Genomic DNA, 130,796 nt, shown 5'->3' on the forward strand with positions numbered 1-130,796 from the left:
AACAAACTAAACAAACTAGTTCTTGACATAGTATGCAGTTAAGCTGTGGGGCTCCTTCCCATAGCATGCTACAAATTTACATCAATTCAAAAACTACCCACACAAATTCATGGAAGACATTTGATAAACACTGAATAGAAAGATTCCACCTCTGAGAGCTGTGAGCTGAAAATTCTTGGAGACTGTGAAAGTAATCTGAGGCATGACCTGCACATTCTTACTCTATAAACTTGCATTTTTCCCAGGTCATTTGCTTCTGCCCACTGTTGAAGATGGAATTTTTGTATAAATGGCCTTTAGTTTACTGAATACGACTATTTGCTCTGAGTTGTTCTCTATATTTTTCTATCAGATGAGGATTCACTACTTTTCATGAAGAACAGTCAAAGAGAATTCAGCTCTAGTTGAGTAGCTGGGAACTGAACTGACCAAGGCACTTTAGTTTTTAATATTCAGTGATGCCCATTGCGTATTTTTCTCAGGCTGCTGAAGCTAGACCCTCAGTTTTGTCTCTTATTGGAATAGTGCTGTTATCCTCATCAGTTGTTACAGCTCACAGTGTCTCTGTTTTTCAGTGCTACTAGCAATACTGTACTAATGTACTAAATTATGTATTATTTTCTGAAATTAAGCCTTCTAGGCCAGTTAACAATGTCTGCTTCCAGGATGTGGAGGAACATTATACGGCACCACTGGCTCATTTGCCAGTCCCAGCTACCCAGCAACTTACCCCAACAACACTGACTGTGAGTGGGCCCTTGCTGTGCCCCAGGGACGAATTGTCACAGTGAACTTTGATTTCATCAGCATCGATGACCCAGGGGATTGCAGCAGCAACTACCTGATCCTCTACAACGGGCCGGATGCCAGCTACCCCCCTGCCGGGCCATACTGTGGGATGGTATGTATTGCCTTCTGTCTGTGACCCTGTAAGGGGTTAAAATGATTATTTACTGTTCGATATACAAGACTGTTTCCCTAATTCTGGCATGAATTCCACATGAGTGGAAGTGAAGGCGCAAAGCATGTGAAGCACCTTAGAAGCCTTCCAATTCAGACCGTGCAGTGACATCTAGTGGGAGACATCAAGCTAGTTTGCTCCATATTTAGTTGTATTTGTGATTTAAATCGTTGCAATACCCCGAGGGAGAAATGCAGCAGCAGTATCTACCACAGACCTGAGGCCTCTTTCAATCTATGATCCAATATGTGCCTCAGTTTTAACACTCTCAGTGGCTCTTCCAAACGATCTTCACTTTCTCTAATGCTTTTCATTTTTCTCATCTTGAATTTTAGGACACAAACATCGCTCCATTTACTGCTACATCTCATCAAGTCTATATAAAATTTCATGCTGAATATGTGACTTTACCATCAGGATTCCAGTTAAGCTGGACAAGCTAGAACACTGTTTATGAGAAATATATTAACATTCCTTGCTATACTGAAGAGACTTTAGATTATAAAGGAGGTTTGAAATCCAGTGATGACAACTGCAGCTGAAGTAAGGCCTTTTAAAAGTTACTGTAAGTGTTACTGTTATGAATTTAGGATTCTGTCAAAAAAAAAAGAAAAAAGTGATCTCCTGTTGTACTGACAATAAACTATTATCTACCCAGTTGAGAAAAGGAGTTTTGGCAATATATTTTTTATATTCTTCTACATAATTTCAAAGTTTTACAATTAATGCTATAAAAAGTGAATTAGCTGGGATAAAACTTTAACATGAAATTCATAAGAGGACCAAAGATATGAAGTTGCCTTTATGTTGCTCTGAAGTTATGTGGTTTTGTTCCAAGCGCCCCTGAAAATGTCAGCTCAAGTTTTATTCAAATTGGATAAGATGAGAAATTGCAAAAAATGCCCCTGTCCTACAGTCTCTTACACAGATAATTGTGCTGAGGAACTTTCAGTAATATGTGCATTGGATATAAGAACCCGGCTGAATCAGTACTTGAGCATTTACTGAAGTTTAACACAGCAAGGATGTGATGTGGTTCTGAATCTTAACCACATGAAGAAGTAATGTCAGGATCAGAGCCCTATGTTCAATATATACAAATGTCTGTAATTATACTTATTGAGTTATATTTTCAGGCTTCTAAATCTATTTTACAACTGAACATGAAAAACTTCTGAGTCTTTACCAACTATGTCACCTTTTTAGTCAACTTTTAGGCAACTTCCTAGACATTTATGAAACAGATAAAACTTCAAAATAGGGCAGACATAGAAATATCAATTAATCTTTGACTACAATTAAATTTTCTGTTCCCTGGGCTAACACACACCAAACATAGAAGACGTTGTTGACAGGGCATACAGGGTATACTGTTTCCCACCATGAAACATTTTTTGTCTCAACCCAGAACGAATGACCAATTCATTTCCTGAATGTCAACTGTGATGGACAGGCAAGAGAAAGTTGCACCACAGCAAAGGAACATGGGCCTTATCAGAACTCTCACTTCACAACTATTACAAAGAGTCATTCACAGTGAAAGCAATTCCTTAATGTGACTATAGCAAAAATTAATTATGAAATGACAATAAAGTATAAATGGCAGTTTTAACAAAAGCTAGGAACTCTTTGAAGATTTCACAGTGAAGGCCAAAAAGCCACCATTCCACAAACACATAAAACTTTATAGCAGCTGAGCAGCCATTCTGGTTAAAATAAAATGTAGAAAAAACAAAGCAGGCAAAAAGGACAAGATACAAAATACAACTCAAAATCCTCTGATGATAAGTTAGAAAGAGAGAAACCTGTTAACTCCCACTGGCCAACAGAATGAGATGTAAGCCAGCATTTTAAAACTGTACAAGGACTAAGAAAAACTGAGCCTGTGTCCAATTGATACTCCTGCTAACATGCCTAAATATAAAATGGAAAAAGGAGAAATACCTGGTGTGGGATCAAACTGGGAGACATCTGTCCTGCTGAGCTGCTAGCAAAACAGAAAATTCCTCTAATAAGGGAAGACATAAAAGACCCTAATGTCAAATAAAACATTTTCAGTTTAGTAGTCCAGAAAACTTTTGCTCTGAGTCCACTTCCAAACATTAAACCTTGGCCTTGTCAGGAGTGTGACAGAGCATAAACTGACAAACAGAAACCTGTACATGGTTTTAATGAATGAAGTTCATTAGTGGATTTTTGAGACTGGTATCAGTCACTTGTGATACAGTTTAAAGACAAAGTTTCCCAAGGACACCCCAGTCCCTGTGCTTGCTGCACTGGGGCTGGCCTCCTGCTGGCTTAGGGACTGGTATGCAGACATGATCTGGTGGCCTGTGATGTGCATGAGGCCATTCTGGTAACACAACCTTTGGCCTTAAGCTCTAGAGGGGAACTCTAGCTAAACTGGTGACTTTGCTGAAATCTGTACTTCAAAAAGGCTGATCTCGCTAAGAAAAAAAAAGGTTTCACTTCAAAGCAGATTAAATGCTATTGGACATCTTTGGATATGATAAATACTTGCTCTTGGCAAGAACTTTGGTCACAATATCAAATTTTATAGAATCATTGAACTTCTGCAGAAGAAAAGACTGAAGAGCACTAGTAATGGGAGGAAGAGAAATTTTTAAGTTTTTTTTTAGTCTAACAATAAGTAATGATTGGTGCATCTTTAAATGTTAGAAATATTCAATACTCATGCATAATTTTATTTACAAATTAGTAAAATGCATGAGGTTATTTAGAGGGAAAAAAAAAAAAAAGAAAGTCCAGCAGGGAATTTGTGCTCATGAAGACTGTTGAATGAAGCTCCTGGTACAAGGTTCAATTGATCTAGCCCAACTGATTCTCGCCAAAAATAGTCAAAGTCTAAAATTAGAGTAAATTATCAAACCCATTCTTTTAAAAAAAACAGGAACAAAGTAACCCACTGCTGTCCTCTAACATTTTATATGAGGAACCACAAGAGAAGTACCAACTGCAGAAGTATTAAAGTGGAGGTCCTTAGAGGAGAGAGCTAGTGCTAAGCCATGTTTCTATCTTGGAAGGTAAGGAGTAATTTAAAACGCTTTAAAATGAATGCACAGAAAATGCAAACAGGAAGAACTAAGCAGATAATCTAAAAAGAATTATTCCATGAAACTCCTATGTGCTTTTTGCAGTGTACAATTCAAAAGACAAAATCTGTGTTTAATAAGATTTATAGCTTCATCTCACAATGCTGCCATGAATATCTTTGCTTTTAAGTCTGTGCACATTGCTATTTTATAGAAAATGTCATTGTTGTGAATGCCGCATGTCCATACTGTAATAGCTGCACAAATACAACCTCTCCCTGTCAATGACAAAGCACAGATAATGAAGTGCATATTTTCACTTCCTAGAGCCTGCGTGTTTTCATTTTACACATAAATCATCTTCTGCATGTTAGTATAGATATTTATTCTTATATAAAGGTAATGTTATGAGGCAGTTACATATGAACGGTAAGCCCTCTGAAGACCAAGATTTGAAGAATAAGAACTAAAAGGTCCATAGCAGTGTTTTTAATTGCTCTTCTCATGTGACAGGATTAGTCTTTATAAACAATAAATAACAAATAATACCACAATGAGATATTGTTAGGACTATAGTTACTTGAAATAAAGGACACAGAAGATATTCAGCTAAAATGCTAGAAATCATGGTGCTGGTCAATTTAAAACATTAGCTAATTTTAGTTAAATTTTCAAAGCAATTTTGACTGAAAAACAGTTTTCAATTGGTTCATAAAGCAAAGGAGGAGGTGTCTAAGTTTCCCATAACAACTCAGGATAAGTGTCCTAGGCATCAGAATTAACATATTTAGCATAATTATTTTTTGTCAACTGCTGAACTAAAACTACAGAATTATTCTGCAATCCTAATTTAAATGAAATGCAACAAAAATTCATAGGATTGACTACTGTTCATAATACAGAACCACTGCAACAATACAGGGTTACTAACAAGTAAATGTTTAAAATGTTTATTAAATGATAATTAAAATAGAGGCCAAATTTTGCTTTTATAAGAAAAAGATCAGCAAAATAAATATTGCATGCCACTTATCACACTTAGTGTAATGGTGATGAATACATTTGTAGTAGCAGTGCCCAAATGTACACAAGTGGTTTTGCAGGGCCATGTTGCTGTTGTATCGCTTTGAGCACATGCTAACCCTGCATTTAATGTTGTCCATTATCATAGCTTTTCTTGGAGGGGAAAAAAGATAAAAATAGAATAATAATGCAAAACCTCGATTCCTTGGTTGGAAGAACCTAGGACAGCGAGAGCAAGGGCAGGGGCAGAGCCACTGATCCCCTTGCTGCTTCCCAGCACAGTGAGAGGAAGCAGTGGGAGGCACATCCAGCACTCGCTGCCTGATCAGAGCAGGCTGGGAGCACTGTTGCAGGGGCAACTTTTCCCTCCTCTGACCACTACAGGCCAGCTGCAGCTCTGTCATACAGTCCTGGCCGTATATCTACCTCATAGTCACCTACTTTAGCCTGCTGTCCTAAGGACAGAAGGCATATACCAGCCTCTGCAAAGAATCTAGGCATCTGCTCATCTCACATTTAAGCCAAGTGACAGATTTAGAACAAATCTGACAGATATCAAAGATATTTTGTAGTTGTTTCATAAGCAAAAAATCAGTAGCTTGATGGCCTAAATTGGAAAAGCCTGTACTGTGAGCTCAAGCACTGTACATGTGGGGAGGGCTCCACTGGCTGGTCCCCAGGCACAGGCTGACCAGCCTCTAGCAGGGCGTATACAGCAGGAGCTAAGGATATTTGGGGCAAAAGGGGTTACAGAAGAACTTGATGGACTGGGAAGAGGTGGTGGGGGATAAGAGAGGGGCCACTGGGTTACTGCAGTGGCATAGGCCCCCTGCAGGAAATGACTCTTCACGAGTTTGACTGCTGAAGGGAAAATGTGCATAATTTTTCACGGCCAAGAAATGACCTCACCCTTGGACAGTGTGGCTTGTGTACCTTCTTTCCCACTCCTTCTCAGACAACTGGTATCTAGTGCTCCACGAGATGCTGAGAAACTTTAAAAGCAAAGCTCGACAGCAACTCCTCTGCCAAATCCAGCACGGACCTGACTGGGGTATGGATTTGTGCACTTAGACAAAAGGTTTGCTCAAGCAGGAACCAAAGGAGGTTGCATAGAAGGTATGAGTGATAGATGAACTTGTTACATAACAACAGGATAATGAAATTAGGTGGATGGTTAAAAAACCCCACAATCCTGACAAAAGGGAGTACTGAAAATATGTTTATTAAGTGAGGAGTAATTAAATACTTCTATGGTAGGGGATGAATGTGGATATCTAGGCAATGTACAATGTTCTGATCACTGCATAAATGGGGCAGAGAGAAGCCAGGTGAGCTTTGCATTAGCCACAAAGACACTGTTTTGCGAGTATCTTGTTACAGTCACATGTGCAGTTTGTTGGAATAAGGAAGTTAGGACCATATTTATAGACAATAAATCTGCCTGAGCCTTTGCTACTAAATGAAGCCTGCAATCATTCTCCCTGAAATAAGAACTGCAGACGTGTTAGCACCTACATCTTTGGGACAACTGACTAGTGACAATCAGGGCATTTTCTAGATAGAAAAGGGATCCAGATTCATGTTCCTGTAGACAAAAAAGAGCTGTATATCGTCTTGTGCATGTGAGTGACAGTGTGTTCTGTGCTGAGAAATCCAGATAAAAGGAAGGTCTTCCACTTGTATCTTGTAAAAAAGACCTGAAAGCAGCCTGTAACTTCAGGAAAGGCTCAAGGTAGTAAACACCATCTGGGGATAAACATGCTACAGTTCTGCAGCCCATAACTAAATCCTTACATTCCTAAAAAAGGTAAAGTTGAAGTTGTGCCTCCAGAAAGTTTGTTATTTGCTGGCTTAGGCGCATTTCTGCTCATCATCTTTCAGCTAGCTTATTTTAGGCTAACACTATGGAGCATATATGCAAAATTCAAAGCTTTGGTTCTCAACAGGTAGCCTAGCCTTAGGTAATTTTACAGATTTTGCCATTAATCGCTCGGAGCTTCCATGTTTGTGGAACAACAGGAAGTAGGAGCTTCTTAACTCCTATCAAAGATGTTAGAGCATAAATACATTCTGGGCAGTAAGGCTGTGACTCCAACATCATGGTGTGACAAGATCAACTAAAAGTGCACAGAACCTCGGTCCAGCCTTGTCACTAGCTTTGCACTGAGTAGACAATCCACGAAGGCACCTTAAGAAATGGAAACCGGTGATTCAATGTTCCCTTTGGTTTGTCTGTTTGGGGTTTTTTATAATGTCTTTTCCCTCAGAAAGCCTTTGCCAACCTCACCGGGCTCTAAATTCCCCTTGTCCCGACCGCTCCCTCAGGGCCGGGGCGCGCCCCCGCTTTCCGGGCCGGGAGCTGCGCTGCGCCTGCGCGCGCGGGCGGAGCGGGAGGCGGCGGGCGGGGCCCGGCGGGGCGGGGCGGGCGCGTGCAGACCAGGGATCCGCCGGGATCCGCCCGCCGTTCCCCCTGCGATCCCGCTGTGTCCTGCCTGGTGTCCCGCCGTATCCCCTCGCGTCCCGCCGCACCACCGCAGTGAGTCCCCTCGGGGGAAGTGGCGGGCCTGTCCCTCCGCGCGGGGGTGGGAGGGCGGCCGGCATCCCGGTCAGTGCTCCGCTGGGCTGGGCTGGGCTGGCCCGCGGGGCGGGCGCGGCGGGACAGGACAGGACAGGACAGGACAGGACGGGACGGGGCCCGCCGGCGGCGCGGGACGGGCGGGCTCGCTGCCCTCGGACCCCTCGGGGCCAGGGCCGTCCCGGCGCTGTCCCGGTGGGAGCCCCGGCCGGCTCACGGCTCACGGTGTCCGTTTCTGCCCCTCCCAGACCATGTCCAAGTCGCTGAAGAAGATCGTGGAGGAGAGCAGGGAGAAGAACCAGCCCGAGGTGGACATGTGCGACCGGGGCATCTCCAGCATGCTGGACGTGCCCGGCCTCTGTAGGTACCGGCGGGCGGGCACAGCGCGGAAACTTCCTTATTTGTCCCGGGCGAGCCGGGGCCGCCGCCCGGGGCCGGGGCCGGGGGGAGACCGGGCCGCCCCGCCCCGCTCCGGCCGCTGCCCCGGCCCCGCTGCCCCGGCGGGGTTGCCCGAGCCTCCTCCGTGCAGGGGTGACCTGACGCTTTGGGCACCGGGGGCTTGGGGAGAGATCCATGGGCAGGGGGACACGCCCCGCTTTAGGCTCCCGTCAGCCCCGCGGGGAGCCGTGTGTGTCCAGGGGAGCCCTGCACCGGAGGGACCGGCGTGGGGAGCCGGGGCTCCCTCCCGGGACCTGCAGCGCTCAGCGTTCCCTGTCGCACTGCTGGCATTCTGGCACTTGAGTGATGGGAAGACTTTGCCTCCTCTCTGCCTTGCTACCGAAACAAAAACACCAGCCAAGGAGCATCTCCACAGTTTTTAGGAAGGGATAGGGTGAAATCACCCTGGGACTACGCATGGCTGGTCTCTGAAGGAGAGGACAGTAGCACCGTATTACAAATACAGCAGCATGATACTTCAGATATTAAATGATTGCACATGCTTCCTGAACCGTGACAGGATGTTGCTGCTGGTATGTTGCATTTGCTGTGGTTAATTTACATCAAATGGAAGATACCAATAACAGCATGCTGTCACAGTTCTGGAGAACACATGAATGAAGAGTCAGGTGCCTTTCCCTTGCTTTTGCTTTTTCTAAAAATGCACATGATGTTATGGCACAGCCAGTATGCAGGGAGGTAAAGTCGTGAGTGGTTGTAGTGTGCCACAGTCTGAAATTTTCCTGAATGCATGAAGTTGTGAGACAAAAAAGCAAAATCTCAACCAACCCAGGAACTTAAAATTGTAACTGTATCCTGGTTTACCTCTTTAACAAGTTGATAGCAGCCAGGAGCAAATGTACATAACTCTTCTTATAAGATGGACATGAGTATAGCTCGCTTATGCCATTACCTGCAGGGTCAGGAGCACACCAAGGTACCTGCAGTCACATCAGTAAAGGATGAAGTCTTAAGTCGAATTTAACAGAACTAGGTTCTGTACTGAAGTCTTCATCTGGTACTAATTCTTTTCCTGCGTCTGGGTTGTGTGTGGGATTTTGGGAAGATGATGATGTAAAGACTGTACATGTGAACTCACATTAAATAGAAAGCTTCACTGTATTTCTATTGGACGGGCAGTTATTTGAGGCAAAGTAGTGTTTAGCTCACATTAACTACAGATCAGTTTTCAGAACTATATTTATACCTGTCAGGTAGCGATAGACATTGAGTGTGTGAGGCAGCAACAGAGTACTTGTAACAGTTGGTTTTGTTAAATAGGCTTGGTGCCTGTTATTAACACTAAACACATAATTAATTAACCAGCTTTGATCTTTAGGTGGGGAAAAAAGATAATGTTGAAGCATGTTGGTAACGCTAAGAAGAAAAAAAGTTTTTCTTGTGCAAAGACTGTTTTGGGTTTGTTTTTCAGGCAGAACCAGGGACCACAAGGTGGGACACTGTGGTCCACAGATGGTCCCTGATACCAGGCTGCTAATTAAGCATCTGAGGTGTCTTTGACAGGGAGCTCCCTTCATGAAGTGTAGACTTGTGGTACCCTGGTTAGGCTGCACTGCATCAGAGAAGTCTGTGGGCAGATACTCCTGGTGTGCACTGAGTGACTTGATCTAGCATGGGAATTTGGGGCCTTCTCCAATTTGAGATGAAAGTTAGGAAAGGAGGAAATGATGACTGATTTCTATTAAGTTAATTTATTATTCAGTTACTTTACTCCCTGACAGAGAAAGCATAAGTTGAGGGGTTTGTTTTGGTTTGTTTTTTTAGTGTTTGTGGTTTGGTTTTGGTTTTTTGTTTGTTTTTTTATTGTCAAGATATTTGCTTTCTGGATGAGGAATACCTTCTGCCAGATATGCCTTTAAAAAAGTAATGAATAGGTATTACCTCTGAATTTTTGGTAATGGTTTGAGAAAATGTTAAATGTGTTGTTTTCAAACTCTGTCATCTGACTCTGAATGGGTGGTCTTTTCTAGTATAGATTGGGTATTTTGGTTGTCTCTGGCTCTCGGAAGTGGCAGGGAAGCTAAATGAGTCTGACCTGGTACCTTCCTTTCTTGTGTGTTGGGTATCTTTCCAGGGCAGTGTTAAAGCTTGCCTTTTCAGCAACATTTTTAATTTTTTTTTTCACAAAATAAAGATCTCTGTTAAAAGCAACCATCACTATTCATGCCCAGCAACTGTTCTTTCACAGCATTTTGTCTTTTAGAAGGGCCACTAGTAGATGTTCAGAGGTAAGCGTAAGTTTAGACTATGATTGGAGGGAACATTTTTAGCTATTTGAGGTTTAAAGACTTGGTAGCTTGGAGGATATGCCTAAGTTACTGTGTTCAGTAACTCCTGATGAAGATTTTGTCTCATGTAATTATTTAGTGGTGGTAAATGCCCCTACCACAGGGGCCAGTAACTCTTAAAGGTAAGCTGCTCACTATAGTCCTTACTCTTCAAGGAAAGGAACAAGCCTTGCCCCACTGCATGTTTGAGTACTTGCTGCAGAGTGACTAGTGAACTTGTATTTAAGCTTTCTTAACTTAATTCACTTAGAGTAACTTAGAGTTACTGCAAGCACAAGGATTTGGAAGCAGTGTACCATGCAACATCTGTTCAGTGTGCCAGTCCTTCTCCTTAGGTGTAGACCTATTCTTGTCATGTGTGTTTAAAAAAAAACAAAACCCAACAAAATGTGACATAGAAAACTGTGTTATATGGGGGCAGAGAGGAGCAAAGGGGAATATATGCTCTGGCTTGGATACAATTCTCTTCTGGTTTCTCTTTTCAGTCTAATGAATTACTTGCTACAGTACAAGGCAGTCACCACTTGTATTTTCTTTTGCCTTGACTTCCACCCTCTGTAGCAGCTGTGGGAGATACAAAACAGACAACATTTGCCTCTGTCAAATACCAATGTCTCTTTCCAAATCAAGATGCAATACTTCTATCTGAAAAGAGATTGACACTTGATATCTGAAGCTGTCTGAAGCTAGCTTAGACCTTTACATCTTGGCAACCTTTACATCTCTTCCCACTTTTGTTTTTAGCAAGAGTGGAGTTACCAGCTTATTTATAATGTGGCATTCAGAGTACCAAAGAAAAGTTCAGTAGTTCCTTAACCACTCCTTGCTCAGGAGTTTATTAATGTCATTAGAAATGGAGTTCTATTTTTGGAATGTCCCTCAAATCCAGGTACTTCCATGTTGCCTTCTAATGACTTAAAGTACAAACTAGAATTGTGTTACAGGCTTTTAGAGCACCTAAATTTTTGATGCTTTCAGAATTTTAATACAAGAAAGCTCTTTTCAGAGAAGTTCTGTAGGAAGGAGATTTCATTTGAGACGGAAAATATCCCTTGATCTGAATGTTCTGTGCTTAACTTGTCATATTAATTCAAAGACCACGTGAAACAGTTTCGAGCATTAAAGACTATTCTTATTATTCCAGCATATAATAAAAGAAATGTTATACCATTTGTGAGCACATATATGCACTATAGTTGTGCATCCTCCATACACAAATCGTATTAAAAAATATCTTGCCCTGTGGAAGTGTTCTATGGTGTTGGTTTGGTTTTTTTCTTTCATATTATGACATAAATAGATGACCTTTGTTATAAAGCACCCACTATGGATGGGTAACGGTAGAGAGCGTCAATAGACACCCTGTAGGGTGAACAAGCAGGTTCAGCACGTAGGGAAGGATGTGCCCTTCCCCTGGCCTAGCAGTGGTTAGAGCACTTACTGGTAGAACTTTGAACAGCCATCAACAACTATGGAATTGTTCGTGGGAGTATGGACCAGTCTAATGTAAGTGTCTTTCAAGAGGCTGATATGAAGAAGCTACGAATTAAAGAATTATTTTGCCTAAATAACTTGAGGCATCTGCTCTGTTGTCAGGGAGATTTACTCTGTAAGTGTTAATTTGCTCTCGTTATCATTCCATCTGTAAGCTATTCATATTTTGCACAAAGTACATGCTTGTGTGGTAGGAATTAACATGCCTAGAATTATTTATCAGAAAGTTAGTGTTGATGTAATTGTTCATTCCTAAAATAACCAAAGCACAGAAGATGAAAAGGCAAACTACTGTAACAATACTGAAATGCTCATCCTGTATTAACCTCCTCCAGTGGGACAGACAATGTCTTATCTTGGCTCAGCAAGACTGCTGGGGTCTTCCTGTTTTGTGGGTGTTTTTGGTTTTTTTTTGTAATTTATTTTACCCTGGGTTTAGTTGGGTTTTTGTTGATTTTTTTTTTTTGGCAAGGGGCTGGAGGTTTTTTGTTTGTTTATTCTTTCCTTTTATTAAAAAAATAGGTTGAGTAGTGTCATCCAGATATTTTATGTAAAGGTAGCTTGCAGTGCATGGCAGCCTTATATAAAAAGGCTTGATGCTAGGGCCAAAAGGGAAGAGCCTAAATGTTCTTCCTTTGTTTTGTTCTGTTTTGAAGCAATAGTGGGACTGGGACCATAATGAGAATTTGTAATTACTGTGCAAGTAAATTGGCAGTAGGTATTATCCTGACCCTCAAACTTCTGTGTGAATATCTGGTGCATTCTTGAAATCACAATAACTTATTGTCTGTGTTCTAATGACTGTAGTGTTATCAAGGCAGTGTCCAGGAGCTCCTCCAGTGGCATCATAGAGAGGCTATAGCAATTCCCTGTGGGAATCTCTGTGCCCTTCCATTCTCAGGAGACTGGTACTCAGGCTGAATTGTCTGACCTGTTGAGTGATCTCAGCATGTCCTGCTAGTTAGGCTTACCTGGGCTGTGTGCATCCAAACCAAAATGGCCCCACCAGACCCCCTTCAGCATTCTAGATGTTACTCGGGGATGTTAACTAGTTTCTTAAGATACATGTCTTCATTATCAGAGTTTGTAGTTTAGTTGTCCTGCAGAATTGACTTTGTGTACAGAATAAGGAAAACCACAGTCAACTGTTCCCACACCATGGTCCTTTTCACAGGAGTAGGTGTGTGGCAGAGTATGGAAAACCACATTATTTCCAGGGACTGGTTGTTTCACATAGGAGAGTTTAATGTAAGTGAGCAAATTTCCCTTCATGTGAGGAGTGACCAAGTGCCACTCTCTGTCTAGGCTCCCTTTCTTAAAATGCTTGTAAATCCATCTCCGAACTGGTAGTAGCTTTGGATCTTTCAAGATTGAAGAATCTTTCTGTCTGGATATGTCTAAATTGCTGCTGGAAGTAGTCCAGAGCACAGAGACCTAAACCTTTGCTCTTTTTCAAATAGTATTAGAATGTAGCCCTTTTGGTTCCTTTGGGGGATGTCGACCTGTTGTTGCTGGTCAAAGATGCAATGGGATTCTTTGTCCATCAGGATGGACTGAGATAGTGGAGTTTCAGACAAGATGTCTGGGCTTCAGTCGAATTTAGACAATCAAGTCCAGACTGAAATGTCTAGAGATTTTGGCCTTGAAATTTTTGACATGGACTTTGTTCTGTTTTGTATAGGTATGTGAGAAGAAGCCTTTCTGAAAATAGTCTCAGTTGAAGAATAAGTGATGTGACAGAAAAGGAGAGGGAGTAGTGAGAATAATGCTTGTAAGCCTGTGGTGTTAAAGGCCAGCAGTGCACATGGCTTGATGGTGTAGTCAGCAGGCTTACCTTTTAAAACTAAATAGTCACCGAACTTATTATGGTATTTAAATTCATCAGGAGTTCTATGTTCAGAGACCAAGATCTGCATCCCCAAAGCTTTATTGCCCTTGAATAGGCATCCACACTTCCTATGCATAGACATGATGAAATCGTGGCAGGACAGGTTCACTGTGGACATGTGGATTAATCAGGGTCAATCTCTGTTTTCTAGTAGTAAATACTTAATTTTCTTTGTTCAGTTTGTAGGTGATCCAGAGCAGGTATTTGCATATGTGCTGCTGTCTAGCATTTGGGGCAGTTCGGTGACTTTATACTTCTGTGGTGCAAATAAGTTGCATGCGAGTGATGTCTCCTTATAAGCTCGCTTCTTGTATGAGTTAAATATTATTTGGCATGCTTTTCTTTTAAATATTGAATTACATCTTGAGCACAGAAACAGCAAATCCTCAGCACTTTTTTTAGTCCATGTGAGTTGTCATTCTGATTTGTATGCTTATAATGGGTGTTTCACTTAGTAGAGCGTGGGGAGGGGAAGACCTTACCATTTCCTGTCACTACCTTGAAGAGTTTGTTTTATTTTGATACCTTGGACATGTCTAGCCTTAGCGTTAACAAATAATCGTTCATAGAAGTCATATCCTCATGGAAGAGGTAGTTCATGAGCAGAAAAGAGTTAAGAAAGTCCTGTCATATTGGTGGTTATATGAACAAAATTTGAGCTTTCCTCATGTAGTTTCTCAAACTGCTTATTAAAAGGCACTTGGTGGGGATCAATGGTCTTAATGTAATGAAGTTCATTATGGACTCTGACAAAGTAAAGAAAAGATTGTCTGAATTTTGGATTCTTCTGTGAAGCTGTCAGAGCTCTGCAAAACTGGAATGAACTAGTCTAGGCCACAGAAGTGTGGTGACACCTTCGGTCCTTGTTCTGCTCTAATAAACCATAGGAACCATCAACTTCAAAGGGAAAAGAGAAATAGTGCAGAACTTCTTTTAGAATCCACTCTGTGGCTGACTGCCCAATTTGACATCCCAGTCCCTGTACCCACAGTTCAGCGTGGGTGTTGGGGGACCTTTGGGCAGCAGTGATGCAGGGTCCCACCTGCTCAGAGCCCGGTTATCATAGTGCTTGTGGCAAGATACTGACTCTTTTAGTATGGAGGTGAGGTGGTGTTGGTCTTTTTTTGCCCTTTAGTGCTGGCTTTCCTACAATATTCTTACAGACTTTCTATAGGCTTCTTTCCCTGTCCTCCTGTTCTGTATTGTGAGGTGGTGCAGGCAGTACTTAAAGTGCTCATATTTTTGTAGAAATTTAGGATGGGTACAATGTTTCTTCCTTTCTCCTCCCTACCTTTCCTTCCTCCACAAGCTGCAATTGCATAGGGAACTGTGGTGATGCTTTCTTTTTTTGCACTGAACTTTCTGATCTGATGGTGCCTGTGAGTGACAGCTTTCATTCTGCTAACAGGTTATAATTGCCTGTGTTATGTCATGAGCTTTTTCAAGGGTTAGCTGAAAGGGGCTGCTGTATCAGTGAGTAGAAGCTCCCCAAGTTGTGTTTGATGCAGTAACAGAAATGGGGACAGAGGAGTAGCTGGATGTGTCCTTTAGTCTTGAGCTTGTCTTGTTTGTTGTGACAGTGCACATGAATCTGAAGTTACTGGAGTGGAGAGAATAACTTTCGAATTTTATTTTCAGCTGGAATAGATGCAAGCTCTCAGTTGCCACGTTCATAAACTAATTTCTTTCTCTCTTTATTTGCAGTTACGCTGTCTCATATCACACAGCTAGTTCTGAGTCACAACAAGCTTACATGTAAGTATATTCCTGTATTTAGACTTCATTACAGGCAGTTGAGTTGAAAAGGTGACACTGTTAGTTTGATATTTTTTTGTAATAGAGCACAATGTCACTGTTAAGAGTACTTCTTGGTTTAGCACTTCATTAAAAATAAAGAGGTTGAGGATGTGACTTAGCAACCATGTTCAACATGCCTTTTCATCTTCAGTACAGATCTGCAGTGTACTGGAAGATATGGAATTCTCAGTCTTGTTACCAGTTCAGCCAGAAATCCATTTCCTACCATGACTGCAAAGTCCTTATGTTTAGATGAGGACTTCTGAAATTTTTAACTGTACCAGAAATTATAGGGTTTACATTTTAGTGATAATTAATTTGACTGAAGCAAAACAGATTACAGCTCCACTGCATTATGTCTATAACCAAACATATGTGAGCAAAGCCAACTGAAAGTAAGCATCAGGCATGGGAGTCAAGCAGCATACTTCTGTCAAAAAAAAAATAAATCTTTTGAGTGTAAGTTTTCTCTTGCTTGTACTGCACACACTACCTTCAGTTATTACCTTGTGAATCCTGCTTCCCACAGTGAAGAAGCCTTTAAGTGAGGTGTTGGTAAATAGCATGTAATGAGAGCAATGTAAACATGAAATGTAACTTGGTGGAGGCAGATATCAGGCTGACTTTTGCAAGGCAGAAGTGTTTGTGGGTTTTGGGGAGTTTTTTTGTTTGTTTTTTTGGGGGGTTGTGGTTTTTTTTGTGTTTTGTTTTGTTTTGTGGGTTTTTTTGGTTTTTTGTGGGTTTTTTGGGGGGGGATTGTTTTCTTTTGTTTTGGGTTTTTTTGGTAGTAGAATGCTTCAGGTTTATCCATCAGTGTCTTGTTGAAACATTCCTGCTTATTGATTGCTGAAATTCAAGCAGTGAATTTGTCTCATATTGTTGCTGTGCATCTTCTAAAGAGAAGTGTTGGTTTTGTTGATGTTCTTGTCATTGTCTGCTCTCTGCACATGCCAGTGGATTTCTCTCTCAACCAGTCCTTCCCTTTTTGGAACTAAATTGAGGAGTGTATGAAATGGGGAGGGGAATGGAACCACCAAAATGGGTTTGTGTTGATGAGAGGACTGGTTAGGTGCTTTAGCATGTACTCAAGGAAATCCTTACAAATTGAGATAGATTTAAAAAAAAACACAAACAACCCCCCCCAAAAAACAATCCATTAAAACCCAACCTATTGAACTCTTGCACTACTTGCTGCATGAGCTGTAAGGTAGTATGTTATTTAAAACATATGAATTAATGCAAAAATTTCACTAAAGGCTCTGAGCATTTGCAGAGGATTAAGCATGAGGAAAAATGTAAATATTCTTAGGTTCTAGTACTTAAACACTTATCTGGATGCAGTTTATTGGGTACTAATGTGTATCTTAAAGGGTTTCTAGTAGTAAATAGATGAAACTATGGGGACTATGTGAATGGCTGTGAGAAGTATGAATTAGTTATTCTGGGCCTTGCTTCTGATTGTGTAGTGTCCTCTCGACTGGCATATTGCTATTTGGTTTTGTCCCTATTGTAGTTTTCAAAGAATCTCAACTTAATTATAAATGTGACCAACAGTTTCCTGCCATCTATCAGGTAAATGATGACTGATGGGTAAATTGATGGGCAAATTGAGGCAAGAAAAATCCTAATCATCACTATTAAACATGCAGCTCTATCCCTGGTTTAGAAGATCATGAAGTTACAAATAGCTGGAAGCTGGGAGAATGTTTTGGGAAAGATTGTGGTAAATTTTCTTTGAGCATTTTGCCGTCTGGCATCTGTTATAAGCCACTGATGGAGTTGGGCTGTGGGGCCACCCAGCTGGTGGCTTCTGTGTTCTCTCAGGTACTGTAAGGAGATGCCTGTCTTAACTTGAGTTGCTTGAAAGCCAGGCAGTTAATTTGATCCAGCCACTTCAGCTTTCTTTACAGACTTGGGAGGGTTGTGGGCACCTTGAGATAACAGTTCATTCTGCACACCTCTATCTAATGCTTGTGGTCAGACAGCTCACCCACAGTTGGGTACCTGGTGCTGCCAGGCAGAACTTCTCTCTGATGCTCTGGTATCTCTGCCTGAGTAGCTGCTTATCTGGCACAAGGATGAAATGAGTTGTAAGTGTTACTGTTTGTAATCTTGGCTGTTCTTTCTCTGGGATTGTAAAATTCCTGCAACTGTTGACATCTAACAAACTGAATCATCTCTTCCACATGACACCTTACAAATCTTAAATGTAGCTAAAGGATAATTTCAGCTGAACACACAGCTGGCTGGGCAGGTAGTAGGTATCTGCCTTGCTCTGAGGAAGAGGAGACAGGCTGAAACTCCTGCACAGAGACTCGAATCATGGCAAACTTGGCTTGGTCAGATCTGAGCTTGGGGAGGGGTTACATTCTTCAGCATGAGCACCAGAATGAAAAGCTAAGTAACTAACCTATGTCCCAGCTATGAGTCTTAGCTGTAGACCTGACTTGGAAAGATATGGTAATAAGGAGTGTCCAAGAAGGATGTGTTTAGGTTTATTTTAACTATTCAAGAAAAATCCAGAGTATACTCTTTCTTTAAAGTAGTTTAAGTTTTCAAAATACCAGTTTAAGGACTGCCACTGTTATAAATTTGTGTTATATTAAATCTCAGCCTTTAGTTACTGCTTTCTTCTAAAGTAGCCATTAGATCAGCAGGCTGCAAATATATGGGTTCTCTCAGCCAAGGAATTCTGTCAGCCTTTCTAATTGCTGTGTTTGGGTTTCTTTTATGGGAAGGTAAGACCACTGCTTCTCCTGAGAAGTAACTCATTGAGTCTGAAACTTACTATTCTTTCACAAATGAATGTTGACACTTAAATAGACAGCACACATTTTTAAAAGGCTAAATTTCAAGTTCATATTCTCATATTTGACACTGTTGACCTAATCTTTTAAGCTATGTAATTAATTGTCTTAGCAGATTGTTCTTAAAATGACTAGGAAGCTGATGGCAGTGACACTTGACATGCTACACTAAGGTCATATTAGCATCTTCTACTAGTTTTCTGCCATTTAAATGAGTGTTCTGCTTGCCTTTTTTTTTTTTTCTGTTTAGAGTAAATATGTCTATCTGGAAGAATAGATACAGGTAAAAGCTGGATATGCATATTTCTATGTAAACATACTTCATATTTTTGCCAGTTAAGTTTCATTAGCAGGTATGAGGAGTTTGCACTTTAAATCCATCATACTGCTCAGAATACTTTTGTGGTATGGATTTTGTTAATATTTCTAGTGTGGCCTTCTTACTGCACATATGTGTCTAAATCATTCACTATCAGATGTACTCAAGTGCACATTGATTTTTTTCTGGAGCATATTAGGCTGAATTTTTTTTCAGCTATCTGGTGCTGTGCTAATGGAGGAGTCTTGAATTGGCTTTTTCTCTTGGTGCCTTCTGAAACAATTGAGTCTGTCCTTTCCTGCTTGGTGAGAACTTTTTCAAGTTCTTCAAAATCAGAAGCAAAACTCTGGGGAAAGAAAAATAACTGCAATTCTGCAGTCTTTTTGAACCAGTTGCTGCATAAGTGACAAACCTGTAATGATTCTGCTGTGGAGTCTCTGTGAAAGTCCAGTTGAAAGCGGAGGGAGAAAGTGAATATTTATGCTTTTTTTAACATAATGTAGGACTTATGGGCCAGTGTCTCTGTATGTTGTACTGGGATTTAAAGCCTTCTATCCAGTATACAGCTGAGAAGCAAAATTCAAGACACTCTTAGCCTGCATAGGTTGTCTGATCCTGACCCAGGGGTCTGTTTACCCATTAGCTATCATCAAAATAAATGAAATAAAAGTCCGGACAAATGTTCCTCAGATTGGTGGAAATGAGCAGCTGAATGATAGATATATGCCCTTCAGTGTGGTGGATTACTTTGGGTAGATGTGACCAAGTTGTCTTTGTTCCATGTCATTTGATGCTAGCTGAGGGACATACAGGTGACCTTCACCTCCTGCTCAGTGGGATCATTATTATGACGTGCATAGTGGTAGCGAGTTAGGGTAGCTGTACTGGAGGGGCATGAAAGGAGTTGCAGCCACAGGACATACTTTTGTAGAAAACACACTTGATCAGTTTGGTCAGTCACAAATATTGTTTCTGAATTGTATGTGCAACGGTAGTAACTTCTTTGGGTATCCACTCTCCTGTTTTGTGCATTTCTGCTTAGGACTGCTTCACTCAAGTTCAAGTGGAATGTAGCTGGAAGTCCGCAGCAATCTTGGCCACTTGCTCTTTCTGACACCTCTGTGTGGGGTGCAAGTGAACTTCAGGTGTTGTTACAGATCTGCATGTTCTGCAGAGCCAGGTGGCATGATTCTTCTCATGTTGATGCTCCATGGAGTGGCTGTGCCAGTCATGTGTCAAGGAATTTGTCACAGAAGTTCTTGAAATCAAACTTGGTCCTACTTTGTTCAGACCCCTTCAGCTAGAAGGGGTCTGTGTGGTTTCGTAATGGTGCTGGGGAACAGGTTGGGAATTGCAGAATGCTGATGTTCTGGGAAGGCCAGATCAGGGAGAGGAAGGGATATCACCAGGTTTGTCTGTCTGTTCTACTCTGAGTTTTGCCCCCATATCATTTCAAGCAGTGTATCACATTGTCTTGAGGGCTGAGGGTTTGTGGTTTTTTCCTTTATAAATTGGTTGTGCTAGAGCAACAACCTTTGACTGGAAAAAAGTACCTTTGGAGGCTGAAGTCAGCAGGGTAGATTAGGTTTCAGCTTTGGGTCCCCTTGTTGCCACTAGATTTGTAAGTGAGCAATAATTGGAGTAGAATTAGCAACAGAGAAACTTCCATTTATAAAGGGAACTGTTAGAGCATAAAAAATGTGGCTTATGCCTTGCCTCATGGTTTTTTTCCTAGCAGACTAGCTTTTGTGTCCTATTTTGCCATTAAGTGTGAAGTGGTACTGAACGTTGTAGACTTTAGAGAGCTAGGCTAGCTCAACGTTAGTCTCCAGCTGCTGAAAGCATATACAAAATTTCACACTCTAATATAGGATGTGGAATCCTTACTTGGTGTGGTGATAAAGTTTTGACAATTAAAATCCCTGTACTACATCATGAATAGGAAGTGTGCTTGAAGAGCTTTTAGAAGCTCAGGTTAACCAGTCCCCCCCAGGAGGGCACAGAGGGGAAGATGTGACTGGAAAGCAAGCTGGGATGTTAAAGGTTACTTTCAGCATTGATGGCAGGTAGTGCTGGTCATCATCCATATGACTGCCAGCTTGTCGTGTTTTATTTCCACTTATTTCAGGATGTGCTGTAAGTTTCTGATGAATTGTAACTACGCTAACAATTATTTGCCTTACCTACCAGCAGTGATTAATTGACCTTGTAATCACTTGGAGAAATCTATTCGGAGATTCTAGCTTTTGTGTCATTATCTGCTTGCACCTGGAGTGGTCCTGCTGCCAGGGAAGTACCAGTACTGTATGGTTTGTCCATTAGAGGTCACTGTTTGAATACTTTTAGCGGTTTGTTTCCTGGGAAGAAGCTCATGCTCCTGGTAGCTCTTCATCCTGTCTGGTAGGTGGTGGTGGATATAACTTAGTTTTTGCTATTCTGCTCAGTCTTCTTAACCTCAGGTGATCTGTGCTGACTGGTTTCACCATATTCTTGTGCTGCCTTTAAATTTTCTCAGTAGTTTCTTGCTATTCAGAGGTCATGCCTGACAACTTTTCTATCCTTTGGCTCTCGTGCTCTGATTCCTTACCCACTATTATCAAATGTCTAAATGATGAGAGATCTGGAACAACTATTTTTTCATCAGACCTCTTCTATGTTACCTAATGTCGTGTTCTCTGTCCTCTTTTTTTTTTTCCTGAGCTGATGTCTTGTGCTGTTCTGTGCATTTTCTATTGCTTTTCACGTGATTCTAATGTAATCCTTTATTCATCTTTAGTCCTTTTCTTTTTGTGAGGTGACTCAATAGGTTTTTGTTGCTGGTTCCCATTTCTACTCCTGAATTTTGTTAGAGTTCACTTTCTGATCCTGTCAGAATACCTGTGTCTCATTGATCATGTTTCTTTGACAGCCGTGTAGTCACCCTTTATCATCCTTTTGCATTTTGTCTTCTTCCAGTAGAGCAGTTCAAAACTTTTTTTTTTTCTGCTCAACGACTTACTGCTTCTTTGCTCTGCCATCTTCTAAATTGTTTTGTGCTCTGTATGTAACCAGTACAGAAGCTTGTCAGTTTGTTGCTGTTAACCCTCTTGACTGTGTCCTGGGTCTTATTTAACATGCTGCTAAAATCTCTTGGTTTCATTTTTATATTAGGACGTCTCCTTTCTGAGTCACCTTTCTGGCTGTAGTGGATACCTGGGTGTATGGGAGGTATTCCAGAGACAGAAAGCAGCACTGCATCTGTCTGTCCTGAATTCCTTCCCAGTCTAGCTGCTCTGTCTTCTCCAGTCTGCTGAAATGTGTTAGGGTGTTTCCCACTGGTATTGTCTGACACTTTGCATCTTGCCTGGTATCAGGTTATTTATATAGCAAACTTGCTGACCTCTGGAAGAAACTAGATGACTGTATATTCTTTACTCTTTGTTGCTTCTTGTAGTCTCCTCTACTTTGCTTCTGCCTCTGCTTCCTTCTGATAAGTCATTCCATGCTGTTGTACTGGCATGATACGCCCCAAAAGGGTGCAAGTAAGCTGTCTGTGTAGTGAGACTAGAGTTGAGTCCAAAGCACAGGAACTTGTGCCTGACAGTGGCCTATCAGCGGTGCATGGGAGTGATGCTTTAAATTGACAGTAAGCCTTTTATTTTTTTATATATTTTGATTTGGTTTTACTTTATATTTCTGATGCAGGGACCTCTAAAAGGAAATATCTTTAGGAATGAAGTGCAAAGGGGGACATGAGAAGGAGGGAAAAGGAGATTCCTCTACATATACCTCACTAAATTTGTGATATCTGAGTTCTGCAAAAATGTTTAGATTAAATACTTGTTAGCTTTTTTCCTTCCTGAAAAAAAACCCAAACCTTTGGTTCTGAGAACGTACAGATGGTAGAGCGTTTTATCTTTAAATAATATAAATTTTGGTTTTAGGAAGCTTTGGGAGAATGAAACAGAATATGAAAGAGTTTTGTGCTGTAATGGTATAAGGGTGCATGCTAAAACTACCCAATTTATGCATAAATTAAATTGTTAAGTTTGTGCTGTATGGCAACAGAGTCAGTTTTGCATTGTAAGTAAAGCATCAATACTAAAAATGTAGACACAAATCACTTGCCTTTAACAGAGTGCTTCAGAAGCTGTTGTTCTCTTATTAAAAGACACCTGCAAACATATTAACTCCTTTTTTTTGGTCTTGATGTTTTATGACGTGTTAGTACAAATTTCTTGTGTCTTCACTTATTTCCCAGTGGCTTAAATTAACTGTAATTTTTTTGTCCCATATAAATTCTCCATGTGTACATACAGATTGTAATGGAAAATGATTTGAAATCCTCTTGCCCAGATCCAGACTATTTTAAAGTTGGCATTTTCAAAGCTAGTGAATGGTGCAAAAGGGAACTCACTTTGTTAAAGAGCTTAATTTTGTATTACAGAATTTACTGTTTAACAAGCCAAGTGGAATTTTTTTCATACTAATATGGAAGGACAGAGACAAGAAGGTAGATTTGGTCTAGATTGAGAGGAAACTGGATTTAGTTTGGTATACTTGGTTTTGTACTTTATTTTCTGTGTATTCTTTTTGTTCTTTTAGTAGTCAGGTGTGTTGAAGCGGATAATGACACAGCTTTTCCCTTCAGACCACTCACCATCTGGCCTCTTACTTTTTCCATTGATGTCTTGTGACATAACCCTTGGGGTGAAATAATTTCCTGATCTTTATGTGATGATGGGCAATGTGGTAACTGTTGCTCTTGACTCAATATCTCCCATAGCTGGAAATGAAATGTATAGTCAGCTGAAGCCTGGGGGAAGGTATCACAGAGGCACAGGGAGGACTGTACTGTACAGACTGAAAGATGTGGCTTTAAGTACTGGGTATAGGGAGCCCAAACTAGGAGGGAGCTTAATTCATTTCCAGTTCTGAGGACTGGAACAAGGAACACATGTGCTGACTTTGCTTTTGATAAGTGAGCTCTTTTACTGCAGCCTCTTCTGTGCGTGTGTTTAGAGGACAGGCTGGTGTCCCTGCTAAGCAATGTCAGCACAGCAGTTGGCAATGCTGAACTGGGGGAAGAATCAGTTGATCCAAGTAGCAGTGAAAAATAGTCCTATGTGAGTTCTTAAAAACATTTCAATGGTATAGAAAGTGTAAGCTGCTAATACTGTCCAAGTAACGCAAACTGAAATTTTGAACCATTCTTTAGATATGCTGAAAGCAGAATTCTGTTACTAAGCACTGCTAAGCACCCAACTACATGGGTATTTCTGAGTAAGAGAAGGTGACCTTCACCTTTGAGGTTAACCTATGGTGTTGGTTCAAGGCCTGGTGTTCAGGACATCTGTAAACTGCAGACAAGATGTTTAATAGACTGAAGTGAAGAGAATATTGAGGAAGGGAAAGGTGAACATGCTGGATGAACTTCAGACAGTTTGATTTATGTAAAGCTGGCAACTGTGCAGTAGTGTAAAACTCTGAAAAGATCATGACTAAACATCTGAAGGAGGCTCACTGAGATTTAGTGAGAGAGACTGTTTTCATTTGATGGACGCCTAATAATTCTAAATTTAATGCTATCAACTCAAGTTCTTTAGTCCTGCAGAAGTTATTTATCTTAACCATTTCCTGTTGTTGAAAGATCAAAATATACAGATAATCTGACCTGTAACAAGGTTGCATAGCCTGTGTACTTCCAACTTTTTCCATAGTATACTGCGTGAATTTTTTTTTCCTTCTGACTTAAAAATAAGACAGCAAAGCATCTTGGCTGAACTGTGCACTCCTCACAAAATGATTATTGAAGCTAAAGATGCTGTGGTCCACTACAGTATTTTCATGTCACATTAATTCAAAAAGCTTGGCTAATACTCTGTTTTCTTCAAAATTATTTGTAGAAATGAAGAGGTATGTTTATATCCACATACTTATACCCATCCTTATTTGCGCTGTTCCTTACTGCTGTAAAAAAGCTAATAAACATCAGATTTTTGTGAGTTATTTTGATGTGCTTTCAGTTCTTTGCTGTTAGGTGATTTATTTTCAACCTAGTAACACCTTCCTAACCTCAGCCCCTGGTTTCTAGTATTGCTCTTCAAACTCTGAAGTTCATCTTAAGCTCTTTTCTCAGAGAAGAACAGATTTGTCCTTTGTCTTCGCTAGATGTCACTTGATTCCCAGTGTCCTCTCAGCCTTTCTTGAGCTCACTGCACTTCTCCTTAGACTCTGGCTTCTAAATTAGAACTGTTTATTGATAAATTGCTTTGTTAGCACAGTAGCACATTAGTGAGCTATAGTATAATTTAAACATATTCATAAAAACAGTTTCATAACTGAGGTACTTCTGTGGATAATTGCAATTAAAAAAACCCTGCTGGTTTCTGGAAGGAGTTGAAGATTAGGGAGACAAGTTTGTTTTTAATGTTTTCAGAGTGAGGAAGATTAATATCCATCTTTGGAAGAGTGGAGGGAGGGCAAAAGGGGAAACTTGAACTACATAGTGTGTAAATTAAGTACTGTATGCTTCAGTTGGGATCAGGATTCTCTCCAGTTAACTGCCAAGTATGATATCAGCATGCCTATGAATATTTAAAATGAAAACTGTTGTGTTCTCCCTCAGCTAATTCCTCTTTCATTTTGGTGAAGCTGATTGCTTCTCTCTCAGTATAACAGAACCCTTGTCAAATTAATCTAAACATGACTCTAACTCTATGAGTACAGTTATATTGGATGCACAGAATGCATTATATATTTAGTATTCTAAATTCTTCCTCCCCCATGAAATGTGAGTAACATTTCATGCCTTTATGACCTTTACACTAAGGGATCCTTACTCATGAAAAGTTCCTGCTGACGCTAACTGGATTAGCAAGTCTGTGGAACTGGGTTTATTGTATTGTACAGCCCACAGGTTTTACTTTAGGCTTAAAAAGTGGGTTTTTGCTCTTGGCAAGAAAACCTTACCTGAGATCCACAGTGGACTGGTAGGACTCTCAAAGGTCTGTATTGAGTTCTCTTTACTCTGTATGACTCTTGACCAGCTTTTAAGTGGAACAGTTTAATGAGAAACTGGCATAGTCTTATAAATCTCTTCTCTGTCAAGTAGTGCTATTTAAATAGCTCTTCTGGATAAATATTCCCTTAGAACCTGTAAAGGTTTGGAGTACTACTGAACATCATGTTCCTAGGTACTGCAAAATTACTTCATTAAGTAGAAGAAACATTCTGAAAAAAACAGGGTTTGTGCAGCCTAAAGGTTTTAAAAATGTGAATGTCAAAGGAACTAATCTTATTTTTAAAAATTAAAATTCTTATTTCACTTGATGTCTGTTTCAAAAAACATTGAATTCAATTGGAGGTTTTCTATAGCCTTTGGATCATAGTTATTAAGGAGATTGCAACCTTACTCATGCACATTTTTATGCATGATAAGGTATTACAGATGCCATTTTCCAACCAGCAGTGGGACAGTGTTTATTTTTAACATTGAGCGTTAAGGTTAAGTTAAATGGTTAAAGAAGTTTACATACCATGTGTTCATCTCATGGAGACTAACATTTTTACTCGATCATTTCACTTATCCAATTGGGTAGTTTATTGATTCTTGTCACTTTTTTCATCTGAGCTTCCTTATCTAAAAGGTTTTATATTTTATTTTTAAATTGTAAAGGAAGTTTTGATATAGATCTCTTTTACCAAGAGTGTCTTCAGAAATGTTTAATGTTGGTCCTTACTAAATGCAAAAAACCACCAGACTAGGTTTCATCTTTCAAGTGAAAGGAAATGGAGACTTAATTTTGCAAACAGCCAAGTATGTTTACTTTTAAAGTAGCAAGGATCCTTGTTGTTTTCCAGGTCTTCACAGATGCTTTAAGAGAAATAATCTTGGAGATTATTTTAAGAAATAAAGACTTTCTGAAGCCTGTGCATTTTCAGCTGCACAAAGACCTAACCGAATGACAAAGGAGTGGCAGAGTGGAACTGGAGGGAAAATAATAAATCTCCTTATCTTCCATTTTCTGTGTTCTTCCTCCTTTGTCAAAGATTGGGTATACAAAAGGAACTGGATTTGGATGTCAATTCTAGGTAGTGGCATGAGAACCTTTTGACTTTCTGCTTTATGAGAAAGAGTTACATCTGAGACACTTAATTCCAAGCTGTTGTCACTGATTTGAATGTTCTTAGTATGTTGCTCTGCAGGGTAGTTGTCTTGGATGAAAGGTCCTTCTAGCCCAGTATCTGTTCTCCAACAGAGGGCAACATCAGACCTCTAGTAAAGATCATGTCTGGTTCTCAGTGTGGGAAGAGAACTAAGGCCTAGATCCAGGATACTCTAGATGCAGATTATATAGGCATTAAATAGTAGCATTTAGTCCTCCTTATCTATGTTTTGGAAATAATTTCGTAACTTTTGAACACCTGCTGGTTATGTAGGAATAAAAGGTAATAATTCACCTTGAATGAAAGGTTGCTCTGATGAGAACATGTTTTAGTGTCTAAAGAATTGCCTCTAACTTCAGGGCAAAAAAGACTATAAATGCTTTGAAGATAACAAGTTGCCAGTTCTAATTCCCAGAAATATGAACAAAGTCCTCATATTCCTTGTAAGCAGCCTGTAGACCCTGTCTTTCACTGTCAGCCAACCTCTTGAAATCAAGGTGAAGTCTACAGCTGTCACAGTGAATCACCGTATGCAACTTCCAGTATTGAACAAGGGGATGGAAGCTGCTCCTGGTCTTGTGAAGTGCGACTTAATATGAATGGGGCTGCATGATGTGACTGAAGCTTCACAGGAGAACGCAAAGGCATGGGGCTGCCAAATTTTACTAGCATTTGCTGAGGGGGAGTTGTTAATGACACTGGGCAGCAGATGGTCTTAGAAGAGTTGTTAAGACACTGTGGATCGTACTGTAAATATGTGGGTGAATGGAACCAGGATGCTGACAGTTCACTCTCACAGCTCATCATGAGAAGGTGACTCGAGTGGAATTCAGTATTGCCAGAACATGAATGTCTGGGGATTTGGCAGTCTGCTATATATCTGGGAAGAATTTTGCAACATAACAGTGGGAAGGTAGTTGGGTTGTGTAAAGTTCAGAACAGAGAACATGATATGACTAGTCAGCCTTGCTTGACCACTACTGATCTTTGGACCTGAAGGTACTGAACCTGTGCAGTTTAGCTACAAGACCAGTACAGGAGTTTTCAGTCTTCTCATTTTCATTGAATACAAGAGAGCATTCGTTCATATTACAAACGAATCTGAATTGTTGAACCACAAAATAAACTGTTACAGAAAAAGTGTCCTGGCTCTTCCCTACCAAAAGCCTGGTCTTGATCTACTTTTCTGTTTTTCCTTCTCACGAAATAGCTCCATGCCCTCCATCCAAACCAAAAAGTACAATTGTGGATTAGGGCTTTTCATTTTAATTTAACAGAGTGAGACACAAAGTATTTCATTCAAATCCTTTGCTGAATAGCTTACCTATGCAGCTTTTAGTATATCTTGGAGAAAATAATGATATAAAGTATCCTAAGTGTGATTCACAACATAAAATACAGTATTGGGGGAATTATACAGATACATCAGAAGCTGTGCAAGGGCACAGCTCCTGTTGTTCCCTAGGGACACTTACTCATACCTGTCCCCTGACGAAAGAAAACCAAATTGAAAACCTCTAATAAACTAGCCAGTGGTAGCTGAGTTTTGCCCCATATTTGCAAGTGGGATGATCAGGTAGAATTTCAGATTCTTCAGCTGTGTTGTAACTCATTGAAACTAGAGTTCTCTTTGATGGTGGGATCTTCAGTGCAAATGTAATCTTCATGAACAAATCTCTGGAAGCTGTTTTCTTCCTGTCTCTTTGATGTCTGCATGTCATCTTTTTCTGTGTAGTTTCATGGGTTTTTTTGGATTGTTTTGTGGGGTTTGTTTTTGTTGTGGGATTTTTTTTTGTTTGTTTTTTTTTAAATGAGTGTTCACCTTCTTCCTCGAAATGATTCTTTATCTCTCCACAGTCCCCTAGTTTAAGGCAGAAGAGAGAGATAAACTTAAGAATTAATTTATTCTAGAGTGGGGAAACAAGCTGGTTTGGGCAGGTATTTGAAAGAACATATCCACTAAATCTGTTGCTAGTTCAAGGTAGCTCAGTACCTGGGTCACAGAATCACAGAATAGTTCAAATTGGATGACCACAGTGGGTCATCTTGTGATGCCAATTTGTAGGGTTTTTTAGAGCAGTGTAACCTCTTACACTGTCAAAAAGCCAAAACCTTCATAACAAAATTTTTATTAATTACCTCAGTTGTATAACTTCAGGCAAATTGTGTTTGGTCTCTATATTGTTTAGGCTTAAACCTAGTATTTGCTAGTAGTTCTGATTCCTAGTCTTCATGAACATAGTATCTGAGAAGAGCAGAAACATGGTTTGCCTGTCCATGGCATATCATCAAAGTCAAATTATAAAGTCTAATTTCTGAAATGAAAACATTTTAATATTGGTAATTACTGTTCTGGTGAAATATTGAGACTGGAAACAGCTGAATTATGTCAATTAAAATCCTCAGTTAACTTCTGTTAGGGATAATTTAAAACAGCAGTAGTAGTACATTACTCTACTTTCTGAAGGCACATAATTCTCACTATCGTGAAATGACAGATAGGCATGGACTAGTTGGAAAATACTGCAAAGGGAGGTCTTTTACATGTTCAGATTTACCTAATGACTTTATAAAAAAGTCTGCTAAAAGCCTCCTGCAATGAATATGACCCTCAACAGTAATATTTATGTAGTGTAATTAGAGTCTTCGTTAGGGATCCCATTATTGTTTACAATGTAATCAGACTTACAATCTAGTAAATGTGACATACTGTAATGTTCTGCTTTGTAAACATTATTGACTCCATTTTAAGACTGAGATTGCCTCATACCAACAAATAAAAGAAAATCATGGCCTCATAAAACCTTCTAATTATTTAGATGTGCACTCTGCAGGTTCCTAATGCAGTCAAAGTTGAGACTGAACCAAGGTGAATACTGAACACAGGTGCAGGCTTCAGTGGAGGTGACTTGCCAACCTCCTTTACACCTCAGCTGGCTGCTTTAAGCTCACTAAGTTTACAGGGGAAAAGATGCAAATCTGAATAGGTTTTTAAGCTCATTAGCACAGACATATTCATACTGTACTTCTGCCTTATATTTCATGTTTCTAGATAATAACAACCATTATTGATCTGTTGGTAATCCACTGTAGCCATGTGTGTGTATTGATCAGTCTGTCACTCAAGGGAGGTAACTGAAAATAGGCTTGGCTAAACAGTTCTTCTTTCAGGGCTGAACTTAATTTTTTATAAATTTTGTTGTATCTTAAATGACCAAGAACTTGGATACTAGATTATTTAAGCAGTAAGCAGAATGGGCCATTGCTAAAAATGAGGTTTTGTTTTTCTTGTTGCTTAAGACCTTTAGTACAACTACTGTCTTGGTATAACTACTTGTATCATTCATTTTTTTTCCACTTAAATCATGAAATGATTCGAGTCTCTTAAGCTCTGCTCTTTTGAGACCTGTGTGTGCTACATGAACTGAGAGGACAGCCTGTGCCTGTTTGTTAGTCTATAAGAGCATTTGTTGTCCTTGTCTCTCTCTCTGCAGTGGTGTTTGTTAGTCAAAATATCTTACAATTCTGATAGTAATTTTTGAAGTTTTGAATTCCAGACAGGAGGCTTTTTGAACATAAATTTTGCTTTTATTGCAGTAACAATGAGATGCTCCTTGTACTGCAGTGACTGCAAACACCAGGTGCTAGCAGAGCATCTCTAGTCTAGGTAGCTTGCTCTAATTGCAGTCTCTCACTGTGAAAACTTTCCCACAGCTGTGCCAGCAAACATCGCAGACCTGAGAAATATAGAAGTGCTCAACTTTTTCAACAACCAGATTGAGGAGCTGCCTACACAGATTAGCAGCCTTCAGAAGCTCAAACACCTGAACCTTGGGTGCGTATCTTAATGCAAAAATTTGCTGTAATAGAGGTGCAATTAAAAGTCATTGCAACTGAACCTGGAAGTTCTTATTTTTTGCTGCTGAAGTTTCTTTTTGCTATTGAAGTTTCTTATTGCAAGTGTTTGTGAGGATAACTCGGCAATTACGACTTCAGAGTGTTCAGCTAATGTCCTGAATAAGCAGATACTTAGAAGTGATCAAGCACTTACTCTGGTATACTGATAACCATTTAAGGGCAAAGCAACTCATTCATCAGATACTGAGGTCAAACTGAACAATTATTGAATTTTTACTTCCCTAGCAACTGCCTCTTGCTTCTGGAGTTGCTGCAGAAGAATCAGGCTCTATTTCCTATTCTGCTTTAAAAAAAAAATTCCACATTAATCTGGAACTTTAATTCCAAAGTTCCAAATCTGGGATTATAGACATTTCAATTTATATTAAACCTGTAAAAGAAGCAGCAAATCTTTAGATGTGGTATGCATTTAATTCAAAGAGCTAGTATTGACTGAATTTGAGCCAGGAGTGTTTTTGTTAAGTGTTCAGGTAATATATTCCAGTAGAGTTGGTAATACTTTATAATAACTACAGTTGCGGAGGGCTTTCTTGAGTTAAGAAAACAAAGCATAGGACCTTCTTAAAATTAAATGGGTATATTAAAGTGTAACTATTTAGGAAAGCACTGTTAAGCATAAGCTTTAGCACTATAGGCTTCTCATAGAAAGAACGCTGGTATTTTATAAAGTCAAACTTCTGAGCACCGTAAACTAAGCATTTCTAACTCTTCTGAATAGCAACTGATTTTCACTAGGCTCTGTGTATCCTGCTTTTAGATACTTTTGTAAAGCGCTGGTAATTGAATTGCATCTGTTGGAATGCCAGTAAATGTTTTAATGATGATCTGTCTTCCCTGGTCTTTATTTGGTCGTAGTAGATCTTTAGCTTTCCTTAATATCTGTTTGAACCGGAGTTGCTTTTCAGAGCAAATATTAATCAGGATTCTATATATTTTGAGAGTTAAATCCATATTTATAGACGTGTTGCAGTACATGAAGGAAGAAGTTGGGCACTTCCCATGGATTAAAGCAGTGAAAATTGTTAGTATAGTTCAAATACTAGTCTTCATTAATGAAAAAAGAAATGTAGCACCAAAGACCACTTGGTGTTAGGGCCAACAGACATTTGGGTCTGGAACCACAGTTTCCACCCTCATGTATCACGTGGCCTAAAGTCTTACAGATTAAATGCTCTTCCTTCTTAATCCTGTCCTTACCCATAATCTTCCAGGTACAGGATTTACCGCCTAGCCTTAGCTCTGCAAAATGGGTTCTGCTTTGCAGGTCCTTGGAGTCAGTGAAGAGGAAACTCTTCTGGCCTACTAGTTTTTCAGGAGGCAGCCAAGAAACCCTTTTGTCATCTGCAGTGCGTGTGTTAGAAGGCTTCAGAACAGCCCTCCAGAGGAGAGGGGAAGCTTGAATAAGAGCAGAGTTTATTTTTGGGAGAGTTTTGTTGCAGAAAGGTCAAGTGGTGGAGTGGAAAGAGGAAAAGTGTACTGCTGCACTGAAAGCTTAAAAGTGTAAAATTTGGACGACAGGTGAGGCACAGTTTCTGAGGCACGAGCTCAGTGTTTGAACTTTTGCAGGGCCAAATAGTGCTGGGCAGGGTCTTTGAGCTGGTTCGCTTTGCATGTCAAAGGATAGATACCATTCTGCCTGTTGTCAATAGGGAGAATATTCATTCTCACCCTGTTCTTTGGTTAAAAAAGGGAAAGCTGTCAGTGCCACTTAGTGAAAAACCCTTTTCACTAGTGAAAAACTATCTGCTTTAGTCCTGTTTGCTGTAAAGAACAGTTTTTAAAACAGTGACGAGTCTGCAGTAACAATAGCGGAGAGAAGCTTTCTGTATTTTAATAATTACTACTATGCAGCAGTAGTAGGTGCATGCCCATGATAGGACTCCTTATGGGGGATGAGGAGGAAGGAGTTCATCTGGAGTTTAGCTACAGAGAGCTGATCTCTACAGGTTCTTGTTCTGGTGGCACTGGCTTATGCAAAAGTGGGAAAAATGAGAGTTTGTGAAAGAAATGGTGTATGTGCTTCTCCTGCCTTTGCTACCATGGATGTGTAGTGTTTCTTATTTTTGGGTACCCAAATTTGTTAGTACATTTACTGGAGTTTTTATAGTTTTAAATGTTAGATCATGCTTCATGCATTCATATATCATCTCCTCTTGACTTCATTTGTGACTGTTGTTCTATATCACTTTAGCATCAAAAAGAGAAAATTCAGAATATGTTTAGAGATAACATCTGAAAGGTCATCTTTGTTTCCAGTCATCACATAACAATAAAATCCCGTTTTTGACAATGGCTACCTGTACAGGCTCTTCCTGAAGATGCCTACCTTTTCTGTTGGGCTTTCAAACCCGAGTGACAACTAAAGCAAGATCCATACACACAAGATATATATTTGATGTATGTGCAATAGGAACAGTATGAATACGAAACTGCCAGGTGGTTCTTTTCTGTTCATATGATAAACAGCCAGAGCTCTAGTTCATACACAAACAGTAAGGTTCTGTGAAGAGATCTCCAGCTCTGTGCCTGCCTTCATTATTGCAGCAGCTCTAGTGATTTTCTGGATCACCTTGTTCAAGCTCTTTGAGGTCAGAGAGAAGTTACTGTTTTCTGTGCTTTGTCTGCTCCAGGTTATCGGAGAAATCCCTTCCTTCTCTTAGTTTTCGTTATGTTATGGCTGTTGCCAGTGGGAACTGCTATCCTAAACCCTCTTAAGACTGGCTGATTGAGGTATATTTAGATTAGGCCTTATCAATCACAGGACTGACATTTTATTTACTTCATGCTCCTTGTGCATCAATACTTATCTAGTGACACAGATTTGCTGTTCTTAAGAAGGGGTTTGAGCAGCAGTTATCAATGAACGCAAATACTGTGCAGTTGAGGTATTCCTCTTTGTATTTGGTGCCATGGTGAAGAACTATGTGGTATATGGCAGAATGGCACGTGGTCAAGATGATGTGCAAAAGAGTAATTTGTAGTTTAGCTAGTCATCTACAAGAACCAGCTTTCTCTGTGGAACACTTTTAAGCTGAGCATGGCGCTGTGATACGTCTCTCACTTGTGCTATATGTTTCAGATGTGGCTGCTGGTTGACATAACAGACTTGCACTTGCGAGTGCATAAGTTCGGGTATATTTATTGGAGTGAAAGAGTAAAAAAAGATCTGCATTGCAAGAGGGTTGCTCAGTATCTCAGAGCATCAACCCCTTTTCAAAACAAAAGGAAATCTTGACGTAGATTAAATTTTTTTATGGGAAAAAGAAACAAAACCAAAAACAAGTCTTGTAGCCTGTATTATTCCTACTAGATGAAGTGAATACTGATGTCATGTTCTTTTTCTTTCCTCTTTACCTGCAGCATGAACAGGTTAAACACCTTGCCAAGAGGATTTGGATCTTTACCAGCTCTAGAAGTTCTTGACTTGACTTACAACAACTTAAATGAAAATTCCCTACCAGGAAACTTCTTCTATCTAAGTAAGAAACTTTTCTAAAAACCTTACAAATCTTCATGATATGGTGCTTTGCTTTCTGCAGTTGAAATTTATTTGATGGAGACCAAAATCCAACAGAATTTTTTCTGATATTTATGTTTTTCTTTTAATATATCTTGAATAATTCTACATAGCACAGCAATATTTATCACTGATATACAGTCACCTGACACCTTTGGACATCAGAAGACTTGCTTAGTTCTTCTGAGTAATATTTCCTTGGGTCTCATACTCAGTTAAAACTTCATGGAGGGTTGCAAGCCTCAGGGGAAAATAAACAGTTTTGCAGCACAACTGCTGTGTGTTGAGTCTGAAAACAAATGCGTTCCTGATGGTTCATTACTGAAATAGTTTTAACAGCGTGTTGATGTTGAAGTGTCCAGTATGTTAAAACATACAGTAGGGTTACAAAGCTTGGCAGAGGAATGGTAGACCTAAGCTGACCTTTGCATATGTTAAAAATATACACTCAAGTTAAAGAAAGGTATTGTAATGCATATGTGCAAAATGGTTGCCTAAGCAACTTGAATTCTGGCACTTTCTGGATTTCAGTGATTCTGCTACCTTACTGGTCTTTTCCATGTACTCTGCTGAAGTGGCTTCAGGTTCAGTGCATTCAGCATCAAAGTGACAGGCGAGGGGAGAGGAAGGAGTGCCGCTGTCTGAGGGATGTTGTGATTGTAACCTGGCAGAGGAGAATTTTAAGTCAGCATTATTAAAAATGGTCACATTTATTGAAATGAAAAGAGGAGGAGTAAGACAAATGGGATCTCCTCTGGTGGAGAGGAGAGGTTTTGCTGATCTGACCACCTTCTTTCCTGCTGCACCTGATAGTTCTTTGTGAGTCTCCATTTTAATTTTTTTTTCAAACTGTCGTGTATGCTTATTCGATAATAGCAAGCTACGTGATTGTGCTGGGTCATCTTTTTTTTTGTGAATTTCATATAGACTTTGCATGGAAATTACAAATTACACAGTTTGAGTTTTCTATATTGCTCTAGCTTCAGATCTCTTTGCCAGTGTTAGGTTGTGCTTTCTGTAGAGCTTAACATAGATGTGTATTTGTCAAAAAAAATTTTTTAAATGTTTGTTTAGGATGCAAATTGATGTAATAAATAAGAATCGGGGGTAATAAAGAGTAATGACTGTATTCTGACATCTGAGCATTCATACCATATGCCAGAATCTGCCAGAGATTACTATTGCAGAAATTGTTAATTGTGCTAGTCCTTTTGAATGTAGGTGTTTTCTTGAACTCATCAACAATACAATAAGCCAGTAAATCTAAGTTTGACCTGCTTGTTATTATTGTGAGCCCTGGGTATGTCAAGGGCTTTTCACCAAGTCAGGGTTATTAATCAAACCTGACTCCTTTTTATTGATTAGACCTCAAATGGTTGGGTTATATGCCACCCTGTTTATATATTGCTATTTAATTTGCAGCCACCCTGCGTGCACTCTATCTAAGTGACAACGATTTTGAAATCCTGCCGCCAGATATTGGGAAGCTCACAAAGTTGCAGATAGTAAGTAATTTATCTAAATTCTTGGAAAATCAATTCACTTTTGCAACACTTGTAGGAATAGAATACAGTCAATTTGAAGAGTGGTAGGCTATGTTTGCAGCAATAGACCACTACACCTGGAACTATTTCTTGTTTACCAGAAGACACTTGTAAATAAATTGGAAGAATTGAGCATTTAGGAGAATGGTGGGGGAAGAGGGAGTAGAGTTCTCTTTTGAGCTGCTTTATGGTAACCGAAAATTGTTCTGAATTTATTTTTGTTCTTAGCTGAGTCTTAGAGACAATGACCTGATATCACTGCCTAAAGAAATTGGTGAGCTCACCCAGCTTAAGGAACTGCATATCCAGGGAAATCGTCTTACTGTGCTGCCCCCAGAACTGGGTAAGATTATGGATGATCATTTATTTATTTGTCTAATAACAATGACGATGCACTGTATTTCCTCTGAAATGATTATGCTTAAGTCATTATATAAGCTAATATTTACTTTCCGTTGAGAAATACTCACTTTTTGACTCCTACTGGATATACAGGAGGAGCTGGAAGATGATGAGTGTTTGGTTTTATTACTTTTTTACATGTTACATTTTTCCTGTATATTTATACACCTGACTGCCAATTTGTTTATAGCATCTTGCTTTATATAATGTATCATAAATATTGGGTCTGCAAAACAATTCTTGTCTCTGACTGGGTTTTGAGAACACTATTTAGATTAGCCAGAATTATATTAAGCAAAAAGCACAGCAGCATAAGTGGCTTTTTAGTGAGTGTTCCTGTAAAAATGGAAGTTTGATCAACCAGAGTGAAATATAGGTAAATTAGAGGAATTTTTTGGTTTTCGGTAACCTACTTTTCTTAGTGAATTGATAGCTCTTTCACTTAAAGCAGTGGAGCAGGTTGATATACTTTGAATTTGTGATATTGGCCATTTAAATACAGTTATAGGTGGCTTCTTTTAACCTATAAATTGGAGTTTTTATTTGAAACTTAAGTATTGATTTTGCTGAATTTGCATTGCAGTATTCCATTTTGTGAGGGGCATTGTCCCTGTTTACCCCAAGCCAAAATTTGGTTTCAGATCTTTAAATATTTAAAAATATTCTCATTGAGAATAATGCAGCTCCATCAATTACCTGTGTTTGAAACAGCTGTTACACAGGGTCTGTTCCTTGGTTTTTGTTATTGTGGACTGTTACATGGTGAAGCTGCTTTGTTTCTACTGGCACCTTCCAAATAATAGTTCCCAAAACTCAGAAGGATAGTGACTAAAGTTAGGGTAATAAAGTAAAATTATTTGTTGTCATAAGAACTTGCACTGACCCACTGGAGAATGTGGCAGCTATGTGCTTAAATGTGACAGTCTGCAACTTACGCTTTTTGTGTCTGCTTTTCTTCTGTGAGGCGGGGGAAGATGTTTGTTTTGACTCTTATTTATTTACCCACTACGGGGTTTTTTGCCTTTCCCCCTCACCACTGGTGGATGAAATTTGTTCTCTTTTCCTTCATTTCAGATGTTTATTTCTTGACACAGGTATACTTTCCTTAGCTTTTGTGTAAGTAATATTCATTTATAAAGTCTCTTTCAACAGCAGTAACATTTCAGATGCATGTAGTATCTGTAAATGTACTTTTCTGTAGCTTCCTAAATTACAGCCTTTGTGTTTTTTTCAGAAAGTGAACGTTAAATGCTGCACTGAGTCTAACCACGTTCTTTGACTAATTAAATATTCTAAACATGCTACTGCCTTACAAACTCAGCAGCAAATCCCTGTTAAATGGTTTTACCATCAAAATCCAACCCAAATGGAAATGTTTGAAAGAAAATTCTCAATGTTTATTTTGCACTGACCTGCAAAACTCGGCCAGGGGAAGTGTTTTTCCATATTTAGCATTTGTTTGCATTATAGAACAGTATCACAGTCTGGTAGAAAAAGGACTTGTAGTTTTGCCCCAGCTGATCAAGCTGAGGTGCATTGACGCATCTAAGTCCTTTGTTACCTCTGGTCTTTACTACTCAAAAGATATTCTATAAATTTTACTTTTCATTTATTAATTTATTAATTTTATGGCCTTGCTCAGTATCTTCATTCGTCATCAGTTGGCATAATTTCTATCACAGGCTATGCCGTGCATAATGCTAGAACTATCTCAAATGTTTAAAATAGATTTTGAAGTATATTTCCAAAGAACATTACACTGTAGTCTAGATTTGTAACTTGTGCAACTTGCAGGCATATTTACTGTGAAAAGTAATGTTCTTGTTTATTAAACATCTAGGCACGCATCTAGGGAATGGAACACCAGGCTTGCTTTGGAAGGCTTGTTGGAGATCAAGTAGGAGTAGGCCACAGGCAAATGTGAATCTCTGAATGGTTAGAAAGTCACTTCATCTCTGCAGCCCTGTTTTCCCTTCCGCAAATGAAGGCAATTTAGAGAAGCACACACACCTTTGCAGTCAGTTTTAAAGTCTGCCAATGACAGGTGGTATGAGAGGGTTGGAACCTACTGTGTGGACTGCCAATGCCATAGTCACCACATGAGGGAAAACCATCTTTGTCTGCGGTCCGAGTTCTCCCTCCTAAATTTTTAAAATTGAATTATAATGTACTCAGAACTATCCAAATACTTTTTGCTGTGCATGTTGGATAAATAGTTTTGCAGTGAGCAGGTCCTATTTGCATTAATTGGAGCTACTGCTGTTCCATTTAAAGTAAACAAACTTTCATAATTAAAGGTGCTGAAGGCTTTTGACTGGCTTAGTTCAGGCACTGGTGGACAGCAGAGAGTCATTACATGTTCATTTACGAGGGAGATGGGCACAGTATAATATATCAGGATAAAACAGTGTATTTGGATGAGGAGAACAGCGTGTGTGTGTTGCATTAAACGGTCTTTTAAAAGTGATGGAAATAAGTGCAGAAGAAGGCATGGAGAATAGGGTATGAAAAAAGGCCACAGGCCTTGGGACTGCAACTTTGGTACGGAGAGAGATGACAATAAATAAAACCCTACAGTCTGCCTGTAATGTCACCTGATGTGATTGAACGTGGCAGCAGTGAAAAGGAGATTGGCATTATCCTACTTTGTGTTTAGTAGAGAATACCTGTCACTAATTTGAGAAAAATATTCCTGCCCAAGAGGAAACGAGGGCACTAAAAGAATGCACTGGTGGTCTGGTTGTCTGTAAATACAGTATGTGTGAGTGATGAACACAGGAAATGGCCAGGAGTAGGTGGGTGGAATTTGCAGCTTGTTTTTATCATTTGTCTCTCAAAACCTCGTTCATGAGGAATGGTGGTGGGCAGTCATATATAAACTTTAAAGAGGCACTGGCATTTTTTTCCCTAGCATTTAAAAGGTTATGTGCTGCATTGCAAGACAAATAAATCATGATTCACTGCAACAACAGAGTTGCAGTCAGTTATATAAATTGCCAAGGAGGCACTAAATCTGTCGCTTTGTGTATTCTGACCATTTAACAATGAGAATGGTGTTTGGAAAGAAAGCTGAATAGAAACAGGAACCACATAAGCGGTAGATGCAATTAGTAACACCAGTGATGGTGTTTTAATGTTCATTGTATGGTCATCTAGGTGCACCCATATGTGCCACAATAAAGGTTTTCTTAGCAGAGTCAGGACGGTAAGAGTGGTATTTGGTGCAGAGTATTCACAAAGATGTCATTAAATAGCCACCCAGAGAATGTAACCAGCTTATCTGTAGGTTTGAGGTTTTGATGTGAAAACGAAGGGTATGATTTTTAAACCCCAGATTCTAATGTTGCCTGTGTGCATTACCCTGCTGCCAATACATGTGTACACAAGTACACGAGATTTGCTCATGTTTATGCATATGGAAGAACAGAGATTTCTAAGAATACATTTCTGCTTACCATCCTCCTTTTTCAAAATTGAATGTTGGCATCCGTGGCTTGTAAGTTGCTATTCAATACTGTTCTAGTTTATCAAATAATTTCCTCAGATAAAGGGAAACACTATCAAAAGTGTAAAGTTACATACATATTTGAAAAGTAGAAAATTCAAGCATTTAAAAAAAAAATATCTTGATGGGGTAAGTAGCCATGTTCCTTTTTAAGGAGCATGAAACATTTTGTAAATTAAATCTCTATGTCAGAGTGGCTAAGTAATTCTTTCATCATTCTTTAGTTTTGAACGGCTAAATTACCTTCTGTGGATAAAGAATTGGCTTTAAATTTAAAGTCCAAGGAATACTTCCAAGAGTATTTCCATCACGAGAAGACCTTTTAAAATTTAGGCTTTTGAAATGGCTCTAGAATTTGTGAATTAATATTATATTACACAAAGTAGTTGCTGCAGTTGTTTGTTCAAATTAATATTAATCGACATAGCAGTTTACTTAGGTAATTATAACAGGCATGTGCAAACACAGGAATCACTTATTTCACAAAAGATATTTCTTTTCTAAATTCACTTGACGTAAATGCCAAACTTTTTTTATTTTAGTATAAATTGTCACTGCACTCTGTCCGTGTCACAACACAGCACTGCTCACACCTACAGTACAGGTCATTGGTGCTTGTTGGAAGCCTGAACACCCTGGGGCTCTTTGGACAACAGTTCTGAGCACTGGAACAACTAATTGATACCTTATAATTTAAAAACTTATGTGTTTCTACTTTTGGAACTAAGACAAAGGTGGATAAACAAAGTAACTTGCTTTCTAGGACTGCTGATGCAGCAGTTATTAGTGAAGGAACAGTAGAAAAAATGTATGTAACAAGATAGGCTATGGAGAGGCTATTATGTAGAAAAGCTTCTGTGAAAATCTGTGAATGTAGTTAGAAACCAGGATGATTGCAGAGAGTATTTGGTGGGGATTAAGGTGTATGGGAAGAGGGCAACTCTGCAGTTTCGTTATACACAGGAAGATGTTTCTATAACCCATTATTTAGATTTACACCACAGGCATTCTTTTCCTTACACTGCTGTAATTCTTGCCAAACTTTTCAAGATGCAGATTTGATCTTGCTTTAGTTTTGAAAATATACCAGTCTTACAGTCACTTCCCAGATGACTACAGTGTGTGTGTGGGCTCTCCTAATGTTGACTGTACTCTGATTAGAAGTATGATCAACATAATAATGATGTTTCTGTGAGCAGATATTTCATCTGTTGTGTTAGAGTTGTTGTAGGTAAGAATACCATAATTAGAGCCAATCTGAGTAAACGTTGCATTTGTGGTTATATTTGGTTCATTTTGTGTTTCCTAGTACTTAAAAGTGGTTTCGCTCTTCTGAGTTCTTGGCAACCTGTGTTTGAATGGAAGTTTCAAAGGTGTGGGGCAAAAGCAATACATTGAATCCTTTTTGAAGTAATTTTTTTAAATTAACTAGAGTTTGATCTGATAGGGACCCTTCAAAGAGAGAATGCTCTGTTGAATTCCTGTGTAATTGAGAATCCCAGGGGAGTTTCTGATGCTAGAAAAAATGTGCAATATATTTCAAAATAAATTGGGATGCTGATCCCCTAAGCCTGTAATACTTCCTGTGCCATTAAAGTGTCTTTGATGTTAAACTACTTTGACATCACATTAATTTCCTTTGTTCCAAAACCCGTCTGCTGCGTAGTGTGTTCCTTGGGTTTCTTCACTGGGAACACTTATCAGTGACTGTCGGTTTGCCCCTTGAGATCCCAATTGGTGCCGGGCATTGGTTACACAGAGCAGTGAAGGAAATGGTATTTCCAGCACAACATGTCACCTTTCAAAGAGAAATCGGTGAAACTTAGCAGTATTTGTAAGTCTTCTAATAAATGGTCTTGCTGTTACGTGAGGATGTGGGAGAAATGAATTTAATCAAGTTATAAGTAATTTGAAATAATTTTAGAAAGAATATAGTTTAAAAAGTACATTTTGAAGTAATTTCTTGGATTTTTGTCAAAATGCTCTTTCTTCTGCCTTTCCTCTTAGCTACCAACACGACGGCATCAGCTGGGCTGGTTGCCCTGGTACCTGAAGGCTGTGTGTGGTGGAGTTTGGCTGATGAAACAGCATGATTTGTCATGTGGCAGTACAAGCCATTTGCCGTTAGGCGAGGAGTGCCTTGTGTGCTGCATTAAATAAGTTCCTGGTTTATGGCTTTCATCTGTGAGTGTTGTTATTATTTACTCTTTCTACTAGTTATCCTGCTAAGGTCAAGTTTGTTGTGTCTTGTGATAGTAGAAATTTCCAGGGCTCTCCCCTTGTTCCCAGAGAGTTTACCACTCCTGCAGCCACCTGAATATGGAAATGCAAGGGTATGGTTTAAGGGAGTAGTTCAGCGTTTTATCCATTCTGTTGTCTTTCCCAGGCTTCATCTTCAGTCTTGACACATGCTGAAGTGTCAGACTTCCCATTATAATGATTCTGGCTGACCTTTGCTATGATGTCGGGATTTTGTATAAATATCTCAGGACTATACTCACTTTGTTTTAAACTCTCTTCTATGAAATATGCTGGAGAATAAAATTTTCTTCCAATACAATTGTAATAGCTGTAGCTGAGGTAATCCCAGTTTGCCTTGTATCACTTCACATTTAAATCAAGGGTTAAAGAATTCCAAGATTTAGTTGGTCTACTTTATTTATTTCAGCTGTGTTCCTTTTACTAAGAGTTGAAGCAAATGGAGTAGCTATTATGTATTAGTATCACAGAATAATCAGACTCTTTATTTAACCTATCAAAGTGAAGAGTGAGAGGAGACTTGGCTGCTGATCTTCACTAACTCCTTGAGAAGAAAACACAGTTGGTCTTCTCCCTTGTAGATGGGCAGAGGGAGCAACAGTGTTTTAGAACTAAGCTTAGTTCAGCACTGAAATAAAGAATGTATTTTGGCAGTGATGAACCGTTTGAACAAGACACCACTGGCAGAGCCTCCATCTCCTAATGTTTTTCAGACCAGATGTTTTTCTGTTTGAAAAGTCTCTGTAAGCTGTTCAATTACTGAACTGACACAGAGATCTACAGTTAGATGTATTCAAGTGAATTTGGAAGTTGGGATGTCATCTCTGAACTCGTTATTGGAAATTCTCATTTACATCTAAGAAGTTGTTAGAATAATGTGTGATATTGCAATATCTGCACTCCTATTTTCTGTCCCTGAAAGTAATTGTAAAACTGAGGATGGGCTTAGGCTTCAGTGTTTGGCTTTCAGGTTGCTCCTTCAGCCTTCTTTTGCCCTGAGGCTTCCTGTCTAACACTCACATGTGAGGTTGCAGGCGTTCCCATCTGTGTGATTAGGAAAGGAGCTAGAGGAAGATGTCCAGCCTGCTTCTGTCTGATGGATGCTCTGGAGTATCTGGTTAATTTGCATGTACTGAATCTGATTGCTTGTTATTTTAGACTTGAACCTTTTCCCCTGTTGTGTAGAACCGCCACAAATGCTGTGTTGGGGTTCTCTGAAGTGCTGGTGACTTGAAGTGATACTGTTAGACCTTCTCCAGCACAAGAATGTTGGGGTGAGAGAGCAAAAGTGTTCCTGGGATCCATCTTTTGGAGGCATTTCCGTCTGGGTTTAGACTTACTAGTTGTTCTCTTTTAGTGCATAGAAGCTCATCAATAACCAAATTTACATTTTCGACATATGATATGGAGATTTAGATTTGTTTATCATAGTGAATATTTCTGTGAATATTACTGCTGGTTCCAAAGAGATTGAGTCACACCTCACTTATGTACAAGAAGACTTTGCTCTCTGTTGTCTTAATGCTGCTTTATAAATACTGTTTAAATCTGCTCTCTTCTGTTGCTAATCCTTCAAAAATGATGGAGGTCTTCAAAATAGAGATGATCTTATTTGTTTATAGAAATGGTATGAGTTACTGATGCACAGTCTACATGTGCTTAAGATCAGGGTAAAAATAATTTGCTTTTTATACTTTGTGGCATAGAAAGCAGTATATATTTTCATTTTTTTACATAGATTTTAAGACATCATTCACAATTAATTGTTTTGGCATCATTTTTATGACATAATAGTCCTGATATTTCTTCGACCCCCATGCTTAAACCAACCTCTCTCTCTATTGAGACAAAGCAAATGCCACAAAAGTAATAAAAATTATAAGCCCTGTAGTGTAAAGCAAATCTAAAACAAGCCAGGACAGACATATTTTTACATATAACCTAGGTTTAAATTTAGTGTAGTGGATTGATCCCTTGCTTAGGGTTTAATAAAAGAGGATTCAAAGGTATTTATATCTAAATAATAAAACTAATTTTGTTCTTCTTGTCGTAGGTATGACAGAGAGTAAGACCTTTGTGTGGTAAAGGGAAAGAATATTTAAATTGCAGTCTTAAGAGGAATCGCTAAAAGGGATGTGTTACAGCTTGAGGACTCTCCTTGAGGTCAGTGAAGTACAGTGTAGGCTGGGATGTGAGTCAGAGTATCAATGGGACACAGATGTGAAACTCAACAGTATACAGGCTAAAAATGATTTCCATTGATTTTAATGAAGCTCCACTGGGGATGAATTTAAACCATTACAAAGAAGCGTTGATCTGGCATTTTACAGCTAGGATCGTGTTTCTTATGTTGAATGCCAATGTTCAGTTCTCAAATGTCAGAGTTGTTTAATTACTTAATTTCACCTTTTAATTTTTGAAAGTATTTAAAGTGTTGCCAAGGGGTGTTGGAGTGGAAAGGACAAGCCAGGTTTGCGTTCACTCTGTTTTCTTGTGTTTAAGTAATGCCCATGTACCCTAGTCATACCTTACTGTACATCAAGTATACATACATGGAGTAAACATTGCACACATCATACATCACAAGAGGATGATGGGCTTCCAGTTGTATGTAAGAGGCGCTTACAGGCTGAATCTAATGGACAGGAGGAGCCTGGGAAGTCTGGAGATACCTTTGGTCAAAGTGATTGGTGTTATCACTGGCTCTGACACTGTCTGCAAACACAACTGTGGGAGGCATCATTTTATTTTCTATTTTGAGCTCTTTTCTGACCTTTGCAGGCAGTTGAGCAAAACACGAATGTTCACACAAACCACTCTTTATTTCAACAGCACTGAAGGAAAAATAACAAGACACATTAATGATCATGTTTTAGCTCAAATGCAGGATAGATTCATTGAGACAGGTGCAGGAAAACGGTAGCTGCCTTCTTTTCCTTTTAATGTCAGTCAGGATGGGGTGTGCTCATTGTCATATGAGATGTGCCTTCTATCCACTCATGGTGGTGGAAGCTCTGAATGTAAGCAGGGATAAATGGTACTTTTAGTCAATGGATGGTTTAAGTTAGAATACATTAAAATTAAAAATATGCATACTTTGATTTTGCCCTTGAATTTTCAAGAGTTCTGGTGTAGATCTATTTACTGTAGCTCCAAGGTGGCAGCCAATAAGAGGTTCAGGCAGCAGACAGTTTTCAGGTCTGCACAGCTTAGTAGTTGGGCATTAGGAGCAATTTGGTTTTAAGGTGGGTTAAACACAGAAATTGTCACACTGATCCAATCAAACTTAAGGATTCAGGATCATCTTTAGATACGAGTGCTGAGACAGGAATAAAAATGCCAAGATCAGGCATTTTTAAGATCACACAGCTGGCTACTCCTTTTAGAAGGCTTTTGGTCATTCTGTGCCGGTCATGCACAGCAGTCAGCTGTTAGGTATCTGCTCTTCTCTTTCCAGACTGTTCTCTTATCAGTGTCTGCTTGCTGGTAGCAGCATATGTCCACTTTGCATTCTTTCTATTTGGAAATCTATGTTTAGTCAAAGTAGAAAGTGTAAAAAAAGTATCCCTCAGACTCAGGACTTGAATATTCTTTAAGCATGTTAGACGTGGGTTCTGGAATGTGTAGCTTTGATCATTTATTAGAATAGTTTTAGAAGCACTCAAAAATAATGTGAAAAACTTTTATGTGATCTAGGAAGGGGGCTGTGCTGACTAGTCTTGAAGATAACTGGCTGTTCCTCTCTTACCAGAGGCATATGATTGTGATGCATTTCGGTGGAGCCGATCTCCTTCAGTAAGGCAGAATATAAAGAACCTTAAGTCCACAATGAAGAAATACAATTTTAGTCAACAAGTTAGGCCGAATTTTAGAGATGATAAATATTTTTTAATAGGCTGATGTGCATGAAAAGAACAAAACAGCAATGACCAATGCAATCTCCAACCCTAATATGTTTTGTGATTGAATCTTCAGTGCTGGGTTTTTACTAGAGGCAATTTTGTATTTTGCTTACTAAAAATATCTGAGGGATTTGATGTGATCTGTGTAGCAGAACAGTATATAAATTTCCTAAAGCCCTGGGGATGGTGTTCTGCTGATGCTGCTGTTAGACAATATGCATGAAGGCGCATCTGCCATAGCTTTTTCCCTGGTGAATGGCTCTAGTGCTGCAGGGATGGAGTAATAGCATTTCCTAACATGGTGCTACCATAAAAAAATCATCTAGGCAAGGAGACTATTGGGGATGGGAGGGACAGGGACACATCTATAAGATGTCCAGTTGCACAGCTCTACTGTGGTGACCCTGGTACCAGAGCCATTGCTTCAGCTGGGTGTGAGCATCTCTTCCATGCCCTTGGGTTTGTCTTGATGCACTGCAGCAGAAGAGTCTGTGCAGCGCTCCTGTGTTTGGTTACCCCTGCATGTACTGTTCCTGAGATGTTACTGAGTCTTTGGCCTTGTGCTTGGGACTGCTGGATGTCCTGCAGCCAGAGCAGAATTAGGTACACCCAGAAAGGACAGCAGGATATGGGCCCAAGCAATGTACGGTGCAGGAGTGATGCATTTCCCTTCTGTCTCAGTTTTAATTATGCGGCCTCTTTGTGCTCAAGTGGCTTGCCTTGTGGCTGGAGTGTTAGACGCCATTTCTTCCCTAGTGCTGATGAGGTGGGGCAGTCTCTCTGTAACTTCTGTTTAATTTCTGTCCAATTCTGTCCTTCATTTCTATATGGAAATTTTGTTATTGAACGGGGAGGATTTTAAAGCATCAGTTGCCCTGTCCTTCCTGCCTTCTGTGAGGAAGCCCACTCACCTGCGGAGAAGCACCCACTCTCTGCCTGGTGCTTGCCATGAGGACAGACAAATTGTTCCTTTTCTCACCACTGCACTTGATTAAATTCTTCACTTAAAATCCCTGGGCTCTCGCTCCAGCTCTAGGTGGCCGGTGGGATGGGCTGCCAGGCCAGCTGCTGCTGGCAGGACTCCCAGAAGGACGTCCTTGGCAAGGAGGGGTGGATTTCAGTGCGGATGCTGAACTTTTGTGTGCCCCTTTTCCTCTGTAATTAGATTAATTAGGGTCTCTGCCTTCCTCTTCCCTCTGAAGGTAAAAAGTAATATTTGCACCTGCCTCCAGTGTGTTTTGGGAAAAACAGAAGACAGAGGAAAATAAAGCAATTACATTGACATGGGGACCTACAGGTCATTTTACTTGAGCAGTCCTGGATTTGCTGTAAGATTTCTTCAACCGTAGTAGAGTAGTAATTATTACAATTAATTACATTTAAACAGGCCATACTGGTATTAAACGGGTGTTAGAAATGAAATGAGCACGCTGCACTGTGGGAATGGAAATGTGTGGCAACCTTCCCTGGATGGTAAATTTCTGACACAGCTCGGGTCGAGAGGATTCAGCCAAGACCTATTGAGATTCTGGGAACATGTGACTTAGTCCTATAGGTGGCATTGAACTTGACCCATGATGGAGCCAAGCTTGCCTCCCCAGATTTAATTGTTTTTATTAGTTGTACACAGATTGATCATTTTATCCTGATGCAGTACCTGCAGAATGCTTACAGTGTTCGTAGTTTTGGAGAGCAACGTATGGGATTTTTTGCAGGTAATAAAATGGGAAATCCAATTTACAGTTGCAAAGCAAACCCTGAGTGATACATGATCTTCACAGCAGCCCTGGTCAGAGGGTTACGGCTAATCGCCATCCTGGCTGGCTTCCCCGGCAGCCGCCGCCTGAGAGCTGGATAGTGAGCAGCACCAGCCTGCACCTTCAGCCAGCACAGATTTAGATACACTGCTTTCTAGCTTATTAGGTCCTCTTTGTCACAGTCTTTAATCCTTTTTCCTGATCCTTGTTAGAACAGTGCTGCCGCGTCCTTTAATAAAGGAGACGGGCGCGCGGCTCCTAACGAGGCGCACTGGAGCGTGCGGAGCGCGGCGGCTGCCGCCTGACTGACGGGCTGTGAGCTCAGACCAACCTGCCACAGACAGCTGGCAGATGAGCTTGTTAAGGTAATGGTGACTCGGTGATAGGCCGGTATGAGGTGCTTGGCATCTTTTCACACAGTATAATAGCCTGTCTGTAATTGTTGTTAACCCCTTTTACAGAGGGAAACGCGCCAAGCATTAGCTGTCATGTAGAACGTGCAGCGGGCGTGGGCAGCAATCACAGGGCTCACAGCAGCTCCCGTTGCCTGCACTTACACAGGCATTTCATTTTGGAAACTTGGCGCATCAGGTTGATTTTGGATTTCTCCAACAGTTTGGCTCAGTCAGTCTTCAAAACCCTGTAATTTGTTTTGTTTTGTTCCCCATGGTTAAAGAGTTGGTTTTTTTAGTTATTTTAGATTTCTGGGGGGAGGGTAGGCCTCTTTTCATCATAAAATTCACAAAAATAAATTGAAAATGTACCACAGATTTCTTATTTTAATTTAAAGAACATAAAGTATTTCAATGGGTAGAGTGTCCTGGAATTCAGCCCTTTGTATCCATAGTCATGAGGAGTTTCAGTGGAGCTTGGACTGTTTTGGGGTTGGGTGGTAAACGTTTAAAAAACGAGCAAACAAAAAACCCCAAGCAAACCCCTAATAGGTCACTTAAGTCTTCCTGTCAACAGAATAGGTAAAACTGGCATGCTACAAGAATGATGCTCTTTGTTTGTGTTTCTGAGTGTATGGCACTCTAATCACAGATTTGGGTGGGATCTCAGTTCAGACAACAGGCTGGCACTGAGAGGACAAAAAGCCTGTTGGGCATTGCTTGTTGGTGTTTTGCTTGGAGCAGGGATTGAGAAATGTTTTGCAATGCCAAGCAGAGGAGAATCCTACCAGAGCATCATTCTCCATTTGTTCCTGCAGATCATGGTGGAGAGGGCCCACACCTATGCGCTATCAGGTCCTGCTTAAAACTAACTTGATGAATAAATATAATATGCAGCGGGCGGAGTTCAACCCTGCTGTGCAGTGTGTAGCAGCACTGAAATAATAGAGTGGAACTGCATTCGTCATGGTGGGAACTACTGTGTCCTCCTATTCCTCTGTGTTAAGACTGAAATGCTTGCTTTTATTATGGCCATGCTCTCTGAAATGAATGAAAACTTTTTATATTCACAGATGGTATTTCTTTCAAATTTTTCATGTTTCAAGTACTTTTCATATGCTGTTTTGTTTAATCCCTCAGGTAATTTGGATTTGACTGGTCAAAAGCAAGTCTTCAAAGCAGAGAACAATCCTTGGGTTACCCCTATTGCTGACCAGTTCCAGCTGGGAGTATCTCATGTTTTTGAATACATTCGTTCAGAAACATATAAATAGTAAGTATTACATTATATACTGTAGCTGTGGTGTTTGGTTTTTTCCCTGTAGTGTGCTTGGCTACACACTTCTTTCATAATCCATGCAGCAACTTGGTATTCAGGGCAAATATGCAAGCCTGTACATTTATATTAAGGAATTTTGCCAAGAAAAGGGTAAATAAGATTCATGTAGACATGTTAAGAAAGCTCAAAAACTGTTTGATACTGTCCTGCATTTGTTGTTTACTTCTATGTAACATGAGAGATGTAAAAGAATGAGCATTAAAAGTCTTTTGAGAAGTGTTAATTTTAAGTATGTACGGTAAGGTTTTATAGATTGAAATAGATAATTGTTGAGGTTTTGGATGCCGATTGTTATGTTTTGAGAGATGTCCAGAATTCAAACCTGTTTTGATCTGGACTGGTTTACAGAAGTCTACAACCCTAGTAATTCAAATATAGATACTAGTGCTTTCTTCAACAGTGTAAATGGAAAAAATAAGCTGTGTGCTGGGGCTTCTCCATTTTAATGCAAAATTCCATGTGCAAATGTTAAGCATTTGTTTATGAAATAATGTCTTCAATGACACACTGAATTGAAATATTTATTTTAAGTAAAAATCTTCATTTTACCAGTCCACAGTAAAACTTTAGATGGATTTTTAGGTGTCTTAACAGCAATCTTGCTGTTGTCTTCTTAGGAGCAGTAGGTAATACAACAACAATACAACTTTTGGATTGGAAAGTTAGTTTTTGCATTTCCCCTTTATTTAAACAATATATTTTAACAATTTAGAAGCATTTCTGACAATCTTTTATATGGTATCTGTCTGAACAAAATTACCAGAGACGGGTATTCACAAGTGATGGTTGGGAGATTCCAATTAAGTAACTGAGATGTAAATTTCTATATGAAACTAAGTGATTCAGCAATGGCTTTTGTAGGCTGTTCTTCATTTACAGAATTTAAGTGAAAAGAATCACAGATGGGAGAGTGGTTGCAAAAATTGTGTCTCAGAAGTGTCCTGATATTTATGGTATAATACATGTTCTCAAGACAGATTTATTCATAGATTTAAGTAGGCTGCAACACCATTCTTCCAGTAGTACTCTGTAGTACAGACATGGTGTAGGGAAACAGCTGCCTATCTCCTTGGACCATTCCTTCCCCACAGTCTATTGTGTAGCTGCATCTAGGTTTCTTGATAATGTTTCGTAATTTCGTTTTATATTGTCAATGTTATATTTCTGTTTACTGAGCAATGTAGATTAGGGACCCTCGTGCCCTTCTCAGAGGGACCACTCAGGGCATCATGAAGACAGCAAAGTTTCAAGGATTGAAGTGCAGTTTTGAGAATTTGACCTACATTTAGTTTGGTTGGGGGGTGTGGGGACTGTTGTTATGTATCAATAATAAAAAAATAAATAAACATTTATAACTGTGGGTATATTAAACTGCTCTGGCAACTTTCCTTGTGCAATCAAAATTGACAAAAAGGTTCTGTAATTCATCAGTTACCTCAGCTGTTGTTCTTTGTTCTAAATTAGCCACATATGTTATGCCTCGTTCTTTGCTGAGGCATAACAGTGTCTTTTTGGTTAATAGGCCGGTTTTTATTTTATCCACAGTAAATGTTTGAAGCATGTATAGTTAACAGTGTAAGCAAAATTAGACTCTGATCATTAATAAGGAGAAAAATCAAAATCAGATGATCTTTCTGTGGCTCATTCATGACTTCAACTTTGATCTTAGAAGCTTATTACGTTAAAATGTCATAATTTTCAAAATTTAATGAGAACCAAATACAGGAACATGTTAATAATTAGATGTCAATTTTTTATTTTCAGCATTTTATATTTAAATAATAAAAATATCTGTATAATTTTGCTAGAATCCCAGTAGTAACTTCCTTTGATTCCTCATTTTACTTGTTTCATCTCCTATAAAGAGAGTTTGTGGATTTTCCTGCTGAAAAATATTGTCCTTATTTCCAGTTTCCTCTAAATGTATGATCTGAGAATTACTAGGATGCCACCTCCTACAGACATTTTTCTGTTTGCATTTGGTTTTAGGTGTTAAAACTCAAAGGCAATGGCATGGTCTAGGTAACAGGTCTTAGTAGCATTATTGTACACAAAGGCAGATAAGCTGTACATGCAGAAGAAGTCAAAACTGCTTTTTGTGATGAAATGTTGGTCTTTTCCTGCTAACAGCTATACACTTTCTTCAACTGCCTTTCTCTTTCAGAGCCTATGTCCAAGCAGTGTGTCTTTTTTCTCATTAAGCAAATCACAAGGTTGAGATGTGAATGTAGTATTTTCCCCTGCAGGTATATAACTAAGGAAAATCAAGCTGTTGAGTTTTTGGTAGGTTTTTTTTATAATTCTGCCAAAAGAAAAAAATATCTTGCAACATTTAATAGATCCAGACAGCTTAACTTTTACTGTGAGGCAAAACAGTACATTTAAATGAGTGATTGGATAGAATGCTGTTTAGATAACCTCACTTAAAACACTGAGAGGATAGAACATATATTAGCAGATGACCATCAGATCAGTAAGTTTACTTTCACGTACAAGATGATGTGGACTTCCATAAACCAGACCTACGTATCTGTGTGGCAGATGAATTTTGAGCTCCAGAGGGTGAATTTGTCTCCCTATGCCCATTTCTTTTGCTAGCTGATAGGAAATATTGATTTTACTTCATTTACATGTTTAACATTGTCTGTACTAGCTAAGACAATGAGGTCATGCCCATAGAGTTGAAAGTGCCAAGTTTCAGAGGCTTATCAAGTTACATTTCACTACGTGATTTATGCTAATACTTTTTATTTGGTGTTTGCAATGGCTAGAACTTCATATTTACTCAGTTGCTGTTAACTTAGCCAGGAAGTGGTAACTCACTGAGTCTTGGCAATGCACTCACTAAACCTTGAGGTTTCTACTGATGGCTGGCAGAAGTCATCACAGCAGTTAGTGTCAGGGATCTCCATTCTGGTTTTGTGAGGTTGCACTTATGAAGCAACTGCAAAATAGATCACAAACCTCTTCTTTCCTTTGTGAAATGTACTGGCTGTTTCAAGCATATTTCGTGAAAAATTACCCCTCATTTTTAGCCTTGTCTTAAGATATTCATGCTCTAGTGATTAATTGATAAGTAGGCATGACACCCATGAGGGATGACTATGTCTAAAGATAAAATGTCATTTGTCTCGCATACTTTTACATTTTCACACTCCCATTTTACATGGTGCTCACGCACCAAGTATAAAACTGGAATTGCACTTTGCTTCAGAAGCACGTTAACCAGTAGGACCCTCAGATCAGCTCTTCTTACGTTGTATCTTCTTTCATTTCCTTTAATTTCCTTGCTTTTCATGAGAAACGGTGGCCGGTGATTTTTTTCTCAACCCTAATTTTTCAGGGAAGACTTGTGCTGACAAAAAGATGGGCCATATATTGTAGTGGAAAATGTGTGTGGAGGGGCTCTTAATTCTTAACAGGAAATTCAGCAGCTCTTGGCGCTTTGCTAGCTTTTGTTGGCTAAAATACGCCCACTGCACATATCATTCTGTGACAGCATCATTTGGAAATAGGTCAGTTTGCCAAGTGTATAACGATTCTTAATCTCTCACTGCTGTGTAACTTTCTGAAACTTTAGTAAGCTCAGTTTTGGCTTTGATTCTGTATATACTCAGGAGCTGCCATTAAACTCTCAGTGTGATGTCACAATAGTGTTGAAAAGTAGTTGAAGAACTTGTTTAAATAATAAAGGGTAATGGCAACCTTATCTCCACAAAGGGCTTAACTAAATGTTTTATTTTTTATTCATGCCTTTAGTCAACTTGCAGAGTGACCTTTATGTTGTAAGCGTATTCTCAGAGGATCTTCTCGGTATAGGATACTGACAAAGAGATGATGGATTGTGTGATTTAGTGGTTACAATGTACTTAGATAAGTGCAGACAGACATAAATGTTTGACAGAACACAGTGAATTAAGCTCTTGTGAAGAACGCAAATCCTGTGATGCTCCTCAGGATCTGTGTAAGATAATTAGTGATTTGATTAAGCTGAGGTAAAGCCGAGATGTGCAATTGGTACCAGTGGATGGGTTTGTTTGCTGGCATTTACAGCAGTTAATCCAGAAAGCTGCTCTTTGGATGCATTTCTGGAATTATTCATGTGCTCTTGATCAGTCTTCATGTGAAACTTGCTCTTTGCATGTTTATGTCTGCAACAGAAAGGATAGTGATTTTTGCTTTTATCACAGCAGAGTCTATTGCAGTCATCATCTGCTGGTAGTGTAATCAAAGCCAAAACAAAAGAGTCCCGAGTGCTTAGATTAGTATTCAGACTTCAAGCATGTTCGAACTGTCCTTAAACCCAGCAATGACCTCTTAACACTTTAATAATTATTGTTTCCCTGTTTGACCTCCTTACTCCACTGAGGCAGAATTATGATGGAACAGTCAGCATTTTTAAGTTTCTAGAAAGCAGGTTTTCCCCACGAGGCAGTCAGTTTGGAGTCAAGAGTCTCAACAAAATGCTTTGTGAAAGGAAGTAAGTTGCACTTTTCTGGTTTCCATCACGAAAGGTGGTAGAAGAGCAAGCCGTTTTCAAGACTGACACATTAACTCTTAGCAGAGGAAGTGGTTTGACAAATGCAGTGCTGAGCATATATCGCTTGGCGGCATTGGAACATGGGTTTCCTTGGGCAGGCTGCTCTGTGCTAAGCATTGTAATTGAAAACCTCATTTTATCAGCAGTGACAGTCTGGAAAAATCCATTCTTGATTCAGCCCTCTATTTAGAAACAATCTCCCCACCTTCTTGAAAATGAGTTGCTGTACTGGACCTCTACTATTAGGTAGCAGCTGCTTCCAGGGCAACAGACACAGGTCATGAAGTAAGATATTGTTCTTCTGGGCTATATTAATGAAAAGTATTTTAGCATTTATTTCTAACAACTAGAGGAGACTGGCAAGATACTTAGAGTAGCGCTCTAGAATACAAATAGTATCTTGAAATAACTCATATTCTTATTCCACAGTTGTTAAGCCTGTTTAAGTTCAGCTGCATGGTTGGTGCTGTTCAAGATGTTAAGATGATGATTGGTAAAACCACCTATCAAGGACTGACAGAGAGGTCAAACAAGTGAAAAATCCATGTGTTGGTGCTTGGGAAGCGTGCTGGCGAGTGGGAATCACCAGCAGTTGAGAAGGAGGCATAAGCAGGTTGAACTGACAGGAGGAGAGATTGTCCTGAAATGATGTTACTTGTGCAGCACTGTCTTGGACCTGCAAGAATTTTGGGGTTTTTATGTTAGCACAAAAAGCAGAAGTATTTAATGACATTTACTGATGGTACAAAACTAGCAGCACAGAAAAGAATCAGCACACCACGCAGTAAGAATTAGAAAACAAAGAGGAAGGCTTGGGTGTATTAGTTACAAGTGTTCTGTGAGCCACTAGTGTGATATGCTGGAGTGAGGGGAAGGGAAAGATAAGCACAATCTCCAGAGCTTGGTTAAAAGAGTGGAAATTTTCCGGTACAGAACAGAAAATATTACGCAGTTGTGGTCATTATGCTCATGAAAGATGAATTCAGGCAGGAACAGGCAAACTGTGGAAATATAATAGGATAGTGAAATGAATGAAGAAAGAAGGGGAGGTTTAAAAGGTATTTTGTTTATTGAGCGAAGCAAAGTCTGATAACAGAGGTCATGGCTGTCAGTGGAAGGGAGAAGGGGAAGAAGAAACTTCATTTAAGGCATTAAAAAATTGTGGACATAAGAAAAAATATAAATCGGCTGGTCAGGTGTTTATTTGAAGGAAGGTCTCTAATTATTAAAGGAGCAAGGTAATAACTGATAGAAGTGGTCTTCCGACAGAAGAAATGAAGGCCAAAATCTTATTTGTTTCAAAATGAGCACTGATGAGTTTGGGCAGGAGTATACGATGTGATTGCTTATGGCAGAGGATGGCATGTTTGTGATGTGGGCAGACCTTGTATTCATATCTCCTGATTTTTGAGTTAAAAATTTAGATTACACTCTCCTATATATTAAGATAACTTCTCAGTGCCACTGACATTAAACTAAAGGAGGTAAAGCTCCATTGTCTGTTAATATAAATAAGATTAATTTTGCATATTTGTGCATTTAATAACCTGTTTAAATAAACATGTATGGCAGTTTTGAGCAATAGTTTAAAATTACTGAAAATTTTTAATAACCTAATAAGTACTTTTTATTATATAAATTATATATTCATTAGGAAAAATCAATTGGGGTTATGAAAGTCATCATAATATTTCTTTTTTGGCTTAGACTGAAGAGATACATAGAGAGAATGCTTTTCTTTGGCTATCTCTAAGTAAAATTAATTATCCAGTCATTATCTAATCTTGTAACAATACCGAAAAAAAAAACGGGCACAGTTGATCTCAGGAGTGATTTCTAGTGGTTAATATTCTGTACTCCCTGAGGGAAATAAAGATCACAGAGAGGAACAAAGACCGATTGCTTTAAACGTCTATAGATTGAATTCAAAGGAGTTCAGTCAGACACCTCAGCTGTTTGTATAATGCACGGAGGTCAATAAAGATTTAAAGAACTTGGGTAGTGGGAGTCTGCCGTGCCTTGCTAAGACGAATAGGCCATAGTAAATGCCATTTACCTTCTTTGCTTTTCTTTTCTTTTGGCTCTAGTATTCTTTGGTAGTTTGAGGATGCTGGGGTTTAAGCCTAGCCAGCAATTAACTGCCGCACAGCTGCTCACTCCCTCCCCCTCTCTCCATGGGATGGGGAGGAGAATCAGGGAAGAAAAAAACTTGTGGGTTGAGATAATAGCAGTTTCATAATTGAAACAAAGTAAATATAATAATACTAATGATAATAAAATACAATAAGAACAGTAATTAAAGAAAGAGAATAATAAACCCCATTTATTTTAGTGTAGTTTCAAAGATTAGATAAAGGTAAGTGGAAGAAAGATGACCTCAGTGATCTACCTTAGGTGAGAGTCTCTGGGATGCCACATCTCCTGTGAAAATGAACACATGACAAATTAAGCTTTTCTCAAAGGATGACAGGAAGCAAGATCCATCTTAGCTGAGAAGTAAACAAGTGTTATAACAGTCCTGATTCACAAATTTTGATCACGTACCAGTAAAAAAATTTAAATTCACCAATAAAAATCTTTTATCAACCTGATGTGGGGAAATATAAAAATGTCATTTACTTTTGGTTCTGTTGTATTGAGGGCACGGTACTGTATATTTTATATGAAAATGCTGATTTGTATTCCAACTAAATGTTGTATTTATTGGCTGTATTTTAAAAATTGATAAATATATTAGTACATTATTTCCAACAGAGAAAATAGATGACTAGGAGTCCTGACATCTTTAGACAGCATTTACATGCAAATCTGTAACTCTTCCCTAAAGAAGAACAAACTGGAACCCATGTTAAAAGATAAACAATAAAAACAGTATGTCTGTATATTTTTGTTTATATATTGCTAAGATGGATATGTAATAAAAACAAAGCTAACAGTGATGTATCTGACAGATATAGATACTGCACATATAAATATTGGTGTAACTACTGATATTTGCCATTTCCTTTGATGTGAATTTTCCCGTAAAGTTTAGAATATTATGTAGTAATCCATTTACCATGTCAAGGATGATAACCCAGGGCTTAAGTCACTGGGGCAGATGTCTAGGGCTATGTTAGAAGTGGAATTGGAATGAAGTAGTAGTTAAGTGCACAAGCTGAGGACTTGATGAAACCAAAGTTAGGGAAACAGTTATGGTAGGATACAGGATTTGAGTAGTGAAACAATTCAAAGTTGCACCAAACTATAGGGCAAGACAAGATCAGTAGCTGAATTAAAAATCAGTGGTAATTATGGTAAAATCCCAAATGAGCAACAGGGAGTGGTGTGCCAAAGAAAGTGGTAAGCAACAAGATCAAGGACCTGGCCTAGAGGACAAGTTGGGGTCTAAGCAGGCAAGCAGAGAGTGAGATGTGCAGCTGCTGCCGAATGGCACCTTGAGCAGGAAAAATGATAGGTGGGATTGAATAAAGTTTGTGCAGTGGGAAAGATGGCTGGTCCAAAGTGGGATCTATCTTGTTAGTCATTGGAGAGACTGCTTATGGCTATCTGATTATGACAAATCCTAGAAATTAAATGGGCCCTTTTCTGAACTGTGATAGATTATTAATAATGACGAGGGAAGGAAATTCATGTTTTGTTATGCTTTTGTTCTGTGTTCAGTGCAAACTGGATGATCTTTTAGGGAAAATGAGTTATTTCTCAGTTCCCAAGTAGAAGCCTGACCAACATTCGTTGTGAGAAATCGTCTTAAACCTCCAGGCGTCTAGACATCCAGTCAGAAGGTTTAGGAGACTTGACTGACAGAGTCTGGAGTCACCAAAATTCAGTCTTAATTAAATTGCTATATCAGGGAAACACCAAAAAGTGACAGAAGTGCCAGTATCCTTCCAATATCAAGGAAGGCAAATGGACCAAACTTGCTTATTTTGAACTGATTTACTCCAAAATCAATTTAGAGTTAAATAGTGAAGAAGACATGGGATTCTATAAGTGACTATCTAAAGAACGTGACTGTAGTATGAATATAATTCGTACACTTTAAGGCGTGACTATGATTTTGAGAACTATTTCCTGAAGAAATATTACAAAATTGGTTTGTCAAGGCAACTCTTAAACCACAGAATTTTATGAGGCATTTAGCTTTTACAGCTGCACAACATTCTCATTAGAAAATGAGCACTGTTTAATTTCAGTTAAACACTTGAGAAGAACTAACAACAGTAGGTTGTGGGAGACAGTTACCAATAGGGACATTTCTGGTGAGCTTCACAGAGATCTGACCTGGAATCATTGAAGGTATTTAAAAGCAAATATGCAATTGTTTCTGATGACCTGGAAATTGGTGAAAAACAACAGTAAAAGTGTGGGCTGTCTTGGATTGTTTAATGAACTGTGCCTGTACCTAGTGTATTTTAAAGCAGCTCAAAGAAGAGTTATGTGAATAAGATACACAAGGTATACCACATAGTGTGGTTATGATTACCGGAGGAGATAAAAACGAGTGAATACTTCTTTCCAGAAAGCAGTCGGCACTGAAAAATGTTTTAAGAGACATAATATAATCAAAGAGTGCACTGTCAGCTCACAGTTCAGTGCTATACCTGAAAGATCTAACTGAATTCAGTATCAGCCCCAGATGATGTGGTAAGTAGTAGGTTCCTATTCCCGTATTCACTAACCTAACATCAGCTGGGACTGATACTGAATTCAGTTCTGGTGTCAGTAGTTTTAAAGGGATGTTAAAAATGTGTTTAAATACAGACACCTCGATTATTTGAGAGCAGATGTCAAGCAGATAAAGCAAGGTACAACTTAATAGGGCAAGCTGCCAGGGAAAGTAGCATATTCATTTTTCTCTTATTGTCCTCTGCTTGCCTCAGGATACTTTCTGGGCAAGTGTGTTTTAAAGTCACATCTCAGTATGATAGTTATTGTGTGAATCATGATGGATTTTAATACATTATGCGTAGTATTATCCAAAGATAATGATGTATTGCCTGATTTTTAGACTTTACCAGAACTGCTACCGTTGTAAGGCCTTGTATCCGATAGTGAGCTGTGCTGCTTTAACTGCTCTGGGCGTGGTGGGTCCAGCTCCTCAGCTCCAGTGGATTCAAGGGGTTTTCTCAACATTTCTGGGTGGTGGTGTTGCTAACCAAAGGCAGTGTGTCCAAAATGCATGCAATTCAGACATTGGACTGATAGTCCCTGAAGATAACTCACCTTATCTTTTATTTATTTTTTTTTCTTTCGGTGAGGATGTTGCAGGGAACAGAATTTGGACTTTACAGAAGATAACAAAAACAATAGGGAATTTTAAAGAAAATCCTTGAGACTGTAAGAAGAAGAAGAATAGATAGGAAATGGCAGGCAGAACAACACTAATTGGGCCTAATGTGGAAAACATGTTGGTAGCTATAAAGGTTTTCTGGTAAACTTGTGTAGCTAGCCAGAAGTAGTGGTCAGTCTGTTAACCCTTTGTAATCTTCAAAATTTAGTTGATTTGCTTTCTTTTCTTCTTCTTCAAATTGGTACTTTACAACCAAACAAGAAGAGTTACAGCACACATTTGCTGATTTTATTTCAGAGATAAATTAAAAAGTGGCGCTTTTATAATCAAGCGGATCTGTCTGCAATTTCTATTCTCTATGCAGTCATATCTGTTTTATTGCATGCTGGTTTTTATTGAACTTCAGTTTCTTCTTTCAGTCTTGCATTATTTTAGGGTTTTGTGTGATCTTTAGCAAGTTTTTTTTACCCTCCTGGTGAGGGCTATCAGTTAGGTAGAGAAGTGTCCTTAATTTTATGATTGCCTTTATTAACTATTTATCCAGTGAAAGACTGAGGTGGGAATGATTCTGGTGTAATTTGCTGGAGCCACTTGTAATGCCAGCTGTAATAAACTTTTTAAAAGCCATGATTTTATTTTAGCAGATATTACTGTTAACCCATTTATATGCACTTTTACAGCCCCTTATACCCAAGGCAGAGTGTAGAAAATGGTTATGATCAGATTTAATTTTAAATTCGTGTCATTAAAATTAACTTTTTCTTGAAAAGTATAACCTGAAAAGCAAGAGTTTACACTCTATATGACACAGGATTTCTAAGCTTTTCTCCATCTGCACAAGAAATGCCCTTCTGTTAAAGCTGGGGATAGTCAGATTAGGTGTGTAGGCAAGTCCTTTTGACCACAGCTTTGCAATGGCTTTTTTTTTCTATTCTATACCCAACCACATTAATAATTTAACCCTAATAATTTGTTATAGTGAAAATCAGTATCAAATATCTCAGGAAAAAAATACCCTGTAGTTTTTCTTCTTTATTACACCTGATTGGGAAATTGGGGAAAGAAATTGTAGTCCTAAGTGAAGTATGCAGGAGCATAAACAGTAAATAGAATTACATAGTATACTGACCATTTCACTTGCTCCAGCTTCACCAAATCAATAATAATAAATGCAGGAATATTAGCCTCTCATAGTTTTGCCATGTTTTAAGAAACTGGCTTCCATGCTGGATGTAATCAGAAGCATTTATTTCACTGAATGGGGAACAGCGATTTCCTGATTCCTTTTTGTTATCTATATAAATTTATGATCAGAAAGGTTTTTCAATTCTTCAGTAATACATCTTGCACCAAAATGCTGTCACATAATGGTAAATATATACAGAAGTAAATGGAGCAAATCCTAAACCCAGTGCTGTAAGTATGGTTCGTCTTGATAGGCAAAGGATAAATTTTATCTGTCTTCACATGTATACCTGGATCACTACCTCTGACCTGCTCTCCAGTGTCTATTTTCCTGGGATTTTCTGTGCATCTAAGTGGTCCGGGGAGTTATCCAAGGAAAGAGAGTGGGACCATGGAGTCCAGGACTCTTGAAAGATGCATCGCAAAACCTGCTAAATATAAAGGCCACAATAAGGAGAGATCAGTGTTTTAGAAGAATAAGATTTAGGCATACGTGTCAGTTTTGACTCCTAACATACAAGAAATTTTGCTTAAAAAAGCTGCAACTCTTAGAAGATGGTTTTTAGTCACCTTTCAATTGGATATAATTTCCAAACTAAATTCTGGATGTTAGTTTTAGATATTGCATTTGATGTTCTGTCTCCTGTTCATTTCTCACAAATTTAGATTTACTCTATTGTTGACTTTAAAAAAGGAAAAGGTATGCAAGGACTGACAGTGATGATCCCGAATATAAATTGTATCAAGCAAATTGATGCAAGATAAAATTACCAAATCAACCTTTTTTATTTTATGTTTTATGGAATATCTAATGTACGTTTGGCAGTAATTTACTCTTGCCCATGAATTTCTGACAGTTTCGATTCTTTGGGCTTATTAATCAACATAGTCAGCACCAGAGCAATTTTTATGAGACTCACTAGTCATCAAAAATTTATTAGCAGATAAATCAAAGAAACAACTAGCATCTTAATAGGGTGAACAAAGTGGCATGTAAAAGATCATTCAAGACTACATGCTTTTGACACTTGTGTGTTGCATTTACTGCTAGGATCAGAGGTTTTGTTTGCACTTTCATTAAAATAGTCGTGATCGTGACACAATTTGCTACCTTTTGTGCTAGACATTTCTTCCTTCTTTTGTGTGTGTATATATATATATATAAAAATTTAATGATAGCGCCATTCTGGTAAGACATGAAACTTCTATGTTAAGTGTAATATAGAACTTTAATTAAAATCTGAAACTTTTATAGTTAGTTGCAGTAGATCATGTATGCTTCAGGAATAGGATGTGGTGGAAGTACATTGCGAGTAAGGCATGACCTGAAAGTACTTCAGTGTCTGATCTGGTTACCTAAGGAGCTTTGATATTCATTCTAGTTAGACCTCTAGTGTCTTATTGGAAACAGTAATCTTACGTGATTCTAGTTTGGTATTTTAAGAATTTCTTGGTCACATTTCTTGTGGCTTTCATTGTAAGTCAAAGCTGAATACTTCCCCTCCTTTTTGTTAAAGCAAAACGCTCATCTTGCCAAAACACTGTTGCAAATAACATCTACACTGGCTGAGTCTCCTCCCCAGTCAGTGCACAAGCAGTGGACTTCCCTGGCCCCCCTGGCCTATTCAACTGCAAGGTTACGAAGCCACGGGAGTGTGGTACAAACATGCAGGTGATGGCATGGGGAGCGGGGCTTCCTTTGATAACTCCTGCTGAATGCGTCAGTGGGGAAAATCCACGTGCAAGCTGGTATCCCTGTCCTCAGAGGAGGGCAAGTGTTTGGGGAATGATGAGAAGAGAAAATTGTATTGTTCTGTGGAGCCTAGGCAAATCAAGCAGTCTGGAGAGGACAAAGAGCCACCTTAGGTTGTCCCTATAAAGTGGGCACCTCAGGGACAGAGACAGATCACCAAAAAGCTAAGCCATGCTCCTGACACCCAGAGGGGAAGGCTATGGGGCACTACTCCATGGATGGTATGCTGGTGAGGCCAGCCCAGCGTGTTCCCACCAGTGCACCCAGGCCAGCTCGAGCTCTCATGTGACCATGTAGCAAGGGGATTCAGGGAGCTGATACAGCTGGAAATTAATAACTTATTCTGGCAGTTTTAGTCCAAATTACCTCCTCAAACTCAGTGCCTGACAGCCAGCACTAGGCTAGAGGGCAGTGATGCAACCACAGAAGAGGCAGCACAGCTGAAGTAGGTTTAAGTTCCAGGAGCTGGTTGCATCAGCCTCTCAGCCTTGTGTCCAACAGCACGAGGAGGAGAACCTGAGTCGTCTTCATGCACCAAATGAAGCCAGCCTATGAAAAGAACACAAGTGCTTTTAAGAACTAAAAAATTAAAACTCCCCAACATCAGTGAACTAATGGGAAGTCTGAATTTTTTTGTGTTCAGAAATTAGGGGGAGGGACAAAATCCTGGCAGCCTGTGTGTTTTACATGAATCTAGTGATGCTGAAAATACACAAGTCTCATTAGTGGAGTTCTTGTAGCTAGCTTTGTTATGTTTTCTGTAATAAAAAAATAACTGAAGGGAGATTGAATTTATTCTGTGTTAATAACCAGAAAGGATGTTTCTGGATGGCTACCAAGTGGTGCAGAACCATGAAAAATACAAAAGAAACCCTACTGTTCCTTCTTCCACCTTATGTGCTTTTACATGAGAAACATACTTAACTTCAGCATTGGCCTTTTCTGTGTTTTTGGTCCCAAGTATGACTGAAAATACAGCTGTCTGTGGGATGAGCAGCTTACAGAAACCCTGTTGTCTTGTAGCTCTTAATGTTTATCTCCCTGGTCTGATTCCAATTCAAGTGAGTTACGACTGAAAATGATTGCTGTAGGTTGCTCACTTAGCAATATATGTAAGGTGTAAAAAAACTAGATATAGTTCTCTTATTTCTCTTCTAGACATAGCTTTAAAGGTGTGGTGGTTTTAAAACTGATCAAGTAGTCAGTGCTAACATCTGACTGCAGCTGCACATTTTCTTCAACTTTATTTTTGAGACAAATTTATAATAAGACATGAAAGGTCTTAGCTGTTGTATTTGTCATTAACATATCACAATAACTAACTATCTCTCTGTGAACCTTTTATGTGGCAGCTGCTCAGTAGCATTTGCATTCAGAGAAAGGACTAATCTTCTTTTATCTTGATTTTAAGGCAGACTGGGGTTTGACCTAGTCCGGGTTTAGGACAGCTTTGTGGTAGAATATGTAAAACTGCACTTAATAGAACTGTTAAGTACTGTGGACTAAAGGCAGTGATTTGGACAGTGACTCAGGATGCTTGCTTGAAATACGTATGTATTTCAGAGTGCTCCAGAGTAAATTAGGCAGCATCTGCTGAATAGTGAAATGAGTGTTTGAGTTCCAAGTCCTTCTATAAATTGGAGAAGTATCAGGAGGCAGACAAGGTGTAAGTTCCATGTCCCAGTTCTGTGTCTGTCACAGATTTCATGTGTAGCTTTAGTAATTTCTCGAAGGTCTCAATACAAAGTATCTCCAGTTTAGGGCCATAAGCTGCCAAAGAGCATACCAGCAGACAAAAGCATATATGAATTTTGTAGTCAAAAATCAGCAGTTCAGTCAGCTGGCAAATCAGCCAGTCAACAGCAGACCAGCATTAGAGCACAGTTTCTGTTTGCTCCCTTCTCTGGGAACTCAATTCACATCACTTCCAGTGTAAAAACTACCTGGCCAGGCCTTTGCTTTCTGTAGCTTCACTGGCGTTTTCTTCAGTAACATAGATAGGACAAAGGCATAAGGATCTACCCTTTCTTCAGCACATGGAGGTCAAGTGGGGTTTAAGTCCAAGATCCTGCAGCCCCTTCCATAGGACTGATGGAAAGGGGTGTCAAGAGCTGTTCTAATCAGTAATATGGAAAACTTGAGGTACAGATGATGTTTCTGTTTTCATGAGGCTGTCTCTTGTACCCTGCATTTTTGTTAGAAGCTAGTGAGGATGCATTCTGTTCAGTGTATCTGGTTACTTGCTGTACCTGATATGATGCATCTGAGGTAGTCTCTTGTGTGATACTTTTGATATTACTAGGAAAGATGGTTCAAAAACAGTTTTACACAGGGGTACATCAAATCATGCTATATTGCCTACAAATTTCTCCACCAAGTAATTTTGATTTTTTTTTTTTTTAATTAGTAACACTGACTCCATTTTCTTTGCTTTTTCGTTGACTTCAATTTGCAATTTTACTCTGGGAATCGAAACAGAATAGTTTCTGAAGTCGGATGGGATTCTTAGAAATTCAGTCTAGCACCTCTGGCATTTCACAGTCTAGATTTTGAGTAGTTTGTTTACTCTTTGCTTCAATTTTTGAGACCATTCTATAGCTGCATGCCATAAGTGAGATTTTAATCTCTTTCAGATAAGTTGATTTTTCTTTATCCTACAGACCTGCTGGCTTGATGAGATACTACCAACTAGATTGTCATAGAGATTCAGATGTGCTTATAATCAAAATCTGGCTGGTAATAGTGTATCAGTTCCAAGTGATTCACTTCATAGATTGATAGCTTTGGATGGGGCAAATACATGTCTGAGAGTTGCAATAATCTGTACATCCCACATTGTTTTATGGAGGAGAGTTTGCAGGTAAAGGTTCTTATGAACCATCTTGAAACCCACGCATGCATTTTATTAGACTCGTGACAGTGATCTGAGCCCTCACAAATATTATGACACTTCAGTTTGCAAAGATGAACACCCTCCTTTTACATACTGGTGTTGTGTTTGGATTACCATTGGATTATGGCAGTATTTATGTTTGCTCCTTTCTCTTAAGATTTAATTTTTTAAGTATTGCACTACTTGTTTATTATTTTTTTCAGTAATACTTAGTTATGAGCATTTAAATGTCAAGTATTCTGTGGCTTATGGTGTTATGAATGGTAATTAAAACTTCATATTCCTTCTGCTTGGCAACTCGTGTGTGCTAATATATATAATTATTCATACACTTAGTTTCATCACTTCATTATTGTTTAATTTGACACTCTGACACTTGGTTTACTAGAGTCAGATTTACCTGCATTCACCAAGTAAATAGTGTGAGTTGCTTTCATTATTTCCTCACTGGAGAGGGTATTAACATTTATGTGTAAGAAAATGAGACCCTTGTAGCAAGGGTAAAGGTTAGTCATTCTTTTTTCCCTGTAAAGGATTGATTTGTGATATTAAATAATACTGGGATGTATTTCACCCCCAATCTTCCTTTCCTTATATATATATATATACATATATATACACAGACAATGGAGTTGGGAATCAGAAAGGCTGCTTTCACTTAAACATTTGTATGTTGGAATATATGCATGAACACTAATGAGTATACATATTGAGAAGTAAGGAGTCTGCATTAAGATAAGCTGAAACCTCCCCTGTGTTTCTGCTGGAAGGATAGAGGTGGACTTCTAAAAAGTTGTGTGTTTATGTGTTTATGATGTATGTGTCTCTACACATATCTATCCATAAATATTCTCCCACATCCTGTATATATTTGCTTTAGTGCTGAAATTACATATTGTTCAGTAGATGCATCCATTAACTCCATTCCAAGAGAAAGGTAGATTTAGAAAACAATGGGCATTGAAGTGCAGAATTCTGTTGACACAAAATAAAAATACGAATGGTGTTAAAAATAAATTTGTAAAAATAATATTCATAGGTAAAATACCGAAATTATCAAAATGAATCATGGGAGGAACTGATGCAAAATGTAGATATTGCAGAATCCAAATTATTATATTCATGGAGATCGTAATTAATCATGTAATTCTAGATATACACGTACTGTACCCTAAAAATGTATTGTAGGTTTACAACTGACTAGCTGTTTTATGTGACAGAATGTAGTCTTTGCATATTTATTAAAATTATTCATAACTGGTTGCAGTCTAGATGAACTGCTCTATTCTTGTGTTTTGCTTCAATACATTTTCTGAATCATTTTATCATGACATTATAATGGAAATTTTTCTAAATTTTAGAATGATCCATGGGGCATTTTCCAAAACCCCTATCAGCATCTCTTAAAAACATGTATTTGCAGTTTACATTTAAGAATACATTTAAAAGATTTGGTAGCAATGTATATTTATTATTTGTTTGCTGCTGTTTTTTAAAAAAAAGGTTTTATTTGGATGAATAAGGAATATACATTGAAAAAAGTAGGACTATGCATTTAATTAAATTTTATGTACTTATCTATTCTCCAGCTTACAACTATAAATTGGTTCTTTTAAAAATATCATAAGATGGTGAAACATGTTCATAATGGATTTTTATGACCTTACCCACAAATATCCCAGCAAAGTTATAAAAATCAATTATATACCTATGGAGTGTGTGGTGCCTCACAGCTGTTCCCCGTGTTTGTCTGGGTAACAAGACTTTTGCTGAAAAAAAATACAGTATGGGGAGGCTTTCTATCAACGTGATGTGCAGTTAGTGTGACTATAAGATAGTCACAGTTACCTTATCTGGTGGCTGTTCTATAAACATTGGCTAATTTGTGTACACAGGTGAGACATCTTTATTTCCAATAGAGTTCAAAAAAGTCTTCCTGTACCAATATACAGAAGTAACCTAAGATGATACATCCTGTGTACCTTACTTTATCAACCATGTATTTATTTTTTTGATGTAATTTGCAAGAGCACAAGAAGAAAAGTTTGGCTTTCAGAAAGAAAAATTTAACTTAAAACATTTCCACATTAGGAGTGTAGAATGGTTAGAAGTTGGTTGGGTCTTGTTGCGTGAAACTGGAGCAGGCTGATACTGTAGTTGAAATCTTTTGCTTTATAATAAGTATCCATATGCAGAAATCCAAGGAATTTCTCTTTTTAGCAGCCTGTTTATCCACATCATGTCTGAGCTCACCCTTACCTAAAGTAAAATATTTTTCCACAGTAACGTTTATTAATTTAATTCCTGTTCTCAGATGTCTGGGACTGATTCAAATGTTTGGGACTGAGGTAACAGATTGTGGGGGTTGCCTTCTGTTTTAGCTTTTCAACAGAATACTATGTGAAAGGTCTTTTTTTCTCTACAGACAGTGTGATACAGTGGTTCAGGGCAGTAGGATGACAGTGAAAATGCACTGTTAAGCTTCATTGTTTCTTAGGCAGAACAAAACTCCTCTCACAAATTACCGCTGTGCCTCTTCCCAACCTGTCAATGGTCTGTACGTCCATGTGTGCTTCTCTGATGTGATAACAGAAATCAGTGTCTAGATGGGGGTTATTAGAAGTTTTTGCTATAGCGAGTGGACAAGACAAATACCTGAAGTGACTTGATTCCGAAGCAGTAGAGGTATGTGCTGACTTGAGGGGATTGACCTGCCTCAAACCCTCTGTGTGACAGTGTTTGTCTACAGTTAGCCAAGGGATTTTCTCTGTATCCCATCCAACATTTTACAGCTTTAGTTGGGCAGCAGTTTGAGAGAAGCACATGATTCTCCAGACAGCCTCACCCCTCTGTTCTGCCAGCACAAACAATGTAGATAAAAGATATTTGATGAACTTTCTGGAAGTTTTGTAATTAGAAGGTGTTTCTTGCTGGATATCCAGCACAAAAGGGGGCAGACTGGCTGGAAGCTACTGAGAGACCAGGACGGGTTTGCACTTACAGGCTAATAGTGAGCCAGTGATATTAATTTCTTTGTTAAGTCTCTGCAAGCAGTGACACTTCTTACTACCTGTGGGTCTCAGGGCAGTGGCAGGCTCATGGTTTACTGTCAGCACAATTGTTTTGGGGATGAAAGATGGACCACTTGGAAAGCTTAACCTTTCCGTTCTCCTTTCAGAGGACAGACAGCCCTTTTCTCTCTCAGAACAACATGACATCAGTTTTACTAGGGAAGGCTGAAAGTTTTTCAGTCTTGTTTTTTAACCAGCATAATGGACAATTTGGACCAATAACTACCCTTTGTCAGTCCTTCTGTAACAGCAGCCGAGGAGATACTGTCATCAATTTTATTATACCCTTTACTTTCCTGTGAACCTACTCCATTGAAGGGAAATGCTTAATGCTCTTACTGTTAAAATCTCAGAAACTTTTAGAGTCAGTAAAGAATAACACTAGCTCAAACTTTGGGCCTTGTTCCTGAACTCTGATTTAATGCAATTGTTATTTACAGCATTACAGAGTGGTAAACAGCTGCTTGTGCCTGCTGGGTTTTTTTTTTGCTGTTGGTTTGTTGGGTGTTGTGAGGTTTTTTCCACCTAATGATGCCAACAAAAGTGACCTGGCGTTTTTCCTTTAATTAAAATGGGCCTTTGTGAATTAGTGTGTGAAAATCACGGGATACAGCACTAATTGGAGTTTAGGCAACTGTTTCTCTAACCTTTCACAGTGAAACTTCTATATGAAATGTTTCAGTTTTAATTTAGTAGCTTGAGAGTTTTTCATAGCTAGATATTAAATAATGATTCTTGACCTTTTTGGACAAATATATTGGTAGTTTTTTTTCTGAATAAACCCATTCATTTGTGGCTGTTATTACCTGTGGTTTGACTGCTTCAGCTCCCATTTGACAATGTACATCCTAAGGACATAAGAAAAGACTTTCTGTCTTAGATCTGCAGCCCATCAAGCCCAGCAGCCCCCCTGCCCCAAGAGGCAGTAGGATATACTGTTTAGGGAGACCTCTGTCCACCCTGACCTTGAAAGTTTCCAGAGATAGGGCATCTACTACCTCTCTGGGTAAGCTTCTCCAGTGTTTTACCATGCTCATTATACAAAACTCCTTCCTTATATCTAGTCCGAATCTACTCTCTTTTAGTTTAAAACCATTACCCCTCATCCTGTTGCAAGAAACCGTCCTAAAAAGTCCATCCTCATCTTTCTTATAGACCACCTTCAAGTACTGAAAGGCTGCAATAAGGTCTTCCTGAAGCCTTCTTTTCCCCAGGCTGAACAACCACAACTCTTTCAGCCTTTTCTCTTAGGGTTGGTGTTCTAGCCCTCTAATCACCTTGGTGGCCCTCTGCTGGACTCATTCCAACAGGTCCATGTGCTCAGGACCCCAGAGCTCGATGCACTACTACAGGTGGGGTCTCATGATAGTGGAGTAGAGGGGCAGAATCACCTCCCTCGACCAACTGGCCACATCCTTGCTTCACTGAAAAAACCCAGATCAAGAGTAAAGTCACTGATAACATTTACATCTTTCTTATGTCTTGAGGCTTTGGTTCACAAGTCAAATGTTTGTCAAGGATGTATAGAAATAGCTGAGGTTTTTGACAGTGTTAATGGGTTTTAAGTATAAAATTCTAGGTGTCCTAATTGAACTAAGAAAAGTACTGAAAGTTGCTATTTGTTAGGAGAGCACTCAGCATAGATTTTGAACACCAATTAGCAGTCTACACTGCAGTAGACTAGATCAAAATCAATATTTCTGCCTGGAATTCACACAGCCTCTTTGAGAGACGAGATTAATATGGTTACTGTTCGACTCTGTTCTCAATCAGCTAAGTATGTGCACTTGTCATTCATATTTTGTTTTTAGCTTGTTATTCTGACGGAAGAGTCTCTGAGGAATGAAAGGAGAGCCAGTTTGAAGAGTAAAGCAATGTAACATTTACATATTTTCACACTGTTAGGGAAGCCGGCTGTTAGGCTTTGAACATTATTTATTCATTTGGTGCTGCTATTTGTTACAGACCTCTGAAATATGTTACTGACAGTAACTAAACCATCCGTCTCACTTTAGGATTTCTACTGATTGCTAATTTTGTTGACTAAGTGGTGGAAGAAGCTCAAAATGTGTTATAACTAAAAAGACATGGTTCTATTAGGACTTTTTTTTCCTAATACCCTGCTTCCATACTGAGTTGCAAGAGAAGGTTTTTTTAATGTTGGCACATGCACTGACAAAACATCATGTTGTAGGGCCTCCCAAATCATGCAGATCACTTCAGTTTGGGCTGATGTGTTCTAAAAATCATGCAAATGAGCTTTCCATCATGGTTGTTTACCCAGTGGGTGGAAATATAACCATCATACTCGAAGGAGCTGAACCAACTGACTCTAAAAGCAATTACTGGCAACATTGATTTTTCCATTAATTGGCTGAACCTTGTGAAACATGAAATCTCTAAGGACACTGTCTGAAATGTGTTACTGCTTTTATTGCTGTTATGATTATTAGATTTTGGATGCTACCAAAATGTCCTGGACGATATTCAAAATACAAGACAGTTCCTGATCCTGAGAACTGAGAAGTCTGAAAGGCAAAGCAATGTCAAAGGGAATAAACATTTCCAAAGTGCTTTATAATTTCATGATTATTTTTATTATTAACTGGTTAGATGCTTCACAATATAAATGGGACCTTATTAAAAATGTTGAGTTATGAGGGGGTAATTCCTTGCCATAGGACATCAGAGAGATTTGTCCATACATAGGTAGGTGGAAGCACATCAGGAGTTTGCTGTGTGTGTTATGGTTCATCCCCAACTGGCAACTAAGTACCTCACAGCCACTCACTCATTCCCTGCTCCCCACTTCCAGGTGGAATGGGAAGGAGAATCAGGAAAAACATAAACAATCATGGGTGTGGCATAGGCAGAGGGAAATTATGCCCTTTGCTATCTGGACAGTGGGCAATGGCCAGATTTTCAGAGTCATGTGAAGGAAACAGCATGAGGATTCAAGTCCTGATTGCTTGAATTCTGGTGGAAAAATTTTCAAGACTTCGCAAGAAAACTTAATTCACCCAACACCTTATTCACATTATCCAGCCTGTGTTCTATTTCATTACAGTTTTATACCCCCTAGAGCTCTGACTCCCTCTTTGTCATTGTTGTGCTTATTGTATGGGGCACATGACTAGAGCTGTTATATCATTCATTTAACAGCTATAGATTCCTTTATAGATGCCTACACCTGCCAGGCCTACACCTACTGGACATTAATTTTAGCATTTTTCTGGATTAGAGTGTAAGTGCCTGCATTGGAAAACTACTTCAGAATGACTGTAAATGTTTAATAACATTTTTTAAGTTTTCATCCTTTTCTTGAGCCAAATATGAGTAAAGAGAACTTAAAGAAAGGCAGTGGCTGATTTCTTAGAATAGCCATCACTGAGGCAGAGATTTCCTGGATGCCGTTTTTGACCCTATATCACAGTCCAAGTCAGATTGTCTTTCCTCCACTCCTGCTTGTTTGGGAAGAGTTGTTGCTCTACTGCACAAAAGGTTAAAGCACATTCCCTTCCACTGCTTGGACCTGAGATTGCAATATAAGCAGTTGCTAACTAAGAATAAAGGGAAAAAATTAAGAGAGATAGATGATACCATGAATAACACAAAGTAAATCAGTATTTATATCAGACATTGTTTTTCTTTCTCTTCTACTTACTGTATTGCTTACCTACTGACTCTTTAGTCATAGAGTTCATTTGTATATGAAAGTATTCCTCTGAAAATTTGGAAACTTGTGTATTTTGAGAAGTATTTTTTCTGTAGACATGACAGCATGATAAAATGATTAGCAGAGTTGAAGAGAAGATAACAGTATAGGAGACAGAGTTACAGTAAAAAAAATTTACCCTCAATGATTTTGGAGAATAAAATAACATTTCAAATGTGTCCTGAAAAGAACAGCCTGCAGTTCAGCAGAGCTGGGTGTAAAGTACCGATTGAAGGAATACATGGTTGGGAATTACTGCTGAGCACTGGATCTGCAGAATGAGCTCTGGAACCACAGAGTGTCAGCAAATGCCACCATATCACTGCAGAAGGGTCTTATGTGACATGGAAGAAGTAACGTTCCTGCTGTACCCAGTTCTGTCAGCCCTATTTTAAGGTATGTATCCCAGCTGCAAAAAAATGGGAACCAATTAGAGAAAGTCCAGAGCAGAGGAACAAGGAAAGTCAAAGGCTAGAAAAGTTCACCAATGAGGAAAGATGGATGAAATTGAGGGATTTACCCTGAAGAAGTATATGCTGAAATGTTTTCAAACAAGTCTCTGAAGAAGAGGAAGGGGGAAAAAAATATGATCTTTAGTGAGAATAAGACAAAAAAATTGGACTCAAATTAACTTCTGTCATCTCTGCAGATCTTCAAAAAAAATCTCAAGACAAACTAGAGTTGATCCTGCCATGAGGCAGAAGATTTGAAGCATATGAGTTCTCTATGTCCTGTCAACCTTATCTTTCTGACTGCATTTCTTACTGTGTTCTCAAAATCTGGCCTTTCTTTGCCCTTCCTCTCCCCCTCTCCCTTACTCTTAAAAAAATGAAGAAGAGAAAGTACCTTGTGCTTTCCTTCTCCCTAAAAAGCTACTGAAGTGGTAATTAGCACCGTCTTTGTTGCTGTGTAATATTGAATGATCTTCAGGTCTGTCCATCGTGCTTTAGGTGCATAAATGTTATGTATATGTTATGTATGTATTTAAATATATAATATTTAAATGAAGAAAGGTTTAAATAGTAATATCAAATTCCAAAGAGGAAAAAAGAGACCTGATACTTTATGGGATTTTTTGGGGGAAAAAAAATCTCAGCAGAGAGATTGTAATTATGGTCAGCAACTGTTCCTAAAGGACACCTGAAGTCTGGAATGCAGGTTCAGTTTGCTTCCAGCTTTCTCAGCAGAGTTCGTTGCAGGGTAATAATCTCCATCATCTTAATTTCTGTTGTGGAGCTGTGTAATCCTCTTACTTCAGACCCATTATGTTGCTTTATAGCACATGTGTTGCTAGAGGGAGGTGTCCTCCCTGGTTTTATGTGAACCACACATAAAACACTACAGGTAGGTCGCAACCCTGAAGAATTTTACAACGTAGAAGCGGGAAAGAAGTTTATTTACTTTAAAAGTAAATAAAAATTAAAATAAAGTTAAATAAAAATAAAAGTTAAGAGCTTTTAAAATATCCTCTTGTGGCTGAAAACACAACTTTGTCAGGAAAGAATATGAACACAAAACTACCAATTTTCTTAGTGGGCAGAGCACGGGAACTGGGAAGCGCAGTGAAGCCAGAACATCATAAATACCAAGGATTTCAGCTGTCTGCAACACGGTTGAGTTCTGCCAGTCTTTACTATGAAGTGGCAGCTATGATTTCCTTCCTTATCCTTCATACTCTCCCTTTTGATGTTACTAATTTACAGGATATACAGCCAGCAATTCAGTTTTTAATACTAGGAGTGTGTGGATCTTCAGCATCTCACACACCTACCTCACTGTTGCACATACGGGCTTAGAATTAATCTGATTCAAAGACCTGTGTGCTGAAATAAATTATTGGATATGATTATTGAAAAACAGATACAAACTTTTTGAGTGTTGAAACGCTTCAGTAGTAATTGCTACCCAAATTGCCAACTCTTTTATGGTAGCAGAAGAGAGGGAAGTGAGGGAGGAGAAATAATCATTTTAGGGACTGTAAGTTGGAGAGGTGACAGGCACCACTTCATCAAACATAAGAACAACCTCAGTAAAGAAGAGCGGTGATATCTCACAGCAAAGCCCAGCAGTTCAAAAAGGTGTGCTTAAACATACTACACACTTTATCTTTTTGGTCTTTTTGTTTGCTTAGGCTTATGGCACCTGGGGTTTTTTATATAAGCAAATTTAAAAGGGCTGTTTCAAGATCCATAAACCTGATGATGTCAGATGCACACAATGAAAGCAGATCTGTGACTCTGTATCACTGTTACTTATAGAATTATTTAAAGATCTGTCGAAGTGTTTTGTTGTCACCTTCCTGCTATTTACACCTCTAAGATTTTTGGTTTATGAGAAACAAAAGCAAACTGTGACTATTTGCTGTAAATTGAAGCTTTTAATAACTATGTCTGCTATACAACATTTATCAGCTTTGAACATTCTGTCAGTAGAAAATAAAAATAGCAGGAAGTCTCAGCAATAGTGACACTGAAATTTTATCTGCTTATGATCAAAAGGTGTAAAATACAGGCTTCAAGAATAAGGAATTGTAGTTTTCCTTTAAAAAAAAAATCACATTTGCTGTGGCTAACAGTAAACTCTGTATATATCACCACCAAAATAAATGACAAAGAATTTGTGTGTAATGTAGTTATCTACACAAAATACTATTAAGCCCTTTAAACAGTAAGAGATGGCAAAATAGGTATTGTTTGTCAGACTCCAGCGTTGGGTGCATTGTTGGATGCAAAGATGAAGGTGTGTAGTTCTGCTCAATAACAGATGTGTTTTATCACCTTGTAAAACTTGGCTGTCATGTTAGGGTGTTTGCACTTTATGCAAAGAAGGCATTTCAAATGTAAACTTTTTCAAATAGCGTTATTTTATTTAAACTGGAAATGTGCTTAGTAAAATGAGTATGTATAACAAAACAAAGTTTAAAGTTTACATACATGGACATAATTTTTTGCTCTTGTTTTTCAGTGCCAGTGAGGGAGATGTTTTCTTGGTAATTTTCTTGAGGATTTTTTGTTTAAACCTTTAAACAAATAAAAAATAGCTAATTTATCAACCTTAGTATTTTTATTCACTAGTGAAGCATACTTAGAGTAACAGTACAAACTGTGAAGTACTAATGTATTATGCTGTGGTGGATCTCTTGTTACAGAATAGAAATATTTTGGGACAGCCCTGTTTGTCTTTACCTGAAGTGTTTTGCTTCCAATGGGACTAGTTCAGTTCTACCATCAGAGGTGTTTTAAATCCAGCCTGAGACACTGGTTTCCACCTACAGCAATTTTCCCTTCAGACTCACTTTTCTCTCATTTTATCTGTAAAACCTCTAACAAGGTAGAGTTATTGTAGTAGGTAGTCTTAGAAGATATTCTGGCAAATACTTGTGTTCTGTAGTCTTTGTGTTCAGTAGTGGATGGCTAATGTTTTGTGTTCTTTTTTTCTGCCAGTTAGAAAGCCAGTAGCTATCATTTTCCTCTCCAATAAACCATCTCATTCACAATGTTCCTTTGAAATAGCGAGGCTCGTTTTGCCAGAAGATGAATCTGATTAAAAAATCCACTTTCCATTTTAGGAGAGGGTCTACAAAAATTTTATCTGATCAAAAAGAAATGTTACAAGATTGAATTCCTGTCCACTGCAGAAGTAATTTTTAGCTGACACTACCTTCACTCTGCTGTCAGTATCTTTCAAGAGTAATATGGGAATGTAAAGGTGAAGGGGGGACACTTACCTAGAAAGGGATAAAATTATTCCTCTGGGAAATATTTTTTGTTTGTTTATTTCACAGTAAGGGTTTGAGTCTGTTCCTGATTGAAAGGGCAACAGGACCTAGAAGGGTCCAGCAGGGAGAACATGACACATAGGATTTGTTTAATTTAGAAAAAGAAAAAAGTTCTTAATTCTCTCTTTTTTCTGTTGGATTTCATTGGGCAGAAATTGTCTATAGGTGCACCATCATGATAAAAATAATGTTTTTGTCTAAGAAGTCTTTGTGCAATTGAAGCCTGTAAAGCAGTTTTTCTTATTCTGTAACTTTCAAAATAATTATTAGGTTAAGATTGTGTATGCATGTATCTAGAGTGATTTGTGAAGTACACATCTGTAAAACTATAACAAAATCTCTTCAGCCTGGAATCCTATAAAAAATGTGAAAAATGAGTCTATTTGGTTACAAGGCAAAATTTAGAATTTTATAGTACATTTATAGCAGAAATAGTTGAAGAGTTGTAGATTCAGAGTTTATAGGTTTTCAGTGGCATTACCTACTTAGGAAGGGAAGACCTTTAACATAATTAAAATAATTAATATTGGAAAACTATGTGTTCAGTAAGAAATACAAATCTGCAGTAATAGACCTGAACTCTCCATCCTGGGAAGGAAATGATCAACCATGATGTGTAAGAGAACTGTAAAATAATAAGTGGCATGATACAGAGGAACTTTAGTAAGTATTTCTCATAATCCAAGAATTACAAGAAATAATCTGGGATAGAAGTAAAACAGACAAAAGGAAGGAGGTAGATGGTTTGGTATTTAGCATGTCATTCATTCCCAGCCTCATTCTGCTGCTGTCTGAAGGCAAGATCACTCCTTTTCATATCCCCATCACCATCATTCCTACAGAAAAAATTGGGGTGCATAGACCAGACAGAAATCTGCTGTGTACTAGGAGTAGTAGTCATAGCGCATGCCATCACCTAACCCAGGCACTGCATCTGGCCATACCATTACCATCCAGGTGCAATTTTTGCCTTTGTAAGGAGCTGTATTTCAGTCTCTTGGACATTCCTTGCTTGAGGCCAGAGTACTCGTGTTCAGGGGCAAATGTTTAATAGTCAGGTTATTGGAGATGGATCCACCTAAAGCTCAGTGAGCAGAAAAAGTTATTATTTTTTTGAGAGTTAGAAGATGGGATGGGAGTTAGTTGGGATGGCAGTTAAAAGAAGACTGTGCAGAAGTCACCTGTGGTCGACAGGAGGAGATGCATTGAGATTTGAATGGGTTTTTCTTCCTCTTGCCCATGCACCTTCGTGTTATGTCGACCCTGTGTTCGACACAGTCTGTGTAGTAGTGTATTGCAAAGAGGATCGGGTGCTTTAGCAGAAGAGGAAATGGCGTTTGTACTGTGCCAAGAGGGGTCCCAAAGAAGCAGTGTCCCTGCCACCTGCTCCCCACCAGGTTGCCATTGTGGAAGAGCTGTTTCCTCTGCAGAGGACAGATAAAAGGAGAGCCCTGTTTTCCTCTGAGATGTAGCGTCTTCTGGTGTCTGTTGGGTTTCTGCTGCTTTGGGCTGGATACGTGCAGTCTGACATGCCACTTGGGCAAGGTTGCTGACCCATAGTCTACGTAGAGTCACTCTGTAACTGCTACATTGCCTGAGAGGCTCCGATTATTCAGGGTCAGTTCAGCTTTTGCAGCTGGAAGCTATCTTTAAGACCTCAGCTGCTACATGTGTGCTTCCCTGCCCTTTCTTCAGTGCTGAGGCTCAGGGCAAGGGTGAGATGCCTGGTCACAGAGCCAACCCACCTTCCAGGCGTGCCAGCTGCTCCCTGAAACCTGCCAAAATGCACCCTCGTGTCCTGAGACAAAGGTGCTGTACTCCTCCAGTAAAGTCACCTGCCATTTACTGGGTGGCTGGAGGACATGTGCAGGCAGTTCCTGCAGGAGCAGCTCTTGAGCTGTAAATCCTCATCATACTGGTGGTGACTTGTCCATCAAATGGCACCGTTGCTGGAACTGTGTCTGCACCTTAGATAACGTGGGGGATCTTTGTCCATCTCATTTTCACATATGGTCAGCATGCACATGGTGTAGGCAAGTTTTGAAACACACAGAACTTAAGAAATATTTTTCTTATACCCATAAAATATCTCACCTGCATTTTGACAGAGTTATAGAAGCTTCAAAGCAACCATATAATGGTGTGAAATAGTTTTCTTTCAGCAACATCTAGTGGCACCAGTTCTTATTTATGTTTCCTGGATTTGTAACTCCAACAGCAGTATTTTTAAAAGTCAGGTAAAGTGGTTTCATCTATTGGTTATATTTTTTGATGCTTTGGGAGATACGTTTAGTTTTTATGTTGGAAGCCACCAGACTATTTTAGAACCTGATGAAAAACATTGAGAAGTAATTGTAAAGCAAGGCTTTGGGAAATCACATGTTTTCAAGCATAATTCCTAAGAAATATATTAGATCTGTACTACAATTTAAGCACAGTGCTTTTAAGGAGGATGTGTTTTGCAGAAATAACGTTTGTCATCCAGTCATTCTTCCCAGGTAAGCACCCTTCCTTCTGTGCATTACAAGAATTCCTGGGCATGTAAATAACACACAGGAATGTCCCTGGGAGCAGGGCTTAATGTGGGACAAATGCTTCACTGGTGCTTCTGCTCACAGAGAGCTTTCTCCTTGTGTTTGATATAGGAGTCCTAGCTGATTGCTCATATATTTTTAAGAAAACTTTTTTTGCCGTCTTCTGTCCCTATGTCTTTACACACTTCAAATTTTGAGAAAATAATTCTTCCTTTCAGTCCAACTGTTTTGTAGGCACTCTGGTTGAAACGGTTTTCCTGTGTTCATTGGTTCAGTAGCTTTGGCAAATCAGTTCAGTGAAAAATACCTTTCAGAGTTGTCCCTCAGACTCACAGAACAGTGCTCTGGTGTGACAGGTGATTCTGGTACCTTTAAAACAGGAACTCTCAATATAATTACATTTTTTTTATTCACACTTGGGTGATGGTGATCTTTTTTTACTTTCTTGACAGTTTATGTACAAAAGAATATATATGTCTGTGTGTAATTTAATGAATGAGTCTATTGTCCTTTTCACCCCGCTGCTCTCTCCCAACCCCAAAAACAAAAAGGAAAAAGAAACAACCTACTTCTTAGAAGCAATTTTGATTAATGCGTTGCTTTAAAATTCTGGCATCAGGAAATAGAAGAAACGTATTTTGGATAACTGGATTTTTCTGGAAGATTTGCTTTTAAAAGTGGTTTTATATCTTTGCCTGGGTTAAGTGATACAGCAAATGCTTTTGATATAGTATTTGTGTTTCATCTGAAGGCTGTAAATATTTTTTTCAGATCTGCCTCTGATATCCCTGTGTTTAGCAGAAATTCTCCCTCTAACTGAAGCGTATCTATCATTCTTTAGGGTATCCATCATTGCACATCCTGATTCAATAAGAGATTATATCTTATTATCCTTCCAGTGAGTCACTGTATTTATAGGTTTAACTGGTATTGTCCAGATGTATCATCTTTGATTCACTGTGAAGGGTACTGTGGGACTAACTCCCTGTACACCACATACTGTAGGTTGGTGTTATGTGATGCTGAGCCATCCCAGGGACCGGTTTTATCTGTGAGTGGTACCAATAGATAACAACTGAGTTTTTGTTAGTGCGGAGTTAATATATTCAGTTTTGTTAAAATGAAATGTTAAGGAAAGCTTCAGTTTATCTTCTAATACTGAAAAGTCTAATCTGACTTGGTAGTTAGGGGGTTTCACATAGTTTCTTTTTCAGAGTCATCACAGAAGATTACACATATCTATTTACCCTTGTTTGGTTATTCAGTGTTATGGTAACTCAATAAATATTCACCAATTCTACATGGGTATTTCAACTCCTTTGAGAACTGAGGCATGAAGCATATTCAGATTGAAACTTCAAGAAGTGTTAATTGTGATGGAGTGTGTGACTCTTGATAAGTTTTAGGCTTCTTAAAAGGTGGTGCTTCACATAGCTTTGCGTGTCATTCAGACGTCCATTTTAACTTTCTGTGCATAATTGAAAATTGTTTTGTTTTTCTGCTTGTTGTAATTACAGTAAGATACCTTATGATCTTGTTAAAATTATTCTAAAAAACCTCAAAAAACGACAAACCAAAACACAGAAAGAATGTAGAACCAGATGTGCTTTTTTAATGAGGACAAATATAGTACAGATTTCACAATGTTAGATGTTAGTAAAGACATCTTTTCTTATTTGTGCATTTTCAGGAAGTAATTTTAGAAAATAATTGAGATTATAGCCTTGCAAATAAAGCAGAAGACACCAGGAGCTGTACTTCTGTGGCACTAGTAGTTGCCAGTAAGGCTGTAAGGCGAGGAAGTTAATTACAGAACCATAACAGTCTACAGATGTTTAAAAGATGAAACCACTAGTCAGAGTAATATTTTTATTGCTTATTACACTTGGGATATGAACAGTTTCAACCTGAATGCCAGGGAAGACCTCTTCATAGCAAGATACTAGTGAATTAACTCCTTGGATCATACTTTTCCCTGAAGTACTTAGAACACATAGTTAGCAATATTTAATATGGGGGAACACTTTCATTGCTTAGAGCATGGATTGAGTTCTGTTCCTAGCTGCTCTGGTGCTTAAAGCACTTTTCTTGGGGCCATCCAATTACAGCAATTTGTTAACCTCTTTGGAGGAAAAAACTGAAACCCATGTCCAGAGAGATGAATGAGATGGACCTGAGGGCAGACAGCTCTCTGAATAGGCTTTTGATTAAAAAATTACCTCATTCTTAAGTACTGATAGGGGAATTTCAGAGAAACAGATGAGAACCCAATATAGAAAAATTCTTGCACTTCCTGCTGGAGAAGTGTTCACACAGGCTGGAAGCGGCCAAAATAACCAGCTTTTAGAAAATCCTCTTTGCAGGAAAGGGATAATTTCATTGCATTTTTGAGATACAGTTGCTAGTTTTCCCAACAATTGTTCCTGATGGTTACTGCATGCACTTAGCAGCCAAACAGAGCACAATAGTCATTCTCAAGGAAGAAAAAATGCTTTTTTTCAAGCAGCAAAGGCATTATCCAGATAATTTATTAATTTATTAATTTTTTAACCTTTAAAGTACCTTCACATAATGCCATAGATTTGCCAAATTAAAGGAATTAAGAACTTCAGTGATGAAAAGCATCAGACAGAAATTCCCTGAGTCAATGGCAAGAGAACGTTATGGGCGCGCAGAGGAGAGGGGACATGCTTCAGTGGAATTACTGTGGTGTTTTGGGGAGGGGACTGGCTGAGCAGGCACAGGAGAGATGTTGTTTTAAAGCCCAGCAGTTCAGTAAGCAGATGCAATGCAGAGGAGGAGATCTCTCCACACTTTTCGGTACTCACAGGCTGCTTAAATGGTAGATGTATTGGTACTCCAACATCTTCTGCATACAACCTAGATCCAGTCTCAAAGGGATCTTTTCAGTTCCTAATCCTCTGGCCTGATGTGGCCTTTTTCCTACTTAAGGTTGGTGCATTCCTATGTTCTGGGCATGTATGGCTAATTTAAAAAAGGTTGTCTAGCGGCTTCACCATGTATTAGTGATAGATCTAATACTCAAGGTCAGGCATGTTCTCTGAGGTCAGTGTCTTGCAAAGTTGGTAATTCTTCTTGAATAGAGACTGGTAAAACTGAATTCTCCATTTTTTTTGTATTATCCATGCCTCTCTGTGCTTTCCTTTCCCTAAAGCTGGAATGGGTTTTAAACTTTGCAGAACTAGTTTTTTCTGTTCTGATGGGATTTCTTTAGATCCCATCAAGTTAAAAATTAGTCATTCCCAGGGAAGAGTCAGAGCAGTTATGGGGAAGAGTTGTTACCTACATGACATTTCCCTTGCAGATCCCTGGTGGTGGTCCTGGCCATTCAGCTGCTGGTGTTTGCTGTGCTACTCAGCATGTCGTGTCTGCTGTGTCACTCTTCTGATTCTGAAATGTCTGGCTGGCTGGCTTGACAGGTTTCTTGTACTGGCTTTGAACTGCTGGATAAAATTTCTTGCAAATGTAGTGGTTCCTTCTCATCTGTCTGGCTGATTTCCAGTAGGTGTGAGGTTATGGTGCTTGTCAAGATTTTGATGAGGGTTTTCATGTTTGGCACTCCCCAAACTAAGTGGTACTCATCGGTGTTTGAGCCTTCCTAAGAGGCAGTTTAAGTTGGTACCTTAGGAGTGAGAATATTTTTGTCTGTCAAAGAAGTTGTCACTGTCAGAACAGAAAGTTCCCCTCACAGGGAAGTAAAAGAAATATAGAAATCCCTATTAATACTTGAACCTGTAAAATATTCATTACTTTTTTTTTCAGTTCTTTTCTGCCGTGTAGGAGGCACCTTTAGGGTTGTGTTTCATTTTGTCTCTTTTTGTTCTGTCTGTCCATCTGAATCTTGTATCCTGGTAATTAAATGTAGACCTCCTTGCAATCATTTCAGTGGCTTTTAATGTAATCTGCTGGTTTCTTTGTGCACTATGTGTGTTCCCAATTTGACTTGATTGTGTTGGTAACGTTTCTTTGTCATCTGAGGACTTGTTTGTTTATCACCACAGCCAGTCCACCCATTAATTCTTGAGTATAGTCTTGACAGTTGTATCAAAGGCAAGATCTTTTACCCTGGAATGTAAGAAAAGGATAAAACATATATACTGTAATCTCCTAACTTCTGAAAGTAAAATAGAAATTGTCCACTGACCTAAGAGGTCCATCATGCTGTTCCAGTTTACACCTAGCAAGGATCAGTCCCATGGCATGTAAACTGAGCACATTTACTACCTTGCTTTTGTCTGTTCTTAAGAGGAAATTCTGGTACCCAGCATGCCGGAAAGTATTCGAGCTGGCTTTAATGAGTACGAATAACATTAAAGATACAACAACATAAGGCTCAGCAGTCTTGTGCAGCTGAAACTCATAGCTCTGCTTCTTCGCTGCTTCTGTTGTCTGTGCTGCCTTGGCTGGGAAATCACTTCTTCCTTTTCAACAGACCTGCAGTTTAGGAATGACTCATCCCTTTCTTGCACTGACATTGACCTCGGCAGAGTTACTCCTTTTCTGTGTGTGAGCAAATGAGAGAAGAATTAAACTTGCGATCTTGAAAAGAAGAATTGCTTAAATTTGATCTCATGAATAAGTACTGAGTCCTAATTTTATACTATTTCTGGTGTTCAGATGGAGACTGCAATATATTAGGAATTAAATAATAGTTTTGAAGCAGATTGAAAATGCAATGTCTATAGTTGCTCCATTATGACCTTAACTGTGTAACTGCCCCCAGTGATGGGACCCCAGCAAGGAGACCACACCAGCTTTGTTCCATTCTTCCTGGTGTTGGCTGCTCTTGCCATCCAGCACTCTGTTTTTTGCTTTCTTCTAAAACAGATCAGTTGGATAAATTCCTATTAAGAAATTACGTGCACGGAACGGCAACATACATTCCTCTTGAGTTACTGTAATGCTGCCTTGTTTTACGTGAAACTAATATTTGTGCCCTAAAGGTTGCTGTTAGGGCTGTAGTACCAGTCTTCTGACATCTCTGAGATGCTGGTGTCCAGCCTCCTAAGCTGAAGCAATGTTAGCATGCTTTGGTTAGATATTTGGTTAGTCTTTCCTCTCAGAGAAGGCAGGTTTTAAATAGGCAGTGTCACTTCAGTGAAGCCACGTTTGAGACTCAGACACATGCAGTGTTAGTGCCTGATGTTTGACATTTTGAAAGAATGTATTTTCATGTTAGTAATTCTGAGGAGGGAAAATTAAGAAGCTTGAGAAACAGCTTCCAAATTGTGGGGTAGACTTTCGACTGTCAAAAAAATAATACTTTCAAAATGAGAAATTATTTTTTATTTATACATTCTGCATCTGTGATTAAGGTAACTATGAATAATTACTGTCTGAATTCCCTTTGGACTAATAGCAATGCTGTTCACAGCTATTACTTTTGAATAGAGCAAGAGGATTAGAACATAATGGCTTAAATAGAAAAAATATTGAAATTTAGTTTCACCAAGTTAGATTGTAACAGTGAGACATTTAAAAAAATAAACTGATCTTTATCAAACCTTTCTCGCCTGCCCCCTCCACTCAAATACCTTTTTGTCTCTGAGGAGAAAGTTGATGTAGGGACTCCTTATAAGAAATGACTCATTGCCCAACATTAATTGCTGAGCTGTCGTTTCTTGGGTGTTTTGTTTTATTTCTATTTTTGAACAGGTCTTCATGATCAAGCTATGTGTAGCTACACTTATGTTTAGGAGAGATTAAAAAACAGCATGTTTTTATGGTAATGAGATGTCGCATGTTTTCTTTACATTTGCAGTTTGTCAAAGTATGTTCAGGACAATACCTTAACTGCCTCCCTCTTGTCTCCTATTTGGGGGACAAAGACCAGATGGGGTATGACTTTGCCAAAAATTACAGCCCAGTGGTGGGAAAGGGCTTGAAACAAAACTAGATCATGAGGTGAAAATCCTCAATGATTCTAGGTAAGAGTAAAAGCTGAGCTGCAGAGTGGTCAACGAAGGGTCAGGGATGCATTACTCCAGCATCCTGAATCAGAGGACTTTGCAAACAGCCCCATGTCTCTCCCTACAGCAGCTCCTGGTAGAGCCATCTGGTTTGAACATGGTTTTGCAAAGTTACAGTCCCTCCTGACCAGTGTTCCAGTAAGCAGGTCCTGAGGAAAGCTGTGCATTGATCTGACAGGGATGTTGAAGGATCATTACTGCTGAGCAAGCCAGGGCCTTGTAAACCTGTCATGTTAACGCAGCAGTGCCTGTAACAAGCTGTGTTCATATGCTCTGGTAGAAAGGGAAAAGCACTTCCCCTTCTAGATGTGAGGTGAGGTCTTCAGTCAACCTGTCCTCGTGCTCTCTGCTTTCTGGAGTATAAGAACTTCTACGTGGTCATTTGGTTTATATTTATTTGTATGCCATTTGAACTGCAAGGTGTAGTAACCAGATCAACAAGCCAAAGATCACGAAGTAGAAACAAAGGGAGTGATTTGTCTGAGGTGGCACTTGATCTAAAGTTTCAGGTAAGAGCGGTTTACATAGAGAAATATGTTTCATAAGAGATAACTATTAAAGTGTCTTTGTAGCTTAAAAAAAGGTAATGAAGTTGGTGGTAACCTGCTCAGAGCATATTTCAGCCTGTTATTTTTGCTTGATACATATGTGGCACAGTGTGAGTTTTTTTAAAGCATAATTCTGTCTGTGTTTCCAAAGGCCAATATCAGGAAGATGGGCAGCAGCGAGGGTTTGAGTGGATCCTGTGGTGATAGGCATGGTGGAAATGGATGCTCAGTGCTGGATGAAAGCCTTTTTATTTGCAAGCTGACTGGCAGCAAGAATTAAGCCCTTGATCCCACATCCTTTATATTGGTCAGTGGAACAGTGCCATAAGCAGATTGCTCAGGTAAAATGTCATTGCAGTATCTAAGGAAACTTCTCTGAGAAAAATTGTAATTATTCATCTTAACCCATCATTTTCAGATACAGAATTATCAATTAGGCTTAGAGGGTTTAACCCTAGAATCCCAAGGAGAAACCAACCCTGTTCAATGCAAGGGACTGGAGTTTTACCATTAGCTTGAATTGAAGATGGGAGTTCCTTGCTGTTTATCTGCTGAGATGAAAGTATGTCCTGACTTTTGAGAAACAGTAACACTCTTTGCTTCTCCCACTCCATCACATCAGGTAGTCTTAACCATCTTGTTTGGCCATTCATTTTGGGTTTTATGCTCATCTATGAACAAAGGAATTGTACACACAATTTTATACATAAACCCTGACTGAGACTCTGTTTCTGGATTTATCAGGTTTAGCCCATTGTGGACAGCACAGCTGAGCCATTGAGAGCACCAAATAACTGTTACTCAGCTGAGGAAATTTCATAGCAAGTCACTCTTGCTGCCACCTCAGTAAAAAATTGTGAAACATGGGAATGTTGTTCCACAGAGAAAACAATTAGAAGCTTCAAGACAATCAACAAGACTCAGTTTCCTTTTTCAGGAACAGCAAGTATGTGAATATATCAACCTATAATCTTCCCTGCTGGAAGCCTAGCATCTTGCCTAATTTGATGATGTAAAAGCAGCATTTTGTTAGATTCAAAATGCCCCCTCAGTTGCAAAAAAACCCCAAACCCACAAACAAAAAGGGGTAAAAGAAGCACTGGAGCTCTTTGATATGAAAACATGTATCATTTTGTAGCCCTGCAGATGCTTGATATAAGATCAGTTATTATGAAAGTACAGGTGCTTGGTGTGAAACTTTTCCAAAAAATATATTGGATCACTTATATGGAGATAAATATTTTTTTAAAAAGTAGAGCTTGAACATCTACATTTTACATATTGTTGCAATGAAATGTGAAACACTTGTTCCCAAGTTTTAAGCTGGACATCTGCATAAATTGCAGTGCTGCTGTAAAATATTTCTCAACATGGACAGGTAGATGCTATTGGAAAAACCAGAACAAATTCTTAAGTTGCCAATATTGTCACAAAGTCTCCCTGCAGAATGAAGTTGTTTGACAAAGTGTTTCCCTGGTGATTTGGCTGCAGATGAAAATGTCTTCAGCAATAAAATTCTGTGCTCAGGTCTCAGCTCTCTGTGCTCATCAATCAGAAAATGACATATCAAGGATTTTTTTGCTGGATTAGGTAATATGGTGGGGAAAATATGTGAGGCATTGATATTCCTTTAAATTTCTATATGTAGGAGGTTTTTTCTACTCTTAAATACACATTATTTTTACATATATAAATTTTTTGCCTGCAGCTTCCTTTAGTAATCAATAGTGCTGCAATAGAACTAGTGTAAAACTATTTCTTATGTACACAGATTTTTCTTGCCTGGAGATAAAGCCTACTCTCTGAAAATCACTGTCAATCATAGGGAAGAGGGAGCTGAGGTGGAGGGATGTACATTTAGTGACAGCATTTCTACCCTCAGTGCACTGTCCTTTGTGGTTTAATATATTAATGTTTTGCCAATAAATGGCATTCTATAGAATTTTTGTGGCTCTATGTGTTGTAAACACAGTTTTGCTGTGGATAATCATGTTCTACATCTGCTGATACTTTCATAAGGTATCATTAATGGCTTTAGAAAATTCAATTACGTGGCTGCAAAGAAATAAATCACCTCATAGTTTAATTACCTCTAATATAACAGCAGCAGATATCTTCTGGGAAGCTGCCTCCTGTGTTACTAAATGACTGTCAATGATGAAGCTGCTTTTCTTAAAGGATGCTCTCTATTAGGGAGATTGTTTCACAGTGTTTTATGCTACATCTGTTGCTGCCACCACTAAATTTTATAAACTAATTTGAAATATGACAGATGTCAGTAATAACTTTTATTTCATGCCTGCTTTCTAAGGAAAAAAATGGAACTTACTGCAGTTCCCATGAAGATTTATATGAAATGTTTCATACAAAATTCTTTTAAAATACTTCTAAAATATTATTTTGAACGATGATATGGGATCCGTGGAAATACCTTAAAACAGATTTTAGCAGATCTCCTTTGTGCTGTGTGTGGCCATTCATTTCCTACTTTAATGTCTCAAAACTCCTCTTCAGATCCAACCACCTGAGAGGCAAAAAGGGCGCACAAATGGAAAGATAAGTATTGTATATTAAAAAAAGGAGTTATAAAAGGATGAGAAACAAGGAAAGGAAAGAAGAAAGCATAAAAGTGGTACAGGAGGAAGACCAGTAAGAAGATGAAGGCTGATGAGCTGGAAGGGGAAGAGAAATGGGAAGAGCCGAGATTCTGGACAGGGGAGATAAATGAGAAGGGTCAGCTGATTAGGCAAAGAGAATAGATAGGAGGAAGTGCAGCAATAGCAGAAAAATGGAGCATTTAGTAAAAGCAGAAATCAGGGATACAAATAATGAAAAGATAGGATATAAAAGATTATTGGCAGCCTTTTCCTCCCATTACCAATCAGTAGGTGGGAGAGAGGGATGATGGACAAATGTCAAAAGCACAACCAACTTCTGTTTTCTTGCTTGGCTTCTTAGAACTCTGGGGGGGGTTTGCGTGATTTTGGTTTACCATGTTTACTTTGGGTCAACTGCACTTCCTTTAATACCACTATATTGCTAAACTCAGTGACTGCTTTGAATTACTTGAGTCATATTATTTTAGGAACATAGCTTGAACTAACAGGCTTTAAAATTATTCTGAGCAATTTTGAATCATCTCTTCCTCGTGCTTCTAGAAAAGTGCAGGTTTCAGTACATCCCCTCCCCTATTTTAATTCAATAACTAGCAAACACTTTGACTTCATAGCTCAAGTGTGTAAGGGGTGTGCTGCTTTCAGTGTGCTAAATATGGTGGTGGTGCATAATCTAAAGCATCTCCTGTCCCTAGGGTGGTGAGGTGGCTTCAGAAGAGGTACAGAGCTCCCAGGATTTAGATGCTGACCAAGATGCGTGAGCATGTGCAGGGATGTGAAACCCTTGGCTATGCTGTGGCCCACCCTTTTATTTGCTGGCTAACAAACGTTAGCCAGGACGGCAGGATAAAAGAGCAAGGCTTTTTAAGTGATAAAGCCTAGGTACATTTTTGCTCTCCGGACAGGGGAGTGTGCTCTGCCCTTTTCTTTGGGCAATTTCCTTACAGCAGGGGTTCACACGTTTTTAACACTTTACAGGGTAATAGGTAGGTTGTTAACTAATGGCTATTTTTAGCCTCTAAGTTCTAGGCCATAACAATAAGAATACATTCTATTTCAAAAGGTGGTTTTTAAAGGAAGAAATGGGGATTTTTGCTGAATTCAGGAGGTGGGAGTTAGGCAGCACTTAATGTGTTGAATGCAGTGAGAGAAAATTTGAGCATAAGGTACAGAGACATGTAGGTTGGGTTTGGATGAACACATTTCTGTGTGGAAAATTATATACTGTCTCAAGGAAAATTACTCTTTCCTTCTGAAAGAAATTGTTGTTTTCTCCCATGTAGTGAGAGAAGTTAAGATCTCTCATTGTTGCATGTATAGTTTTTTCCCCCATACACATAAACAGAAGTACTATTAAACTAATTTTTGCAAAAATTATGGAAGATAATTCCTTCAAGGAAGTTTCTTTTTTCCTTCAAACTTTTTATTTCATGTGCTAATTATTTTATACTGCAGTTGTGAACCCCTGGCTTGTTCTTCATTGTTCTTGCAAAAATAAAAGATACACTGCAAGTGTATCTCCCTCCTTACTAAAAATAATTCCCAAGTAAAAAAAAATGTTCAGAAAGGCTCTGAGAATATCTGATCTAAAGTTGCCAGTACTGAAATTATATTTCAAGAATATAGTAAAAAACCCCAGTAAGAACAGAATTAAGTTAAATGAAATCTTCTTGTTTCTCTCAGGCCAGAATTAACATAAGTACAGAATGGGTAGAATGTAAAGAGTAATAATAACAAATAGTCACAGCCCAACTAAACAAAATAGCAGGTAAGGAAGATGTATCCTGGAAAAAGCGTAGCTCAAAGGAAAGTCCTGCCGTTTTGTCCTTGCCTCTCTGTCTTTATTTTTGACTCTCTACAGCTGATCTTCAATGCATTTGCTGAGCAGGGACAGCTTTTAAAAGGGAAAACTGTTCACAAGAACCAGGATTTTCAAGAGAAGGTCCTCAGTCTGCCACCAGTGATACTTAGACAACGTGTTTGGTTTTGATTTTGGCCCTTTTATCTAGTCTGGAGTGGAACCTCATTTGGGGCAGCCGTGGTGAGTTTGCGACATGGAGCAGTGGAACTGTGTCAAAGATGTGGGGACATCAGCAGGGAGTAAAACTCTGTTTTTAGAAACATTGTACAGGGAAAAGAGGCGATTCTTCAAACATTTGAGATGAATGAGAGTAGAGCGAGCCCCGAGCTGGCTGGTGCTGTTTGCAGGATCCTGGGCGTTGCCATAGAGACCAAGAAAGGGGTAACAGAGGAGTTTTGAAGAGAATATCAGCTGGGGCTTCAGTGACACTAACTTAGCATGTGATGTCTGCCAAAGAGCCCCCCTGGGGAGATGGGCAGTAATGTGATATGAGAGCAGGAGAGCATCGAGGTCACCTGGAGTCTGGTAAGAGCCACTGAAGTCATGTCTTGGACAAATGGGGAGGTGGTGGAAATAAACTCACCTTGTGTTCACATACACAGGTTATTTCCAAGTTACCTATTGGCACATTTCCTGACAGGGTAATTGCTTCTGCTTCCTCTCCCATTCCTGAAAATATTGAGTTTAATTCTAACAGTGCCTGCTATGGAGATAATCCTTTGGGATGTGAGCACCACCCTCACATCCCAAAGGCCTCACAGGCTCTCCTGCCCTGACTGCTTTATTCTCTTGGCAAATCAAAAAAAAAAACATAGGCTGACCTTTTCGTTGCGCTTTGGCAATAGTTTTGTGCTCTCTGCAGTATTTTCTCTTGACTCGTAGAAAATGCAGAGTTGACATCTGTGATTGGTTTGTGTTAGTGGAACAGATTTAGGAACATGGGTTACCTGCACAAGTGTCTTTGCTAGGGCCATGAATCTGAGCTGTTGGATCTTCAAAGACAGATGCTGAGTGATATTTGTAGGCAGCTCGCTGGACCTAGCACTTATCCCTCAAGACTGGGGACCCACCCACTCTCTCCACAGATCTGCAAATTTCTCACAAAGCATCAGGCCAACTGTTGTTTGGAGCCAGGGGACTTCTCTCTTCAAGCAGATAGTTTGAGCTGTATTGAGTCTGTACTTCACAGTAAGTCGCTATTCAGGATTTGCACTAAAAACCTCATTTTTGCTTAAATAAGAATTATTAACTTTAACTAAACACATGAAGCCTGTCAAATGGGTACAGTACTAAAGATGTCGAGTGAATGAATCATGTGCTGGAAGGAGAGTCAGGACAGAGTTTGTTGCTATAGCATGGAATCAGAATCTGGACAAGGCTCAAGATCAAGATATATGACTGCTCAGATACAAAGTAAATAGCATTTTTTAAATTAATGTCCTTGGCATTGGCTCTGTTAATACTTCCCTTTTGCAACATTTATTTTTTCATTAATGCAGCTAATGTGACTGAGAGATGGATGTGAAGAAGTGACAAGCACCATGTATGTTTAAACAGGGAAAGGTCTGCTGCAGTCTGTGCTCATGCTGACAGTGCTTGATCTTGAAGTAATGGTACTGAAAATTATAGACTAAGGAGAACAGCATTTAAGGGATCCTTGCATCAGTCAAGAGGCCCCCTATGTTCTTCTATTCTGTACCATAATAGCTTAGTGAATTCACATGGTCCACATGCTCATCTATTCCCTCCTTTCCTCCATGCTCATTGTCTTCACTGAAGTGAGAGTTACCTGCATGTTTCTTGCAAAATACCAGCTTTGTCCTCTTTCACATGCCAGGGTCATGAAGCTTTGTGTGTCTCTTATCCCCCTCTTGCCCTCACAACTCTTCTTTCCTCTCTTCCATCCTTCCTCTAGTTTGGTCTTTCTTCCTCTCCCTGAGGCAATTTGTTCTGGGTGTCAGCCTTCCTAAACTGTACTGGTAGCAAGTCCTGCAAGGATATGGGGGTGTGCTGGTTTAAAGGTAAACCAGCAGGGGAAATGAACCCGACTCAAAGGAGAGATTATAAGTCAGAAAAACAATTTAATAAAAATAATACAATAAATACAATTATACAGACAAGCAATTGATTTTAACCCACAAAACCCAAATGTATAACCCAGCACCCTGGGGCATAAACAGAGTGGTGTTCGTTGGGCCCCCCTCTCCCCGTGCTGAGCCCCACGTGGTCCCCCTGAGTCCAAAGTAAAAGGAGAGGGAAAACCTGTTGGTGAGAGTGCTGTTGCAGTCCGGTCAAGGGTGGTGATTGCAGTCTGGTTGAAAGTGGTGGTTGCAGTCCGGTCGAGAGTGGTGGTTGCAGTCTGGTTGAGAATGATGGTCTCAGTCTGGTTGAGAGTGGTGGTCACAGTCCTTCTCTGGATCCCACGAGTGGTACCAGAAGTCCCAAGACCCCAAGATTATATATCCTCCAGTTCAGGCAGGAATGCCGAGTACCTCCCTCAGGGCGGGGAGTTCCACAATGGGTGTGAGGACAGGAGCATCCTCCTATCTCACAGGCCTCTTAACACCCAGCTTATAGCCTGAGGGGTCAGGCATGCTCTGGGCAGCTGCTGTAAATGGTCTATTGTTAACAGTTTCTGGGAAATGGCATGGAAGGGTATAGAACACACAGCTTTGGGTTACACCCACACAGTGATGAGCTGGTCCCAGATGTTATAACTAGGACAGGGGGAAATGGGGGGGAAGTGTTAACTCTGGCAAAGAGTTAACTACTCACTGGCTCTTTGGTCTGTAGGCCATTCCCACAGACCTGGATGCCTGAAACAGCTGCAATTGCTAAGTACTGAAAGAGGTCACAAACCCTTGTGTAATAGACAAACACATGGAGAAATGCCACTCGGCCAACAATCATAACATCCAGGGATGTTATGTACAGTTACACCTACTATACTTGTAGGTCATTAGTCCCTAAGCACAGTTGTTTTTCCAGGATATATCTGACAGTTTCCTTATGAAGGTGTTCTACAGACCTGTCTAATAAAGTCCTGGGCAAGAAATCAGGCTGCCCATTATTCTGTGGGTCCGTGTCCTATTGTTCTCATTCCTCACCACTCTTTGTCAGCTTTGCATGGGCTCATGGGCTTTGAGTGACAATGGAGTTTTCTCCACAGCACGTATGCATGTCCCGCTGTGCAGTTGCACCTTCCGATTCCCACTGTCTGATTTGTGGGGGTGGGGTTGAGTTACAAAAATGGATTCGTCTATTTTCTTTCCTTTTCCTTTTTTCCCTCTGGCTGGCTTTTCCCATGCCTCCATCATATTAAATCTGATAACTAAAGAGCTGCATAGACACATTAACTTGCTGACCTGACAGAAAAGCATACACCCTGAAACAGAAGCATTTTCTGGAGTGGGAAAGTGGTCTGAGCAAACTATAGCGTGAATACCAGACTAGGCAAAAAAGTGAAGTTCGTGTACCTTTGGCTTTGGTTGGGGTTTGCTTATGTTTATTATGTTTATTTTGAATTTGCAGTGTGGTTTAGGATTAGTGATTTTTGTTTTGCTTTTGCTAGGTTTTTTAATAAAGGGATATATTTGCTTTTTGTTAGGCAGGAAACTAATCAAACGAAAGGGAAAGTTTCTTGAACGAAATATGAGAAATATGAGAGGTTCTGGAATTTGTTTCTTTTGAGTTTCAGTGTAAAGGGTGTCAAAAAGACTTTTAGTTGGGAAGTTGATGTGAAGCATAAAAAAACATTTCAGTGTAGTAGTATTTAACTTTTGAATTAAGTATTTTTCATTCACACAAAAATATGTTATATATATTTCAGCTTGGAGTTCAGTCTTGATCCCATTTGCTTGCTGTGATAAAACCTGCAGTCCATTGACATAGAGAGCAGTTGTTCACCATAGTATCATTTCTCAAAGATAAATTATGCAGCAGTAAAGACAAGTTCATAAACTTTATTGTATTGCTTTAGTAGCAGTGCTTTAGGTACTACTGGGAAGGCAAATTCAACACTAAGGCCTTCTGTAAGGTTTATTAGAACCTGCCAGTGTAATTTTTTTTCCTTTTTCGGACATTTTTCTAAGCTCAGTAGCAGGAGAGGGGAAGAAGAGGATGGTCTTTTTTTCTTGATCTTTGGTTAATCTTTCTGACTTCCTGCTTCCACTGGCATGGAGGATAATCATACTATAAGAAAAAAATTATACTCTCTTTACTTGATTGACTCAAACACATGTAGCTTTTTATAGGCTCGCCATTTTTCTTCAATAGCATTCATCTTTGTCATAGTTTAAAAATTATCTAGAAATAGTACAGTTACAGTTCTTAAAATTGTGTGCAGCTATGAGCAATATGTACCATCCAGATTTTCCATATGTTGAAGCAATGTTCTAGTTTTATATGTCTAGTAAAAAATTATGAGTGTTAAACAGTCAATAGAGTGAAACTGAGTCTTAATTGAATACTGAAAAAAAATCAGGATCAAAGTACTTTACATTTGTATTCTGAAGAATTTTAGGACAAAATGTTTCTCAGGCCCTTATGTGGTAACCCTGAAATATTGTGTCTTTATGGCCTTTGCAAACTGTACAAGTGGAATGTCAGCACCAGGGATTTATGTCTGTTTGACTTTAATTGATTCATTTTTTTCTTAAGAATTTCAGGAGATCTTTAAGCAGCTATCATTTTTGCTATTTATCTCTGGGTTTCGTTTTAAGAAGAATGTAGGAATGTTGAACTGTTGCTGTTCTAGCTAATGTTGCCATCTCTTTAGAGACATTGTTCAAACTGCAAGTTACAGAACTGAAAGACTTAAAGATAAGAGGAAGAGTTAATGTCTTCACTGCCTGTGCAGGTATGTCTTTTACAGCACAAGTGCTGTTTTCCTGACACATTTAGGCCTAAACATTTAGGGTCTTTTAGGCACACATTACTTAGGGTCATTTAGGCACACATTTAGGCACAGATTTTTTTTTCTGGATGAGTTGGGATCTAGGAAACTGCCTAGCTACATCATGGTCAATGCAGCTTTTTCACTGTGAAGTTGTTATGGAGAGGGAGCAAACAAACGCTACTTCTTCTGCAGTAAAAATCCCATTTTGGCAGTAAAGCAAAGCATCAGGCAGAGAGCTGATACTTAGTCTTTGAGTCATATTTTAAGTCCCATTGCCTTTAGCTAAATCCTAATAGGTGAGCATTAGGAATTCAGGTGCAGTCTCAAGCCTGCTAGCTCAATCGTGGTAGAAAGGACCAAATGTTTCCCCTACATGGGAGGAGCCCTGAGGATCTTGAACCTTATCAGTCCCTTTTCTGAGTCCTGTTCTCTAGAGCATGTGCTAATCAAGGGCGTGAGCTGGAAATGCCATTAGAGAGCAACCGGTCCACAGTGCAATTGTTCAACTGAGGATGCATCTATTCTCTATCTGAAAACATCTGTTGGTTGGCTTAGAGCACTTGAGCAGTGAGCTGATGGTAGCTGGGTGCTTCAGTGAAAATACAGCACTGTCACTGATGAGTGCTGGAAAGTATATTACCTGGGATGAGACTGAGGGAAGCAAGCCATCTTCTATGTATGCCCTCACTTCGGCATCAGGCAGCTTTCTGACTTTCAGGAACTCAAGTTTATGATCTACATGAGCCCCTCTCTACTGATGCTGCTCATTTTGATTGTCATTGAATAGAAGAATGCAGGCGAAAACACATTGCCACATTCTCCAGGGCCTGAGCGTCTGCATACAACTGTTGTGTCTAGGCAAAGTTGGTATTTATAAGGGCTCTGGAGTGGTGAAGAAATGAGGCATGCTATGAGGGAGAAGATGTTTTAGGCCTTAAAGAGGGATTGATTTGTGGTTATTATTGCTGCCTTTGATCTGCCAACAGGGATCTGAAACTAATCCACCAGAGCAGCACAAGTCTGATATATAAAGCCAGATGGAGATGCCAGAATAGGTTATGCCTGCTGTCTTTGACGCTGCCTTATCATGAAGTGATAAAACAGGTAGTACAAAGCAAAGCAAGCAAGGGTTAGGAGCGTGTGCGCTGCAGGAATGCTGCCAGCTGTGTGAAGTGAGTGCCAGTTGTTAAAGCCGCTGCAGGATCAATTAGCCATTTGCAGCATTACCCCAGCCTGGGGAGAGGCTGAGGGGCCCGACCACACAGAGCAGTTGTTGGTGCACAGCATTGAACATGTCTGAGCGCTTCCATGCTAAATTGAGGGAGTAGAAAATGCAGAAGTACTCCCACAAGCACGTATGGCCATAGAAGTGGAAAACGTTGTTTGTATAAGGACTTTTGCTCATCATGCATTCATGCCCCAGCTACAAAGTGTATGAAAATGAATTTCATTCTAAAATGTGCTGTAAGCAGTGAATATGGTGCAGCTGCTGAGATGCTGATGGGTTTTTACCACTTCTGGTTTAATGTTGTTTAGAAATTAGAGCACTTTGAGGCTTAGTATAGCTATTAGTTCTCTATAGATCTCATCATTGTCTGAGTCAGCGAACTTGTTGCATAAGAAGAGCTTTATATAGATGTTGGATCAATTGGCAGTGAGTTGTCAATAAATGTCTCCTAGACACTGCAATTGACAGGCTAATGAAGTGCTTTCTCAGTGACAAGAGAGCTGTTAGCAAATCTTTTGCCACTTTGCTTTTCTTACTACTGTATTTCTCATAAACCCACTCTATATTACAAACGTTGGGAATACTGAGATGATTTAGAATCACAGAATCATGAAGGTTGGAAAAGGCATTTCAGATCATTGAGTCCAACCATTAGCACAGCACTGCCAAGTCTACCACTAAACTATGGCTCTAAGCACCACACTTACACATATTTTGAACACTTACAGGGATGATGATTCCACCACTTACCTGGGCAGCCTGTTCCGATGCTGGACCACCCTTTCAGTGAATAAATTTTTCCTAATATGCGATCTAATATCTGTCTTTCGCAAGTAGAGGAGTTACCTGTTTTCTACCTTGTGTGCATATTCTGGGATTTAGCAAACATGTTAGTAGCCTGTATTTTGAGGAACCAGAAAGAAAGCACCAAGGACCTTGTTTGCCCTCCCTGCAATGTGTTTTCCAACATGCTTCTAAGAAGATGCAGAGTAGGTGATCTGCAACTTGTCCTCAAGGACTTCAGCCTTGAGTTTGGCTCCCCGTTGCTGCATTCTTTCTGCCTTCATTGCTGCTGTGGCACTTAGACTGATTCAGTGCAAGTGGTTTCAGCTCCATGTCCCTTTCCCTCTTGCCCAGACACAGATGGAACCACTGATTTATTTTACATCACTCTTGAAGGCTCCCGTGGGTGCCTTTTGCAAATATCTGATGAGTAAACTAGTTCTTGTCCTTTTCAGTAAAAGTTCTGTATTCGTTCCTCTAACTCATGACCATTCATAAGCACCAACAATTTAGGATAAGTGCTGCCTACCTATAGCAAAAGGATGTTCAGCAAAACCAGATCGATATGCATAATCCCACCTTCCTTGCAAGAGAAACTATTTTGGTCAGTGCATACATTAAGAAGTCACAGAGTGACTCATTGGCCCTTGATGAGAAAGCATAATTTTCACTCCACTGTTCATACTCAGCCTAGATGTTGTCCATATGTTGTTTATAGTTTGGAGGTTGTGAACCGCACCTTGCCTTTTTGCTTGCATGGGTAATTGACATTAAAGGCCAAACACTGAACCCACTGAAATCAGAAGCAAAACTTGTATTGATTTTGGTGAAATCAAAATCAGGCTGACACTGTATTGCCATTTCATCTTGACAGATGTTGGGAGAGAAGAAAGCCTTTCAAAAGGCTCTATGTTCTTCACACTGTGGACCTTGAAAGACACTGAAAGCAACTTGGGAAGTCATCTGGATAGGATGAGATCAGAATTTACTGATGTCAGTGTTACTGTTGTTTTCCAACAGGATGGTCAGCTTCTTGCTTTTCAAGAGAGAAGGAAACCAGTGTAAAAATCTGCAATGGATTAGATATTTTCCAAGAGATAAGAATTCACATAGTAAGTGAGACTTCTTATCTCACCTACCTCATCGAGCGCTATGGAACACAAATCTAGGAAAAACACTACTGTCGAGAAAACATAAGTATATCACAGTTTGTTTCTGGTAGATGAAGGGAAGCCCAACCCTTTGCTCAAGGTGTTAATGGCATGAAAAAAATATTATGTGATTTTCTTGTTGTTTTAGAACCACCTCCAACTGTAGGCAACTTTGTTTTACAGAACAGAGCTTTAAGAAAGAGGACAAACTAAAAAAGAAATGGTAAACATTGAAACAAATGTTAGTGTCTTGTGTTACCTCAGGAGCTGGTTCAGTTTGCTGATTGCTCAGTTTCAGTGTGGTCTGAGTAATGAAAAGCTGACTAGTGAGCCTAATTTGGGGTAATTCCCTGAGTACTCTTGAAGCATAACAAAGCCAGAAAAACTCTAATGAAAAATAATGGAAAGGTAGCTGGGGGCTTAACTTATGATCTCTGCTCATTACAGTAAGAGGCATTTTCATTGCAGTGTTGTCATAAAGATTATTGGCTGCCACATAACGTAGGTCCCTCCTGAAAAGATTCTGGAACAGCTTTGTTGGCACAGTAAAAGCCATGGAAAAACACCAAAGATTTGCTTAAAACCCAGTAATTCTTTGCCAAATATTAAGGATGTGATGCTTTGTTCAAAACTGGCTGTAAAATGAGGTGATACCTGGCTCCCAAATCTTGATGTTTCAATATCAGGCCCCCAGATCCAGTCTTACCAGACTACAGCCCCTCAGCCTTTTTGGAAGCTGATCCTAACATCCCTTAGTCTCTCCAGTATCCAGGATTCAGTCCATCCTAGTGACCAGCTAGTCTGACTTGAACTTTGCTGATGGGTCGTGCATGCATGCTGTCAGAACAGAGGGCAGTCACACAGAAAATAAGAGTTTAGGCAGGACAAAGTGAAGCTGATTTGGCACAGAGCTCAGCCAAACAAGTGTGCTGTCCTCCTCCTGCTTACACACTATTGACCTCCTTTATTTACCCCCCGATTCTCTCTCCTTTTCCCTGCACTTGTTCTCTGCCATCGTCCTTGGTCCCTCACTTCCACTCTCTTGGTCTGTCCCCATAAGAACTCATACATAAGTCCTATATAATCCTTAAACATTCTTGTTCAATCCCAAGTCTCCCTCTAAGCATCCCCCAGTAAATCCTATGCTTCCTTACACTGTGTGAGCTCCTCAGAGCTCACACAGCCTTCTTGTTTTGGGTCATGCAGTTAGGTTGTGTGGCAGGACCGAGATTTAGTCCGTCCCCTTCAAGGGTCTCAGAAGTGGCAATCCAGGGTGGTTAGTTTGGTTGAACTCCCCACCATGACAGTGTGTCCCTCGTCACTGTTCAATCTTTGTGTCTGTTTTAAGGAGCCATTGGAGAGCTGGTCCTGCAGCCACTCGGGATGGCAGAAGCAGACATCTTGGGAGAGAGATGTGAGCCAGCCCAGCAGAGCAGGGCAACTGTATAAACCCTGTGTGGGGGGAGTTGAGGTCCCTGAATGTTCTTCATGCTACTGCCAATGAAATTGGTCATCCTCAGTGTGCAGCAGAGCAGGCTTAGATTAACTCAGACACTTCAATTTTGCTTAAAAAAAAACAAACAAGGAAAGAAGAGTCTCTCTATCAGTATTTCCCCAGAGTCCCTTCTATACATTTTATTGGTACACTTTGTCTGGTTACTGGAAAAGAAATACATACCTGCCAGACACAGAATAACTTAAAGAAAGTTCCTTGGCTTGCACTTAGCTATTTTTACCCTCTGTTTTCCTTTTTTTAAATGTTAATTAGATGCACAGCAAAATGCATGTAGTAAATCAATAATAAAGATTATGTAAGGGGATTTATCTGAGCAGCAAGCCCCTTAGTGTAGCATTCAGAAAGGAAGATGAGCACTGTTCTACTGAAGCCCAAAGGACTCCATGTGGACAAGAGCATTAAAATAACATAAGAATGAAGAAGACTGTTCAGCTGGCTCCAGGAGGCTGTCTGTGCTGCAAGCTAGTATGTTTTCTGCACCCTGTTTGCTGCCTGTCCAGGATTAGTTTGAGATCAGGTAGATGGCCTTGAATGTGGTACCAACAACATGGTTTGGAGAAGTGGAGCAACTGTTGATTTATCTACTACATGCTCATGAATTACAAATACATAAATACAAGGGCTGTGATGATACAGAGGACTTCAGTGAACACAACATACTTCTTTCTCACTTGAGCAGTCTTTTTCCTTCTTAGTGGTGCATTTTTCTGTGCAGCTGCCTGTGCTGGCTTCTACCAAAGAAGCTGAGCCTGCTCATGCAGATTCTGTGGCTCCTAATTGCTTTTGATGAATTAGGTGGAGGATGTCATTTTTTCTAGTGGTTACTTCAGCCCTCAGGGTAAACAGCTGATGCCTATGTCTGGCACTAAATTGTTTCTTCTGGTCATATATAAGTGGGAAAGCACCATTTGATTGGTGAAAACAAGGGGAGAAATATTCCTCTGCAATCTGTGGGAATTCTCACCCTTAAGGACTTCAGGTTCTGACCTATGCAGTTCTTCCATGCCGGGGGTGGATTCAGGGACTGGTTTGCATGTGTAGACTGAACAAGTCATCAGTCCATTTGAAATGGAGCATGAGAAGGGAGATCAGCCCTCACAGATGTTCTTGAAGATGCGAGTCCCAGGTGAGAAATTCTTGATAATTGAGATAGTCTCATAGGACTTTCCACATGCAGAAACAAATTGTTCTCTCTCTGGTCATCTCAGGCTGCTGTTTCATTTTACTGGGCTAGCTGTTTGGTTTTTTTTAATCAGCATAATAGATTATCTAGATGAGATCTTAATTCCTGTTTGTCTCTGTTTTGAAAAAATTAAGCATGATCACGCGCTCTTCTTTCAATCTCTGGCAGTTCCACAGAGGGCCCCCTTGTGTGTCTCTTTGGCTTTGTAGCATGGCTGAGATTTTCAGTGCTGGGCTCCCTGGGTGTTAGATAGGCCTGACTTTTGGAAACCAGATGCTCGTGTTCCATGTGCTTTCAAAACCCTCTCTGTCAAAAGCCCCAGATCTTGTAAAGTCTTTCAGGTTGTATATGCAAAGTCATTAGCCAGCTTTGCAAATCTTGGCCTGTATATTTTCCTTTTAAAAAAATCTTTTTTTTTGCTAGGCTTCTATTAGCTTCCAGCTGTGCTTCCCTAACAAGCCTCACATTTAAAGTACTTGCTTCAAAAGGCAGCTAGCCTCAGAGAATATAAGGAGAAGGCTTTCTTTTATTATTGTGTATTAATTAAAGAAATACCTACTTGGAATTCCTTTATGAAAAAAAATTAGTTCTCCTTAACATGCAAGATAGAGAGTTCAAAGAAGTAGGGATTAAATTAACCATTTTAAGAGCAGATGGGTCTGGCAGAATTAAAATTATCTAGCAATTGGGAACCCTATAGGAGGGCAAGTGTTTGTAAATTATAGTTACCTCAGGTGAAATCTCCTCCCACAGACACATCTCCCCTGAAGTATCTCCTTATACATCCAGTTGGACTGTATTCTCTTTAAAACTACTGTGTTTGGGCTGGACTGGTGACAGGGAGCTCCTGAGCTGAGGCCAGAGGTCCCTCTGGTCAGAATCTGTCTCTGACAGTAACCTGTAGGGATAGAGGGTGAGAAACATGGCAGAGTCTTTCTTTTCTTCAGGTATATAGAGAGCAGCAAATGTAAAGGGGATAGTGGAGGGATCCAGCAGAAGGGAGCCCTGTGGGAAACAATGATGAAGTGGCCGGTAGGAGACCCATGGAATGGGTAGGCTTATTTTGGAGGGTGTACAGTCACTGAGACAGTGAGCTCCAGAACAGTTTTGGCAGAATACTTTTTTTCGTTTATTGAGATTTGGAGTGTTTTTAGGCAGAAATTCACAGTAAGTCAACTTTGGACTGCGTGACTCAGCAGAGTCTATAACGTAAGGTGGCTAACAGCTTGTGAGAGTGTGCAAAGCGGGAACAGGGAGGGAGTGGTTGCTTCGGGTGGACTTCAGCTAGCATTTTAAAATAGCTAAACATGCATGTCAACATGTCAGCTAGTTACCTGCTGACCACTGTAGTTGGTGAAAATCTTTAACAGGGTAATGCAACTAAGCATCTCACAGCAGATACTTGTACTTGATCACCCAAAAAGCTCTGTACTCCAATGGCTCCATTAGCTAGATCTCCACTGACTGGGAGACTTGGGCTTAGCTACCTAGCTCTCTACCTCTACTGAATCCTTTCCTTCTTATTTAATATGGGCTCCGAAAAATGAAACTAGTTACAAAAAAAAACTAAGCCAAGATGGGAAGAGGTGATCAGTTCCCCTACTGAGTGCCTGTTGGCACCCAGAAAGCACTTGAGGGGATTAGGGATTTTTGGTGATGCAGAAAGGCTCTTTGAAAGCTGAAATGCAGGGCGCAGTGGGGATTGGGGAGAGTGATGACAGGCAAAGTCTGACGGAACTCCGGGTTGTGAAGATTATTGGCACAGGTGGAAGGAATGGAAAAATAACACAGGTTATTGCACTTTGGAGTGTTTCAGGGCTGGGTTCTGTGGTGTGTGGAGATTGGGGCAATCTGAAGCATTAGATCTACCAGAGTCAGTGGGCTATAGATGAAGGCAAACTGTTAGGGATCTAAAAGTAGTGGAGCTATTTCACAGCACATTAAGAGCTGCAGATTTAGTAGCCCAGAGGCTCTTGGAGTGTAGCACATGGCACTTCCAGGACCTGCCCCCTTCGTCCAGCCAGTGCTGCCTCCATTGCGGAGCACGAGGAGAGAGACTGATGACAGGCCAAAGATGTGGTTTGTTGAAGAAACTTGGGAGAGCTTGTTCAGATGATGAATATTGCTGACACTGCTGCCATCTGCTCTCAGAGCACTTGCAAACAAGGGGCAAAAAATTAGCTGAATAAAATGAGTCACTCTTGTCTGTTCTTCCTTATTAAGAATCCTAAAACTGCAGCTTGCCATCCAAGTGTAAGGAAAACAGATATTGGTTTCATTTAGCTATGCAGTGGTCCTCTTCATTGAAATCATCTAACTTATGTCACACAGAATAAAAACATTACTGGTAAGCTACCAAAATAATATGACTTGCAAAGTAATTTTAACCTCCACTGTTTTCTCTCACTAGTATATTACCAACAAATTAAACCCCAGTATCTGTCCCTTTTCTGGGAGAATATGTGGTTTGGGAAGGTGACATGTTAGAAGCTCTCACAGGAGAAAAGGCTAGTCCCAGTCACTCAGAGGGGATACCAAAGCAGCAGTTAACTTTCACTAGGGTGAAAGCACCTCTCTGTAAGTGCATGTGAATTGTAACTAATGCAGGGTAGCCAGCATATACCAGTCATGCAAGCACTTCTTTCAGCTTTGAGTTTCTAGTGATATTACCACTGATTTAGCCTTTCCTGTCTCCTGCTTCAGCAGCTGAGGCTTGGGACCATCCTTTTGGGGTCACTGTAAATACCCACATTTGAAGCTTCATCTGAGCACTAAGTATCTGCCTGATCCTGAGCTCCAGCTTTTGAAAAAGCAAGCTGGAATGTTTCACCTTTGTTTCCCAGATTACAGTACATAGCTGGAGGTAGCATCTCTCCAGGATTGTATTTAGCTGTGCAGTCCTTTTCATACTGCATACTCAACCCTATAGGTCTGTTACAGACATAAAGTGAGAGCAGTGTATTTCTTATGGCTCGATCTCGAAATCCTCTTTCAAAATGCTTGAACTGAAGAAAATCAATGTGTGCATCAAACACTTTGCAGTAGCTCCCTAGTTTACACAAGTTTGCTCTTCATCTCTGGGAGCATGTAGCCCTCGGCTAGTGAACATTTTGTTGTACAAGAGAGAAGACTTGAAGACAGTTGTGCTGAAGGTGGTTTTTGAAACTGATTCTTTTGAACTTTATTAATTTTAACTGTGGTTCAGTTTTTAAATTCAGAGATTTTGGTAACAAGACTGTATACTTTCAAGTTACAAGGCTCCATGCCTGATTTTATGCTGTAAATTGCAATATTTTGCAATTTGTAGTTTAATTTAGAAGGATCACCTACTGTCCTAAATACTTAAGTAATGTGGCAGGCTGTGGTTATTGATTCTCTTGGAATTTATTACAAGAAAGCTGTATTCGCTCTTTCCTCTTGGGAATGCCCCTCCTGAACTGCATGCTTGCTAGTGACAGCTTAGGCCCCTGATACATAACTAGAGACCTTGCCTAATATCCTTGCAACTACTTAGGGAATTTTTATTAAGTAAAAACATCATTAAAGTAGACAGAATGATGAAGTTTAATGAGCATCTTTCTCACTTGATATTGTTAGTTTTGCTGCTGCAGCAGCCGTAGTGCTCTCGTTTGTTACTTCCAGTGGGGCAGGTGGAGAATGCAGGGAAATTTTGTTTCTGTTTATATCTGCATACAAAGAAACATTTATGTTCATGAGATATATTTGCTTTGAAAAATATATACAAGGAAAGAAAGCAATTGGAAGTCTCTATCTGAGAGCTTTCAGTCTTGCATGTAATCTCCCCTTTAACATAATAAGAAGGCTGCATGCAGTACTGTGGCTGCTAAGTCTACAGAGGTTCTGCAGTGTGTGAGCTGTGGTTATAATAACTAACTTCTGACTGTTGCTGCAAACTGCAAACATCTCAAATATTTATTTGCACTCCAGATTTTATTCTTCAGCGGAGGTTTTGGCCTGTGAACTGTGTGTAGTGTCCTTCTCAGAGCAGTACCAGCTCCATAAACAGGTGACGTTTCAAAATCTCAAGTGGGAAGGTGCTGCCATGTGTTACCAGCACTTATCTCACAAAGCTGCCTTGAAACTATAGCCACAACCTGCCTCAGTGTTCCTTGGTTTCTTTATGGAGACAATCTGCTGTGGCTAAGGGTCTAGTCATGCAAACAGCGATGTCAAGGTGCCATCTCCCAGCACATTACCATCCGTCAGCTGAGCTGCACAGTTGTCTGTGTCCGTGTCATAAGCTGACCTCTGCTGCCGAGGACGAGGTGCAATTGTCTCTGCCTAACACAGCTGACTTTGCACTGATGCAGAGCAGGAGCATGTACACAGTTTGGACAGCTTGGCTATGGCTACTTCTGTTGCTGCATCCTTCCAGTAGGTATTGAAATCATTAAAGGCTGTGTATGCAAATTTCACATCTATTACAACCAAAGGGTTATAGGTTCTTGTGGAATTCAGATAGTTACTTCTCTGTGCAGATAAGCTCCATTAGTTTTTTTCTTTTGCTTTTTTTTCCTGTGTTTTTTTTCCCCCTTGGGAGCTATGAAAGTGGTGTCTGTTATTCTACCAAAAGTTCATTGAAAATTTTGAGTTCTCTTTTCCCGAGTGTAACAGAATGCAAATTCTGTCCCAGAGGCATTATCACAGTCATTATTGTATTTAAATGTTGTTGTGACACCATATGTCTCCTCATATTTGATGTATGCAAACACAAGAGAGAGACCCTGTGTGTGAAGGCTTGTATAATCCAAATAGATCTGATCCTTGCTCTTTGTGTAGCAGACTCCTGTGATAGACTGTAAAGCACTCATCTTCAGTTGAGATGGCAATGTGCGCTGAAACTTACTTGACATTTTGCCAGGAAAACCTAAGTAAATGTATTTGATTTGCTTATTTCAAACCCAGTAATTATTTTCCTGGATGAAACTTCAGTGCACATGATGATAGAAGTGGTTGGACATGAGAATAAATAAAAGGAATGTGAAATTTTCTGTAGATGCCTTCAACTTATGTACATCTATTACTACTAATGGACTATTTGCATGGGGCAAAGGGAATCACTGGAGCACCAATAGCATTGAACATTGTAAGGAGCAAATATCAAAGAAATACCAAAAATCCTTACAGGTAAATTGGGATTCCTACTGCTTAACACATGCAGTGGCTACTGGATCTCATTTCAAGGTCAAAAGGCGTTGCCCACGCCCACGCCTTCAGCAGAACTCTGAAGTTCATTCAAAATTGTCAATATTCAGTTTCTGCACTTGGAAAGCATCTGCGTAGTCAGTAGAATCCCCACCACACCCTTTTGCTTCAGGAAAAGTTCACTACCAGAGCTCTGCCAGTTCACAAACTTTGAACATTTGCACTGAGAAAGGAAGAAATGAGAGGTGTAACAAATGCCAAAAGGGTCACCTGAGAGGGAAACTCACGTGAAGTTTCCAAACCAAAAAAAGGAGAGCCTAAAGCAACCTGTGCAAAAAGAGGGTATGTAATAGCTGAAAACCACTAAAGCTGTTTCAGTCCTCTCTGGGTTGGCACTAACAGGACAAAGGAGCTGTGAGGCAGCAGGATGCGGAAGACAGGACAGTGACAGGGGACTTCTGTTCCCATCTGTGAAAGGTTTTTGTGCTCAAATATGATGGACCAGTGGATTCTCTGTTAATTCAGTGCTTAAAATCCCAAATGGGGACTTTGTTATTCTATGAAAAAGAGCCAAAAAACAGCTTGAATGTTAATTTAGTATTTAGCTAACTATTGGTGTTCACAGATTTGAGTATACATTTCCACTTCTCTGTTGCTAACTTCTTGGAGTTACAAAAATATTGCTGACAGTGGTTCAAAAGCTGCATTGCATATCATTGAGAACAAGATACTGCTTGTTCCCTGACCTTTTCTACCCTGGATCAGTTTCTGATGGGACAACCTCCTTGAATGTCACCTCTGTGCTCTTCTACATTGATAGTATTTCCCAATACTAAACCATCTCCTTCCATATACTCCCTCCCTCAACTCACTTAATGCCTTCCAAAACAGGACAGTTATTTAGGATAGATGTTTGATTAGTATGCATACTGTGTACTTGGATAAAATACAGTCTTGTGCTGTTGGGGCTCTATCTCTTATGAAATAGAAGAAAAATATGACTGTTATAGCTAACACGAAGCATGTAGTTATGACAGAGGGTCAGGGCTCTCTGCATTCATCAGGAAATGGCACCTGATCCCTTGTTGACAGTAGGTGATGACACATATAAAATTTCAGTAAGGTGAAGTAATGTCGTAGTTTACAGTTGTATTTTCCTTGAGCAAGGCTGTTTTAGCTACAGTACACCTTGACAGCAGCCTGCTTAGCAGCATGATGTAAATCTTCAGCTGCTGAGAAGGTGAAAGCTAGCACTTCCTCTCCAACCCACCCTACAAGAAGCTCTAATCCCACTCCATGGTCTAGGAACCCTAGGGTTGAAGTATCTTCCAGATACAGCAAAATAAAGCTCATAGCAGGTGGTAGCTTTTAACGTCCTGACGTGGAATTAGAATAGTAAAGAATAGAATAAAGTCACAGAATCATGAAGGTTGGAAAAGACTTCCAAGATCACCTGTAGTGGTGACTTGGGAAGACAAACACCATCACTCTGAACATCCCCCCCTTCCTTCTTCCCCCAGATTTATATGATGAACATGACCCCGTATGGTCTGGAATATCTCTTGCATTAGTTGGGGTCAGCTGTCCCAGCTTTGTCTCCTCCCAACAACTTGTGCACCCCCAGCCCACTTGCTGGTGGGGTGGGGTGAGGAGCAGAAAAGGCCTTGGCTCTTTGCAAGCACTGCTTAGCAAAAACAAAAACATCTCTATTATCAACACTGTTTTCAGTGCAAATCCAAACCACAGCCCCATACCAGCTACTATAAAGAAAATTACCCCAACCAAAAGCGCGTCTTTAGAAAGCACATTATGTCAATAAGGGAAGTTAAATTTGAGCTGTGTTTATTTTGGGTAGGTTTTTAATTTAGTTTAATCGGGATTACTCATAAATTATCTATCAATTACTATGTGATATTTAGCAAGATCCTCTCAGCCATGTAGTCTATTTAGCTTCACAGTGAATGCCAGTGTCTTAATTGTAGGATACTTTGTCAACATTTAATCAGTGGTACTTACTAATGTGGCATTGATGTGTTGGTAGCTGTCCCAGTGCTATCAATCACGTGTGAGCAGCAAAGGCTGCTGTGACACCATTGCTCTCTGTCACATTATCAAGCCCTTGGGTTTTCTGGTTAGAGATGATGCTCACTCTGCTCTGAGCGGGCACTCTATCTCTTCAGTTCAACCCAATTTTTATCATTGTCTACTTGAATACACATCCTTGCAGCCTTCCAAGCCTTAATCCCATAACTGCAGAATAAAGGTTGCTAGTTTCTGAAGGCAAAACTGATTGCTCCTTCACTGCTCCAAAGGCCTGCTCTTACTGGTGTTACTACCCTAAAAAGTCACGAAAAACCAAATGTTAATGACTGCAGCGAGATCTAATAGAAAATTCAGTGTGGTGAGACAAAATAAAGATCTTCCTTTTTTTATTTCTAGTAATTAGATGCATTGTTTAACGTGCTGCAGAGTAAAATCCTGTATGACAATTTTTTTTGTCTCATTTCCTTACAGTCTTTATGGCAGACACATGCAGGCAAACCCTGAACCTCCAAAGAAGAACAATGACAAGTCAAAGAAGATCAGCCGTAAGCCTCTGGCAGCCAAGAACAAATAAGTGCCTGGCTTCTGCCTCTGTTTTTATATCTTTTACATTGCTTTTGCATGTGCTTATAATATTCCCTCACATCTCCTGTTACTTATAAGAAAGCAGAGACTAGAATTAAATGCAATTTACTATCTATACTGCTTTAGAAGGTACTGCTAGAGGGATACAAATTTACATATTCTCCTAATTATGGTCACATTTCTGTAGCCATTTAATACATCACTGTTGAACATATTTTAGCTTTTCTATTTATATGTATATTAATGTCCTCTCTTCACATGTGTCACATGCTGTTAATATCAGGGGGTTTACACCTATATTATATGATATTAAATTTCATATGATATTCCAATTCATTTTAATAAAGTTTTTAATTTGTATTGTTGTGTTGTTTTTTCAGTAGGACTTCTGAAATATAAAATTCCTTGAGGAACATAATGTGTCCAGTTTCCTGTAAGGTGTTAATTTCTTCTGTAGGAATGTGGTAGCATTTTATCTGATACAAGTTAGTAAAAATGCAAAGCATTTTGTTTAAAGAGTGAAATATTTAATCAGTTTCTTTTTTTTTTTTAATGTTGCTGTATCTTGCTCTTTTTGCCTTGAAGGTTATTTTGAAATCAAAGAGTAGGGAGGGGGAGACAGGAAAGAAAAAAAAATTGTCTTTGTAAAGAGCTGCCAATTGCCAGCCCCAGTTTGGGGAAGAGAACTCTGTCATTGAAGAAACTGGTAATTCTGCCAATTTTTTAAGTGATTTTTTTTCTTTAGGCTGAAAACCCAAATAATGTGTTTAATCTCTGCTGAAAGTGCTTATATTGAAGAGCTATTCCAAATGGCTTTTGAAAATGCCACAGGTTCTATATTTATCTATACAAAGCTGGCACTGCAACCAGGCTCAGAAACTGCAAATTGTTCAACAGCTCAAATAGCTTCAGGTCTTACCAGTGGGGAAGGAAAACCTAAAAGCCAGTGATTTCCAAACAATTTTAGTCTTAGGAGAACAAAAGCTAATGAGGGAACTCAAGGAGTGAGAACAGATATTCATACCTAGATCGCTCGTGTTGGGACCTTCCTGCCCTTGATTTCCAGTTCCATGAATTTCATACCCGAGCAACCCATTGAGAGTCGGCTGCTATCCGGACAGCAAGCTGGGAAGCATGCCCAGACTGCCGAGACAGGCCTGTGGTGTTCAGTGGGAGAAGAAAAGGTTTTAAATATCTCATGCTAGAAGTGATACCTTCTGCAAAAGCCATTTTGTGTCTGAAGATTCTATTATCAGCACCATCCTCTCCAGTGCATTTAGGATTACCCCAGCATTTAAGTAACATGGTTGCCTTAGTCTAGGAATAAATGTATTGACATACATTTTGCAACAGATTTTTTGAATTGGCATGTGGGGCTAGGAAGTTGGCATCAAGCTTTAGACACATTTTAAGTGGTCTTCAGTACTTCAGAAGAATGAGGCAGTGTTGGTAGGCAGATGGAGAACAGTAAAAATGGTAGACTTGTCAGGAACAGTCAATTCTATCTGTTGCAAGCTCTGCAAAGGATTTTCCAGACCTCTTAAGTGATTTGTCTAGGGAACAGGTCCAACTGAAACAGGCCCATGAAGGTGCTAGGTTGGTTGCATGCTAAAAATTCACAGCAAGAACTGGCCCCCACCTGGAATGCTCACAATTAAATGTTATGTAGGCATTAACACGTGAGGGGACCTAATGACAATAATAATTGTGCTACAAGAAGTCCTGATGAAATGACAGTGAAATGTCAGAAGATCCCCAAACTACTATTACAGATTTTTTTGGAAACAAAATAAATAGCAAGGGCACATTTATCAGGACAGGGTGAAGAGGCTCTAGACCCTTCCCTGGCACTGAACACTACGCAAGCCCTCCCTCGAGGGTGGCACTGTCCTCAGGGTGGAGCCGCTGCTCTCCTGACAGATCCTGCAGCCATGGCTAGACAGCTTCTTTGAGGCTTGAGGATGTTTTACGTACACTCACTTACAACTGAACTGGATTCACCACTCTTCCGGAATCTCCCTTGGTATGTCCAGACATGGTTTTCTGTGAGCGGGGCAGCATTATGGCTTTCCTTTGACTTGAACAGAAATCCAGCCAGACCTAAAGGCTCAGGTGGTATCTGAGGCTGCGTCCGTCACCTGCTGTGTCCTGGGGTTTGGAAAAAAAAAGAAGTTGCTACAGGGGTACAAGGGTTTCAAAACATGGAGTAGAGTCTCTAATGTAAAATGAAAAGCTTGTTGGGGAAGGCCTGATGATGTTATTGGTGGGAAGCTACAGCACTGCTTTAAAATAAGCTTATGATTTTCAAGCATTAGTCAGACTTCCATTAACTGCAGTTGCAAATTTTGAAAGTGTTGAAAGACTCATGCAATCTCTCCTCTGCAGGGTTTCGAAGTATTGATTGGAGCATTCCTGGGTGTTCATAGCAAAAAAATCCACCCAACCTTCCCACTTCTTCCCTCATGAAGGAGGAAGAAACACAGTTTTGACAAGCAAAAGCAGGAATGAAGGGTCTGGGGAAGAGTAAGTGAAAGGCATAAAGATGTGAAGGATAAAAGAAATCCTAAAGGGAGAAGTATTATGCTGAAGATGGTGGCAGATGGGGGAAAAAAAGAAGTTTCTTGAAAAGAAAGATGAAAAAATAAGATAATGTTCTGAGAAGATGATGAAAAACTGAAATGCATAAAGCTTTACAAACAGAAAACAAAATGGGTAAGGAGTAGCTCTTCAGAGGCTCAGGACAAAATAAAAGACAAGGAGAAGAAAAGCAAGCTTTCTGGGTTGTAACATGCTGAGGTTTTAGAGTTTTTAAAAAGGTACCAGCTTCTTAGAGCAAACTACACAACAGTTTTAATCTGAGTGTGATGATTTTATGTATCTGTTCTCTAAAGTCATTGCTTTTTTAATATTTAAAAACGTTTTATTTTACTGGGTCACAATTATTTCGCCACTGAACTTCAAGGAAAGGAGCTGCTGTTTTCTACTGTGGTGAACCAGTTAACGAGCATTGCAGCTCATGATGGTCCCTTTGATGGTCCCCATAGTCACTTCTCCAGAGGATCCATCAAAGTGAGGCCCCTTCCAGTGAGCCCTTGGGTGCTCCCCCTAGGTGAGCATGTGTGTTGTGCCAGTGGGAGCACCAAGCTCTGGAAAGGCAGCTCTTTGCTCTGCTGGTCAGTATTGTTTCACTGGCCTGGTTGACAATGAGATCCCTGATCTCGGGGTGCCTTGAAAAGAACATTTTTGCCATCCATTCTTTCATGGTCACTTGTTCAGATGCCTCTTTGGGCCACCCTCTGATACAGCCAACAGCTTGCCACTTCAAGGGAAGAAAATTATTCCTGTGAAGAGGAAATTTGTTTTTTATAACTTTCCAGTACATGGGAGCTCTTTGAAAGCAATTAAGCTGGTAATTCTCTGTTTTGATTTTGCATATGGTGAACTGGAAAGAGTATGGTGATTTTTTTTGCATACAGTGCACTCTGACAGAGGAAACTTTTTTAAATTACCATAAGATGGATAGGATGTGCCTGTGCAAAGAGTGGCCTGGGAAATTAATTCTCCTTGCTAAGATAGACAAAATGGAGCCAGAAAACCTGCATGTGCAGGCACCATCCACACTTTTTTCTTGTACTTACCATGTCTGTTAACCCGTTATTGCCTCCTGCAGTCCTCCTGATGGACAGGAAACAGTTAAAAACAAACAGACAAACAAACAAACAAATCTCAGCTCTGGGAACATGGGCACTGCTGTTACTCTCTTTCCTATTTAAAAAATATGTGAGGAACAGCACTGTGATTCTAAAGTTTTACCTTTTTATGATTGTTAGTCTGGGAATATGTTTCCAATGGAGTCCCTTTGCATCTTTATTTTGGTTTTAGTCAGGTCTTTCCTGTTAAGGAAATGACACTGTAGCATCTGTTCATCAGTTAGCTTCCAGCCTTACAGCTGGCAAATCACACCAGCAGCATGGGCATTTCTCCTGAAATGGCAGCTTGTTTGGAGGTACGATCTGAGCCAGCGTGGCCCTCGCCTCTCCTCCCTCCAGCGCTGCCTTGTGCTACCCATCCTCCTCCTCCGGGCTCTCCCCACCATGCTGCAGTGCATGGGGCTAGATCCTGGGCCCCTGGAGGATCTGGGGAGAGAGAGAAACCTTCCTTCTGTTCTGCCAGACCCTCTGCTCCCAGGGAGCTGAGTGAGGTCAGGAGGCATTTCCAGCCCCGGCAGCACTTGGGTGTTCCACACTGGCTCATGGCTTGGTGCTGGTATGAAAACTGGGAGGGCGAGTCTGTGCTGTCCCCACGCTTGCTGAGCAGCAGGAGCTCCAGAGATGGGTAATATTTCCAGTTTGAAGCGGGTGGTAGCTGTTAATATCCTCATGACAACCAGGAGGAGTGAGATTGTCATCGGTTATATTAGTTGTTAATTTTGTAAATATTAACAATTTCTAGGATTATGGCACAGGATGTGAGCTGTCAACTTGCTTTATTTTCCTCCTACTCCTTCTTGTAATGACACATCTTTTATACTCCCAGATTCGTGCCATGTATTTGTTACTTTGCACTGACACCAGGGCTGGCAGATGTTCTGGGATGAAACCACGATAACTTCCCAGAAGTAAGATTTTCTTCCCCTCCTGGGTACTTCGTTTCCCCTGATCTAAGGAGAAGTAATTTGCCTGTAAAGAGCAGTGATTTATAAATCTCTGTGGTTGGTTTACATCCAGCGCTGCTGCCGAAGCCGCTGCCATTGGCACAGCTGAGCTCCTGCTTCCCTTTCCAGTTCACCTGAGTGCCTCAGGCAGGTGCCGCCACTGCGGTCCCCCCTGGAGCAGTGGCTGAGTTACAGCTCACCAGGAACTGTATCCCTATTGTGAGAAAGCCCTTAAAACTGACATTTTTACCATATATCTCAAGAGCAAAATTTTAACCGTATTTTTAGATCAGAAATCACGGTAATTGTGTGAGTGCCAGTCGCAGGAATCACTCCTGCAGCTTGGTGGACATGTTCGGAGGCAGCTTTCGTGACAGTGTGAGGTTGGGGGGGAAGCACTGGGGCAAGTGGCTGTGCCAGGGTGCTCACTCCTCACCTCGACTCCCTTGCTACTGGTGAGAGCTTCCCTGCCCGCTCTGCCCCGCTCCTGTGCCGCCAGCAGCCCTGAATGTACAGCCAGTGCTCAGCCAAGCAGTGGTGAGCCCCAGGCTGCGTGTGGCTTCACAATTTTCCTGACATCCCAGTTATTCAGGATAATGTTTCAAATGGCCTGGTGCCAGGGCAGCTACCAGTGCAAGGATGAGTGGGGAGCATGCCTGTGGCTGACTGGGTGCCAACAGTGGGACAAACTGCACCTTCCAGCCTGGAGTGATTAGTGCCTGCGGATGGCGCCATGCAAGTACTGGACTAAATACTCCTACTGTTTCAGTAATCCTTTAAATTGAGTGCCTTCTGCCAGGGTGAGTGTCCTGCAGGCCCCCAGGGAAAGTCTCGCCCTCTGCCCGAGCCTGAGCAATGCTGTGCTGCTCGTGGTATTGCTAATCTTTGCTTTGCTAGCGTGGAAATTGCAGTCTGGTAGCAGTGAATTTCCCAGTGGCACAGAGCTATTGCCAGGCAGAGCCTGAGGAGCAGGACACCTCCTGCCCTGGTGATTGTCCTTGCCATCCTCGCCTGAAATTCTGCACCCACAGGAGCCACACTGAGCTCAGTCAGCAGTGCTTCCTAGGACCGAAGTGCCAAGGAAAAAGTCACTCCTAGGAACCACTTGTGGGGCAGTGCTCCAACAAGGAGCAGCCAGAGGGGAGTAGAGCCAGAGAGCTGGTCTGAGGCTCAACCCTGAACCCAGAGCACCACTGAAGAAAGGGCAATGCTGTAAATAAAGGCTATGGTTTGTGCTGGGTTGTGAGTGGCTCAGGTTCTCAGTGGGAGAGTAGATTTTAGCTTAATTCTGGACTATGTTTTCCCTCCAACTGAGTGGTTTAGGATCTAACATCACAGCAGTGACACAGAGGACTGGTGATCTTGTCAACTGCCTGCTCAGAGGGGTAGGGTTTAGAAACCCTTCTCTTGGTAGCCTGGTTTGAGCATCCTCAGCCATTTCTTATTTGCTCTTATATCGATCCAGATATTTTATTTTAGATACTCAAACACACCTGGCATATGTGAGTTCCCAAGATCACACAGAAATGAGCATCTGTGTTTGGAGCAGAAGAGAGCACTGATTTGGAGGCATGCGGTGCATGGGTACTTATTGGGATATGATTTTATCAGCTACCATCCAGACTGTACAAAGTGACTTTCCTGTCTTCATTTCTGGTCATCATAAGCTCCTCAAAAGATCTCTGCTCTGCTGGTTGGTATCCAGAGACACATTAAACACCTCGTAGATCAGGAATTCAATACTAATCCATTCTGAGGGCAAACATAAAAATCAAAGCTTTGATTTCAGTCCTGGTACTTTGCTGATACCATGTGGGCTTGGAGTCCAGCTGTCAGTGGCTCTCCAAGCTGCCTGTGCAGCAACGGAGGATGCCTGGCAGCACCTCGGGATGCACTTTCAGCCTGTGCCAGCAGTGGGGGCAAGAATACAGCTGGAGAGGCAAGGGAGGGAACACCAGAACAGATCTAAAATTAAGGCCTGAAATCCTTTTCATTCCCCGTGTTGCTGGTACAAAAACATGCTGAGACAGTTCCCAGTGAACACAACTGTCACCCCCAGGCTTGGCAAGGTGTCCCCAGGGAGGTTGCTGGTATTTCCTTTCCCCTCACTTTGCTTTTACATCAACTCTGCCAATTAAGAAACCAAATAATTCAGAGGCAGTCATGTGGCATCAAATGCTGCAGCAAGGGATAAAAATAACCCGAGAGCCTCGGGAAAAAATTGCTCCAAGGGCTGCACATCAAGCCAAGCCCTGTTGCAGTGTGTGTGAAGGGGATCACAGCCCTGGCTTGCCCCACTTTGGGGCATCCAGACCTCCAGCAGCTGGCCTGGCTGTCCCTCCACACGGCTGGATTTGAGGGAACAGGAAAGCCTGTGAGGGCAGGCCCTGGCAGCGTTCCTCTTCAACACCTCTTCATGGGAGAGGCCCCGAAATCCCGTGGGGCCAGGAGTGCCAAGGCAGAGCAGGGAGGTTCACAGGGCCCCCAGACACTCAGTGCTCTGAAGCAGGGGCCTCGAGCCAGCTTCTCCATCCCCAAGGCAAGCACTGACCTAGAAGTGGGTTCATGAGCTGGGCGTGGGTTTTGGACCTGTGGGTGATGGCTTTGCAGACAGGGAAACATGAAATAAAACTTAAACACACCCTTTTTTTTTTCAGAAAGAAAACAGAAACAGCAAGGAAATAAATATTGAAAAGTAATCTCTCCAAAATCCTTGAAATGAAAAAAACCATTGAGTTTGGGAGAAAAATGGAATTTCTTTGGAATAAATAAGGAACCAGGGAAGGCCAGGCCACCTGACATAGCTCCATAGCTAGACCCACACTCCTGCCAGGTACAGGCAGTAATGAAAAAAATAAAATAGTGCATCCAGTTCTGCATAGAAGTTTTCTGTTCTTGTAAACCAAATGAAATTAATCATTACATTTATCTACAGGGTGTTCTATAAAATCAATAAGTTCTAGCACTGAATAGCAATCAAAATATGACAAGGCACTTAAACTTTGCCAACTCAATCCAATTAATTATAACTTCATTAGAAAACAGTCATTTTTATAGAGTCAGTTGACTCTTCAAGGACTATAATATGAGCTTGATATAAGCTCATTGATTTTTTCTTTATGATTTCCAGTTGAAAGCAAACAGAGATCACTCGCTTTATAAAACTGTGAAAATATGTGTGTATTTAACATACCAATATTATTTATAAGCAGCAGCTAATATTTAAGTGCCTCTTGTACGCCTTGATAAAAGTGGTTCATGATTCAGCCCTCTCAGATGTTCAGAGGATGTTCTTCCACATTATTGCTATCGTCATTTGTCTTTCCCCTCTGACGTGCAGTTTTTTATGCAGGAAAACTCTGTAGATGGGGCTTGTCAGAAAAGAGGAGGGCAGCCTGAATACCTATGAGGTGTCACTGGAAACCGAGCACCTCCGGACAACCCAGACTGGCTCTACCACCTTTTTACACAACAGCCTAGGAGCTTAAAAGGCAGAAATGAGACCAAGGGATCCTGAGGAAAACAAGAGTGGAGGAGTAGGGTGTTAGACACTGCAGGTGTTCAGGGTTGGAGGAAGAGAAAAGCTTAGTCGGTGGTAAGGAATTTTCAGGGTAACGAGTAGAGGGAGAAAGGTTTGGTTTGGGGTAGGGGTTGGAGGGAGGAGAAGGACCATGAGATTCACTGGGTGCTCATAAAGCTCACAAACCCTCTGGAAAATGAAAAGACAAATACTGGAAAACATACACCAGGCACTGAATCCAACTCCTCTCCAAAGAGTGCAGTTGGGGGCCACACGCTGATGGTTGCTGCCGTGAACATGTGGATTTGAAAGGGGTGTTCCCATGCCATGTTGCCCCTCAGCCACCCCCTGCATCGAGCCATCCCAAACAGATAGGCCTGAGCCTGAGCCAGAGCCTTGGTGCTTCAACAGTGCAAATCAGAGCTGAAAACCATAAGCCACAGGTAAAGTGCCCCCATAAATGGCACCAGTGAGAACTAGTGCTCAGTCCCAAGGGCACAGGGATTGCACATCCTGCACACAGGCCCGGGGAACTGGTCAGGCTCAGCTCCCTGCCAGGGTTTACAGGAGGTTTGATTTCAGTCCCCAGGAGCATCCAGGCACCAAGAGGCAGACAGTGATGCCTGGATCTAATGGGATTTCATACTTTTTGAGATGATGCTCATGGGGTTAACATGAGGCCACCCAGTCTGAACTCCTGCCTTCAATAGATGCATGAAAGAAATCAATTTAATCAGCAGGAAGGCACTGCTCTTAGGTCCTCAGAACCGGCAAACAGGTCTCCCCACTGAGTCAAGCCGTTGGCTCTGTGCCTGGCTGTGACTTCAACTTTGCTTGTGCTTGTCTCCCTTGACCCCAAGTGGCTGAAAAGCCACCCTCTCAGAGGAGACAGTGGCCAGGTCTGGTGGCAGCATGGAGTGGGCTGCATTCGTCTGTGTATGCTGCAGAACAAACCTGGCCAAACAAGGTGGCTTCCTCCTGTCCTCTGTCCCTGCACTAACCTCAGAAAACAGACTCCAGCATTTGAGTTAAAAAAGCAAATCTAACACCAGATCTATCACCAGCAGCAAGAACATCAAGGTAAATCACATCAGTGCCATATGTTTCTTAGGAACAGTCCTGACCATGTGAGCAGCCACATTTGTAAGTGAAAAAAATCCCCCAATAATGGCAAACGCTTGGGTTTTGCTGGTTTATTGTCATTAATAAGAGGCTTTTGATAAATATCTGAATCTGTGAGGGAAGGATGAGCCATGCTGCTTCTGTCCCATCAGTGCCCAGAGGATCTGAGGTTTCAAAGAAAAAGATGAAAAATGAAGAGAAGACTGAGTTTTGTTTCCTTTCTAAAGCATGACACTTGTTTTCAGTCATGATGCATCAGATGCAGATGAAAACAGAAAATAAAGTTGCATTTCCAGAGTAGTTATTTGCAGCTCCATGGTGCACTACTCCTACTTTCTTGCCTTGCAAGGTAATGCAAGCACGAGGATGTCACTGGCACATGCTGGAGATTGCCACTGATCACCAGCAGACAAGAAAGGGATGAGGCACCCTGGCGCCAGGCAAAGACTGTGTCTGCAAGCAGACAAATCCTCTGCCACGGTGAGAGAGCTGCAAAGGCCCGACACCAGCCAGGGCTGCTGCCATCTCCAGGGCATGGTCACCTGGGCTTGGCTCAGTGGGCAGGAGGACTTGGTAGCAGGAGCCACTTGTGGTGTATTGCAGTATATAAAAGCCTTCACACCACTGTGGTTCGAGTCTTCAGGGAGGCAGGTTGTAACAATCACAGAGGAAAGCTGGTCTCAGACTTAAACTGCTCCTTTCCCCCTTCCCACCGGTTTTGGATGCTGGAAGAGGTATAACAGGGTGAATACTTGAATGAGTCTCAAGCCAATTTTTTAATGGTCTTGAAATCAGCCAGGTTAATGGTAGTTCCTCAAACCAGCAACAGGGGAAGGGAGGAAAAAGCTGTGACAAAGGAGGTGATTATCAGATGGCACCGGAGGAGCTCAGCCCAAGCTGGGGAGCTGCTCCAGAGCCGGTCGCTTCTCACAAACATGGAGGCTTTCTTGGGATGAACGATTCACCCCTGCCAGGATTAAGTGCAAGCAGCATAATGGAGCCTTCGGTGCCACCTGCCGCTCTCCTGGGGCTGAGGGTCAGTGCAGCAGCTGCTTCCCTACCCTTGACTGGGCCCCTGGTGTGGGCCAACTCTGTGCAAGGCCAGACCTGTAATTAGGCTGAGGGCAAACAAAGAAGAGGCTGGATGCAGTGGGTGATAGCAGTGAGACAATATCCCCACCTGTGCAAAGCCTGTCCAGTGGCCTGGCTAAGCCCTGCTCCAAAAGCCATCGTCCTCAGGACAGCCGCAGTGAGCTGGGGGACAGTGGCACGTGGGAAGCACTGCCCAGCTGGTGTGGCTGGCCGGGCTGTGGTGTGTCCCTGCAGAGGGAGGCTGCCCCTGCAAACACAGTGGCGAGAAATCCCTTGCAAGAGTGAGTGACAGTAATTGGGAGTAATTGCAGCAATGCAGACATAGAGATGGCTTTTAGTAATTCACCACTTCCTATAATATAATATGAATAATCCCCCTCTAAATTGATGGTTATGACTGCAGCCTCGTTATTTTTTTTTTGCATTTTGCCTTAAACTGGTTGTAAACTGAGATAATCAGGTCCTGTGGGATTATTAAGAAGATAGCACATCTATTATACATCTCAAATGAGCCGTTTTCCTACCTTGTGTTTACTTAGTGTCATTTTCCTTTTACACACCCTATAAAAGAAAATTAATGTCCTTTGTCACTCAGACCTCTTCTCCTGGTTACAGGTGTCTTGGTAGACATTTCCTACCAGGAAGGAAAATAAAATTTGGCCCAAATTCTGAAACGCTTTCACAGAGATCACAGCTTCTGTCTCTAAGGTCTTGCAGTTTCCTCCGTTTGCTGGAACATGACTTGACACTACAAGAGACAGAGGCAGACATCAGCAGCTGGTGCAGGAGCTCAGGGTTACCCGGAATTTAGGGTGAAGAGTGACTGATGGCACCATGCAAGACCATTGTCCAGATATGAGCCTTCAGGACTATTTTGGGTGCAAAACTGCTGATGAAGCCCAAAGCACATTTCCTCTGCCTCATGCCTTATTTTTTTTTATCTGACAGGACTTCCTACCTTCCTCCTTCTCACCTCGCAAGTTGTCTAGTGGCTGTTCCAGGAGGATGGAAGGTATGTGCGTAACCTGTAGCACCAATGATCAAAAAATTCTAACGTGGTTGAGTAGGAAATGCTCATGTTGTGTTTGGCATAAGCCTCATGCAGTCAATATTTTCCATTTCAGCATAGCCAGCCAGCAGAGGAGGCTTAGCTGCCTTCAAGGCTGAACTCACCACGTTGCTGAGAGACCTGAAGCAGTGGCTGGTATTCACCCTGGCTTGGGAGTCAGATGCTACCATCCCCAAAAAATGGGTGTAGTAAACCCAGGGCAAAGGCTCAAGCTTCTTAAAGGAGTGGATGAGGGTGGAAGCACCTGATGGGAGTTACAAGATGTTATGAAGAGAAATAAAGTTTCAGGGCCAGGACAGGAAGTGGGTGCCCTGCTCAGGTTGCACCAGCAGTGCCCTGCCTGCCGCTGCCTCTGCGAAGACTGGGGGCTGAGGGCTCCTCAAAATGAAAACTCCTGCATACACGGGGTTTGTGGCAAAAAGAAGTATTGCCACATTTCTGAAAGCCAGGCCTCTCACATGAGTGTCTGGAAAGGGCTAATGTCACAACAGTGGGAATCCTCTGCCTTTATTTCACAGAACATGTCTCTCATGATTCCAAGAGCTGGTGGAGTTCTTGTGAACTTTCTTCCTGGACAAAGTATACTAAACTGCTTCTGAGTAGCACAAAATACTTTAATCTGAAATATGGTGTTCTGGTACGTGTCCTGTATTCTTCTTTCTATCAGTCACAATTCCCCTTTCAGGCAGTCTGGGAAGTGACTTCCCCTTCTGAGCATGCAGGTGGGCTATAGAAAATGTGAACAAGTTGTAAGCAAATTTGGATGTGACCTGCCACTGCATTTCTGGGGTTACCATTGAGGTGCACACAGTAAACCAGGTGGGCTGTGGTGGGTATGTGCAGCTCAGAAAGAAGGTGCAGAGCAGAGATTAGCACCTAAACCAAGGAACAGAGGTCAGAGCAGCACGATTAGAACATTTGAGACAAGGAAGGTTTAGATCTGGATTTTTTTAATTCTCTCTGGTCTTTCTAAAGAGTTTTTGGGGAAAATGGACAAACACATTATGCATTATGATGTATAGCATATGGAGAATCTTTGTTCTCTCGTGCCTGTTGGGCATCGGAATGCCAGCACTAAAGTCCAGAAGAAATTCCTAATAACCTTTTTATACTGGTAGTGAGCAGGTTTTCCTTCTGCAGCCAAGCCCTATCAGTGAGCAGAGAGCCTTCTACCAGGCAGATCTTGGTGTCTCTTCTTCCCTCTCTTCCCCTTTGGAGCTGGCCACAAGACTTGGATGACTGGGAATCTTTGAATGGGATTCAGCACGGAGCAGTGTTCTGCTTCAGGATCTCTCCTCCTAAACAGAAAGTCTGCATCCATCCTGAGCTTACAGGGAAAATCTGCCCCTGTGTAGAGACCAGAAACTTGTCTCTAAACAGAAATCTAGGCACCATCTCTAGAAACAATCTAGCTTATTCATATGATGGATTAAAAAAGGAATTTTCTGTCTAGCAAGCTCAAATAACTTTGTATCTGTCATGCTGGAAATAGCTCCCAGATATTTCCAAAAGCTCACTCATCATGCAGACTCCTTCTATACCACTATATAATCCTTTTAATTATCCTCTGCAGGATGACTTGCCTGCCATGAGACAAACCTGTTCAACTCAACCGCTATGGATGTAATAGCACTTTCTTGGGCACTCTTCAAAAATCCCACCAGTGCCTAGCTGGATTTCTCTATTTATAGGACCTACAAGCACAGGCTGGTGGCTCTGATCAAACCTTGCCAAAGCTAGGGGCTTGGGCACCCCTAATCAGTCCTAAAATACAGTTTTTACAGTTGTCTCACTCCCCGCATGGTTTTGGCATCCTGACTTCAAACTTTGGCATCCTGAAAGTTGCTAATTTCTGGAACAAAATGACAAAGACTTTTTCACAAGCAAGCTACCAAAAGCAACTTCTTTGATTACTAAATGAGCAAGAACTGAATCAGCTCCATTTCCTTGCAGCATTTTTGGTATTCTGTTGGAGTTTCTAAGATTTCTCATCTCCTTATACACTGAGACATTCATCTTCAGTTACAGTCAAAACCCACAGGTTTGCAGAAAAGTCAAAAATTTGTCCTCATCTGCTGCCTGTGATGCAGTCAAATGTTTCAACCTAGCAGCTCCAAAATATCTCATCACTTTTGCAGTGTTTGCTCAAGTATGTCCACTTCTCCCCAGTTCTTTGCTCTTCTCATGGTGTTTTTCAGCCAATGGCTGTATTTGAAGAGGGCTTCACTGAGCACTTGCAGCATTACAAACATCGGCAGCCTTCGAGGTGCTCTGTGAAGAGGCTTTAAACAACAAGCACAGCTGCAGGAAAAAAGTGGGAGAAAAAGTAACATCAGCATGGCAGACCAACCTGGTACTCCTCACAGAAACACATCAACAAAAACAGGAGGGATGATGGAATATCAGGTCAAACACAGAGCTACAAGATAGTGCCAGTGGGGGAAACACAGAGACAAATACATTTTTCAGAGGGAAGAAAAAAAAAAGAGGCATTCTAATTCTGTGCAAAATTCTGAAGTGGAATATACCTTCTAGCTGTTGATTGTTTTTCCCGAGCTGCTGAACAGAGTAATTCTTATGGAAAAACACAGCAAAGATGTGAAGAAAAACATATTTGGAAATCAGAATACATTTGTCAATCTAAATCACTGAGCTTTAAAAAATTACTGGATACAAATGGCATCAGTAGCATTATCTGCACACACGTGCTCAAGGACCAGATCCTTGGGGTATCAAGGCAAGGCATGAGAAGGTAGGGAGGCATTTCAGGGTGTGGTGGCTCTTGCTTCTAGTGCCAATCCTGCTCTGAATGCCACAGCACAGACCTGCCAGCCAGCAGCTGCCTCCTCCCTGGAGGAGCAGAGCATCCCTCTGGCCCTGCTGAGCTCCTGTCGATGTGCTTCAGTTCTGGCTTGGGAAGGAAAATGCCAAACCATGCCCCACTTGAGGGAGCAGGCCCTTTGCACAGGGAAGAGTTTGCTCACTTCTATAGTCCTTGTCACTGGAGAAGACCTGAATTAGAGGGATTTTTTTCAGTCTGTCTGCCAAGGACTTTCAACAACCAGCAGTTAGTGTATCCAAATCACGCTCCCAAACCAACCAATGTTTAGCTCAGGTGTCCTTTTGGAGCATTAGTTGCGTGCAGACACATTTATATTTCTATATTTATGCATTTCTATCACACACTCAGAGTTTCAGAGACAAAAACAGACAAATCCTGTCTGTTTGCCTGAGCTTGGCCCTGGCAGGAAGAAGAAAATCACCTTCATTCAGTTGCAGTCACACAGTGCTTTTGGGGGGACAAAATTGTGGTTCCAGTGAGCTTCCTTAATCTAACAGAAACAAATACCACTCCTAGACATTGTCGTCCCTCCTACCTGACTCTGACAGGTTTGTGACTGTATCCCAGACTGACTCTGATCTGGACTGACAGGCACACTTTTTAGCTGTAAAAGAGAATACATTTCATTCATATAAAAAATGTATAGCACCTGAGTAGGAAATGCATTGTGTATTTCCGTGAACTGGAAAGAAATGCAGGCATTGTTGGCTCCAAAATCCCTTGGGTAATTAAACATTATTCCAGAGCTGTTTGAACAATAGATGCCCTGAATTAACTACATCAATTAGAAACCAATTTTGTGTTACTGGCCTGGACAGTGCCAGCAGCCAGAGTTCTGTGTTTTGGGTTAGCTGCAGCTGGGCAGAAGACTAAACCAATTTAGGTAGGCAGTGAGATGGCTAGTGTAAACAGGGTGCTGGTGCTGTCTGACACTGTATCCAGCACCATTCCTGGAGGAGTTTGCTTTGATATGAGGATTTCTTTCCAAGTCAAGCATGCCTAAATCCTGACCGGGGGTTGGGATAAGAAGCAGTAATGCACTGCATGTTTTACCAGCTACAGTGTACTTCAGCCCAGCTCGAGCATGCTCTTCCCATTATCCCTTTTCATGTGGCAAAGGGACAGTTCTACCTGGCACTATGGTAGGCCAAAATCACCTTTGCAGCGGGCAAAGGAACTGCCTGTTCCCTTTCTCCTAGAGCAGCTAGGAAATTATGTATCTCCAGAAAAAATATTCTTAAAATACATTTTCCTTTTGGAAAAAGGCTGTTGCTGAAATTTTTTTAAAGACTGTGGATCTGCTCACCTGCAGAGTGTAACTCTGCTGATCCTGCGGCTAGACAGACACTGGATGCTGCCAGGCTGCAGACAAGCATGCCCCTTGTAGACCAAACTCAGCACTGCTTTAGTGGCCTCGCTACTTGAGGAACTGGCAGCTAAGCTGCTTTTTCTGTGGGTCCTGTATCCAGCTGAGCACTCTGCTTTCCTGGCACAAGTGGGCAGCCTCATCCTTCTCAATTTTGTGAGCCATGAGAGCCTCAAAACAGCATTCTCTTTAAAGGGGAGCAGTCAAGGAGAACTATGCTAATTATCTTGGGTAGAGGATCTTTTAGGTCCTTGCCAGTTTTTATCAAAGCATAAAAAGCAATTATTAAAATTAATGCAATTTACCATGTGTTCTACTTCTAGCAAAGCTATTTTTGGCAAGGGTTTCCATCTGTCCCATTCAGCAAGATCAGCCACAGACTTTTGCTCTCTATTCCACTTCCCAGAGTTCTCGTGTGGAGCTAGGCAAACACATGCTTTGTTGCAGAGTCAAGTACCTTCCCTGCAGCGTCTACCTTACCTGAAAATTGTTATCACCTGATGGTGAGTGTCCTTGGCATGACACTTATACTTCTTTCCCTGTTGCTATCTGCTGGCACTGGGGGTGAGGAAATGCTGCACCCTCTGCCTTGAGCAGGTGTCCAGTGGGAATGGCTGTGGGGCCAAGTGTCAGATTTGTCTGGGGGTTGTCAAAAAACAGCTTTTGTCTGTATTTTTCACTGTTCTATAGCCTATCTTACTTGGAGCAATTAGAAAGTAATTCATTTACACTGTCATACAAATGAAGACAAAGAGAGCAAGGAGAATGTGTTTGTAGGGAATAAAGATCTGACTCCAGGATAGTGTTCATGGGCCCACAGATATTCAAAGTGTTCTCACAGGAGATTCTGGAAACCTGGCACAAACACCTGTATAAACAGGAACACAGAAGGTGTGATCATCCAGAATGAAGACAAACGAATCTTCCAGGTGACTGGAGTGCTGGGGGTGGTTTTGCATTTGCTGTCCCCTCGCAGTCCTCTGGCAGCAGCATCCTCTGCACTGAGACCTCATGCTTACACAAATGAAAAAGAACCCTGCAAAGGAAACAGCAAGGGCAGCTCAGTCTATGCTTTGTGCCACTTGTCTGAAGTTGGGTGGATAAAGAAAGTTGTGCAGATGAAAGAGTCTATTCTAACATGACTAGTCATGCTATTCTAACATTAATAGTCATACAACAAATATGACACGCTGAAGTCACAGAGGTGAAGCAGTTTATTTTCACTGGAAAATAAAAAAAAAAACAAACACGGTATTTTTACCTGTCCAGTGAGTACAGCAAGAGAAAGGGAAACCCGGATGTGATGCTGTCCCTGAGATACCTACTTGCTGACTTCAGACTAGCTGTTTATTAGCACTTCAAAATGAGGAAAGCTGTAGTAGATTGAGTGAGGAGGTGTGATAAGGACATAATTAAGAATGGAAACCTAATAAAAGATACATGTTAAATGCCGAATAAATGCCTGCCCAGTAAAAAAAAAAATAATCTGGGACGTAATACCTAAGGAGATGGTTAAATACATAAAGAGAAGACTCTGACTCAAAGTCTTTACACTTGGTTTGGCTGGTGGCTGGATCCCACAGTGACCATGCTTGGCAGCACAACAGCATATTGCTTTCTGCTTGCTGTACTTCCTGAAAAAAGGGACTTGAGTGACAAACTTGGCAATACAAATTTGGGTTTAGCTTAAAGCCATTAATACTCCTACCTGATGGGAGACAAATGTTGGAGGAGCACTTACCAGACAAGTTGTCTGAAGAATTTGCTCAAAGCTGCCTGGAAGTTACTGTCATTCACCTTTGCTGCAGCAGTGCTCCCTGTGCTGAAGTACAGAGATTCCTCCTGCAGACATATTCTCTGTGCTGCGTTATGGCTGGTTCAAAATTAGTTCTCAAAATAATGCCTAAGTTTTTCTCAACATATTATCACTGCGACATTATGGCTAGAAATGCTGCTTTCCAGAAATTACATTCCCTTTTTAACCCAGGTTCACAACAGTCTCCCAGTCAGATGGTCTAACCTGTTTGTAGGCACTGCCCTCTCCTCGGATATCTTCTTCTGATTCCTTTCAGCATTGCAGGGAGAAGCGGCATTTATCGGGATACTCAGTGCAAATTCTTTCCATTTCATTCTCTCTCTCAGGCATTAAAATCCATAAAAGATTCTTTCCTCTTTTAGATATGTAAAGACTATCATTAGTGATTTAAAGTTAATTAAACAGAAGATTCCAGGCTAAATTCCATTCTCACAGCAGTGAAACTGTAATATAAGTTCAATGAGCTTCACTGTGTAGCAGCACAGGAGTGAGGGCTCCTTCCAGGCCAATGGAGTCACTCGTGTTAAGTGCAAACTGCATTAGGCACTCTATCAATTAACTCAGTAGAGTAACTCCATATGAATGTCAGTGATTGAGACTATTTTCATGGGATATTGGGATATCCTGCCCTTTTGGGTTACATTTAAACAATAAAACACAAAATAGCAGGTTGCTGAATTGTGATAATCACAGCTTTTAGTGTTCTGATTTCAGAAAAGCATACACATTTCTATTTTACATTTGTATGCACACGTGCATGGGCATATGTGTGTCTCTCCATATTGAAAACATATGTGTCTCAATACATGAAAGGAATATTCTAGCTGAGATTTTATCTTCTGGAGATTAGAAAATCTGAGTCCCTAAGTGGTAGTAGACATGCTCTCTAGCCAGTCACATTCCATTTCTCACTTGATGTAATTTGGATTTGTGCAGTAATCACACATACTAGAGTTTTAATGCTGCATAGAAAGAATATAAACAGTCTAGTTGAAAATGTATGCATTGCATAAACACATGCTATATCTCAGGAGGTGGTAAATACTTCAGTTTTTTCTCTCCGATCTGCATCCTTTACTTATTATTATTGCTAAATGCACACATGTAAGTTAAAATAACAAATACCAAAGACAAAGTTACATCCAGTACAGGATAGCCTATTAATAATGGCACTGGCAATACATTATGCTGGGAAACCTACACAATGGTTCCTCTGCATGGCTGTATCTCTACAATGCCGCAACGAAACGTCCTGGTCCCTCCCTCATTGTGGAGGTATAATCAGTCCCTTTGGGGAGGAGAGCGCTGGTATCTCCCTGTGATTTGAAACTCTGTTACAGCAAACTGATTTTAGCAAACTGGGTGAACAGAACTGAAATTGGATACCAAGAATTTAATGCAAATAGCAAACCCAATTCTGATCTCAGATGCATTAGTTAACATCTCATTTTACAACTTACTTCAATGAAGTCATGCCTAATTTGTGATGGATCAAACCTGCAGAATAATATTGCAACATGCCTTTTTTAACAACACAAGACCAACTTTCACAAAATTCTGAGCACAGTTGCTTACCATAATAATCAAAAGCTCAGCATCTCGCAGAATCACACCAAAGTCCACTGTATGCCATATTGTTGTAGGGAAGATTGTTTGGGATCAAAGGGTCTCCTGCTTTAACTAATGAACAGATAGGAAGAAAAATTAATGATCAGAAGTTATTGCAACTTGCGAAGTAAATTACACCATTAACTACTCCAGAAATGAATAATCAGGCACAAAAAGAAATTCAGTTGGGGGATGACAGAAGAAAGAATAAATCTCTTGGGCATCTTGCCACTCCAGGGATTTTAATTTTGAGTTTTCCACTCCCAGCTATCCATTCTTATTGCCCATCCATCAACCTCCTGATGAATATAAAAGACTCCAGTATGAAATGCCAGAAGATTGCTGGGTTGGTAGAACAACAGAAAGGGAGTCTTTCAGGTTTGGAGGAGGAAGGGTAAATCGCAGATGACAGTTTAGAAAAGCTTGTCTCTGCTCTTCCTTTTTGCCCCTAACATCTCTCTTTAATAGCATTGGCAGTCTAATAACCCTTTCAAAGGTAACCAAAATCATTCTCATGGGCGAATCATCTGGAAATCTCTTCCTGATTGACTCTAACTACTGACATAATTTTTAATAGAAGTGCAACATGATAAATGCCTTTGCTTATTGGTATAGTTTTAAGCAGGGACAAAGTGGTTGTTTAATCTTACTCCCATGTTAGAGGCATTTATCTTCCACCCTTTTGTATTTACTATTTACATCTTCATAAGAATGCCGACATTGTAGCCTTCACTATTAGCAATACTCCCTGATTTAATAGCAGTTAGGAATATCTCTATATTTTGGGCTTTATTAATGAACAGTGTATGTTCTTCTGTGTGCCTGCTTATGACAGGTTATCTGCTATAGATTTTGATCAGAAAGGAGTTAAAAGCGGGGGGATCAAGCAGAAAGACTACATGGAAAACATTGCCACCACTGCTGTGGTTACATAGGCAGCTGCAGAAGCCAAGACTTCTACGTTAAAAGAGGGTAATGAGTTAAAATGCCTATCCTACAGGAAGGGAAAGGTGGGGTGTGTAGAGAAAAAAGGTGTTTTCAGCTGACCTAGACTGTGAGCTGGACCCTGCTGCAAGCAGATACTCTCATGGTCTCTGGGGGCACTGGATGCCCAGGCTTCTGTGAAGAAAGCTGAGTGGGAGTGCTGTGTAAAAAACCCTCATTGTTGGAAACCCAGTTCCTGAAATGCAGTGCACTTATTGGCAAATTGAGGCTATTTATGGAGGAGGAATTTACTGGTTGGTGCAAGCATTGCTCAATTACACCTCTATAGCACCATGGCTCTTAGAAACCTATCCAGAAACTCTCCAAATCCCAGCTCCTCCTGCAAAGGAAAGTGTGAACCCGCCACTTGGAAGGGGGGACAGATTAGAAAAAGATCTCAGTGGGTGCAGCTTTACCCAGAGAGCATGAAACTGACCCCAGGTACAGCTCTAGCAGTTCCATACCATCACTGGTGCAAGAGCAATCAGCTGGTCAGGCGCCACTGGGGTTGGAGAAGTCCTATCATCATGATCAAAAATACTGCCAAGGTTGACTGTACACTTTCCCATGCACTACAGCTTTGTATTTGCCACCATTGATCACGGCTCTGGAGTGATGGAATAGAGAGAAGACAGAGAGCAGCAGGCTTGCAGGTGCATGGAAAAGAAGAAACCTGAAAGAACAATCTTTTATGCTTGCAACTAGTGTTTTAATCTTTGGAATAAACAGGGGCACTTGCAATTATGAGCATCTTTTATGGTAAATTACTGCTATTTATGTTGGCAATTACCAAGTGTCATACATGATTATTTTATATTCTTAAACTTTGTCAACTGAATGTGTAATCTTTAGCTCCCTATGTGTTTAAGACTTATTTTTACACACACAGTTACGTTTTTATATCTGCGGTAATTCACCAGTCAAAACATGATATGCATGACTTGGGTTCCAATCTTCCCATTTTAATTCTGTCCCCCCTCCTCCAGTAACTAGTCACGTTTGACTGATCTTTTCAGATTAAAAACTAAAAAGGAAGAGATATGTTGAATTTATTTGCAAATTCTCCTTGTTGAGCCCTGTCACTTTAGTGACAGCCCTCCCTGCATTCCCCCCTCATTTGGATTTGAAAAGTGGAAGTAACCCTTTTAAGACTGGACACAATTTCTTTGGATCATTTTTCTGTTTGCATTCAGAAGTTGATTTTCAAAGAGCTTTATTAATTGTGATAATCTAGAATATTTCAAATCGCACACACAAAGATGGCTTAAATCCCTGAGTAGCAGAGAATACCCTGCAGAAGGACTTCCTATGTTCCAAAGGACAGGTAAAAGCTTCAAAAAAATCAGCAAAGCAATTTTTTTCTCTTACGTGCAAAAGCTGATTTTCCTTCCATGAACGTGAAAATCCTAATTTTATTTAAGAATACAGTATCTTGCATCACTAGAAACAAAGATGGTCTTCAGTCATGCTGACCAAAACAAGTTTTGTGAGAGTTTAATTAACACTGCCTGTATGAGCATCTACCAAAACTGGTGCAGGATGTGGCTGTCCAGGACCTACTGACACATGTGCCACCACTGAGATTTTACCAAACTAGCCGAACAGAACTGAAATAGGATATAAAGAATGGTTTAGAACACCAGTATGTTACTGCCATGTCACCATGGTACCTTTGAGACACTGATACTGATATGAATATTTTTCCCTCTATGATTTATTTTGTAGCATTGAACCCATTTACCTGTTGGAGTGAGTGTATGTTTTTCCTTGACCGTACCACTGTTATCCAGGTTAAAACACTAACCTTTACATGCATAATTAAACCAGTGTTTATAACAGTCCAGTGTAGCAAAGCCTTAATTTTCAAATAGACTGAAATTCAAAATGCTTCTCTAAAATAATAATAAAAAAGAATGAAAATATAAGAGCAAAACAGAGGCAGATAGGAGTGAGCAGAAGCAGTATGAACTTGGCACAGCATTCAAACGCTCCTTCGGTAGACATATGCCTTTTTCCACGTTACTCCTGCTTACTGTAGTTGGTAGAAGGTTGCCCTCCCTTACAGAGTATTCTTTCCCTGGGCTAATCCTTTGAATTTAGCACTGCAGGAGCAAGGAGCCATTTCGTGCTTTGCGACTGCAGAACGTGTTCCTGTGTGCCAGTGGGAACATGTTCTTAGATGGTTTTCTTCAGTTTTCCCTGAAGTTAGTGCTGAGGCAATGGCACACACGTAAAATGGACATACATGTTATGCTGTACATCTTTCAGTCTGTATGAATATTAACTAATTAGTCAGTAAGAGCTGTGAGAAGGCTGTTCCAAATGGCAAAAGCTGCAGGGGATACGGCTCAAACACCAACTGCGTGTTGGGCCCAGAGAACAGGAAGGGAAGCAAACATGCTGAAAGGCTGGAGCAAGCCTGCAATAGGGCTTAGAAACTACAAATAAATTTAACACATTAAAACTGGTAGGAGCTCATGCAAATATAATGGTTATATTAAGAATGGACTGTCAATCTGGACTGTTAGCCTTCAGCATGGAGGGATTATAACACAAGTGCTAAGCCTTAATTACGGCAAATCAATGTTTTGACATACCACTTCAGGAAAACAAGTGTCCTCTGGTAAAAAGAGGTTTCTACATTTCTTTTTACTTTGCACTAGACTACTGAGACCTCCAGTGCATAACTTCTGAGGCCTTTGATTTCCTATTCTCAGTTTTCTTGGAAAATACAATTTTTTCCCTTGGGAACTAAGGATAATCTGGGAACTAAATCCAAGGTCCCAAGTTATATTCCCAGCTAACATACAAGCTCCACTGACAACCCAGCATCATTACTTGCCCTGTTCTCTCTATTCTGCTTACTCTGGCTGTGATTTTTGTGGCTGTCTTCTCTGTGAGAAAGTCTGCAACAGTTCAGAGTGAATGAGCATCCCTGGCAATATGCATGAGGATAATACTGCCTATTAAGAAGGAAAACATGGTTGGTGTAGTAGGACCTCACTTTAAAAATCAGGCTTATCATAGCTAGAGTAATGAACTGAGGGT

General features: G+C 40.2%; 2 protein-coding genes across 5 annotated transcripts in view; both read left to right on the forward strand.

Annotated features, from left to right (window-relative positions):
• The window catches only part of CUBN (cubilin), a 146,249-nt gene extending 144,630 nt beyond the window's left edge, over positions 1–1,619 (forward strand). For both annotated transcript variants that reach the window (XM_027695563.1, XM_027695562.1), the window contains exons 66-67: positions 666–901; positions 1,297–1,619. In XM_027695563.1, the coding sequence (XP_027551364.1) occupies positions 666–901; positions 1,297–1,404 (344 nt within the window). In that variant the 3' untranslated portion in view covers positions 1,405–1,619. The remainder of the gene's footprint in view (positions 1–665; positions 902–1,296) is intronic.
• Positions 1,620–3,083: 1,464 nt separating this feature from the next.
• Positions 3,084–108,035, forward strand: RSU1 (Ras suppressor protein 1). 3 transcript variants are annotated; one of them, XR_003536225.1, is made up of 10 exons: positions 3,084–4,005; positions 7,861–7,972; positions 15,446–15,496; positions 30,527–30,647; positions 34,091–34,209; positions 35,670–35,752; positions 36,020–36,134; positions 49,149–49,281; positions 84,799–84,988; positions 107,562–107,668. XR_003536225.1 is itself a non-coding variant. In XM_027695565.1 (9 exons), exons 1-9 carry the CDS (start codon positions 3,988–3,990, stop codon positions 107,662–107,664), a joined length of 855 nt encoding a protein of 284 aa, XP_027551366.1. In that variant the 5' UTR covers positions 3,090–3,987; the 3' UTR covers positions 107,665–108,035. The 3 variants fall into 3 exon arrangements, 2 of the variants coding, with proteins under 2 accessions (XP_027551366.1, XP_027551367.1); XM_027695565.1 differs by lacking the exon at positions 84,799–84,988 and having other exon boundaries at positions 3,090–4,005; positions 107,562–108,035; XM_027695566.1 differs by lacking the exons at positions 3,084–4,005; positions 84,799–84,988 and adding an exon at positions 7,443–7,573 and having other exon boundaries at positions 107,562–108,035.
• The last annotated feature ends 22,761 nt before the right edge of the window (positions 108,036–130,796 follow it).

This window comes from Neopelma chrysocephalum, unplaced genomic scaffold (assembly GCF_003984885.1).
Source record: "Neopelma chrysocephalum unplaced genomic scaffold, ASM398488v2 Primary Assembly neopelma1_102, whole genome shotgun sequence".
Classification (NCBI taxonomy): Eukaryota; Metazoa; Chordata; class Aves; order Passeriformes; family Pipridae; genus Neopelma; species Neopelma chrysocephalum.

Excerpts from the sequence above, each read along its gene's own strand:
- RSU1 (XM_027695565.1), top strand. Across the intron at positions 15,497-30,526 it reads GAGTCACAACAAGCTTACAT|CTGTGCCAGCAAACATCGCA; the intron begins GTAAGTATATTC and ends ACTTTCCCACAG. Across the intron at positions 34,210-35,669 it reads AGGAAACTTCTTCTATCTAA|CCACCCTGCGTGCACTCTAT; the intron begins GTAAGAAACTTT and ends TTTAATTTGCAG.